Raw genomic sequence first — 144,179 nt, forward strand, 5'->3', positions numbered from 1 at the left:
TGTCATTCTCTAGCAGTAAGCCCACACTTACCCCAAATCCTCTACAGCAGCACATATTCGGTGATGCATTTAATAATCATTAGAACTATTATTCTTTTTCTTCCTTTTTAAAACAATCTCTTTGACAAAGCAACCCCTCCCTTTATGTACTACCCAACCCCTACTATCTCCTTTCTTCTTCTTTAATATGTAACTTTACCCATCCCATTATTCTACCCTCACACTCCAGTACGTCTGGTAATTGTTTGTTCGTCTGTTTGTTTGCTTTATTATATGTTCACACATTTTTATTTTTCTCAATTTTCCCTATCTTTTTAATTCATTGTTAACCAGCTAGATATTAATTTGATGGTTGGTATATCAAAATCAATAAAACTTGGAAACTTGGAAACACAAAGCCTTGTCCACAAACACAAGAAATGGTTAGGGGAAAAAACACTTTATTTAAAATGACAAATATAGCACAAGGTTTTCCATTAGTATAAAGCTGTGAAGCACAGTGTTCTTGCTGCAAGAAATGTCCTCAGGCTATAGCTCTCTGTGAGTTACTGATTCACTTCAGAGAGAGTGTGATGACTGAGGTGAGGCACTGTTGATGCCCAAAAAGGTTTTATGACCAGGGGAGAGGGGCTACCCTGTAGGTTCTCCTCTATGAAGTCCTTTATAGCAGAATGTGCCAATGTGTCGCCATGAAAAAGGAACTGAAATTCTAATGTATGGTGCTATCCAGGGCTGGATTTACATATAAGCTAGACAAGGCACAGTTTAGGGCCTCATGCTTCACTAGCTTGGAAAATTATTAAACTTAAAATTTACTTCCTACTTGATTGAGGTGGGGGGGCTCCTAAATATTACAGCTTAGGGACCACAATATACCTAAACCTAGTCCTGTTGCTGTCTGTATGTTCAGAGTTCACAGGGCAGGAACCTGAAGAGAACCTGCAGATTAGGGAGCCAAAGGAAGGCTTAGGATTTGGGCACGCTGGTTCAGTTGTATGATGGCAAAGTATCAGTGCTTGGTTTCAAAGGTGAGAGCTGCCCATTAACCAAAAGCTTCTTGGGATGCATAGGTTATATACAGGAAACCATCCTCATCCCGGTTCTCAGTATAGACCTCAGCCATGCTCAGAGACATACCCACAAGGCTGCAGTTATTCACCAGGAAATATAAGCTCTGCGAGGGGCCAATGGGCATCCGATTCCTGTGCAAAAGAAGAAGCCCATTCAATCCAAGGATTAGAACAGGAGAGAAGGTTCCAAAGACACCTCCCAGCATATCCTATAACTGTGCTATAATACACTTTTAAATCTCCAAACTGCAACACACAACTCCTAAAATACATCTTGAGCAACATTACAGGATCCCTCACTACAATATACATCACTTGCCCTAAACTACACTCCCTGCCTCCATTTCCCAAAAAACATCTGGCTTCAGTGAGATAATATTTCCCAGGTATAAGAGGGTGTCAAACCTCAACAAACCTACTCTGTTGGAATGGAAAACACTTTGACGCCACTGATAAGGCATGCAGTAAACAAATGAAAATAAAACCCCCTCGGGTGTGCTGCACACAGCATCTCAAATCTGCCCCAGAAAAAGGGTTCTCCAGCCCGCCCTACCATGATCTCCAGGAGTGATTTCTGCTGAACTTCAGTGATGAATCAGTTAGTAGTCTAGGAGGAGATCTTCAAAATGAAATACACAGGAACAGGAGCTATATGTTATTCTGTTAGAAGATGAAAACACTTTTATTTCAAATTTTTTTTAAGGTGAGACTTTAAAACCAATCTGGTGAAACAGATTTAAGAGGTATTGTCAACCTTGATTAATTTGTAATTCCTAGCGTTTGTTCTAAGCTCGTTATATTGTGATCCACAGTGAACTTCATGGTGTCTAGCGGAATACAAAGGATAATATTGTATTATTTGCAATGCCAGATTTCTGCAGAATTCCCTTCACTAGCACACTTTGACATTCAAATTAAAAAAAAAAAAGTATGTGTCTACCATTTTCTCTGCCACTCTCCTCAAAGCCCATCTCATGCAGCCTGTCAATTCCCTTGCCCTGTCTCTCTCTCCTAGTATTAACTCTGTTCCAGCTGATGCTATGGCTATTTAAGCTAACTAATGCCCCAGGTAAAAACTGATATCACCCCCCCATTCTCCCCCAGCAATAGCTATTTCAGCACAACACACCCTTTTTCCTCCATCAAGCATCCCCAGCCCTCAACCCTCTCTCTTTTGTCCTACTCATAGGATGTAGATGGGTGTGCAGGGGCAGTGGTACGGTAGCACTGCTTCATGCTTGGCACCCTGTGTGGCAGCACAGATCACACTACCCAAAGGCAAGCCCTAGCTAATGCCTTTTGAGAAGAGGGGGAATAACCTTAGGGCAAAGGTTCTCAACCCTGGCTTTGGGACACACCCATCTAGTTGAGTTTTCGGACTATCTACAATGAATATGCATGAGATAAATCTGCATGCATCACTCCACTGTATGAAATCTATCTCATGCAGATTTATTATGGGTATCCCGAAAATCTGATTGGCTGAGTGTGTATCAAGGATTGGGTTGAAAACCCCTGCCTTAGGGGATTGGAAGAGGAAGACTGAATGAAGTGGGGTGGAAATGAATGCTCTAATAGAATTCTGAGTTTAGGGAGTTTAAGCCTAAGGGAAGCTTGGAGCTGTCAGTGGCACCGATCTCTTCCAACTGCTACCACATGTAGCCATGACCATCGTCAACACTGCCATGCCAGAGGTCCTGGCAGGTGTATGATTCTGCTGTGCAGAATGGTAAAGTGAAATCCCTAAAACCAGAAGCTAGAGTTAGGATGAAATCTCAACCACATCTTTGAGAATTTTTTTCAGTATAGTAGTTTAAAATCAACATTACTGAGTATGATAATATGCTATTTTGAAAGGCAGAACAGTTGATTTTATTTTTATGGCATAGATTCCCTCAGGAGGAATCAGTTTGTGCAGGGAAGGAGAGAAGTGACAAGAAAACATACAGGAAAAATCCTCTGTTCCTCCCACCTGTACCCATCACCAGGGCAGATTCTGGGGTCAGGGCAGGATTAACCAATAGGCCAAGTAGGCATGTGCCTAGGGCCCGGAATTGTCAGGCGGGTCCGATGAAGCAGGGCATCAACATTGTTTTTTCCAAACTGCGATGGGTCCCTCCAGCATCGATCGGCAATGCGGGTCCCCCCCCCCCATCGACGGAAAGTAAGACAAGCAAGCAACACGGGTAAGAAAGGCAACAGGAACTGTAATTGTGCAAGCAATGCTGCTTGCCCAAAGCTTCCCTCTGACGCAGCTTCCTGTTTCCGCCTGGGCGCATGGTGGGGTGGGGAGGGGTAGAGGGTACTTGTGTGCCTAGGGGCCCTTGATGAATTAATCCTGCCCTGCCTGGGGTAAAGGAGAGGATACTGCAAATTCCCAAATACAGCAGAGAAAAGAAGGAGGGAGCACTTGAGACTGCATCAGGGAGTTCTTACTAGCTTTAAGGACCTTTCAATCCCAGTTCAATAGCTGAAGGACATGCAAACTTCTAGCCAGAAAAGATTAGGTCAAACTGTTCATGGAAGCTGGAATACAGCACCAATTTGATGGGAGGGGGAGGAGGAGGAGGAGGCTTTTTATGACCTAGAACCCAAGGCCCCTAGCTAAGAATCTTGTAGATCCAGGCAGTTATCTGTAGCACTCTCAATTAGCAGCACAGTACTAAACAGACCTTTAGAAAGAGAAGAGTGGCAGCAACAAATTGAACCCTCTCCAAATTTATGGATGATTAGGGATGTACCCTCCTTTGAAGTTGCAAACCATGTGTGAGGTAAGCCTCTGTCAATGACTCAGATGGTCAGCCTTTTAATAGCATGACAAAGCCACTAGAGATGCCTTCAGCTGTGACATAAATTCCTTCTAAGTAGGGGGCTCAATTGCAACTCCTCCTGAATCCTCTTCAAAATCAGTAGCCTTTTCTCTCCTCCCACTGGCCCTTCTTCAGATTGCTGCCTGGGGACACAAACTTAACTGACACATCTGAACTTATTACATTACATTACATGAGTATTTATGGATCGCTATTATGCCCCAGAAGGAGTTCAATACAATTTATAATTTAGAAGAGCCTGGCCATGTCCAGGATTTACATTATTTCATTAGGGTTCATGACACAGATATCTTGGTTTGTGTTCATGGAGGTATATGTTTATGGTATATGGTTTGGAGAGAAGATTAGCCATATCTGGTGTTTTAATCATTTTATTATGAATCTCAAGCACTTGGTCTTCAGCAATGGGGCAGAATTGAGGTAACAATATGGTAGTCTGTTGATAATTTCCTACTCTTGGGAAGTGGGCTCTGGAGAATGGGCTGCAGCTGGCAATATTGCATGTCACCTCACCTGATAATAGCCATAAACTGTCCCAAGGTCAGCTCTTGTGGCACCAGAAATTTCATCTTGTCTAAGACAGGTAAAATTTTCTCTTTGGGATAACGCTCCACAATTACCTGGAATACAGAGAGATGACTCCAGAAACAGTAATATACATCCTTGTCCCCACCCCAAGAACTGCCATCTTACAGGTGTCAGTGAGGCAGCTCAGGACCCTGAACTTTGCAACTTCTACTCACTGGAAGCTTCCGGGGAAACTTCTTTCTCATCCCATTCACCTCATCCCTCCTCAGAGCTGAAAAAGAGAGAAAGCTAAAACTGAACACATTTCCCCAGCAAAGGAGCAGCAACACAACATAACACATACAAGCCATGCAAGGATCATTATGCCCCAATTCGGAAGCACAATACAATATACATAGCCAATGCAAAGATTCTGTAAGCATTACAATATCTGTGTACTAGAGAAGCATTGGGATCATGATGTTAAGAGAATTGTGGAGTAGAGAATGACAGGGGGACAAAATTTTCCCCGTTCCCACAGGAACTCAATTTCCCATCCCTTCCCAACGAGTTCTTTTCCTGTCCCTAACCCATTCCTGCAAGCTCTGACCTCATCTGCAATCATAAGTGTTCGAGGATTGTGCAGTTAAGGCGGAGCTTCTAAATCATATTAAAGCCACACAATTGCAAGATATGCAGTGCAAGGAAGAGGCATTGTAGATCAATTTGGAAAGAGGGAATGGTGTGATATGCAGGTTTCCTTCACAGATGAAAGAAGTGGACAGATTTAATAGTAGACATTCAGAATCTATCTAAAAAAGGGGAAGTTTTACTAAAAGGTGATTTTAACATGCCAGATGTTGATTGAGGTATCCATATTGTGGTGTGTTCTAGAAGTAGGGAGATCCTGGATTCTCTACAAGGAGAACTGTTCCAGCAGTTGGTAGTGGGAAGGGGTTATACTGGACTTAGTGCTTACAAATGGGGAAAGTGTTTCTGATGTTACAGTGGGTAATCATCTGGCATCCAGTGATCACTGCATGGTACGGTTTAATATTAAGATGGCTATAGAGAGGGTTTATTCAAAAGTAAAAGTTCTAGACTTTAAAAAAAACTAACTGTTCAGATGGGGGTTTACGTGAAGGAATTGTTGTCTGACTGGGAATGTCTAGAATGAGTGGATAAAACTGAAAGGAGTAATTGTAAGGGTGACTAACCTTTTTTGTGAGGCAAGTAAGTAAGAGGAAAAGAAGGCCGCTTTGGTTTTCAAAAGTAATAAGGTAAGGAATAAGAGGATAGCTTTCATAAACTAAAAAAGATCACAGAAAGAGGAAGACAGGCAAAAATATCTTGAAAAGTTAAGAGAGGCAAATGGAAGAAAATATAGCTGCCACAATAAAATGGGGAGACAAGACATTTTTTAGATATATTAGAAATAGGAAGAAGTGCAAAAGTGGCATTGTGAGACTTAAACGTGAAGGAGAGAAATATGTAGAAGCTGATAAATAAAAGGTTGAATTGCTTAACAAATATTTCTGTTCTGTGTTCATGGCTGAAGTGCCAGGAGCAGGATCGTAGAAGACAAACGTAAATAGGGATGGCGAAGTGGTAGACCCTGATCGATTTTCAGAGGGTTGTGTTCATGAGGAGCTATCTAAAATAAAGGTAGACAAAGCGATGGGAGCTGGATGGTGTACATCTGAGGGTGCTGAAGGAACTTAGGGAAATTCTAGTAGCTCTGCTGACTGACCTTTTCAATGAGTCTCTAGAGTTGGAAGTACTGGAGAAGGGTGGATGTGGTCCCTCTTCACGAAAGTGGAAGTAAGGAAGAAGTAAGGAATTACAGGCAGTTAGTCTGACTTCTGTGGTAAGCAAATTAATGGAAATGCTTTTAAAACAGAGAATGGTGAAATTTATGGAATCCTCTGGATTACAGGACTGGAGGCAACATGGATTCACTAGAGGTAGGTCTTGTCAGACAAATCTGATCAATTTCTTTGACTGAGTGACCAGAGAATTGGATAGAAGGAGTGCGCTAGATGTGGGGTATTTAGATTTTAGCAAAGCCTTTGACTGTTCCACAAAGACGTCTAATAAATAAACTGAGTGCCCTCGGGATAGGTCCCAAAGTGACGGGCTGGGTCAAGAACTAGTTGAGTGGAAGGTGACAGAGGATATTGATCAATGGAGATTGCTCTGAGGAAAGAGATGTAACCAGTAGTGTGCCTCAAGGTTCTGTTCTTGGCTTGTTCTTTTTAACAAATTTATAAATGATATTACTGAAGGGCTGTCGGGTAAGATTTGCCTCTTTGCGGATGATACCAAAATCTGCAATAGAGAAGATGCCCCAGATAGGATGAATAACATGAAAAAAACCTGGCGAAGTTTGAAGAATGGTCTGAAATTTGGCAGCTAAAATATAATGCTAAGAAATGCAAGGTCATGTATTTGGGCTGCAAAAACCCAAGGGAATGGTAAAGTTTAGGGGTGAAGAACTTATGTGCATGACAGAAGAGCGGAACTTGGGTGAGATTGTATGTGATGATCTTAAGGTGGACAAACAGGTTGAAAAGATGATGGCAAAAGCTAGAAGGATGCTAGGGTGCATAGGGAGAGGTATGGCCAGTAAGAAAAAGGAGGTATTGATGCCCCTGTATAAGACTTTGTTGAGACCTCATTTATAATACTGTGTACAATTCTGGAGGCCACACCTTCAAAAAGTTATAAAAAGGATGGAGTTAGTCCAGAGGAAGGCTACTAAAATGGTGTGTGGTCTTCGTCATAAGGCATATGGGGACAGACTTAAAGATCGCAATCTGTATACTTTGGAGGAAAGGCGGGAGAGGGAAGATATGATAGAGACATTTAAATACCTACCTAATGTAAATGCACATGAGTTGAGACTCTTTCATTTGTAAGAAAGCTCTGGAATGAGAGGGCATAGGATGAAGTTAAGAGGTGATAGGTTCAGGAGTAATCTAAGGAAATACTTTTTGTACAGGAAGGGTAGTAGATGCATGGAACAGTCTCCCAGAAGAGGTGGTGGAGACAGAGACTGTGTTTGAATTCAAGATAGGCATGTGGGATCTCTTAGAGAAAGGAAGAGATAATGGTTACTGTGGATGGTCAGACTGGATTGGCCATTTGGCCTTCATTTGCCATCATGTTTCTATGTTTTTATGAATGGGGCAGTGATAAAACTCACAGGAACGGAACAGGGAAATTGAGTTCATACGGGAACAAATTTGTCCCCGTATCATTTTCTACTATGGAGAACAAAGAGGTTATGATCACCTGGGACATCCCCGTCCTGACCGATAAAAAGCTGGATGCCAGAAAACTGGATATTGTGGTAAAAGTGAAAAATACTAGAATGGCATTGATTGAGACTAAGATCATACTTGACAGAACCTGGTTTAGGAGTGAAGTTTATTTCTGTCATGGCATGTGCAAAACAAACATTAATTTTTTGAGTCCTTCTTCTTTTGATTTTTATGTGTAAAACAAACCCATTTGGAGAAGTTTCCCCCAGCACAGGGACCACAACATAAGACATGTCCACAGCATCAGAGCAGTAAAATGACACAATAGAGCCAGTGCAGGGATCATAACACAAGACATACAGCACCACACAATACATTCTCAGCTAGTGTAGAGACCTAGCACAACACAAATCAGCCAGTTCAAGGATCACAACATACTACGTGTCCACAGCATAAGAACAGTAATACAAGACAACCAGTCTGTGCATGAATTTTAACACAAGACATGTTTACAGCATAGGAGCAGTAACACAACGCAGCACCACACAACACACATAGCACAACTTAGGGTTACCAGATGTCTGGGAAAACCCAGACATCTTTTTAGCCTGGAGGGATTTCCAAAACTCAGCAATTTGTCCAGGTTTTGGAAGTCCCCAAGCTTGGGGCTGCATCTGGAGGCCTTCCGCGCATGACATCATATGCACACATGCAAGCGCGTGGCCTCATCGCATCGATGCCCGCCCATGCGCAGAGGCCCTCTAGACCTCGGGAAAGGAGACAGGAGGTTCATCTGGGGGCTGGGGGAAGAACAGGGTGGAGCTGGAGGCAGATGGGGCAGGGCCAGATGTCCTCTTTTTTTTTAAAAAAAGGAAATCTGGCAACCCTAAGCACAACTCGCACAGCCAATGCAGGGACCATGATATGAAGTGCTCACAGCACAACACAACATATTCATCCAGATCAGGAACCACAGAAATAATACACGTTCACAGCATAGAATCAGTAGTACATCACTACATAGTTAAGCTCTGGAACGCATTGCCAGAGGATGTGGTAAGAGCGGATAGCATAGCTAGTTTTAAGAAAGGTTTGGACAAGTTCCAGGAGGAAAAGTCCATAGTCTGTTATTGAGAAAGACATGGGGGAAGCCACTGCTTGCCCTGTATTGGTAGCATGGAATATTGCTACACCTTGGGTTTTGGTCAGGTACTAGTGACCTGGTTGGCCACCGTGATAATGGGCTATTGGGCTTGATGGACCATGGGTCTGACCCAGTAAGGCTATTCTTATGTTCTTATGTTCATACTCAGCCACTGCCTAACCATAGCACAGCATAACACAGCAAACTCTCAGCTAGTGCAGACACATAACACAGTCAGTGCATATATCATAACATAATACAGCTTAACAGCAAACACAGCACAACACACGTCCACACCATAGAAATAGTAACATAACACAAACGACACAGTCACTGCAGAGACCATAAGACAATACATAGCACTGCACAACAAACTCTCAGCTAGTACAGAGACAACACAACACACTCAGCCAGTGCAAGGATCACAAGATATATAGGGTAGGACAGTTAACAGAAGAAGACATACATGGCCGGTGCAGACACCATAACACAATACACACAGCATAGGATAAACACAACACAGCACAACATGTTTAGCCAGTGCAGGAATCATAACACAAGACGTTACATAACACAAGACACATTTCCAGTGCAAGGTGTAAATGCTCCCCCATTCCCAATGGCTATGGAAAGACCCCTTAGAATTAAATTCCAGAGTCTCCTTACCCAGACACTTCCTTTGTTTGAAGGGTCTGCACTCTAGGCTCCTCTCCACTGGTGGCATGGCCAGCAGTCCTGCTCCCACTTCCCTGTCACCTGGACACAAACTGGTGCTCTGCTCTAGCCTCAAATCTTCCTCTCCTTATCCAACTCATCTCTGCCCCTCCCATTTGCATTCCTATACTTCTACATGTCCTTCTCTTCCCCCAACCCTCCCCCCTCCTGTACTCATCCTTGCTCCTCCCTCCTTTACCACTTACACTTCTATCTTTCTCTACAAGCTCCCTCTCCCTTCTGTACTCATTACATTTACCGGTACTCTCCAAAACCTCTTTAGGTTTCTCCCTCTCACCTCCCTTCTGCATGTTTCTTCCTTTCCCAAATCATTCCAGTCCCTTCTATATTCATTCTCCTCTCTCGCCTCATTCCAACATCACCTGAACACACTCCCTCTTTCATTTACTCTCCCTACTCCCGAAGTCCTCTGTTTCTCGCCCTTAGTCCACCTGTCCACTCCTCTCTTCTCTTTCCATACATTCGGAGGAAGACAATGAAGGCCTTCCCTTCCCCTATCCGCCTGGATTGTAAGGTCTTCAGTGCAGGGACCACTGCATTTGTTAAGGATGTGATCAGTATATCTCTGCAATGGCTTCACAGTTTTGACTTTGTGTAGCACTTTTTAAATAAAATTACAGTCAAAGTAAGATGCAGGGCATTCATGGAGACTGGGTGGCTCTATTGCCTCAGGTACATTAGACAGATTGTAAGCCCACTGGGACAGCTAGGGAAAAATGCTTGAGTACCTGAATGTAAACTGCTTAGACAACCTCCATTGAAAGGTGGTATATAATAATAATAATACAGAACAAAGCCAGTGCAAGGGTGGTGGGCACTCTAGGTGAACCTTCAGTCTTACTTAGGGTTACCATATGGCTGCAGTAAAAGGAGAACGGATTGAGACATCTGGGCTTTACTTCCATTTGATTCAATAGAAGTAAAGCCCAGATGTCTCTATCTGTCCGCCTTACTTCCATTGCTTTTCGTAGAAGTAAAACCCGGATGTCCCAATCCTCCTTTTTCTGGAGTCATATGGTAACCCTAGTTACTCCCTCACCCCCCACCCCTAACTTTCAGGTTTCTAGCCTGCCGAACCTCCAATATTTTGATAAGAAAAATTCAACAGTCATATTCATCGCACAAACATCCTGTAAAAATCCAGATAAAAGCACATTTGCTGATGATCCAGGAACTGTTGTTTTGCTTTGTTTGCAGCAGTTCTTTGCTAACGGTTGGATCAGCTCTGCTGCAGAACCCTTCAGTTCCATGCCACCAACTCAGATGTCTCTAAAATGAGAAGGAGGTTTCAGCCCAATTCTTGGGGCTGTAGCAGAAGTGGTCCCCCCCATAGCTTCTATGAGGGAGAAGGTGGGGCTCACTGGTACAGCTGCTATCTCTGCACCCAGAGGTTGTGAGATCAAATTCCAGTGCTGTTTCCTGTGACCCTGGGCAAGTCACTCAATCCTCCAGTGCCCACCACCTTGAATGGCGGTATATAAAATCCTAATAAAACTTGAAAACTTGAATGTCAGCTTTGAAATGCCAAAGCCACAAAAAGGCAGTATACAAGTCATAAGAACAAATGAATAGCCTTACTGGGTCAGACCAATGGTCCATCAAGCCCAGTAGCCTGTTCTCACAGTGGCCAATCCAGGCCATTAGTACCTGGCGAAAACCCAAAGAGTAGCAACATTCCACGCTACCGATCCAGGGCAAGCAGAGGCTTCCCCATGTCTTAATAACAGACTATGGACTTTTCCTCCAGGAATTTGTCCAAACCTTTCTTAAAACCAGCTATGTTATCCGCTTTTTCCACAACCTCTGACAACATGTTCCAGAGCTTAACTGTTCTCTGAGTGAAAAAAAATTTCCTCCTATTGGTTTTAAAAGTATTTCCCTGTAACTTCATTGAGTGTCCCTTAGTCTTTGTAATTTTTGATGGAATGAAAAACCGATCCACTTGTACCCGTTCTACTCCACTCAGGATTTTGTAGACTTCAGTCATATCTCCCTCGGCCTTCTCTTTCCAAGTCCTTCTTCCCTTTCCCTATGAATCTGTAAATTCTGCTGCATGCTCCTCCACTGACATATGACAAAAATAGGACTATGTCCACAAGGTGGTGGTACTGAATCAAAAAGCAAAGATTCCCAGTTAGAAAACCATCTCTGAAACTTTGCCCCTTCCCCTTATAAACAGCTAAATATTTCTCTTCATGTCTCCTCTGCTGATATGGGGGAAGCAGAAGGCAGCAAGCTCAGAATTTTCTTTTCTCTACAAGACTTCCCTAGAATACAGGATCTCATCTTAGTACTACCTGTGCCAAAAATTGCCAGCCTCTTTCCTGCTCAAAAGGGGTTTTTTAGTTTTTCAGATGTATCTCTCTGTTACTCAAGCTATAAATATTATGTCCAAAAGCTGATCTTGGGGACATCTGAAGTGATGTGTTTTCCTTTTCTAATTTGTTTCATTGTATTGTGGATTGATTTAGGGGTCCTTTTATCAAGGTGCGGTAGGGGTTTAACGCCCGGAATACTGCACGTTAAACCGCCTGCCGCACTAGTCGTTAATGCCTCCATTGACCAGGCGTTAGTTTTTTTGCTTGCCGCGGGGGTTAGCGCGTAATGAAATGTCCAACGCGTTAACCCCGTTAGCGCAGCTTGATAAAAGGACCCCTTAGTCTCTCTCTCCTTCTGGGTGAGGTGTAATTTTATATATATTCTGTTTCTAATTATTCTGTATTTTTGTAGAGTAATGTTTGTTATTTGTTTGTGAGAGCTTCTTTTCTGGTTCCTCATGCAATTCTAAAACAGTAAATAGAAAATTAAAGAAGAAAACCTTCCTCTGTTCTGGCAGTCAGATTTATTTCTTTATTAGGATGTATTTGCTGCCTTGTTAAAGAAATTCATCCAAGGTGGTGTACAGTAAGACCAAGTAAAGCATAGGCAACAGATAATTGTAGCAATAAAAATATTCTAACAGTTCAAAGTATGGCATAGAGTGCTACTTGGAGAAGAAGCCAAAGGAAGGCCTCAACGATGAGGAAAGCACACACAACAATGGAGTCGTGAGGACATAGGCAGCGGAATGCTTTTTTGTTTGGGGGGCCCGCAAGCTCCACCCCAGACCCTGCCCAAGCTCCGCCCCAGATCCCACCCAAGCTCCGGCCCTGGACCCCACCCCCATAATAATACTAATTGTAATACCATTTTTTCCATTCATTTTTCATATATACACAAAATGTAATCTTATTAACAATACATAATGGTTAACTACAAAATTAAACTACACAAAGCACATTGTATGTTTCTCAACATTCATTCCTACCAGAACACCTGGCCTTGGTCACACATGCAGAACACAGATAACCCCTATGCAAATACAGGACCACAAACTAAAATATTCAAACCAAACCCTAAGATTCAGAACTCTGTATGCAGTACAACCCCCAGGATTAACTTTTTTTTCCCCAAAAATTTTTTATTATGAAATGAAAATACAAAAGAAAATATACAATAATCCTGAAACAAATACAACCAGGAATCAAAACCAGAATACACGATGAAAGTGTCTACTGCGTGGTGGCTGCACGGAGACAAATGGACCCAACCAAGAAACCAAGCACCACCACCCCCAAAACCCCCCCACCCCTCCAAGCACTCCAGTGTCAGAAGTTCAAGAGGGCACTTTGGGCGCCGTGGGACAAACTGGAGCACAAACTGCCCGGAATTTCCTCCACTTGCCGCCAGAGCAAAAGGATACATTTTCGCGACAACAACAAAGCTTTTTTCAGCAATAAGGAGTTACCCCTGGAAAATCCCAAAGAGGTGAATTGAAAGAAAAGCAAAACATCTGCCCTCAGGGGAATTTTTTTTTATAATCGTCTGTAGGTGGAAATCAACAAAGGACCAGAAAGTTTGTACTCTGTCACAGGACCAAAACATGTGAAACAATCCAGCTGCTGTTAATTGGCACTTAGGACATTCAGCATGAGTAGCAATGCCAGAAACAAATGCCCTATATGGGGAGATGTAAAGTCTCAATAAGAATTTATAGTATTGTTCCTGCAGCACCACCGAGCGAGTCAGGTGCGGGAGATGTCGCATAAGAAGACGCAAGCCCTCACCAGTAATCTGCTCGGTAGGAGCAAGGTCCTGATTCCATACCACCGCCACAGCATCATAGTTCCAGGGAACACTGAAACTTCCCAAGCTGACCTGGTGAAAGGATAAACTGGTTCGGGATGAACGAGACAGGGTCAAAGTTTCCTGAACCATATCCGCCATATCTTCGTTCAAAGTGGAGTGGTCCAGGGAATGCAGATAATGGATTACTTGGCCATAAAAAAGCCAATCTCGAACCTGCAAGACACCCCAAGCCAGAAGATCAGGGAAGGAGACAGGAAGGCCTCATGCTGTCATCACATCCCGCACATAACAGAGACCATTGTCATATCAGCTCCGCAAGTAGGTCTTAGAGCCATCCGGATCCAGATCCCGATTCCCCCACAAGGGCAATAGCACAGTTGAGGTGGAAGACAAATGCATACCATTGCCAACACTGTCTCATAGATTTCAGCAAAGGATGAGAACGAGTAGGAAAAATCCGATAGGGTCTTTTTGCATGAAGATAATACAACAAATGTGTTGGTGCCATCAACTGCTGTTCAAGAGAAACAGGAGTATAATATTGAATATTCTTAATCCAGTCAACCAAATGTCGGAGGAGACATGCAACATTGTATTTTCTCAGGTCCAGCAACGCCAAACCACCACTCCCAAGCGGCAAAGAGAGTTGCGCCAAAGTCAATCTGGGCTTCTTATTGTTCCAAAGAATCTTACGCAAAACTTATTCATGATATACATAGGAAAAGTTTGCATCACATAAAACCATTTTGGGAACAATACCATTTTGAACAAAGCAATTTTACCCCGCAATGTCAGCGGGAATTTGGTCCAAAGAGCAAATAAGTCCAGTGATTTACCCAACAACACAGAAAAATTTTCCACATAAGCTTTTTTAAGGTCACCCATGATATATATCCCCAAATATTTGAGTCTATGCACCACCTCTCGCAAAGGAAAAGGTGAGATCCAATCCTCATAAGCATACCCACTAAACGGCAAGTTCTCAGACTTGTCTAAATTTAATTCAAAGCCCAATACCCCCCCATGACACTCGACAAGCTGCAAAACCCATTGAAAAGAATTTTGGGGCTGAGTCAGCAACAACAAAATATCATCGGCAAAAGACAGACATCGCACTTCCTCCTGACCCACTTGAAGGCCCAAAATAGAGCCATCCTCTCTGATACAGTGCAACAAAGGTTCCAAAGATAAAATAAAAAGTAAGGGAGAAAGCGGACACCCCTGATGAGTGCCCCGCTCTACCCGGAACCCGTCAGACACAGCGCCATTAACCAGCACTGCCGCACTGGGATTGGCATAAAGAACCCGCACCATGTCCAGAAACAGGCCCCCCAACCCATATTTACCCAAAACCAAAAACAAATATTCCCAGTCCACACAGTCAAAAGCTTTACGGGCATCTAAACTAATCAGGAGAGAATAAGTAACACTGTGCCCCAATGCGGCCATAACTTTTCTCACATTCCACACTGCCTGCCTTCCCTGGATGAAGCCGACCTGGTCCGGGTGAATCACCTCAGGTAAAAGGAAAGATGAACACGTGGCCAAAATTTTTGCCAGCAATTTAAGTTCAAAATTAATTAACAAAATAGGACGTTAAGAATCCACAGACTTAGGATTTTTATCAGGCTTGGGGATCAATACTATATGAGCACAATTGGCATGGGCTGGAAAATAAGCCTCCAAAGACTTGACTATGTGACCTTGCAGAATTTTATAAAACTCCGAAGAGAGACCATCAGGTCCCAGAGCTTTGGACAGAGGTGAATCCTTAATTACCTGACTAATCTCCAAGGCAGTGATCGGCTCATGGAGCAAGTATTATAGTGTTCCCGCTAAGCTGCGCTGGGGTGCGCTGGCGCACAAAATATAACCTCGCAGCGCACAAGTTTCTCGTCACAGCGCACACAGTGTAGAGCACAGTTCTTCAACCGCCGGTCCGCAAACAAAATCTTGCCGGTCCGCGAAGGATTCGGTCCCCGCCGCAACGAAAGGCCGGCGTCAGCTGACTTGCAACTTCCTGTTGTAGTCGCTGTGCCGGGACTCCTGCCTTCGCCGGGACTCCTGCCTTCCACCGTGTTTGCCTCCTGCGTTGTCTCCGCACCTCCAGACCAGCAGCGGCAGCTGTGTATGCTTTTAACTTCGGCACAGAGCTGCCCCTAATCAATAGTTTAGCGCGGTTTCATAAGGCAGCCTCGGGGCCTTTGCTAGGCCGGCCCACATCGCATCATCGAAGCGGGCCGGCTATCAAAGGCCCCGAGGCTGCCTCATGAAACCGCGCTAAACTATTGATTAGGGGCAGCTCTGTGCCGAAGTTAAAAGCATACAGAGCTGCCGCTGCTGGTCTGAACTCTTGGGCCGCTGAAGGAGGGCAAAAAGCAGCTGTCCTGGAGGTTTCCCTTCCTCTCGCCTTTACAGGTTCCTTTTTTCCACCTTTTTTTTTTTTCCTTCAAACGGCAACGGGCCCCAGCATCGACATCAATCAAGTAAGTTCCACTGTCAATCAAGCGGTTCTGCTCGGCCAAAGCTTCCCCTGTGACATGAGCCACCCTCAGGGGAAAGAAAGTGACCCACAAAGGTGAGGGGAAGGGGGGCAGATGATGGAAGTTGGGGGGGGGAGAGAGAGAGAGAGAGAGAAGGGGCAGATGATGGAATGGAGGAGATGAGAGAGAGAGAGAAGGGGACAGATGATGGAAGGGAGAAGAAGGGAGAGAGAGCAGAAGGCAGATGGATGTCAGTTGAGAAGGGAGAGCAGATGCTGAATGGAAGTGGGGAAAGAACACATACTGGATGGAAGGAGGAGATAAATAAAGGGGGAAGAAAATAGTAAGATAATGGAGGGGTGAGGGAAAGGGGTGACAAGCTGTGTGTAGACACAGTGAAAAGAGGGAAACGGGACTAAATAGTAAGAAAGAATTTAATTTAGATGGAGGCAGAAAATAGAGAAGGAAGACCAGAGAAGAAAAGGGAAGAGAGAGCAGAGAATGATCAGATCTGAGTGGAGGAAATGAGAAGAGAGATATGCTAAAAACCACAGGGGGGAGGGAAGGATAGAGATGCAGTTATTTTGAAGCTACACTGTTAAGTTAATATGCTGTTGGTAGAGTTGCAGTGGCATCCTAAACATATTTCTGGCAAGCCAACTGTATATGGTGACATTATTAGAAGATGACTGTGTGAAACTTTAGGGAACTTGGATGCCAATCAGTTTTTGGAAGCCAAAGGAAAACATACATTTTTTGTATGCTATACTGTATGTTTGGCTCGTTTCTACTTCAGTTTTGTTCTTGCCTTTTCGTTTTGTCTTCCTTCCACCATCTCTTATCTGCCTTCCTTATCATCCTTTTCAATGTGATTTGGCAGCTCCTGTCAATCATAGGCTGGCTGTGCAAGATTGCTAATTCTAGATGCCTGGGTGACCTAATGCCTGTGCATGTGATTTTCTGTTTTTGTGTTTAAAACATTTTGCTGAAAGCACAACAGTGCAAAAGAGTAAAACAGATTTTATGCTGTTTATTCTAGGAATAAGCAGTGGGCTTTCCTAAGTCCATCTTAATAATGTCATGCAGATTTTTTAAGGAAATTATCCAAATCTTTTTTTAATTACATGTTGAATGAAAAATATTTTCCCAGGTTTGTTTTAAATCTACTACTTAAAAGCTTTATTGCATGCCCCTTTACTCCTAGTATATATTTATTTTTATTTTTTATTTTTTAGTATATATATATTTATCTTTTGGCATGGCCCATCAGTTATAGCATTTGCTACATGATGGGCCATGCCAAAAGATAAATGTAGCATTTGCTACATGAATTGATTTTTTGTCACGTATGGTTAAGGGGCTGGAGGAGTTGCCGTACAGCGAAAGATTAGAGAAACTGGGCCTCTTCTCCCTTGAGCAGAGGAGATTGAGAGGGGACATGATAGAAACATTCAAGGTACTGAAGGGAATAGACTTAGTAGCTAAGGCAGGGAGAACGAGAGGGCACTCTCTAAAGTTGAAAGGGGATAGATTCCATACAAACATAAGGAAGTTCTGTGGTAGAAAGCAACATATTTATTTGGCTCATAACTTGCTGGCGCCCGATATTTTTAGCTCACAGTGAAAAAAGTTTGCTCACAACACCCGCCCGCTTAGAGGGAACACTGCTAGACACCCCCCAAAATTGGGGCAAATGGAGGGTCTGGAAATAAGAATGCAACGTGGCTGGGGTAGACTGCCGCTTGGAATAAAACTCCCGAAAATGCTGATAAAAAATCTCCGTCAAGCGGTCCCGATCAGTGACAAAAACGCCCCAAGAATAAGTCCTTTACAAAAATGAGGGCCCTGCCAAGGATGTTCCAAACGAGCCAGAAGTCTACCAGACCGATTACCATATTTATAAAACCGATGGTGATAAAATTGCTGGGACCTCTGGCTATGTTCATGAATCTTAGTTTGCAGGGCCACCCGGGCCACCAAGAGGGAATGATGATCCATCAGCGATCCAGAAGCTATCCACTGACTTTTACAAACCTCCACCTTCCGGTGTAAATATAAAAGATCACGTGATTGTTCCTTACGTTGTCGGGCTACATATGCTATAGTTTCCCCACAAAGAACCGCTTTAGCAGTTTCCCAAAGTAACACCGGATTGGAGGCTGAGGAGACATAGTCCAATAAAAACTGCTGCCAGCATTTGATAATATGAGCCCGGAAATGCCGATCCCAATAAAGAAGACGAGGAAATTTCCATGGACCAGGTCGACCTCCAAATTGCATACCCTGAACTTCCACCCATATCAAAGCATGATCAGAAATAGTAGGGACATCAATTTCTGCTCGAGTCACCCGGGGCAAAAAAGAAATGACAACCAAAATATAATCTATTCTGGACATGGTGGGATGAGCACGGGACACATGTGTAAAATCCTTATCCAGAGGATGATATAATCTCCACACATCAACAAGGTCCAAACCCCTACAAAACTGAGTAAGCCCCCGTGCCGATTGGAGATCCGCAGGAGAGGCCCCTCCCAGCCAATTCATATCAGGGTCCAAGACTATATTGAAATCCCCCAAGAACATCAAGGGAACATCCGGAAAGGTGGCGCACAGACCCACGAACTTCTGAAAAAAAAATCAAGGTTAAACACATTTGGAGCATAAACATTTGCCAATATCATCTCCTGACAATGAATATCCAAATGAAGAAACAAATACCACCTCCCGTATCCTTAACCACTCTATGCACAGTATAGGGAAGATATTTACTAAGGAGAATAGCTACCCCTGCACTATGGATAGTGCCCGTGGAATAATAAACCTCTTTAACCCATCCCCTACCCAGTTTCTCATGTTCAGCATCGGACAGATGTGTCTCCTGCAGACAAGCCACATGCATCCCCTTCTGCTGGAGAATTTGTAGTATCTTAGACCTCTTTATAGGCAAATTTATACCCGCCAAATTCCACGAGCACACCTTTAAAGATGGATCACTCACAGTCAGGTAAAACAGAATAGTCAACTCAAACCTGAACAATAATAAAGGGGTCCAATGCCCAGCCCACATCAGACCCCTCTGCCCCACAAATCCAATATAACAGACTCCCAAGCCCCACCAGAACCAAGATCCCCCGACACTGGAGTGTTGAACCCACCCAAACCCCCTCAAGGGAAAACATCCCCCTACCCTTCCCCATTCTCCCCAAGTTCCCCCCCAAACCACTTCACAAGTTACATCCCTATCGTCGTCCCAACAGAACAAAACCCATAAGGACCCCTTAAACTAACAGAGTCCCCACTCACCAAACTTACAACCAGACACATTCACAAACCCGCAGACAAACCCCCTCCCCCAAGCCACACCACACTCCCACCAAACAGTCCAACTAACAATCACAGTATACCACAGATTCCAATACCAGAACTCTATGGGGTCCCAACGACAGCAGTCACTACACCAGGTTGCCTCCTAGTCACTAACGGAGGGACCACCTCGATACCCAAGGTATTCACAAAAGTCAGTGTGATGGCCAGAGAGTCAAAAGTCTGGGTGCGTCCATCTTTCTGAATTCTCAATTTTGCCGGATAGAGTAGGGCAAACTTCACTTTATTAGCATACAGAGCTGAGCAAATGGGTGTAAATTCACGGCGTCGCACCACCACTACAGTAGAATAGTCCTGGAAACAAAGAATATTTTTATTGTCATGGCACAGGCCCTTGCCTGCTCGAAGCACTTGCAGTATGGCAGTCTTGTGGGCAAAGTTCAAAATCTTAAAAATAACCACACGAGGTTGGGAGCCCTCTTGACCCCGAGGCCCCAAACGATGCGCCCTCTCCACCATGAACTTTCTCACCCTATTAACCCAGCTAACATTAACGACATCCAAGAAATTAATCTTAAATTAGACAAAATTAGCTTATGGCTTCGAACCAATAGAACATAAGAACATAAGAACATAAGAACTGCCATCTCCGGATCAGACCCATGGTCCATCGAGTCCAGCGATCCGCACACGCGGAGGCCCAGTCAGGTATAGACCTGATGTAGACTCATTGAACATTGCAAAATCTCGAGGGATTCTATTCCCACTAAAAAACAATGACACCCTAACTGGACAAATAACTATCGACTCTGCTCCCCTTCAAATTGAGTCCAAACTCAAACTTTTAGGAATCATCTTTGATAAACACCTCAACTACAATGACCAAATTAGCTCTCTGACCAAAACCTGTTTCTACAAACTCCATCTAATTCACACCATAACTTCAGTCCTAGAACCTGCTTCTATCCAAACTCTAATTCATTCATTGATCATCTCACACATAGACTATTGTAACTCACTCTACCATGGAATAACTCAAAAGGAAACCCGTCGACTGCAATTAATTAAAAATACCGCGATCAAACTTATATATAAAGCCAAAAAATATGACCATGTTACCCCTCTACTTTGAGAGTCACACTGGCTACCAGTCTCTCACAGAACAACTTATAAGATCCTCCTTCTAGTCTTCAAAATTAGGACCTTCCACCTACCAGCCTTTCTAGACAAATATCTAACCCCACATACCCCTGCTAGGGCCCTTAGATCCACTAATCAGAACTTACTGACAGTCCCCTCAATCAAGGACGTATACTATACTAAAAACACTATATTTTCTGCTGTCGTGCCTTCGCTCTGGAATACAATGCCCCCACACTTCTGCTTTGAAAATTCTCTAAACAAGTTTAAAACACACCTTAAAACATTTCTATTCAAAGTCGCCTATCTAAATTCCAATTGAGAACCCCAAAAAAGGGAAAATAAAAACTAATAAATAGAGAAACGCTTTCAAGAAGCGACATTCCCCTTCCCGTTTTATCCCTCCACTTTTTCCTTCCTTTTATTTTTATTTACATAATGTAATTAAAAATCCTCCTCTCCCCCCTCCTTCCTCTTGTCACCTACCCGTCTCAATTATGTCCTTATCTTGGCCTCAATCCCCCCTATTTTTTTTTTTTTTAATTTCAATTTATTATTTTCCTTATGCAATTTTAAATATTTTAAATTTTTTTTTTTTATTTCTATTATTGTAAACCTTCCAGATACTTGTGATGGTCGGTATATCAAGCTATAAATAAACTTGAAACTTCTTTTCTCCTACACCTATCTATCCTATGCACCATCTCATCCCTCTCCCATGGTCAAACATCTCTGTCTTCCCCCTTCCCTCCTCATATGGCATCTTTCTCCTCTCCTTCCCATAGCCTGGAATCTCTCTCCTCTCCCATGGTCTGGCATCTCTCTCTTCTTCCCTCCCTCTTTCCGAGGTCTAACATCTCTCTCCTTTCCTTTCTGCAGTCTGGCATCTCTCTCTCTCTCCTTCCCATTCTCTCTCTTTCTCCTTCCCATTCCAGTGGTCTGACATCTTTCCCTTCTTTGGGTCATCTCTCCTCCATCCCTCCTCTCCATCACTATCATGTCTAACAATTATCCCTCTTTCTTCCTTTCCCCAAATACATCAACTCTCTTTCCCTCTCATGCCATACACCTATGTCCAACAACTCTCTGTTCCTTTTCCCTCCTCCACGGCAGCATTTATTTTTCTCCATTTCCACTACTCCACCTGTGCAGCATCTCTCTTTTCCTCCTTTCCTACCTCCCCCATGCATTTGTCCTTCTCAACCCCCTCCCTGTATGTGCAGTATCTGTCTTCCCAACCCCCTGAGCATCTATCCTTAAATTTAAAAATAACACAAGAGGTAAGGACACATATCTATCTTTCTATGGAGCCCTTTTGCAAAGCTGCATTAGATGCTAACATACATCTAATGCAGCTTAAAATGGTGTACCACAGAGCAGTGGTGTACCTAGTATATGTGACACCCGGGGCCCATCACTTTTTGACCCCCCCATCTATATCAAAAATATGATTTTTAGTAACAATCCACATATCGCACAAGAGTGTACCTAGGAAAAGGCAGCATCTTAAACACTGCAATGAGCACTAGAACACCAACACATACATTGTAAAACTAAACAAGCCAGATCCCGCACAGTCAATTGATCCTACAGTCAATGCCAACTGAAAACTATGTCCTTTTCATACACACAGAACAGAGATACACCCTCGCCTAATATGGAATAATCACAAACTAAAAATAGAAATATGTAGAAAAAAGTTAAACTGAACCACCAAGAAACCAGACTCTACATACAATGCAACACCACAAAAATAGTGACACATGTCCCCTAATACTGTGCAAAATATAAAGACAGTAGATGTAAATTTGAAAAAACTGATACATAACAATCACCACTTTACAAATTAACAAATAAAAATAAAACAAATAATGAGAAATAAGAAAATACCATTTTATTGGACTAATCCATTTTTCAATTAGCTTTCAGAGGCCAAATCTTTCTTCAGAACAGTACAGTATACTGCTGTTATGCTATCCTGTCCTGAGAAAAGGGGTTTAGTCCAAAAAATTGACTTATTTCCATTTCCTATTTATAAACTTTTATCAATACTGCTTGATTCTAAGTAAAGCAACAAAAAAATCTTTCTACCTTTTGTCGTTTCTGCTTTAATCATCTTCTCTTTGCTCTCTTCTTTCTATACAGCGCTTGTCCTCTCTCCCTTCCGTGCAACATCTACCCTCTCTTTGCCCCTTCCACCCAGCTTCTGCCCTCTTTCTCTACCCCTTCCATCTACTACCTACATTCTCTCTGCCCCTTCCATCTACAGTCCACCTTCTCTCTCTTCCATATGGCATCTTCCCTCTTTCTATGTCCCTTCAATAAACTGTATATTCGGGGTCCCTTCTCTCCTTTGCACATGATTCATTTCAGCTTCACCCCCTCTCCATTTTTCTGTCTCCACCCCCTCCCCTATGCTTTGGCATCTCTCTCTTTCTCTTCTCCTTTCCTTCCTTCCTTCCCACTCCACACCATGGTGTGGTATCTCTATCTCCTTCCCTTCCCTCCCCCCATGCCATGGTATCTCTTCCTCCCCCTCCATGGTCTGGTATCTCCTTTCCTTTTTTCCTTTCCCTCCCTCCCATGGACTTGGCATCTCTGGTGCCTCTCCCTTGTCTTCCTTCTCCCTTCTTCCCTCTCTCTCACCAATTGGGTGCAGCAGCAGCAGCATTTCTCTCACCCCCTTCCCCGTGCAGCAGTAGCATTTCTCCCCCCTTCCCTGTGCAGCAGCAGATTTCTCCCCCCCTTCCCTGTGCACCTCACACGATCCGTGGCTGCGTTGGAAGCCTTCTCTCTGACATCGTGACGTCAGAGGGAATGCTTCCGACGCAGCTTCGAATTGCGTGAGGAGCCGATGCCCACAGCTTTGAGCAGGGGAGCCGGCCAGAAGTGAAACAACCGCTGGAGGGAGCAGAAGCTGGGACGGACACCACTGTTTACAGCAAGGATGCCCACACTTTTTGGGCTTGTCAGCTACTTTTAAAATGACCAAGTCAAAATGATCTACCAACAATAAAATTTAAAAAAAACACAAAGCACACTGTATGCAGAGAAAATGTTAATTATCATTTATATTCGGGGATTTTTTCAAAGAGGTCAAGGCAGATGACTCTATGCAATGTCACCTCAGTAACAACTATACAAAAATAGACAAATACCTCCGCCCTTTTTACTAAACCGCGATAGTGGTTTTTAGTGCAGGGAGCTGTGCTGAATGCCCCGTACTGCTCTTGACGCTCATAGGCTCCCTGTGCTAAAAACCGCTATTGCGATTTAGTAAAAGGGGGCCATAGTGCAAAATATAGACAGCAGATATAAATTCTCAAAATGGACAAATTTTGATCACTAAATTGAAAATAAAATCATTTTTCCTACCTTTTTGTCTGGTGATTTCATGAGTCTCTGGTCCTTCTTCTGTAAAGCCAATATTTCTTTTTGCCTTTCTTTCTCCTCCTGGCCCCCCCTCTTTCTTTCTGCCTTTCTTTCTCTCTCCCCCTGGCCCCCCTCTTTATTTCTGCCTTTCTTTCTCTCTCCCCCTGGCCCCTCTCTTTATTTCTGCTTTTCTTTCTTTCTCCCCCTGCCCCTACCAGGCCATCCTGCCATTTCTCCACTTCCCTGATTCTTTCTCTACCCCCACCCCCAAGCAGCCGATTTCTCCCTGCTCCTTCCCTGAGCCAGGCCTGGCGCCTACATGTGCCAGGCCCACAAGACTTCACCTCCGGCATCAGTTCTAACGGGGAGGAAATTCCAGGCCAGCCAGACAGCGATTGGCTGGCCCAGAACTTCCTCTCCGACGTTAAAATTGACACCGGAGGTGAAGTCTTGTGGGCCCTACACTTTTTCCCCGCCCACCAGTCCACCTCACCTTTTGCCTCCACCTATCACGCAGTTGCCAGCCAGGTTAAGGAGTGACTCTGCGGGGGAGCCGGTGCTGGGATGCGGTGGTTAGACGGAGCAGCGGCAGAATAGGGAGGGTGGCCGGCTGTGCACCCCCTTGGGGCGTGCACCCGGGGCGGACCCCTTGGTACCCACTGCTAGAGTGTGCTCAGGTGTTCTGCATGTGCGCACATTAGCCGCATGCTAAAAAAATACTTTTCATTCTGGGAGTGGAGAGTTAGTGCAGCTGTATTACCTTGCATTAACTAGTTAGCACAGAAATAGCGACTGAGCCCTTACCGCCTACAAAATAGCATGCGTATGGATGTCATTGCATGATGGCCGCGTGTGCGCAGTCTTCCTCCCTGCCCGACACAGCTTTTCAAAACCCGGACAAAGTGACGGGTTTTGAAAATCTTTCCTTGGAAATCTGGACATCTGGTAACCCTAAGTAAAAGGATGCCTTTAATTTGTAATTGCAAGGAAAGAGAGCAGTTTTCAAATAGCAAAAAGCCATTTCCCAGGGTTGGGGGGGGGGGAGTTATCCATGTCGGCTACTGCTAAGATGTGTTATTTTACTGTTAATCCTGTTATTAGCAACTAGGTCTCATTGCATAAAATGGGACCTGTGTTACAATAGCACAGGTTAGTGATATATATCATGCTTTAAGAGTAGTCCATTTTAATAACTATGAGTCTAAATGGGCTATTTGAAAACTGCTCCCATTCCCTGCAATTAAAAGTACATGCTGATGGTTCTTTGAGTTTTGCCTGGCTCTGGTGCTTTGCTTTAACTGCAGCTGCTCTTTGCCACTCCTGAGAAGCTGCTCCTCTATGCAGCTACCTAGTTTTCCTAATGGTTAAGCTGGATACTAAGAAAGTTACCCATCAGGCAACAGCTATGGTGCTGGATATATGTACTGAATCTGGGGTGGGAGATGGATGTTTTGGGCGTGCAGCTGTAGTGGGATCTTAGATCCAGCTGCAGCAGCTGAAAAGTAGGTACAATCTAGCTTTGATGTTTAATTACAGCTGGAGTTCCTAGTTCTTCTGGTGCCTGTCTGAGACCTTTTTCTGCTCCATTGCCTGGGAGGAGTTTATTTATTTGCAGTGATGTAGCTAACAATCAGTAATAGGAATGAAGAAATCTGGTCTAAACAAAAAATAGGGTGAAAGTCCCTTTATTGTGGAAAGGAATGCGCCAGGCAATTGAGAGGAAGTGCTGAATAAAAACAAAGAACAAGCAAGAGCTTTTAACGGTGTTCAAACACTATTTATCTGCATAAGTAGCTTTGAAAATGCTGTGCTCTTTGTGGCTTTAAATGCAGCTGCTTGGAGAACTTAACAGAGAATGAAGTCTGAGAGGTGATGTGCTGAATTTTCTCTTCCAATTGGGGGCGCACTGCTGTGAAAGACATAGAAACATGATGGCAGATAAAGGCCAAATGGCCCATCCAGTCGGCCCATCCACAGTAACCATTATCTCTTCCTAAGAGATCCGCAGTGCCCATCCCAGGCTTTCTTGAATTCAGACACAATCTCTGTCCCCACCACCTTTCTGTACAAAAGGTACACCCTTTCTGTACCACCCTTTCTGTACAAAAGTATTTCCTTATATTACTCCTGAGCCTATCACCTCTTAACTTAAGAACATAAGATTTTTCGCTGCTGGGTCAGACCAGTGGTTCATCGTGCCCAGCAGTCCACTCACGTGGCAGCCCTTAGGTCAAAGACCAGTGCCCTATTAGAGTCTAGCTTTACTTGTGTATGTTCTGTTCCAGTAGGAACTTATCCAGCCTTGTCTTGAATCCATGAAGGGTGCTTTCCCCTATAACAGCCTCAGGAAGAGCGTTCCAGATTTCTACCACTCTCTGGGTGAAGAAGAACTTCCTTACGTTTGTACGGAATCTTTTCCCTTCTAACTTTAGCGAGTGCCCTCTCGTTCTCTTCACCTTGGAGAGGATGAACAATCTCTTTTTCACTACTAAGTCAATTCCCTTCAATATCTTGAATGTTTCAATCATGTCCCCTCTCAGTCTTCTCTTCTCAAGGGAGAAGAGGCCCAGTTTCTCTAGCAATTTTTTTAAGTAGACGTTCATGAAGAACCTTGTTGAATGCCTTTTGAAAATCTAGATATACGATATCGACCGGGTCACCTTCATCCTATTCCCTCCCATTCCAGAGTTTCTTTTCAATTGAAAGAGACTCGACTCATGCACATTTACATTACGTAGATATTAAAACATTTCTATCATATCTCCCCTCTCCCAGTTTTCCTCCAAAGTATACAGATTGAGATCTTTAAGTCTGTCCCCATACGCCTTATGATAAAAACCACATACCATTTTAGTAGCCTTCCTCTGGACCGACTCCATCTTTTTTATATCTTTTTGAAGGTGCAGTCTCCAGAATTGTGCATGCGTGGGGAGAAGGCTTCTGGGCCGGCCGTTGTGCAGGAAGATGAGTAGCTCTGTTTTAGCCATATTCAATTTTAGATGGCAGTGAGAATCCAGGTGGCAATGTTGGACAGGCAGGCTGAAACTCTGGTTTAGGTTTCAGTAGAGATATTTGGAGTAGAGAGGTAGATCTGGAGTCATCAGCATAGAGGTGATACTGTAAGCTGTGGGAGGAGATCAGCGCTCCAAGTGAGCAAGTGTAGATTGAGAAAAGGAGTGATCCCATGACAGAGCCTTGAGATACACCAATCGATAGCAGGAAGGCTGTGGAGGAGGGACCACCATTGCATACACTGAAGGTGTGATGAGAGAGATAGGAAGAAAACCAGGAGAGGTAGAACACTGGAATCTCAACAAGGACATCGTATCAAGGAGTAGGCGATGATCAACAGGTGGCAATGTTGGACAGGCAGGCTGAAACTCTGGTTTAGGTTTCAGTAGAGATATTTGGTGTAGAGAGGTAGATCTGGAGTCATCAGCATAGAGGTGATACTGTAAGCTGTGGGAGGAGATCAGCGCTCCAAGTGAGCAAGTGTAGATTGAGAAAAGGAGTGATCCCATGACAGAGCCTTGAGATACACCAATCGATAGCAGGAAGGCTGTGGAGGAGGGACCACCATTGCATACACTGAAGGTGTGATGAGAGAGATAGGAAGAAAACCAGGAGAGGTAGAACACTGGAATCTCAACAAGGACATCGTATCAAGGAGTAGGCGATGATCAACAGGTGGCAATGTTGGACAGGCAGGCTGAAACTCTGGTTTAGGTTTCAGTAGAGATATTTGGTGTAGAGAGGTAGATCTGGAGTCATCAGCATAGAGGTGATACTGTAAGCTGTGGGAGGAGATCAGCGCTCCAAGTGAGCAAGTGTAGATTGAGAAAAGGAGTGATCCCATGACAGAGCCTTGAGATACACCAATCGATAGCAGGAAGGCTGTGGAGGAGGGACCACCATTGCATACACTGAAGGTGTGATGAGAGAGATAGGAAGAAAATCAGGAGAGGTAGAACACTGGAATCTCAACAAGGACATCGTATCAAGGAGTAGGCGATGATCAACAGGTGGCAATGTTGGACAGGCAGGCTGAAACTCTGGTTTAGGTTTCAGTAGAGATATTTGGTGTAGAGAGGTAGATCTGGAGTCATCAGCATAGAGGTGATACTGTAAGCTGTGGGAGGAGATCAGCGCTCCAAGTGAGCAAGTGTAGATTGAGAAAAGGAGTGATCCCATGACAGAGCCTTGAGATACACCAATCGATAGCAGGAAGGCTGTGGAGGAGGGACCACCATTGCATACACTGAAGGTGTGAAGAGAGAGATAGGAAGAAAACCAGGAGAGGTAGAACACTGGAATCTCAACAAGGACATCGTATCAAGGAGTAGGCGATGATCAACAGGTGGCAATGTTGGACAGGCAGGCTGAAACTCTGGTTTAGGTTTCAGTAGAGATATTTGGTGTAGAGAGGTAGATCTGGAGTCATCAGCATAGAGGTGATACTGTAAGCTGTGGGAGGAGATCAGCGCTCCAAGTGAGCAAGTGTAGATTGAGAAAAGGAGTGATCCCATGACAGAGCCTTGAGATACACCAATCGATAGCAGGAAGGCTGTGGAGGAGGGACCACCATTGCATACACTGAAGGTGTGATGAGAGAGATAGGAAGAAAACCAGGAGAGGTAGAACACTGGAATCTCAACAAGGACATCGTATCAAGGAGTAGGCGATGATCAACAGGTGGCAATGTTGGACAGGCAGGCTGAAACTCTGGTTTAGGTTTCAGTAGAGATATTTGGTGTAGAGAGGTAGATCTGGAGTCATCAGCATAGAGGTGATACTGTAAGCTGTGGGAGGAGATCAGCGCTCCAAGTGAGCAAGTGTAGATTGAGAAAAGGAGTGATCCCATGACAGAGCCTTGAGATACACCAATCGATAGCAGGAAGGCTGTGGAGGAGGGACCACCATTGCATACACTGAAGGTGTGATGAGAGAGATAGGAAGAAAACCAGGAGAGGTAGAACACTGGAATCTCAACAAGGACATCGTATCAAGGAGTAGGCGATGATCAACAGGTGGCAATGTTGGACAGGCAGGCTGAAACTCTGGTTTAGGTTTCAGTAGAGATATTTGGTGTAGAGAGGTAGATCTGGAGTCATCAGCATAGAGGTGATACTGTAAGCTGTGGGAGGAGATCAGCGCTCCAAGTGAGCAAGTGTAGATTGAGAAAAGGAGTGATCCCATGACAGAGCCTTGAGATACACCAATCGATAGCAGGAAGGCTGTGGAGGAGGGACCACCATTGCATACACTGAAGGTGTGATGAGAGAGATAGGAAGAAAACCAGGAGAGGTAGAACACTGGAATCTCAACAAGGACATCGTATCAAGGAGTAGGCGATGATCAACAGGTGGCAATGTTGGACAGGCAGGCTGAAACTCTGGTTTAGGTTTCAGTAGAGATATTTGGTGTAGAGAGGTAGATCTGGAGTCATCAGCATAGAGGTGATACTGTAAGCTGTGGGAGGAGATCAGCGCTCCAAGTGAGCAAGTGTAGATTGAGAAAAGGAGTGATCCCATGACAGAGCCTTGAGATACACCAATCGATAGCAGGAAGGCTGTGGAGGAGGGACCACCATTGCATACACTGAAGGTGTGATGAGAGAGATAGGAAGAAAACCAGGAGAGGTAGAACACTGGAATCTCAACAAGGACATCGTATCAAGGAGTAGGCGATGATCAACAGGTGGCAATGTTGGACAGGCAGGCTGAAACTCTGGTTTAGGTTTCAGTAGAGATATTTGGTGTAGAGAGGTAGATCTGGAGTCATCAGCATAGAGGTGATACTGTAAGCTGTGGGAGGAGATCAGCGCTCCAAGTGAGCAAGTGTAGATTGAGAAAAGGAGTGATCCCATGACAGAGCCTTGAGATACACCAATCGATAGCAGGAAGGCTGTGGAGGAGGGACCACCATTGCATACACTGAAGGTGTGATGAGAGAGATAGGAAGAAAACCAGGAGAGGTAGAACACTGGAATCTCAACAAGGACATCGTATCAAGGAGTAGGCGATGATCAACAGGTGGCAATGTTGGACAGGCAGGCTGAAACTCTGGTTTAGGTTTCAGTAGAGATATTTGGTGTAGAGAGGTAGATCTGGAGTCATCAGCATAGAGGTGATACTGTAAGCTGTGGGAGGAGATCAGCGCTCCAAGTGAGCAAGTGTAGATTGAGAAAAGGAGTGATCCCATGACAGAGCCTTGAGATACACCAATCGATAGCAGGAAGGCTGTGGAGGAGGGACCACCATTGCATACACTGAAGGTGTGATGAGAGAGATAGGAAGAAAACCAGGAGAGGTAGAACACTGGAATCTCAACAAGGACATCGTATCAAGGAGTAGGCGATGATCAACAGGTGGCAATGTTGGACAGGCAGGCTGAAACTCTGGTTTAGGTTTCAGTAGAGATATTTGGTGTAGAGAGGTAGATCTGGAGTCATCAGCATAGAGGTGATACTGTAAGCTGTGGGAGGAGATCAGCGCTCCAAGTGAGCAAGTGTAGATTGAGAAAAGGAGTGATCCCATGACAGAGCCTTGAGATACACCAATCGATAGCAGGAAGGCTGTGGAGGAGGGACCACCATTGCATACACTGAAGGTGTGATGAGAGAGATAGGAAGAAAACCAGGAGAGGTAGAACACTGGAATCTCAACAAGGACATCGTATCAAGGAGTAGGCGATGATCAACAGGTGGCAATGTTGGACAGGCAGGCTGAAACTCTGGTTAGGTTTCAGTAGAGATATTTGGTGTAGAGAGGTAGATCTGGAGTCATCAGCATAGAGGTGATACTGTAAGCTGTGGGAGGAGATCAGCGCTCCAAGTGAGCAAGTGTAGATTGAGAAAAGGAGTGGTCCCGTGACAGAGCCTTGAGATACACCAATCGATAGCAGGAAGGCTGTGGAGGAGGGACCACCATTGCATACACTGAAGGTGTGATGAGAGAGATAGGAAGAAAACCAGGAGAGGTAGAACACTGGAATCTCAACAAGGACATCGTATCAAGGAGTAGGCGATGATCAACAGGTGGCAATGTTGGACAGGCAGGCTGAAACTCTGGTTTAGGTTTCAGTAGAGATATTTGGTGTAGAGAGGTAGATCTGGAGTCATCAGCATAGAGGTGATACTGTAAGCTGTGGGAGGAGATCAGCGCTCCAAGTGAGCAAGTGTAGATTGAGAAAAGGAGTGATCCCATGACAGAGCCTTGAGATACACCAATCGATAGCAGGAAGGCTGTGGAGGAGGGACCACCATTGCATACACTGAAGGTGTGATGAGAGAGATAGGAAGAAAACCAGGAGAGGTAGAACACTGGAATCTCAACAAGGACATCGTATCAAGGAGTAGGCGATGATCAACAGGTGGCAATGTTGGACAGGCAGGCTGAAACTCTGGTTTAGGTTTCAGTAGAGATATTTGGTGTAGAGAGGTAGATCTGGAGTCATCAGCATAGAGGTGATACTGTAAGCTGTGGGAGGAGATCAGCGCTCCAAGTGAGCAAGTGTAGATTGAGAAAAGGAGTGATCCCATGACAGAGCCTTGAGATACACCAATCGATAGCAGGAAGGCTGTGGAGGAGGGACCACCATTGCATACACTGAAGGTGTGATGAGAGAGATAGGAAGAAAACCAGGAGAGGTAGAACACTGGAATCTCAACAAGGACATCGTATCAAGGAGTAGGCGATGATCAACAGGTGGCAATGTTGGACAGGCAGGCTGAAACTCTGGTTTAGGTTTCAGTAGAGATATTGGTGTAGAGAGGTAGATCTGGAGTCATCAGCATAGAGGTGATACTGTAAGCTGTGGGAGGAGATCAGCGCTCCAAGTGAGCAAGTGTAGATTGAGAAAAGGAGTGATCCCATGACAGAGCCTTGAGATACACCAATCGATAGCAGGAAGGCTGTGGAGGAGGGACCACCATTGCATACACTGAAGGTGTGATGAGAGAGATAGGAAGAAAACCAGGAGAGGTAGAACACTGGAATCTCAACAAGGACATCGTATCAAGGAGTAGGCGATGATCAACAGGTGGCAATGTTGGACAGGCAGGCTGAAACTCTGGTTTAGGTTTCAGTAGAGATATTTGGTGTAGAGAGGTAGATCTGGAGTCATCAGCATAGAGGTGATACTGTAAGCTGTGGGAGGAGATCAGCGCTCCAAGTGAGCAAGTGTAGATTGAGAAAAGGAGTGATCCCATGACAGAGCCTTGAGATACACCAATCGATAGCAGGAAGGCTGTGGAGGAGGGACCACCATTGCATACACTGAAGGTGTGATGAGAGAGATAGGAAGAAAACCAGGAGAGGTAGAACACTGGAATCTCAACAAGGACATCGTATCAAGGAGTAGGCGATGATCAACAGGTGGCAATGTTGGACAGGCAGGCTGAAACTCTGGTTTAGGTTTCAGTAGAGATATTTGGTGTAGAGAGGTAGATCTGGAGTCATCAGCATAGAGGTGATACTGTAAGCTGTGGGAGGAGATCAGCGCTCCAAGTGAGCAAGTGTAGATTGAGAAAAGGAGTGATCCCATGACAGAGCCTTGAGATACACCAATCGATAGCAGGAAGGCTGTGGAGGAGGGACCACCATTGCATACACTGAAGGTGTGATGAGAGAGATAGGAAGAAAACCAGGAGAGGTAGAACACTGGAATCTCAACAAGGACATCGTATCAAGGAGTAGGCGATGATCAACAGGTGGCAATGTTGGACAGGCAGGCTGAAACTCTGGTTTAGGTTTCAGTAGAGATATTTGGTGTAGAGAGGTAGATCTGGAGTCATCAGCATAGAGGTGATACTGTAAGCTGTGGGAGGAGATCAGCGCTCCAAGTGAGCAAGTGTAGATTGAGAAAAGGAGTGATCCCATGACAGAGCCTTGAGATACACCAATCGATAGCAGGAAGGCTGTGGAGGAGGGACCACCATTGCATACACTGAAGGTGTGATGAGAGAGATAGGAAGAAAACCAGGAGAGGTAGAACACTGGAATCTCAACAAGGACATCGTATCAAGGAGTAGGCGATGATCAACAGGTGGCAATGTTGGACAGGAAGGCTGAAACTCTGGTTTAGGTTTCAGTAGAGATATTTGGTGTAGAGAGGTAGATCTGAAGTCATCAGCATAGAGGTGATACTGTAAGCTGTGGGAGGAGATCAGCGCTCCAAGTGAGCAAGTGTAGATTGAGAAAAGGAGTGGTCCCATGACAGAGCCTTGAGATACACCAATCGATAGCAGGAAGGCTGTGGAGGAGGGACCACCATTGCATACACTGAAGGTGTGATGAGAGAGATAGGAAGAAAACCAGGAGAGGTAGAACACTGGAATCTCAACAAGGACATCGTATCAAGGAGTAGGCGATGATCAACAGGTGGCAATGTTGGACAGGCTGGCTGAAACTCTGGTTTAGGTTTCAGTAGAGATATTTGGTGTAGAGAGGTAGATCTGGAGTCATCAGCATAGAGGTGATACTGTAAGCTGTGGGAGGAGATCAGCGCTCCAAGTGAGCAAATGTAGATTGAGAAAAGGAGTGATCCCATGACAGAGCCTTGAGATACACCAATCGATAGCAGGAAGGCTGTGGAGGAGGGACCACCATTGCATACACTGAAGGTGTGATGAGAGAGATAGGAAGAAAACCAGGAGAGGTAGAACACTGGAATCTCAACAAGGACATCGTATCAAGGAGTAGGCGATGATCAACAGGTGGCAATGTTGGACAGGCAGGCTGAAACTCTGGTTTAGGTTTCAGTAGAGATATTTGGTGTAGAGAGGTAGATCTGGAGTCATCAGCATAGAGGTGATACTGTAAGCTGTGGGAGGAGATCAGCGCTCCAAGTGAGCAAGTGTAGATTGAGAAAAGGAGTGATCCCATGACAGAGCCTTGAGATACACCAATCGATAGCAGGAAGGCTGTGGAGGAGGGACCACCATTGCATACACTGAAGGTGTGATGAGAGAGATAGGAAGAAAACCAGGAGAGGTAGAACACTGGAATCTCAACAAGGACATCGTATCAAGGAGTAGGCGATGATCAACAGGTGGCAATGTTGGACAGGCAGGCTGAAACTCTGGTTTAGGTTTCAGTAGAGATATTTGGTGTAGAGAGGTAGATCTGGAGTCATCAGCATAGAGGTGATACTGTAAGCTGTGGGAGGAGATCAGCGCTCCAAGTGAGCAAGTGTAGATTGAGAAAAGGAGTGATCCCATGACAGAGCCTTGAGATACACCAATCGATAGCAGGAAGGCTGTGGAGGAGGGACCACCATTGCATACACTGAAGGTGTGATGAGAGAGATAGGAAGAAAACCAGGAGAGGTAGAACACTGGAATCTCAACAAGGACATCGTATCAAGGAGTAGGCGATGATCAACAGGTGGCAATGTTGGACAGGCAGGCTGAAACTCTGGTTTAGGTTTCAGTAGAGATATTTGGTGTAGAGAGGTAGATCTGGAGTCATCAGCATAGAGGTGATACTGTAAGCTGTGGGAGGAGATCAGCGCTCCAAGTGAGCAAGTGTAGATTGAGAAAAGGAGTGATCCCATGACAGAGCCTTGAGATACACCAATCGATAGCAGGAAGGCTGTGGAGGAGGGACCACCATTGCATACACTGAAGGTGTGATGAGAGAGATAGGAAGAAAACCAGGAGAGGTAGAACACTGGAATCTCAACAAGGACATCGTATCAAGGAGTAGGCGATGATCAACAGGTGGCAATGTTGGACAGGCAGGCTGAAACTCTGGTTTAGGTTTCAGTAGAGATATTTGGTGTAGAGAGGTAGATCTGGAGTCATCAGCATAGAGGTGATACTGTAAGCTGTGGGAGGAGATCAGCGCTCCAAGTGAGCAAGTGTAGATTGAGAAAAGGAGTGATCCCATGACAGAGCCTTGAGATACACCAATCGATAGCAGGAAGGCTGTGGAGGAGGGACCACCATTGCATACACTGAAGGTGTGATGAGAGAGATAGGAAGAAAACCAGGAGAGGTAGAACACTGGAATCTCAACAAGGACATCGTATCAAGGAGTAGGCGATGATCAACAGGTGGCAATGTTGGACAGGCAGGCTGAAACTCTGGTTTAGGTTTCAGTAGAGATATTTGGTGTAGAGAGGTAGATCTGGAGTCATCAGCATAGAGGTGATACTGTAAGCTGTGGGAGGAGATCAGCGCTCCAAGTGAGCAAGTGTAGATTGAGAAAAGGAGTGGTCCCATGACAGAGCCTTGAGATACACCAATCGATAGCAGGAAGGCTGTGGAGGAGGGACCACCATTGCATACACTGAAGGTGTGATGAGAGAGATAGGAAGAAAACCAGGAGAGGTAGAACACTGGAATCTCAACAAGGACATCGTATCAAGGAGTAGGCGATGATCAACAGGTGGCAATGTTGGACAGGCAGGCTGAAACTCTGGTTTAGGTTTCAGTAGAGATATTTGGTGTAGAGAGGTAGATCTGGAGTCATCAGCATAGAGGTGATACTGTAAGCTGTGGGAGGAGATCAGCGCTCCAAGTGAGCAAGTGTAGATTGAGAAAAGGAGTGATCCCATGACAGAGCCTTGAGATACACCAATCGATAGCAGGAAGGCTGTGGAGGAGGGACCACCATTGCATACACTGAAGGTGTGATGAGAGAGATAGGAAGAAAACCAGGAGAGGTAGAACACTGGAATCTCAACAAGGACATCGTATCAAGGAGTAGGCGATGATCAACAGGTGGCAATGTTGGACAGGCAGGCTGAAACTCTGGTTTAGGTTTCAGTAGAGATATTTGGTGTAGAGAGGTAGATCTGGAGTCATCAGCATAGAGGTGATACTGTAAGCTGTGGGAGGAGATCAGCGCTCCAAGTGAGCAAGTGTAGATTGAGAAAAGGAGTGATCCCATGACAGAGCCTTGAGATACACCAATCGATAGCAGGAAGGCTGTGGAGGAGGGACCACCATTGCATACACTGAAGGTGTGATGAGAGAGATAGGAAGAAAACCAGGAGAGGTAGAACACTGGAATCTCAACAAGGACATCGTATCAAGGAGTAGGCGATGATCAACAGGTGGCAATGTTGGACAGGCAGGCTGAAACTCTGGTTTAGGTTTCAGTAGAGATATTTGGTGTAGAGAGGTAGATCTGGAGTCATCAGCATAGAGGTGATACTGTAAGCTGTGGGAGGAGATCAGCGCTCCAAGTGAGCAAGTGTAGATTGAGAAAAGGAGTGATCCCATGACAGAGCCTTGAGATACACCAATCGATAGCAGGAAGGCTGTGGAGGAGGGACCACCATTGCATACACTGAAGGTGTGATGAGAGAGATAGGAAGAAAACCAGGAGAGGTAGAACACTGGAATCTCAACAAGGACATCGTATCAAGGAGTAGGCGATGATCAACAGGTGGCAATGTTGGACAGGAAGGCTGAAACTCTGGTTTAGGTTTCAGTAGAGATATTTGGTGTAGAGAGGTAGATCTGGAGTCATCAGCATAGAGGTGATACTGTAAGCTGTGGGAGGAGATCAGCGCTCCAAGTGAGCAAGTGTAGATTGAGAAAAGGAGTGGTCCCATGACAGAGCCTTGAGATACACCAATCGATAGCAGGAAGGCTGTGGAGGAGGGACCACCATTGCATACACTGAAGGTGTGATGAGAGAGATAGGAAGAAAACCAGGAGAGGTAGAACACTGGAATCTCAACAAGGACATCGTATCAAGGAGTAGGCGATGATCAACAGGTGGCAATGTTGGACAGGCAGGCTGAAACTCTGGTTTAGGTTTCAGTAGAGATATTTGGTGTAGAGAGGTAGATCTGGAGTCATCAGCATAGAGGTGATACTGTAAGCTGTGGGAGGAGATCAGCGCTCCAAGTGAGCAAGTGTAGATTGAGAAAAGGAGTGATCCCATGACAGAGCCTTGAGATACACCAATCGATAGCAGGAAGGCTGTGGAGGAGGGACCACCATTGCATACACTGAAGGTGTGATGAGAGAGATAGGAAGAAAACCAGGAGAGGTAGAACACTGGAATCTCAACAAGGACATCGTATCAAGGAGTAGGCGATGATCAACAGGTGGCAATGTTGGACAGGCAGGCTGAAACTCTGGTTTAGGTTTCAGTAGAGATATTTGGTGTAGAGAGGTAGATCTGGAGTCATCAGCATAGAGGTGATACTGTAAGCTGTGGGAGGAGATCAGCGCTCCAAGTGAGCAAGTGTAGATTGAGAAAAGGAGTGATCCCATGACAGAGCCTTGAGATACACCAATCGATAGCAGGAAGGCTGTGGAGAAGGGACCACCATTGCATACACTGAAGGTGTGATGAGAGAGATAGGAAGAAAACCAGGAGAGGTAGAACACTGGAATCTCAACAAGGACATCGTATCAAGGAGTAGGCGATGATCAACAGGTGGCAATGTTGGACAGGCAGGCTGAAACTCTGGTTTAGGTTTCAGTAGAGATATTTGGTGTAGAGAGGTAGATCTGGAGTCATCAGCATAGAGGTGATACTGTAAGCTGTGGGAGGAGATCAGCGCTCCAAGTGAGCAAGTGTAGATTGAGAAAAGGAGTGATCCCATGACAGAGCCTTGAGATACACCAATCGATAGCAGGAAGGCTGTGGAGGAGGGACCACCATTGCATACACTGAAGGTGTGATGAGAGAGATAGGAAGAAAACCAGGAGAGGTAGAACACTGGAATCTCAACAAGGACATCGTATCAAGGAGTAGGCGATGATCAACAGGTGGCAATGTTGGACAGGCAGGCTGAAACTCTGGTTTAGGTTTCAGTAGAGATATTTGGTGTAGAGAGGTAGATCTGGAGTCATCAGCATAGAGGTGATACTGTAAGCTGTGGGAGGAGATCAGCGCTCCAAGTGAGCAAGTGTAGATTGAGAAAAGGAGTGATCCCATGACAGAGCCTTGAGATACACCAATCGATAGCAGGAAGGCTGTGGAGGAGGGACCACCATTGCATACACTGAAGGTGTGATGAGAGAGATAGGAAGAAAACCAGGAGAGGTAGAACACTGGAATCTCAACAAGGACATCGTATCAAGGAGTAGGCGATGATCAACAGGTGGCAATGTTGGACAGGCAGGCTGAAACTCTGGTTTAGGTTTCAGTAGAGATATTTGATGTAGAGAGGTAGATCTGGAGTCATCAGCATAGAGGTGATACTGTAAGCTGTGGGAGGAGATCAGCGCTCCAAGTGAGCAAGTGTAGATTGAGAAAAGGAGTGATCCCATGACAGAGCCTTGAGATACACCAATCGATAGCAGGAAGGCTGTGGAGGAGGGACCACCATTGCATACACTGAAGGTGTGATGAGAGAGATAGGAAGAAAACCAGGAGAGGTAGAACACTGGAATCTCAACAAGGACATCGTATCAAGGAGTAGGCGATGATCAACAGGTGGCAATGTTGGACAGGCAGGCTGAAACTCTGGTTTAGGTTTCAGTAGAGATATTTGGTGTAGAGAGGTAGATCTGGAGTCATCAGCATAGAGGTGATACTGTAAGCTGTGGGAGGAGATCAGCGCTCCAAGTGAGCAAGTGTAGATTGAGAAAAGGAGTGATCCCATGACAGAGCCTTGAGATACACCAATCGATAGCAGGAAGGCTGTGGAGGAGGGACCACAATTGCATACACTGAAGGTGTGATGAGAGAGATAGGAAGAAAACCAGGAGAGGTAGAACACTGGAATCTCAACAAGGACATCGTATCAAGGAGTAGGCGATGATCAACAGGTGGCAATGTTGGACAGGCAGGCTGAAACTCTGGTTTAGGTTTCAGTAGAGATATTTGGTGTAGAGAGGTAGATCTGGAGTCATCAGCATAGAGGTGATACTGTAAGCTGTGGGAGGAGATCAGCGCTCCAAGTGAGCAAGTGTAGATTGAGAAAAGGAGTGATCCCATGACAGAGCCTTGAGATACACCAATCGATAGCAGGAAGGCTGTGGAGGAGGGACCACCATTGCATACACTGAAGGTGTGATGAGATAGATAGGAAGAAAACCAGGAGAGGTAGAACACTGGAATCTCAACAAGGACATCGTATCAAGGAGTAGGCGATGATCAACAGGTGGCAATGTTGGACAGGCAGGCTGAAACTCTGGTTTAGGTTTCAGTAGAGATATTTGGTGTAGAGAGGTAGATCTGGAGTCATCAGCATAGAGGTGATACTGTAAGCTGTGGGAGGAGATCAGCGCTCCAAGTGAGCAAGTGTAGATTGAGAAAAGGAGTGATCCCATGACAGAGCCTTGAGATACACCAATCGATAGCAGGAAGGCTGTGGAGGAGGGACCACCATTGCATACACTGAAGGTGTGATGAGAGAGATAGGAAGAAAACCAGGAGAGGTAGAACACTGGAATCTCAACAAGGACATCGTATCAAGGAGTAGGCGATGATCAACAGGTGGCAATGTTGGACAGGCAGGCTGAAACTCTGGTTTAGGTTTCAGTAGAGATATTTGGTGTAGAGAGGTAGATCTGGAGTCATCAGCATAGAGGTGATACTGTAAGCTGTGGGAGGAGATCAGCGCTCCAAGTGAGCAAGTGTAGATTGAGAAAAGGAGTGATCCCATGACAGAGCCTTGAGATACACCAATCGATAGCAGGAAGGCTGTGGAGGAGGGACCACCATTGCATACACTGAAGGTGTGATGAGAGAGATAGGAAGAAAACCAGGAGAGGTAGAACACTGGAATCTCAACAAGGACATCGTATCAAGGAGTAGGCGATGATCAACAGGTGGCAATGTTGGACAGGCAGGCTGAAACTCTGGTTTAGGTTTCAGTAGAGATATTTGGTGTAGAGAGTTAGATCTGGAGTCATCAGCATAGAGGTGATACTGTAAGCTGTGGGAGGAGATCAGCGCTCCAAGTGAGCAAGTGTAGATTGAGAAAAGGAGTGATCCCATGACAGAGCCTTGAGATACACCAATCGATAGCAGGAAGGCTGTGGAGGAGGGACCACCATTGCATACACTGAAGGTGTGATGAGAGAGATAGGAAGAAAACCAGGAGAGGTAGAACACTGGAATCTCAACAAGGACATCGTATCAAGGAGTAGGCGATGATCAACAGGTGGCAATGTTGGACAGGCAGGCTGAAACTCTGGTTTAGGTTTCAGTAGAGATATTTGGTGTAGAGAGGTAGATCTGGAGTCATCAGCATAGAGGTGATACTGTAAGCTGTGGGAGGAGATCAGCGCTCCAAGTGAGCAAGTGTAGATTGAGAAAAGGAGTGATCCCATGACAGAGCCTTGAGATACACCAATCGATAGCAGGAAGGCTGTGGAGGAGGGACCACCATTGCATACACTGAAGGTGTGATGAGAGAGATAGGAAGAAAACCAGGAGAGGTAGAACACTGGAATCTCAACAAGGACATCGTATCAAGGAGTAGGCGATGATCAACAGGTGGCAATGTTGGACAGGCAGGCTGAAACTCTGGTTTAGGTTTCAGTAGAGATATTTGGTGTAGAGAGGTAGATCTGGAGTCATCAGCATAGAGGTGATACTGTAAGCTGTGGGAGGAGATCAGCGCTCCAAGTGAGCAAGTGTAGATTGAGAAAAGGAGTGATCCCATGACAGAGCCTTGAGATACACCAATCGATAGCAGGAAGGCTGTGGAGGAGGGACCACCATTGCATACACTGAAGGTGTGATGAGAGAGATAGGAAGAAAACCAGGAGAGGTAGAACACTGGAATCTCAACAAGGACATCGTATCAAGGAGTAGGCGATGATCAACAGGTGGCAATGTTGGACAGGCAGGCTGAAACTCTGGTTTAGGTTTCAGTAGAGATATTTGGTGTAGAGAGGTAGATCTGGAGTCATCAGCATAGAGGTGATACTGTAAGCTGTGGGAGGAGATCAGCGCTCCAAGTGAGCAAGTGTAGATTGAGAAAAGGAGTGATCCCATGACAGAGCCTTGAGATACACCAATCGATAGCAGGAAGGCTGTGGAGGAGGGACCACCATTGCATACACTGAAGGTGTGATGAGAGAGATAGGAAGAAAACCAGGAGAGGTAGAACACTGGAATCTCAACAAGGACATCGTATCAAGGAGTAGGCGATGATCAACAGGTGGCAATGTTGGACAGGAAGGCTGAAACTCTGGTTTAGGTTTCAGTAGAGATATTTGGTGTAGAGAGGTAGATCTGGAGTCATCAGCATAGAGGTGATACTGTAAGCTGTGGGAGGAGATCAGCGCTCCAAGTGAGCAAGTGTAGATTGAGAAAAGGAGTGATCCCATGACAGAGCCTTGAGATACACCAATCGATAGCAGGAAGGCTGTGGAGGAGGGACCACCATTGCATACACTGAAGGTGTGATGAGAGAGATAGGAAGAAAACCAGGAGAGGTAGAACACTGGAATCTCAACAAGGACATCGTATCAAGGAGTAGGCGATGATCAACAGGTGGCAATGTTGGACAGGCAGGCTGAAACTCTGGTTTAGGTTTCAGTAGAGATATTTGGTGTAGAGAGGTAGATCTGGAGTCATCAGCATAGAGGTGATACTGTAAGCTGTGGGAGGAGATCAGCGCTCCAAGTGAGCAAGTGTAGATTGAGAAAAGGAGTGATCCCATGACAGAGCCTTGAGATACACCAATCGATAGCAGGAAGGCTGTGGAGGAGGGACCACCATTGCATACACTGAAGGTGTGATGAGAGAGATAGGAAGAAAACCAGGAGAGGTAGAACAATGGAATCTCAACAAGGACATCGTATCAAGGAGTAGGCGATGATCAACAGTATCAAAGGCGTCAGACAGATTGAGAAGGATGAGGATAGAGTAGAAGCCTTTGGATCTGGCCAAGAACAGGCCACTGGAAGCTTTAGTAAGGGCAGTTTCTGTGGAATGCAGTGGGCAAAAGCCTGACTGAAGTGGATCCAGAATAGCATGGGATGAGAGTTAGTCCAGCAATGGCGGTGAACAGCACGTTCAATTAACTTGGATAAGTAGGGGAGGAGATAGATGGGGTGATAGTTGGAGGGACACGGGGTTCAATGAGGGTTTCTTGAGGAGAGGTGTGACAATGGCATGTTTGAAATTCATTAGGGACAGTTGCAGTGGAGAGCGATATAACATTTTCATCTTTGTTTTCCATTTCTTTCCTAACATTCTATTTGCTTTCTTAGTCGTCGTCATACTTTGAGCTGAGGGTTTTCAATATATGCTCAACAATTACATTACATTACATTGGTGTCTTCTATCCCACCAATATCTTTCAGACACCTAGACACCTAGATCCTTTTCCTAGACAGTGATTCCTAACACAGAACCCAGCATCAAGTAACTATAATTCAGGTACCTCTTTCCCACATGCATCACTTTGTACTTGCTCACATTAAACATCATTTACCATTTTGATGCCCAGTCTCCTAGCCTCATAAGGTCCTCTTGCAATTTATCACAATCGTCTTGTGATTTAACAACTGTGAACAACTTTTTGTCATCAGCAAATTTAATTATCTCACTAGATATTCCCATATCTAGATCAATGATAAATATGTTAAAAAGTAGTGGTCCCAGTACAGACCTCTGGGGAACCCCACTATTTTTCCTTCTCCATTGAGAATATAGACCATTTAAACCAGTGGTCTCAAACTCAAACCCTTTGCAGGGCCACATTTTGGATTTGTAGGTACTTGGAAGACCTAAAAAAAAAAAAGTTAATGTCTTATTAAAGAATTGACAATTTTGCATGAGGTAAACTCTTTATAGTTAATAAATCTTTCATTTTGGCTAAGTCTTAATAATAATATTGTAATTTATAGCTAAAGAGACATATGATCAAGAAACTCTTTTATTTTACTTTTGTGATTAAGATAAACATACCAAGGGCCTTAAAATAGTACCTGGTGGCCGCATGTGGCCCCCGGACCACGAGTTTGAGACCACTGATTTAAACCTACTCTCTGTTTTCTGTCTTTCAACCAGTTCTTAATCCATAATAGGGCATTACCTCCTATAGCATGACTCTCTAATTGCTTCAGAAGTCTTTCAAGAGGTACTTTATCAAATTGAGACTATTGACCATTTAAACCTACTCTGTTTTCTGTCTTTCAACCAGTTCTTAATCCATAATAGGACATTACCTCCTATCCCATGTCTTTCTACTTTCCTCAGAAGTCTTTCATAAGGTACTTTGCTAAATGCCTTTTGGAAATCTAAATGCACAATATCAGCTGGCTCACCTTTATCCATATGTTCATTCACCCCTTCAAAGAAATACAGTAGATTGGTGATGCAAGATTTTCCTTGACTAAATCCATATTGGTTTTCTTTCATTAATCTATGCTTCTATATATGTTCTCAATCTCCAAAATTGAGTTCCCGATCCTCAGAGACAATACACTATCCCAAAACTGACCACAAACTAAGCTAAGTACTACTGTTATTTGAAAAGTGGTGTCTATAACACTATTTATGAAATTATTTATGAAAATACTTATATGTAAAATAATTAAAAATAGTATTTATAATACTGTATAAGATTAGATCCAGTGACGATGCAACATGTTAACATCGGGGAGATGATTGGTTTGACCCCAGTGTATTGTCTCTGAGGATCGGGAACTCAGTTTTGGAGATTAGGTCCCTAGGGATGATGATCTATTCAATATCTATAAATTATTGTAAGTGAGGACCTTTTCTAACAAATCAGGTGCATATTGATTAATTATATATATATGTTCTGCAGCTGAGGTCCGGTGAAACAAGTTCACGGAGCAGCTATTAAGGAGACCATCATTGTTGTTCACAGTCTCCTCCACCAAACAAAGACTAAATAACAGCACATAAACTTGAAGAAAATAAAATAATAAATTTGACAGCAACTTAACTTTGAATGGTGTGGATGATACACATAACTGCTCCGGGCTCCTCCGTTTATTCACAATACCGACCCCCCAACCTAGGTTTCACCCGGGGCTCACAGACGACCGGATCTCTGCTTTACTGGCCAGCTCTAGGCTATTTGATGAAGCTAATTCAGATCCTATTTGCTCCTGGGAAGAAGTTAAATCATTGAATAAAGCTATGATCAGGGCTGAATTGCATTCAGCAACATTGGTAGAATACTGCCATGCCCAGAGGGTACCCCGAGGACTTAGGATTCGGAAAGAACCTAGATTTATGGATAACACACAGTATGTTCAAAATTGGAATTTAACTCTAACACGCTGCTCTATAGACCTGATGCTGCTCACTGTTGATGCTTTAGCTCCTATTATTCAAGAACAGAGGAGTGAATTAGCTGACAAATTAGAACAGTTAAAAGGCCAACACTCTGAGGAAGTGTTTGTACAAAATGTACAAGAGTTGGAAGCACAGATGAAGAACTATACCAGTGAACAAAGAGCCATAAAGGTCAAAAAATATCATCGGGATCACCTTGACTACACACGCGGATATGTATATCCTTGGATGAATAAAAAAGTAAACACACGGAGGAGTCGACAGACGGGAAAAAAGGTGCTGTTTAAAATGTCCACTAGTGGGTCCTCTACAGAATCAGATGAGCAAGTAACATCTCAAGGAAAGATTCCAGTTAAATCAGTAGAATTTCAACCTACACTTTCGGATTCTTTTTTACGATTGCCCACTCAACTACCTGTAGAGACGACGGAGACAGTGGACCCAGTAGTGAGACCCAAGGTCAATCGACCCAAAGAGAAGAAATCAACACGCAAATAAATACAGGCGTGTTTAACTTGTCCTCGAGAGTCCTTACAACAGCGGAGGAGGACTTGTTAACTAAAGGATTATCATTTGTGCCTGTCAACAAGTATGACGCCTTTCAGACCCGAGCGTCCCTATATCGATTCTTCCGGGTCCTAAGGCTAAAAACTTTTTTTGCAGACAAGTCATCCACAACAGACCCTATAGAAGCAAGAGGAATGAAATCTAAATCTAAGTGGATCCCTCCAGGAGCACCTGATGTTTCTGTAGCAGCTTTCGAGAGAGCAGTATTAAGAGACGTTGAGCTTGCTGAAAAATCACAATTAAAATGTGGCTCTAACTTATCATTACAACAGTTCAGCTTGCTTCGGTCATTACAACAGGATCCTACTATCATTATCCAACGCGCCGATAAAGGCGGCGGGATAGTGATACAGGACCATGATCAATACTGTATGGAAGCCTTAAGGCAATTATTAGATGTTAGCTTCTATAGGGAAGTCGATGTGGATCCCACTAAGGATATCAAGATGGCAATTGATATCATATTAAATTCAGCACGTCAAGCTGATGTTATCACAGCTAAAGAGTTTAAATGTCTGAATGTGGAATTTCCGGAAATTCCATATATATACTTTATCCCCAAAATCCATAAGTCCTCTACGTGCCCTCCGGGCCGTCCAATTGTGGCTGGTATTGGTTCAGTGCTGGAACCTCTGTCAAGGTTTATAGATAGCTTCATCTATAAACATGTTGGCACTGTTCAGTCCTACGTACGGGACTCTTCTCACTTCCTGCAATGTTTGCAGAGTTGTGAGGGTCAAGATTGTAAACTGTTAGTAACTGCAGATGTTTCCGCCCTGTATACCAACGTGCCACAATCGGCGGCCCTGACAATTATCAAGCAGGTAGTTAGTAAATCTAATATTTCAATCCAAAAGAAGGAGCTAGTAGGAACTTTAGCTGAATTTGTGGTGTGTCAAAACTATTTCCAATTCACAAATAGGTTCTTCTTTCAGACCAAGGGGGTGGCCATGGGGGCTACGGTGGCCCCGTCCGTCGCCTGCCTATACATGTCTGAATATGAAGACAAATATGTCTATACCTCCAGATGGTTTAGTAAAGTTGGTCTATGGAGAAGGTATATAGATGATGTCTTCTTCTTGTGGAATGGGGAGTGTGACGAATTGGAGGAATTCCTAAAAGAGTTGAATCAGGCAGATCCCAATATAACTCTTACTCATGAAGTAAGTAGTGACAGGGTATCCTTTTTGGATATCCAAGTAGTAAAATCTCAGATCAATTCTCAAGTATGTTATGATACTACTCTGTATAGGAAACCTTCCGATCGAAACACTCTCCTACACTATCATAGTCATCATCCAAAACCCCTCCGGGACAGCATCCCGGTGGGACAATTCTTAAGGTTGCGGAGGATCTGTTCTGACGAGTGGGACTTTCAACAGCAGGCCACACTTTTATACACAAAGTTTTTGGAGAGAGGTTACCCTCCCCGGGTAATCAAACGGGCATGGAAGAGAGCCCGCAACTGCCAGAGGGAGTGGCTATTTCATCCCCAACAAAGGGAGAACAGTGGGGCCGTGGTATGTGTATTGCCTTATTCCAATCGAAGTCAACAAATTAGAAAAATTATTTTGAAACACTGGCCAGTGCTGCAGGTACATGAGAGCTTGAATGACATCCCTTTATTTGCTCACACTAGGGGCCGGAATTTAGGTCAGATTTTGAAACACCGTGACCCTGTCCAACAGAATAGAGAGGGTCCTCACGTATGTTGTCATCAGTGTGTGTATTGCCCTCATGTCCTCAACACTGACCAAGTGATAATTCCTCAAACAGGGGGCAAGAAATTTTATTTAAGAACAGGTACTAATTGTTTGTCATCTGCAGTAATATATTGCATTATTTGCCCTTGTAGGCTATATTATATAGGACACACTCGGCGTGCTATCAAAATTCGCATTGCCGAACATTTGAGCAATATAAGATGCAAACGTGTTACTGCCCCCTTAGTCAGTCATTGGATTGAACAACAGCACTCCATTGAGGAATTACAATACACTGTCCTTATGTGTGCTCATAAAAAATCTGGAAACATTACTCAACATCTTCTTTATTTAGAGCAGAAGTTTATATTTCAATGGCATACCTTGGCCCCAGCAGGATTAAACAATGATATTGAATGGTTTCAACTTTAATCTTTCACTCATGATGTAATGAGTGATGATGTAATAGGTAGTAAGGGGAGTGTATTTAAAGCGTGGCCTGCTGGGAAGTTCCTCTTGTCAGCAGTGCGTGTGTGAGCAGTATGGAGTGTTTGTGCCGGTAAGTTGCAGAGAGAGTGTTTATATTGAGTATTTCAAAATGTATTGTTTATTAAGTTAGCAAGCTGTGTGGTGTAGTGTTGATTTGAGTCATCTTGTAATTGTAGTACCCCTCCTGAAGAAGCCAGCGGGTGAAACCTAGGTTGGGGGGTCGGTATTGTGAATAAACGGAGGAGCCCGGAGCAGTTATGTGTATCATCCACACCATTCAAAGTTAAGTTGCTGTCAAATTTATTACAGTGGTGCCTCACACAACGAACTTAATTGGTTCCAGGAGCAAGTTTGTTATGTGAAACGTTCGTTATGTGAAACGCGTTTTCCCATAGGAATACATGTAAAAAAAAATAATTCGTTCTGCAGCATAAAATATGCTAAGATGACATAAAAAAGATAAATTTTTTGTTATTATTTTTATTTAGATACATCTAAAAACATACATCTCCCTGTCCTTTTACTTCCACTATCTTCCTATCCCATCTCTATTCCCTTTTGTCCCTATCCCCATGATCAATCATCTCACCACCTCTCTCTGCCCTCACCCTCAGGGTTCAAGATTGCTTCCACTCTTTTTCCTGTTGTTCTCTCTGCCTGTCACCCTATGATTTAGCATCCCTTCTGCCCTTGTCCAATATTTCCCCTTCTCTCCCTCCCTCTCATCCCCTGCTCCAACATGTGCTTTCAGCGGCCTTCTCCCCCCTTAAGCGTCTTTTCTTCTCCACTCCACCTTTCCTCCCTCCCTGCCTCCACCTTTGTGGCGCTTTTGCACCCGACCGACAACAGAACAGGCCCGGTCGGACAAATCTCCCTGTCCTGTAGCCGCGAATCTAAATTACCTTCTTACAGCAGCTGGATTATTGAAGCTGCTGTAAGAGGTAATTTAGATTCGCGGCTACAGGGCAGGGAGGTTTGTCGGCCGGGCCTGTTGTCGGTCGATCGGGGGACCTGACCAGCTGTGCACATTCTTCGGGGCGGACCGCCCCTCCCCCCTCTTTCGTTCGCCATTGCCTTCTTCCTACCTGCCCTGCCGCAGCCGCACACAGCCGACCGGAAGTCTTCCTGATGTCAGCGCTGACGTCGGAGGAAGGGAGGGCTTTGCTTAAGCCCTCCCTCCGACGTCAGCGCTGACATCGGGAAGATTTCTGTTCGGCTGTGTGCTGCGACAGGGCAGGTAAGGAGAAGGAGACTACCCTCGCGGCTCGACCAACCCCGCTGCGATCCAACCCCGCAGGAACCCCGGACTTCGTTGTGTGAAACGAAGTCCGTTGTACGAATCAAGACATAAAGTTCGTTGTGCGCAGCGTTCGCTGTGCGAGGCGTTCGCTGTGCGAGGCACCACTGTATTTTATTTTCTTTAAGTTTATGTGCTGTTATTTAGTCTTTGTTTGGTGGAGGAGACTGTGAACAACAATGATGGTCTCCTTAATAGCTGCTCCGTGAACTTGTTTCACCGGACCTCAGCTGTGGGTCTGAGTGTTCACTTAACCACATCAACTTGTGTTGTAATTTGTGCTTGAAGTAAAACAAAGGTGATTAGTACAACAGTGATTTATAAGTATCACCTTGGATAAAAATATTCCCTTGCTGTTTTTTGATTATATATATGTTCTGTCATTTTGTTCTTTATCTCTACCATTTTGCCCAGCACCAACGTCAGACTCATCCGCTATAATAAAAACCTAAGTGCACATGCGCACTTCAATCTGCTTGTCTCCATGCCTCCGTGATCCGCGACTCTGTGCTTCCGCAGGCGCAGGAGGTGGAAGAAGGAGAGTGCGACTGTTTCATTTGGCGGTGTCCGCATGCACAGTAGAGCGTGCGGCAGTTTCCTCATCAGTAGGAACCTGCGGCGGTTTAAACATTGCCTTTCTTCTGCGACGCTGCAACCCTGGAACCACTGCAGACTTCCACGAAAACCGGATAAAAGGTAAAATGAAGGGAGAAGGGCTACTGCTGGACAGGGGAAGCAGGGAAGGGATGCTGCTGGACAAGGGGAGGTAAAAGGAAGGGAGAAGGGCTACTGCTGGACAGGGGGAGCAGGGAAGGGGTGCTGCTGGACAGGGGAGAGGTAAAAGGATGGGAGAAGGGCTACTGCTGGACAGGGGAGCAGGGAAGGGGTGCTGCTGGACAGGGGGAGAGACAGAAAGAAAGAAAGAAAGACAGCGGGCAGGGAGAGAGACAGAAAGAAAGAAATGCCTAAATCTACACATTTATTCTAGCACCCGTTAATGTAACGGGCTAAAAAAATAGCCAGTCTATAATTTCCCAGATCACTTCTGGAACCCTTTTTAAAAATTGGTGTCACATTGGCCACCTTCCAATCTTCCGGTACTATGCTGGATTTTTTTTTTTTTTTAAATCTTTATTCATTTTCAAACTTACAATAAGTGTGACAATATATTCAAACAAATTAACAATAAATATATCACTTAATAATCATCAATGGTACAAATGATATGCTCTTATCTCCCACCCTTCCCACCCTTTCTTATCATATAATCAAATACCTTGTACGATTTGTAATAATAAATTACCCTCCCTCCTCCCCTCACAATTGAATTTGTAAATTCAAGGAAAAAAATGTCCTCTAATCAGTACAATATTTTGTTAATGGCTCCCACACATCTTGAAATTTTATATATATGACATAGAGAATTCCACCAAAAATTATAATTTAGTCTACTCCAGTTCTTCCAATTATAAGTAATTTGTTGAATGGCAACCCAGTCATTATAAGTAATAATTTGTATTTGAAGAAATCTGACTTTTTGCTCTCATTGCCATACCAAACAGCACAGTATCATATGACAATGCCACTGGATTATTTAATAAACAATTAATTTGGTCCCAAATTGATTTCCAAAAAGCTATAACATATGGACAATAAAATAACAAATGATCTAAAGTCCCTGTTTCAAGATGACAGTGCCAACATTTATTAGACTTAGAGCTATCCAATTTTTGTAACTGAACAGGGCTCCATAATGCTCTATGTAACAGAAAAAACCATGTTTGTCTCATAGATGCTGACATTGTACATCTCATCCTCCAAGTCCAAATTTGTGTCCATTTAGACACAGAAATTTGATGTTTGATCTCTATGTTCCAAATATCTCTCAGACCAGTGTTTGGTTTCTTTTTAATCAGTCCAGTTAACAATTAATACCACTGGGCAGCCTGGTGACCCAGAAAGTCTGCCTGAAAGCATAGGAACTCCATACTATATTGATCATTAAGGTTTTTCCATTCAGGGAACCCCGCCTGAATGGCCTGCTTCAATTGCAACCATCTAAAACTTTCTGATTTATTGATGCCATATTTATGTTGCAATTGTGAAAATTCAAGCAGTTTACCATTTGAGATAACATCATCTAATAAACGTATTCCTGCTTTCATCCAATGCTTCCAGGCGACCTTTTCTCTGCCTATTTGAATCTTGGAGTTTAGCCATAAAGATTGATTTGCAGATTTATAAATTGGAATATTTGTTAAATTACTTACATAACGCAATGCTTTCCATGTATCAGCTAATATTCTATTATCTTTACTGTATCTAGGCATTTTGATACTGAGTATATGACAAAGGCGCATTGGAGACATGAGTTGCCATTCTAACCACATCCAATCTGGGAGTTTTTCCATGAGCTCTGGGAGGACCCAATACAAATCCTGGCACAAAATATAGGATTGATGATACCTATAAAAATTGGGAAAATTTATCCCTCCCTCTGAAATTGGCTTTTGTAAAGATACCAAAGCAACTCTAGGAGTTTTACCCAGCCAAATAAATTTTATGAGAATGCTATTTAATTTTTTATAAAAGGACCCTTGAAAATAAACCGGCAACATACCCATCTGATAACAAACCACAGGCAAAATCATCATTTTAATAGTTTGGACTCTCCCCCACCACAAAAGATGTAAAGGATTCCAATGTTTACACATTTCTGTTACCTTCTGTAATAAAAAATTTTCAATTATTTTCATTGTTTCTTCTAGCGTATTTTTAATCCAAATGCCTAAATAATTTATTCCATCCTCCTTTCAAAGAAACTATGCTGGATTTTTGAGAAAAATTACAAATTACTAATATTTCTGCAAGTTCATTTTTCAATTCTATCAACATGATGAGATGCATACCATCTGGTCCAGGCACTTTGCTACTGTTCAATTTGTCAGAGATTTATTTGAGTTTTTCTGATTCATCAGAATTGAATACCATTTCTAGCACTGGTAACTCCTCCCACATCTTTCTCTGTGAAGACTGAAGCAAATAATTCATTTAATATCTCCGCTATGGCCTTATCTTCCCTGAGAGACCCTTTTATCCCTCAGTCGTCTAGCGGTCCAACCGATTCTTCTCCCGGCTTCTTGATTTTAATATAACTAAAAAAGTTTTTACTGTGTGTTTTTGCTTCCAGCGCAATATTTTTTTCAAGGACTCTCTTTGCCTTCCTTATTAGTGCCTTGCATTTGACTTGCCATTCCTTCTGCTGTTTACAATTATTTTCAGTTGAATCATTCTTCCATTTTCTGAAGGATTCTCTTTTAGCTCTAATAGATTCCTTCACCTCACTCACTAACCACACCAGATGCCATTTGGTCTTCCTCCTTTTTTAATACATGGAATATATCTAGTCTGGGCTTTCAGGATGGTATTTTTGACTAACATCCATGCCTGATGTTAATTTTTGACCTTTGCAGCTGCTCCTCTAAGTTTCTTTTTTTTTTATCATTCTCCTCATGTTATCATAGTCTCCTTTTTCAATGTTAAATGCTGTTGTATTAGATTTCCTGTGTGAACTTATTCCAGGGGTTACATCAAATCTGATCATGTTATGACCACAGTTATCAAGCGGCCCCAGCACCATTACCTCCCACACCAATTCATGTGCTCCACTAAGAACTAGGTCTAGAATTGCTTCACCTCTTGTCAGTTCCTGAACCAGCTGCTCCATAAAGCAGTCCTTGATTTTATCAAGGATTTTATCTCCCTAACATGCCCTGATGTTACATGTAAACAATCAAAAATCAGGATAGTTGAAATCACCCTTTATTATTGTGTTACCCAGTTTGTTAACCTCCCTAATTTCTGATAACATTTCAGTATCTGTTCATCCTGGTAAGGTGGACAGTAGTACATTCTTAATATTAATAATAAATTTTATTTTTATACCACAGTATCTCTCAGTTCTATGTGGTTAACAATAATGAAAAGCTGAACAAAAACAGCGATATCACTATCCTTTACACATAGGGATTCCAAGGTGTGTTTCTGCTCCTGTACAATTTTCATTCCATTTGATTCAAAGCCCTCCTTAACATATAACACTACCCCTCCACCAATTTGATCCCCCCTATCACAATTATATAGTTTGTACACTGGTGTGACAGTGTCCTATTGGTTATCTTCTTTCCACCAGGACTCAGAGATGCCTATTATATCTATCTTTTCATTTAGCACATTATATTCTTCCTCTCCCATCTTGTTTCTTAGGTTTCTGGCATTTGCATACAGACATTTCAAATAATGTTTATCATATCTATTTACAATTTGCTCAGAAGTTGGCATGGATAATTTGCAATCTTTAAAATCATCCTGCTCTGGATTTAAGGAAACTTGGTCTAATGTGGTGTGTATTGTTATCTCGCTAACAGGTTGCTCTGTCTTCCTTTTTATGATGATATCCTTTAAAGCTACCTTGTCCAAACCATGCTCTTTTGAGCGATTGTCAGCTTTCCCCCAGTTTCTAGTTCCCAAATGAGCACTTTTTAAAAATCAGTGGAAATGGTGCAAATTTGTTTGATTATGTGAATCCCCATTGTCAGATGTGGAATAAGTGTATAGATTTTCCATAGGTCTCCATGAAATCTCTGCATGGGGGAAGGGGGGCAGGGATCTCTACCTGTAACTAGTGGGTTTATTGGAAATCAGCATTTGCAAGTGTATGTGATCTACATATGTTAATAGTGATGTTTACACACCATGGAAATGCTTTTAAAATGACCTCCTTTGTGAAGTTCAGAGATTGTTGTACAGCTTTTAGCCACATTCTTCAGAGGCATAAATTAACAGCCTCTCAAGACCTTCACCCTTGTTTATTTTTACTGTGAATTTATTTGCCCCTGCCTCCTAATGCTGGTATAATTGAATTGTAAACTGTTATTTACTATAGTAAGTGAAGAACCAACCCCCCCACCTGGCCCCAGGCTGTGAAAAGATTTGTAATCTGAGGAAACAGATGAAAGAGAGATAAGGAGGAGGAGGTGAAGTAGAAAATGCCCCAGGTGATGAGGATGTGATGACAGTAACTTGGCCAGGAAGGGAAAAGACCCTTGAAAAACTGATTAACAGCAAGATGGATTTAAATATAATACTGAACTGGCCCCAATGCTCTCTAAAATCACTGTTAAAATCCTGTGAGCCGTTGTAATGTCTGTAAATTTTCTGATTTCTAAACGATGAGCGAAGCTACCATAACTGCATGCAAATGAGGTCTACAGAAATACCATCCGATCAGTCCTTGGAGAAAGCAACTGACACGTGCAGAATAGTTCACGGAAAGAGACATAATTGTGTTCATGTGTCAGGAACAGCTACATTGTACATACACAAACTATAGGCCTGCCTTATTGTAGTGTATCATAGGTGCATGTCATAAACGTCATGGGGGAATTACCAGCAAACCATGCAAATTTGTTTTTTTAACTCAGACCGTGCAATCGGCAACCCCAGTCTTGCTGGTATATGATTTTAATGAGTGCACCTGAGATGCACTTTATCACACATGCCTGAGACATGCTTTTAACACACACATAGAGGGGCATAATACAAAAAAAACATCTAAGTCCGATTTGGACGTAGGGCACTAATCACCCAAAGACAGCAGCGGCAAAATGCCAATTCTCAAAAAATATATAACATAACATCATACTTATAAACCACATAACCGTAAGTTCAATGCGGTGAACAAAAGATTAAAAATAACATAACCTAAGAATGATTTAAATTAGTTCTCTACATATTTTGAAAAAAGATGAGTTTTCAATTGAGTTCTAAAGTGCTTGTAAGAGCAAGCACTACGCAACAGTGGCCTAAATTCCCTGTCATAGAAAGCAGCCTGAAATGCTAATGTATGTTCCAAGGATTTCTTGCTCTTACAACCTTGAGCAGACGGAAAATTAAACAAGGCATGTGATTCTCTCCTATGTTTATGGAATGCTATGAGAAATCTGTCGGTCATATAGTTTGGAGCAATAGCATATGCAACTGTGTAACAAAAACAACCCAGCTTAAACAAAACACGCACCAATGGTAGAAAGGAGTTACATGATCATATTTCTTTAGGCCATAAATTAATTTGACCCCCGTATTCTGAATCAGTCTGAGCCTAGCCATCTCTTTCTTGGTACATGTCAAATAGTCAATGTTACAGTAGTTGAGAAGACTTAGAAGTAACGACTGAACTAAAAGTTTAAAGGCCGGAAACTCAGCTTCCACAATGTGTAATAACCCTTTTGCACCATAGCATCTACTTGCTTTTTCATGGTTAAGAGTTGATCTGTAACAACTCCCAATATTTTAATCATTGGATTGATCTTATAGAGTGTTGAGTCTATAGTAATTGATGGTTCATGTAAAATTCTAAGTGGAGACGCAACAAAGAATTTGGTCTTATCATGATTTAATTTGAATTTAAATTCTTGCATCCATGATTCCATCAGTTTCAGTATAGACTCAGTTATTTGGGTAATATGAGATATAGCTGTATTACAAGGAATGATGATCGTAATGTCATCAGCATAACTAAAGAGTCTAGAGCCTAGTTTGTTCAAATGAAACCCCAGAGAAGATAGATACACATTAAATAATGTGGGGGAGAGTGGGGAACTCTGAGGGACCCCACAAGGGTTTTTCCAAGCTACGGAAAGCTGATTGTTAGACTTAACCTGATAGAGTCTCGATCCAAGGAACCCTTTGAACCACGAGAGAACATTACCTTGCAAACCTAGGGCATCTAGGCAGGCCAGTAATTTGGTGTAATCCTCCAAGTCAAAGGCGCTACTCAGATCAAACTGAAGAACCAATGCACTACTACCCTTGCTCAAAAGACCATTTAGATGATCTAACATTGTAGCTATCACCGTTTCTGTACTATAATAAGTTCTGAAGCCAGATTGAGAATCATGAAGCAAGGAATGTTGCTCAAGATATTTTGTTAACTAAATTTGGACCAAACCCTCCATAATCTTTACAAAAAAAGGGATCGATGCCACAGGTCTATAATTGGCTGGTAGTGAAATAGATTCATTCTTTATTTATTTATATTATTTTACAAGTTGAAAATACATCACTTGAAAGGAAATATAACATAATATAATATACCAAACTAGTGACTATAACTAAAGTCCACATTAGAAATAGATTAATTCTTATTCTTAATTATTGTAATAATAATTATATTACTCTCCTCTTGTGGAAATTTTCCTGCCTTCAAAGAATCAAATAGCCAATACAATAATTTTAATTTAAAACTTAAAGGTGCCGCTGTAATAAGATCTGAAGGGCATGGATCTAATACACTGTTCTTCAACCGCTGGTCCACGGACCGGTGCCAGTTCGCAAAAAAATCTTGCCACTCCGCAAAGGATTCGGGTCCTACCACAGCGAAAGGTGTTGGCGTCAGCTGATTTGCAACTTCCTGTTGCAGTCGCTGTGCCGGGACTCCTGCCTTCGCCGGGACTCCTGCCGTGTATGCTTCCAGCCTTGTCTCCGCACCTCCAGACCAGCAGCGGCAGCTCTGTGTGCTTTTAACTTCGGCACAGAGCTGCCTCTAAGCAATAGTTTAGCTGCGGTTTCATGAGGCAGCCTCGGGGCCTTTGCTAGGCCGGCCCACTTCGATGATGTGATGTGGGCCGGCCTAGCAAAGGCCCCGAGGCTGCCTCATGAAATTGTAGCTAAACTACTGCTTAGGGGCAGCTCTGTGCCGAAGTTAAAAGCACACAGAGCTGCCGCTAGCCTAAAGACCCTTGGGTCATTGAAGGAGGGTAAAGAGCAGGTCTCCCTTCCTCTCACCTTTGCAGGTCCCTTTTTTCCACTCAGCCAAAGCTTCCCCTCTGACATGAGCCACCCTCAGGGGAAAGAAAGTGACCCGCAAAGGTGAGGGAAGGGGGCAGATGATGGAAGTTGGGGGGGGGGAGAGAGAAAGGGGCAGATGATGGAAGTGAGGAGAGGAGAGAGCAGAAGGCAGATGGATGTCAGTTGAGAGGGGAGAGCAGATGCTGAATGAAAGTGGGGAAAGAACACATACTGGATGGAAGGAGAAGATAAATAAAGGGGGAATAAAATAGAGTTAGTAAGATAATGAAGGGGTTAGGGAAAGGGGTGACAAGCTGTGGGTAGACAGTGAAAAGAGGGAAACAGGACTAAATAGTAAGAAAGGATTTAATTTAGATGGAGGCAGAAAATAGAGTAGGAAGACCAGAAAAGGAAAGGGAAGAGAGAGGAGAGAACGATATCAGATCTGAGTGGAGGAAATGAGAAGAGAGAGATTCTAAAAACCAAAGGGGGGAGGGAAGGAGAGAGAGATGCCAGACCATGAGGGGAAAAGAAGGAACATGATGGATGCCAGACCAAATTTGGGGGGTGGGGGGCAAGAGGAGAGATGGCAGGGAAAGACAGTGAATGGAAGGGGCAGATGCTGGACTGAAGAGACAGAGGTCAGATGCTGGATGGAAGAGAGTGAATAGACAATGAAAGCAGAAACCAGAGATGACAGCTGGCTTAGGACTCTCTCTGACCAGGGGGCAGTTGCCCTAGTTCCACTCCCCTAACACTATTCCTACCATGTGTGACTGTGGTATTCTGTTACATGATATTTGTGTAGCATTCTGTAATAATTTGGCTTATTCAGTTTTCTTGATAGTAGAGGGGATATATGTGAAGGGGAGGGGAGACAGGGGTTTTGTTGTTCTTTGCCCTGTATTATTTGTATTTATAAAATGACAATTGTATAGAATATTGTTTCTTTTTATACTTTAATAAAATATGTTCAATATAAAATCATAACTATTTGAGGCTTGTGCGGATGGGATCAGATGGTTTGTGGGACCGAGCTCGCAGGGATGGGGCGGCGATGTTTTTTAAAAAAAATTTCAGTCTTAGTAGTTTGCCGGTCCATGAAATAATTATTTTATTTCTGCCGGTCCATAGGTGTAAAAAGGTTGAAGAACACTGATCATACAATATGATTTCGCGTATCTACAGAATAGTTTAGAAAAATCCTTCCAATCTGGGTCTTCAAATGAAGAATAATACAAATCTGCATGGATCTCAATTTCATTCATATTTAAATGAGACTCAAAATTTCCCAGACAAGGTAAATAAGAAGACTTTGGAACTGAAGAAATTTGCTAAATCATTTGAAGTAGGTAAAAGTAATCCTAAGGATTGCGTATTTTGAGTCACATTAAACACTGTATTAACTAGTTGAAATAATTTCTTTACATCAATGCTTGTAGTACTGACTTTTGCTGAGTAGTAGGCTTTTTGTTTCTCCCTTAATAGTTTCTTATAATTTCTAACTTCTTTGTCTATAGCTGCTTTCCCCCCCCCAAAAAAAAAATCATCTATCTGTATGTCCAGGCATTTGATTGTTTATTTTTATACCACATTCTCGACCAAAAATTCACCCAAGTCCCAAACGCCCAGAACAAGACCTTTTGGATGTGGGAGGAGCCAGCATTGTGATGGACTGGCCACCCAGACATGGCAATAAAGCAGAGGAACATCTTACAGGGCACTGCTGTGAACTTCACAAAAAAAGGGTGCCATATAAACATCTTACCACAACTCCCTTATAGATTATGGTGAGCCCCCCAAAACCCACTATACCTACCTGTCTACAACCCCAATAGCCCTTGTGGATGCAAGTGGCACCTATATGGCAGTATAGTTGGGGTTTTTTTTTGGGGGGGTCTGGTGGACTCACATTTTCCACCATGAATGTAGTGGTACAGTGGCTTATGGGCCTGGATTCTCCTCTCTATGGTTCACTAGCCCACCCCCCAGACTACTTAAGCCACCTCTGTGCAGCTCTACTAGGCTTTCCTATGCCAGGTGCTATGTTCCAGAGACAGGTATGTAAGGGGGAAGTGTGTGTGGGACTTTACTTTGTCTCTGCAGTGGTTATCTAGTCACTTTTGATACTTTTTGGGCACATATACCTGTCTTTACATCATCTACCTCATAACATATAAGTTTCACCTAGGCAGTCTCATCATACATTTGATTATCCCTGCAGGACGACTAAGTCTAGGTCGGCCCACATCCCACCATAACCACTCCTCCAAAAATGCCCCTTTCAGTTCAGGGCAGCAGGATTCAGAGGTCTATAATGTCCCTGGATACGTCCAAAAAGCCATTTTGATTATTGGCACTTGGACGACCTGTCTTTTAGATTATCCAAGTGCTGACTTGGGCAGGTTTTTCAACGTATTTAAGTTTTGATTATAAACCCCATAATGATATACTGTACAATGCTTTTTTGGTGCTGCCCCCAACCCTCATATAAAAGTATGATACATGTATCTCGTACTTTTTGTTTTTAGAACTTCTGCCTCTCATGCAATTGGCAGCTTCAGACCTGCCAGTATATGCTTCTAACCCACGCAGTTCAATACTATGGCACTTCCAGACCTGCCAGTAATTTTGGAGCAATAAAGGTCGGTGCTTCATTTTTGTGCATCACCCGGCAATGTCTGGGAATCGCCTGGAGTGCTCATTTTAATATTAATGAGCTTGATGTACTTCATTTCCATAGTATTCGCTGAGGCTGCTGTGGGGTACAGAAAAGACCATGCAGAGCCATTTGGTGCCAACTTCATTTCTGAATATAATTCAAACTCCTTTTACTGTCCTACAAATGCATTTATTTACTCAGCTGCCTCTCATTATCTCTCTTCCCCTATGCTCCACCCCCCCCCCCCCCCCCGCAAGCTCTGCTCAACTGGTAAGCCCTTCCTATCTGTCCCCTTCTCTTCCTCTGCCAACTCCAGACTCTGCCTGTTCTGTCTTGTTGCGCCATATGCCTGGAACAAACTACCTGAAATCCTGTGGCAGGCTCCATCTCTGGCAGTGTTCAAGTCCACGTTAAAAGCTCACCTCTTTGAGATTGCTTTGAAGTCCTAACTCTCATCCTTGGGTTCTGCATCCCCAACCCTCTATGTCATGTCTGCCTGTCCAAGTTAGATTGTAAGCGCTTCTGAGCAGGAAATTTCTAATGTCAAAATGTAAAGCGTTGCATACTCCCTTCAGCGCTATAGAAGTATGTTAAATAGTAGTAGTAGTAGTAGTAAAATGCTTGTCTGCTAAACGAATGTTAAAGGCACGGTAAGTTTAGAGCATCTGGGGCCTAAATAGCTGGCTTGTATGTATGTGAAAATTAAAGCAACTCCTCTTTCCTGCCTTGTGTACAGTCATCAGAAGTTGCTGAAGTTTCCTGTTGTTCAGGGTACTTCGTTGCAATTAGGTTCTGTATAACAATAGAGAGTTTTCAGCATATGCAGGGGCAATTTATTCTTATTTTTTTATGTTTCGCCTGTGAATCACTTGTATTATTGTAATAACGAGATTACAATAATAAAAGTGAAGTTACAGTCTGAGACAGGCGCTGGGGAAGCGAAGGAGGTAATACATGTGCATCTGTCCAGAGAGTAAGGGGCCTTTGTTCTCTGGCTCCTGCTGTGGTGGGGGCAGAGGTTAAATCTGCAGTCTTGGGGGAAGGGGATGTTCCAGGATCACTTGGGAAGTGTGCCATGTGTGTGCCCAGGAGACGTAGGCTCTACCCATCCCCCTCCAGGAATCTCGGCATCCTCTAAAACTTTCCCCGCTTTGTCTTCCGACCAATGAGAAAGCGGAAGGCGGAGCGCTGGCCCCGCCCCTGCCGTCATGTGACTGTTCCTTTAATCGCTGCCGGCTTGGTGGGCGGGCTGCGGAGACCGGAGCTGGACCCCGGGAAGCTTGCGGACCCGTCCGACGAAGCTCGTTAGGGAAGAGATCTGGAGCTAGAGCCCGGGAGAAGGAAAGGATCGGGGCGGAGTGGTCACGGGCTTTCTCTAGTCCAGTCTTTCTGCCTTAGATTTGCTGAAATCGAGCAGTGTCCTGCCTCTTTTATCATATTATTATAGACCTGACCCCTGATTTTTTCACGCTTGTCCCCTTTGGGTTTTGTGTGACGGGTCTAGGATTTGAACCCCGATCATCTCACTGCATTTCTATTCTGTGCACTGAAGTCCGGAGTCCTGAGCCTCTTCTGTGCACTGTGGGGTCTGGGCCTCCGATCCTACTACCGCATCTCCCCTTTGTGGACTATAGTGTGGGATTTCAGCCCCGATCCTTTTCTTTCTGCTTGAGCCCCGATCTCCCACTACATCTCCCTTCTTTTCACTGGGTGTGGACTGGAGGCTGCGCCTTGGTTCTGTCTCCCGGTCGTACTTCTCTGCTTGGGGTGAGGAGAGCTGCACCCCCCCCCCCCCACTGAACTGAGGGTCTTCGCAGCATCCATGGCCAGGAGAGCTGGACCCCCTTCTCTGTGGTCGGGCAGTGATAAAGTGAGGGTGGGAGAGAGACTGCAGGCCAGCCTAGCAGGACTCTTGGAACTACAGCTGTTGAAGGAAGTGCACAGAAACAAGGTGGAAGAGGCTCTGGGAAGGCGACCCCCAGGATGGCAACAAGATACAGTCGATCAGAAGCCTTCCAGGAGCAAGAGAGAGGACCAAGTGGAAGTAAGGAATCAAACCTATTCATATGCCTTGAACCTTTCAGGGTTATAAAGATCTTTTATTTAACCAGCAGCACATAAATATTTAACAGGTGATGTAATACCTGGGTTTTTCCTGCCACATCTGAGGATAGTACCTACTAGTCCGGACACATCACCTTTTGTCATTTTATTTGTTGTTGGTTAAATATGAGAGCGTCAATAAATAAGGTGAATTTAAATATAGCATCAAGGTAGTAAAAAAAAAAAAATGTCACCTTGGTTATTGATGACGCCTTTTGTAAAAGGTATCCTCCAGCTACTGAGATCACTTTTTTTTATCTGCGATCGGTATAGGGGCTGTACCTGGAGGGAGGGAGAGAGTACCCCTTTCTCATGCAGGAGGTGTGAGGGTACCTTCATCTCCCCATTTTCATTCCCGCAAAAGGCTCTTCTCTGTGTTGGGACCTTGACGTGGCCCAGTTTGGCGTCACCTGCTGGGTTTCACCTTCCTGCGCTGGTTTCCGCTCGACCTGTTTCATTTCCCTCATTGTTAACCTGTTCCTGGCAGCTGCTGCCAGGAACAAAATCCCGGCCCTTATGAATCAAGGGAGCCATGCCTCCTACACACAAGGGGTGCCGTTGGAGGAGGAGGGGAGGAGGAGATGCCCTTTCTTTTTTTCCCCCTGGGGAGTGGTTTTGATTAAATCGTTAAAAACAAAACAAGTGGGGAAGGAACTGTATATATCAACCTGTGGCAGTTATTGAATACAACATACAGTACATACAAATAAATATCAGGATATGCCATATGGACTGATATTTGTATGCATGTTGTATTTGATACAGTTCCCTCCCCACTTTTCTTTTTGGTGTTTTTTCCCCCAATATATTTTATTAGTATTTTGAATTTTGTTACAAAGCAGTGTAAATACATACACTTAACAACAAGTGAACAATTAAAAAAAAAAAGAACCAACAACCCCACGGTAAATAACACCAAAAAGAACAATTTAATTGTTCATTAATTGTTCTTTTTTGGTGTTATTTACTGTGGGGTTGTCGTTGGCTCTTTTTTTTTTTTTTTTATATTTAAAAACAAAACAACTCAGCCCCAGTGTGAAACTTTAGCTCTAATTTCAGTCAGGTAATAACTGTGCTACCAGCTTTCTTGGTGATGGAGCCAACCTGGTTCAGGGGGATGGGAGCCTCTTCCCCCGAAAAACCTAAAGTCAGAAAAACTGTGCAAATTGAAGTTTTTCCCATGGATTTGATTGTGCTTGATCAGAAAATATTTTTGAACCACCCCCCCTAGTTTACAAAAGCACAGAATAGGTTTTTAGTGCTGGCTGGCACACTGAATGCTCTGTGCTGCTCCGACACTCTTAGGAACTCTATGACCGTTGGAACAGCGCAGGGCATTCAGCGTGCCAGCCAGCACTAAAAACCTATTCTGTGCTTTTGTAAAAGGGGGGGGGGTGTAAATTTTTTAAAGTCCATCCTGGGGTTGCTCCAAACTACTGATTACATAAAGCTCAATTTTTCTTAAAATATGCTATTATTTTTACTTAATGGAGCAAATTTCTTGGTATTATAACTATAACTTTTATGTTTTCACACTCAGCAATGATACATTGATAAAAAGACATTTTATGCAAAAAAATATAGCAGTATTTTATTAAATGACCCTTCAATATCTGCACTTTACTGTGGAAAATAATAGAAATTTAACAAACTTAGCTAATAGCTAAGCATGTACACTTTAGAGTAATCATCTACCAATGGCGTTCCAAACACTTAAGCATTCTGGGGCAAATTCTATAAACAGCGTCCCAATTGTAGGCAGCGGTAGGCATCCTACTGCTGTCTAACTAGCCAATTGGGACACACGTTAAAAAAAAAAAAAACACCCCGAGGCAGGCAGCCTATATTGTAGGCGTTTTCGCAAGCCTATAGAGAAATGTAGGGCCGCCTAAGCTTGCCCAAGGCTAGGCGTGGTTTCATCCGGAAGTGGCCTTAGGCCCTAGGCGCCTGAAATGTAAGCCAGCAAAATGCTAGCCTCCATTTCAAATAGACGTGGCCGCTGAACTGATCGCGGCAAGGGAATTTCCATGCCGGGATCAGTTTAGCAGCCGCAGCAGGGAACCCGTACCCCACAGTCGGCCAGAGGGATGCCCAGACCCTCCTGCCAGAACCCCCGAAACCCCCCCTCCCCCGAATGTCCTCAGCAGGAGGTGTGCCCAATTCTTCCTGCCACCATCGCCCAAAGATCACCATCAGAAGGGATACCCAGACTCTCCTGCAAAAGTGCCCCCCACGAATTCCATGGCAGAAGGTATGCCCAATTCCTCCTGCCACCATCGCATGAAGATCACCAGAAGGAAGGATGCCCAGTCCCTCCTGCCGGTGATCTTCAGGGAGTGTTCCAGTAGGAGGTCTGGGCATCCCTCTTGCCGGTGATCTTCAGGAGATGGCAGCAGGAGGAATTGGGCACTCCTACTGCTGCAGACATTCAGTGTTGGGGGGGGGAGCTTTGGGGGTTCCGACAGGAGGGATTGGGCATCTCTCCTGTTGGCTTACTTCACGGCTGGTGGGTTTCCTGCCGCAGTCATTGAGCTGATTGCGGCAGGGAGATTCCCTTGCTGCGATCAGCTCAGCGGCAACGCGATTCTCTAACTGGCGCCCGTGACATGGCCACCAGTTAGAGAATTGGGATGGTTAGGTGGGGTTAGGCGTCTGTCTGTTAGGACAGACACGATTCTATACAGGACGCCCGTTTGCGATTCTCAAAAGTTGCTTAGGCAGCTGCTGAGACTGGGCATCCTATACAGAATCCGGCCCTCAATGTCTTCTTGAGATAGTCAGGATAAAGCCTACAAAGTTGTTCAACTCCTTGCAACAAGGCCTCATGCTGCACTGGGTCTGTGGCAATGCCAGTGACAAAGTCAGTTATCTGTTTAAAGCAGGGATCTCAAAGTCGCAATCCAGTCGGGTTTTCAGGATTTCCCCAATGAATATGCATTGAAAGCAGTGCATGCACATAGATCTCATAGAAACATAGAATATGACGGCAGAAAAGGGCTGTAGCCCATCAAGTCTGCCCACGCTAATGACCCACCCCCAGACTTCACCCGGCTAGAGATCTCACATACATATCCCATTTCTTTTTGAAATCGAGCACGCTGCTGGCGTTAATCACCTGCAATGGAAGTTCATTCCAATGATCGACTACCCTTTCGGTGAAGAAATACTTCCTGGTGTCGCCATGAAATTGCCCACCTTTGATTTTCAGCGGATGACCTCTTGTGGTTGAAGGTCCTTTAAGAAGGAAGATATCGTCTTCCACCTCGATGCGGCCCGTGATATATTTAAAAGTCTCAATCATGTCCCCCTCTCTCTACGTTCCTCGAGCGAGTATAGTTGCAGTTTATTCAGTCTTTCCTCATATGGGAGGTTCTTGAGTCCCGAGACCATCCTGGTGGTCATTCGCTGAACCGACTCGATTCTCCGCACATCTTTTTGATAATGTGGTCTCCAGAATTGAACACAATATTCAAGATGAGGTCTCACCATGGATCTGTACAGGGGCATTATGACTTCGGGCCTCCGGCTGACGAAACCTCTACGGATGCATCCCACCATTTGTCTAGCCTTGGATGCAGCTTTCTCCACCTGCTTGGCAGTTTTCATGTCTTCACTAATGATTACTCCCAAATCACGTTCTGCCCTAGTCCTAGCTAAGGTCTCACCATTCAGAGTGTAAGTTCTGCATGGGTTTTTGTTGCCAAGGTGCATGACCTTACATTTTTTGGCATTAAAGCCATGCATCTCATGCATATTCTTTGGGGAAATCCTGAAAACCCGACTGGATTGCGGCCCTCAAGGAGGGACTTTGAGACCCCTGGTTTAAAGCCTCACTCAGCTGTGTTAGACCAGTGAATTGCAAACTCGTATGCCACACAGCACACTAGTGTGCCGCTGGTCGCCAGCGCCGGCTGACTGCTTACAGAACGTGCCTCTCATGGAGAGCGGCACGTCCAGTAGACAGTCAGCCGGTGCCCTTCCTCCTCTCCAGTTGAGCACCCCACCACTGGTGGATCAGGGCCTTCACACATGCGCAGACTTCGGCATGATGACATCACGCCTGTGCTTGATGTCATCGCGTTGATGTCTGCACACTTCCAGGTGCCCACCAGCCGTGGCCCGCTGTTTAGTGCGCTACAACTTCCGATAGTTTGCGAGACACTGGTGTAGACAAACTGTTCAGCCGTATGGAAGTTTGAATCTGCAGACTACCTGTCCACTGGCTTTGGCAACCATTTATTGGTAATACAAGAACATGAAACAGGAAATCTGATTTAGGTCCAACCAAATTTCCTAGTGATGTGCTTCGGTTTGCCTGCTTGAAAACCAGCTTGCCCCAACAACTCTAGGGAGCCAGTCCATCACAATACTGGCCCCGCCCACATTCAAAAGGTCTTGTTCTAGGCGTTTGGGACTTGGACAAATTTTTGGTCGAGAATGTGGTATAAAGATAGACATAGATGTGGTCTGGACGATCAAATGCCTGGACGTGCAGATAAGATGATTTTTGCAAAATGGAATAGTTTAGACTTACTTCTCGAGAATGGACATTTTACCGGTGCCAACTTTGGGTGACTAGCGCCCTACTTCCAAATTGGACTTAGATGTTTCTTTTGATTATGGCCCTCTTGGTGTTTTTCCTAATTTGTCCCAACGGACTCACAATCTACTACTACTATTAATTATTTCTAGAGCTCTACCAGACATGTACAACACTATGTTACCTGGGGCAATGAAGGGACCGAACCCACTCCTTCACTCAGACAATTCCATCTTTGCATACACCCATGCTATCTATTAAAATGTTCTATTGTGTATTGCGTTGATAATCTAAGTAGCATACTATACCATACTCTGGGTCTCTCTTACAAAGCCATAGTAAATGCACCAAACTCACAGGAATTGAATGGGCTTCGATGCATTTCCTGCAGCAGCAGTGCTACTGTGACTTTGTAAAAGGGGCTCTATGTTCGCCAAGTGTGAAAACATGAAAGTTACAGCTATAATACCAATAAATTTGCTTCATTAAGCAAAGAAAGTAGTAAACTTTAAGAAAAAGTGAGCTTTATGTAATCAGTGGCTTTGTGCAACCCCAGGATGGGCTTTAAAACATTTTTTAAAATTATTTTCTAATCTAATTCTTAGGGCCTGTTTTACAAAGCCGCGCGGCAACAGCTCCGAAGCCCTTTAAATCTTTATGCGCTTTGGGGACGTTACCACGCTGCAGCCGCTAGCATGGCTTTGTAAAACAGGCCCATAGTCTTATATACCGAATCATTTCCTAAAAATAGGAGTTTGATTTGGTTTACATAATTAGATTACAAAGAAAAAGATCCATTAACATTCATTGGAGCTATTGCCTGAAAAGCGATGAAACAGAGTGGTTTTTAAGGTTTTGCAATAGATCTGAAGAGATAAACATGATCTAATTTGAGGAGGTAGTCCATTCCATATCGCAGTTAGTAAGTATGGAAAGGAGTGTGAGATTTTACTGATGGACTTGATTCCTCTCAATGATGGAAAAGAGAGCTTATTCGTATGAGTTGTTCTCGTGCCCGAAGATCTCATGGTGTTTAGCGATAAAGGCATCAGAGGAACAAATAGTCCATGTAAAATTTTAAAGACTATACAGGCACATTTAAATTGAACTCTCAATTGAAATGGAAGCCAATGTAGTTTCCTCAGCAGAGGTGACACACGATTACATTTTTTCTTTCCAAAAATCAGTCTGGCTGCAGCATTTTGAATCAATTGCAGCAGTTTCTCCTTTCCTTAATCCCACATAAATGGAATTACAGTAATCTAGCTGTGTCAAGATAATGGTTTGAACCAATACTGCAAAATGATCCTGATGGAACATATGATGAACTTTTCTCAGCGTGTGGAGACTAAAGAAACATTTTTTTGGTAAAATTATTTACCTGGCATTGAAAAGAAAGAGAAGAATCCAAAACAACCCCCAGTACTCTAAAAGATGATTCTATATGCAAAATATCACCAGAATTAAGGATAACTGAAGATGACAAATTATTAATTTCTGGGCCAAACCATAATAATTTTGTCTTTATTGCGTTAAGTTTCCTATGAGCCTGAAGTGACCAAGATTGCAATTTAGTTATACAAGAGTTTATATTAGCTGTAAAGTTGTTCAAATTAGGATCAATTTCTAGCAAGATGAAGCACAATCAAATTCATGGGAAAAACTTCAATTAGCACAGTTTTCCAACTTTAAGTTTTTCTAGACAAGCTACCTTCCTTCTCACAGGGCATCTGGAAATCTTCATATTCCTGTGTCTTATCTAATCACCAGCCATTACCACTCACCCTGGAAAGAGCCTCTTTTAAGCCCTCCCCCCAAGTCCCTTGAGAAGATTCAAAGTCTTTGTCTTTCCTGCAGTATGGATATACATGGTATAACCTCTCTTGGATACCAGTGGGGGTAGGGAATACCCTTTCCTTTCTTCCCTAGTGATACTCCTATGCAGGGGATGGTAACTCCAGCCCTGGGAGAATCCTGCACTTGGTAAACACTGATCTTGTGATAGTTATCTGCAAACCTTTCAGTCTCTTCCAGAAGGGGCATAGATCAGTTCTTTGTGTTTTTAAGGAGGTGTGTGTGTGTCCTTTAAACCCCTCTGCTGGATCCAACATGTGACAGACTGGGATGCACAGAGGGGAGGGCTCTGTGGCAGAATTTTGACCTGAACAAAGCCTCCTGATTTTCCCTCGTGATCAGTATGGTAGTTTAAAAGTCTAGGACGGTGTTCAGAGCCTGCTGCACCTCCTAGTAAATGTGTCCAGCAAAGTTGAGGCAGGAGGGTACAGCCAGAGGTGCTCTCCATCCTCTCTGGGGACTCACTTCCCTGCTATACCCACTTTCTGAACCCCCTCCCTTTCTCCAGACCTCTCTCAGATTCAGGGAACTTTGTTGGCCTATCTGGATATGTGTTGCAAACCTGCATAAAATGATTAGAAAGTAAAGAAAAAAAGAAAACATAATATTAACAGTAATATAGCCATTATAGAGAACAGACAGGAGAATAAACAAGACAGGACTGGGGCTGGTCCATGTTGTCTCTGGCTGTGTTACCAGCATGTTTCTAGCCTCTTACTACTATAGCGCTAGAGGTTCTTTCTCTTTGGCCCTTTTGATCCTCCTCCCCCCCCCTTGTTTGCTGTTGGCTTGTTGGAAGGTTGATGGTATTTGGTTGTGGATCTCTGGCTCTGCGTGGGCCTGGCAGAAGGGGTACAGTGACCATCTGGCAGGGATAGCTGGGCATTTCTTTTGCTTTAGACATGCATGTCTGTGGGAAGGGGAGAATAGTTTGGGTAATCTATGTGTGGGTCTCTTAGTTGCATGGGTTTTATTTTCAGGGTGGGGGTTGATTTTTTTTTTTTTTTTGCTGCAGGTGACATCTATGTGTGTGGACCTCTTGCTTTGGGCATCTGTGGGGAAGGTTGACTTGATAGTGGCAGCAGCAGAGAGCCCTTATTAACAAAAAGACAGTTATTACAATATTAAACAAAAAACACATGCAGTAAATATCCACAGATAACCAGAGTGATACCCAGAAAGTAGGGAGTGTAAAATATATTTCAAAAATATCTTTCAAAGTGTGAATAAGCATGTGATCACTCCATTTATTCATTATTAGGATTTATTTAATGCCTTTTTGAAAAAATTCATGCCAGGTTGTATACAAAAACAATAAGTTAACAATTACATCAGTAAACACATAGGGCCTCTTTTACAAAGCCATAGTAAATGCACCAAACTCACAGGAATTGAATGGGCTTCGATGCATTTCATGCAGCAGCAGTGCTACCGTGGTTTTGTAAAAGAGACCCAGAGTACGTTATAGTATGCTACTTAGATTATCAACGCAATACACAATAAAACATTTTAATAGATAGCATGGGTGTATGCAAAGATGGAATTGTCTGAGTGAAGGAGTGGGTTCGATCCCTTCATTGCCCCAGGTAACATAGTGTTGTGCATGTCTGATAGAGCTCTAGAAATAATTAATAGTAGTAGTAGATTGTGAGTCTGCTGGGACAATTAGGAAAAACACCAAGAGGGCCATAATCAAGAGAAGCATCTAAGTCTGATTTTGGAAATACGTCTAAACTATTCCGTTTTTCAAAAATTGTCTATCTGTACATTCAGGCGTTTGATCGTCCAGACCACCACTACGTCTATATACCACATTCTCGACCAAAAATTTGTCCAAGTCCCAAACGCCCAAAACAAGACCTTTTGGATGTGGGAGGGACCATATTGTGATGGACTGGCCACCCAGACATGGCAGCAGAGCAGTGGGGCACCTTACAGGGCACTGTTGTGAACTTCACAAAAAAGATGCCACATAAACATCTCACCACAACTCCCTTTTAGGTTATGGTGAGCCCCCCCCAAAACCCACTATACCCACCTGTCTACAACCCCAATAGCCGTTATAGCAGGTGGCACCTAAATGGCAGTATAGTGGGATTTTGTGGGTTTTTTTGGTGGGCTCACATTTTCTACCATGAATGTAGTGGTTAGAATGGCTTATGGGCTTCGGTCACTAGCCCACCCCCCAGACTACTTAAGACACCTCTGTGCAGCTCTACTAGGTTTTCCTATGCCAGGTGCTGATGTTCCAGAGGCAGGTATGTATGCTTTTATTCTGAACTTTGTAGGGGTGCGATATGTCAGTCTATAGTGGTTATCTGGTCACTTTCGAGACCTTTTGGTCACTTATACCTGTCTGTACATCATCTAACTCACAACATAGGCAGTCTCATCAAACATTTGTTTATCCCTGCAGAACGACTAAGTCTATGTCTGCCCACATCCCGCCCTAACCACTTCTCCAAAAACACCCCTTTGAGCTCAGGGCGAACAGCGGGATTCAGAAGCCTAAAATATGTCTGGATACAACCAAAAAGCCGTTTCAATTAGCAGCACTTGGACAACCTGTCTTTAGATTGTTGAAGTGCTCACTTGGGCGGGTTTGTCGGTGTATTTAATTTTCGATTATGAGCCCCCTAGAGTATTTATTTACTTCTTTTTCTATACTGTTCTCCCCAAGCTCAGAACGGGTTACAAGGTAACATACATAATATACAGTTAATGGGTTACAATTTGCCATAGTTACAGTGCAAGATTTTCAATGTAAGTTTTTATCCTAACACGACATATACTGAGGATCTAGTGCCAATATACATTTCTTTGTAATCCACCGGCTATAGGCAGGGGAGTTAGGTGGAGAGGTATGTTTTTATTGCTTTCCTAAAGTTCAGGAGAACTTCAAGGGATCTGATCTGTTGGGGCAGTTGATTCCAGTGGTTTGGAATGAATTGGGAGTAGGAATGTCACTATTGCCCCTTGTGTGTGACTATATCAAAGTCATTAATAGTTTTGAATACTTTGAGAGTAGTGCATGTTGACAACCCCGTGCGCTTCTATATTACAGATGGCTCTCAATTTTCAAAAAGTATTTTTTTTCCAATCTATTTGAAGTTAATAATGACATTGTAGTTCTACACATGGGACATAGTTGTGACCTGAAAGCGTTCCGTCTGATGTCGTGACATCAGAGGTAATGCTTCCAGATCAGCCATAGGAGGCATGTAGGAGCCGCTGCCCGCGGCTTTGAGTGAACGCTGCAAGACAGAGGAGGGAACAGAAAAAAGGTAAACACCCGCAGCCCAGAAGGGAGAAAGGGAGACGGGCATGTTGAGGAAACGCTTCCAGATCAGCCGGGGGAGGCTTGTGGGAGCCGCTGCCCGTGGCTTTGAGTGAACACTGCAAGACGGAGGAGGGAGCAGGAAGAAGGTAAACACTCGCGGCCCAGAAGGGAGAAAGGGAGAAGGGCGTGAGACTTGAGAGGGAGGGAGCATAAACTTAGGAAAAATGATGGAAGGAAGGAGGGAGGGGCATGAACTTAGGACACAGAATGAAGGGAAAGATAGAGGGGAGCATGAGCCATAAGATGGAAGAATGGAGGGAGTGAGGGAAAGAGATGCAGAGGTGAGGGAGATAATAGAAAGGGAGAATTGGGTGTCAGAGAGGGAAAGAGATGGTGCAACTGGGGAGATAAAGAGGAGAACTGTTGGGCAGAGAGAGGAGGGACGGAGACAGAGAGAGAATTATTGGACATGGTGGTGGGAGAGGAGTGAGGTAGAGATGCATGGGCGCAAAGAGAAGGGGGAGAACATGCTGGGCCGAGGAAGCCTCCTGGATGTTGGGGTTTTTTTGGGGGGAGGGTATTAAAAGAAGTGCCAGATTGGGCCTGGGGGAGAGCTTATGGGGCCAGAAACAGAGGACAGAGAGAGAGATGGTGGGCAATAGTCTGAAGGGAGAGAAATTGGACCTGGGGTGGTATGGAGGAAGAGGGAAAAAGATACTTGTAGGGTGAACTGTTGGCAAGAGAAAGGAAGAAATGGTGGACCTGGGGAAGGGAGGCAGGCAGACAGGGGGAGAGATGGGATGGGGGCAGTTGGGAAGAGAAAGGGAGAGAAGTTGGATCTAGGGATGGGAGGGAGGGAGAAATGTTAGGCCTGTGGATGGAAGGCAGAGAGAAGCAGCATCTCTCTTTTTTTTTCTCCATTTCATTGTTCGGCATCAAGGGGGGAGAGAAGAAGAAAGACAGAAAAGAGAGGGAGCAAAATGTTGTACCATGAAGACAGAGGAGGAGAGATAGAACCATGGAAGGGCAGAAGGGAAGAGAGCTGGGATAAGATGATGCTAGGGATGGTAAGAAAGGGACAGGGAATTATAGCCTGACCAGTGGAGAGAGGGACAGGGAGTTATAGCCTGACCAGTGGAGAGAGGGAGGGGGATTCTGAAAGTGGTTAGCCATGTGGATGAGGTCAAAAGGGAGATGACGAGTGAGAGAGCAGTGAGTACAGTGGTAGAAATGTGGTAATGGGGAGTAGATAGAAGGGAATAGGAAGCTGGGAAACGAGTGAGATGGGAAATGGGAGAGCTAGAGACTGAGAGAAGATGGAGAATTGAGAGGTAGCTGAACATTTAAAAAGAAGGGTGAGAAATAAAGCAAGATTTGAGTGGACAGAGGCAGAAAAGAAAAAGTTATGAAAGCTGAAAGGGAAAAAATCAATACGTTGGAGATAGGCATAAGAAGGAAATGGAATGACAGAAGAGGCGAAAAAAATGGACAGCAGACACTGGAAAGAGAATTAGTTGAAGATAGAGAAAAAGCAGAAAGAGAAACTGGGAAAACAAAACATCCAGACAACAAGGTAGGAAAAAATTGTTTTATTTTTAATTTATTAACTGGAATATGTTAGCTTTGGGATATGTGCATCACAATTATTTTTGTATTCAGTGGTGTAGTCATATACAGCTGATTTGGGGGAGGGACTGGAGCCCAAAATTAGTGGATGGGCACCAAAGTTTCTATCCCGTCTGAGTGCAATTTATAAATACTTGAGTTAGTGGGGATTCCCAAGCCCTGCCAACTGAAGACATCTTCCTTCAGTCTGGCAACTCAAACTCTCCAAGCTTTGCAGCCAATGGCAATATCCTCAAGCTGCCAGGGGGGGGGAGGGAGGAGGGAAGGCAGCAGCTCTGCAATATTGCTGCCAGCTGCAGAACTTGGGAAGTTGGAGGGGGAGGAGGTGGCCGTCAGTTGGTGAGGTTTGGGGATCCCTACTAGCTACAGCAGGGGAGATATTCATTTTGAGAGAGCCTAAGCTCAAAGTTGGAGGCCCAAAAAAGCAGTAATATTTACCCTGATTAAACGATCCTCCACGTGCGCTGCTGACAGCTGATTCAGCACCCCCGCTCTGATGAGGCTCACCTCTGAAGGCGCTCACCATAGCTGTAATAGAAGTGAATGGGAGAACCAGGAGCGCGCATCCCTGCTCATCAGAGTGGGGATGCGGAAGCCTGTGGCTGCTCCCACTGTCAGCGGTGCACATGGAGGGATCACTCAGTCAGGGCAAGTATTACTGCTTTTTTGGGTTCCTCTCCACAGTGTCCCTTTAATGAAGGTTTATTATTAGATATATACATCTTCTATATTAGTGATTGCAGATTTAGGACCTGCTCAACCTTTTTTTTAGTTCATCGACTAGTGTTAGTGTTTGTGTGGCCCCAGAAAATTTTTTTCCGGCCAATGCGGCCCAGGGAAACCAAAAGGTTGGACACCCCTGATTTAAATGATGGAGAAGGCCCTTTAGCCATCCTTTTATTGAACCCTAAGAAGTGGGGTGCGTTGTCAATGTGGTTATTTCCAGTTTACCTCACTTCATCATCTTCTGCATCCATTTAGTGATATGTAGAGCAGCCACTGGCAGCGCAAATGGTTTCATGTCACATGATGTCTATTTAACAGAGAAAAAATTTTAAAAATATATTTAACACATTTTATTTTTTGTGGGTGCTATAGAATAAAAGCATTTATTGACTTTATTATGGCATCTGTACTAAATGGCTTTGCTTGTGGAGGTCTCTGTTTTCCTCTGCTCCTTTTGGTCTTCCAGCTTGACAGAACCAGGGTCAGTATCTGGTACCCTGAGTGTTTAGCTGCAGATCCTCAGGGATTTTTCCCATTCTATACGTTAGTTCAGTAATTGCATTGACAGCCCTCAGCCAGGGACTATTCACTAGGTTTTAACATCAACCAATAGTAGTTTCCATTCTTACTGACCAAGAGCTCTGTCCACTGACTCCAGAGCATCTCTCTTTCCAACTGCTCTGGGGAGTGGCAACTTGGCATGGGGATCTAGCACTTAGTCCTCCGCATGGCAGTGCTTAGCCCAGTCACTGAGCCATCAGCCTGCCATTGTTGCTTCTCTTTTAACTAACTTTACTTTTGGATGAGAATGAAGAGGAATAGACTCAGGATTAACCTATGGATTTAATCCTTCACAGAAGGTGTTGTGGATGCATGAAACAGTATCTTATTGAAAGTACGGTAATGGTGAGAAGGATAAAGGGTCATGGATTAGATATACTGCTTTTCTGTAGAACAACCAAAGCCACATTATTATATGCAGGTACTTTCTCTGTTCCTAGTGGGCTCACCATATCTAAGATTTTGTACCTGAGGCAATCTAAATTCAAGAAAGCATGAGAGAAAGTCAATGGATCTCTGAAGGAGTGGATGAGATAGTAAAGCTGAGCAGGACTTTGGGATCCACACACTAGAAAGGCCAGGTCTTTATTTGCCATCTTGGTTTCTTTCTATGTTTGTTTGGGTTGAGGTGGAAAGTTGGCTGGTGTTAAGGTGCAAGAATCCAGAAGCCAGTGCTGGCTTTAGGTACTAGTCAAGCCCTTTGTTCTAATAAGTAAAGACTAGGATATGTATTCCTTAATACACATTCAGTTTACTTCATCTTAAAATTGTTAGCACACTCTAAATTGATTTAATATGCTTAATGAATTAATAGTTGAAGCTAATAATGACATTGCTATAGTTCTGCACATGGGACAAGCTCAAGCACTGGTAATTAAAAAAAAATTATAAAGGTGGAATACCCAAAGATTGTTTGCTTGGAATAGCAGCAACCCTGAAGTTGGTTGACTGTGTCCTTTCCTCACTTCTTTTTGTTTCATATTTTCACATGTGGGGCTACGTTTCCTTTATGTTGTGGGATATAGAAACCCAATCCTGCCTATGTCATGGGGGGAGGGGTGTGTGTGTGCAGTCTGCCTGAAGTTGGTGGAGGCTGAGCTTGGGGAAACCCCTTCCCAAATTTCTGCCATGGGCCTCAAGTGAGTCATAACACAGGACCTGCATACCTAGATGTAAACACTATTGGAGATACAGAAAGGAGGAACTAGACTTCTGTGACTTGATATTCTATATTTTGACTTTGTGATAGGAGAGGAATGGGAGCTGGCTGGAGGAAATTCTGCGGGGCAGCAGGAAGTTCTCTGTTTCGGGGATTCTTGATGTGGATGGCGTACCTCAGGGTGGCCTTGTGTGTGATCCTGGAAAGGTGACTGATGTGGGCTCTGATTCCAGCTTATTGTTGGAGACCAATTCTCGACTGTTTCCACAGACTGCCCTGAACACACAAGCTGAATCCAAACCACACCCGGGAGAGACCCAGGACAGTCTAGAGATGGACTCCAGGCCTAGTTCAGGTATGGTTTTATTCTCAAGATGATTCAATTGAATTATGTTTCCAAAGGCATTTAGTTTCTTGGTCAAAGAAAAGTTTCTTGAAAACGAATTGCAAAATTGCAAATTGCAAAAGTGCTGTCATTTTTCTGGGGTCTGAATCTTTGTGGACTCACATAATAAACTGTTTTATTTTTCGATTATTCTCCTGGCTCTTCATTGGAAGTTCATTGTTCAATCCCACTCTGTTTTGGATGTTTTTTTCATGGGTCTCGTTTCCCTGTTGGACTTCTTTGTACTCAATTTTTCTGGAGTGGGACAGTGTGTGTACAGTTTACACTGTTGTCATCCATGCTGTACCTGTTCTGTTTGTTGGGAGGGGAGAGAGAGAAAGTGTGTATGTGTCAGAGGTCTGCGAAGTAAAGGTTCAAATTGATTCGTTTGCACAAAAAAATCGAACTCACCGATTCAAGGTCGGCCCCCTTGAGACCCGCTCGTGTTCGGGCTTTCCCTCTGCTGCGGCCGCCGGAGTCCTTCATCTAATATAACTTCTGGTTTTATGAAACTGGAAATTACATCAGAAGAAAGGACGTTGGCATGCGCCTGTGCGAATGTGTGATCTGCGGCGGTCAGCGGTGGCAACGACGGCAACTTGCAAGTTGATTTTTTTGTAGTTGTTGGCTCTTGGCTGGCTCGTTCCCAAAAGCATTTCTCCTCTCGAGTCCCTGCATCTAACTTTCAGCATAAGTAAAGGATCTCTCTGCTGCAGTGCTCTCTTTTCCTGAGGCCATGGAATTGGGGTGGGTGGGATGGGGGAGGCTGAGGACCTATCTTTAGGGAAGCTGAGAATCGGGGAGGGGGAATATGGGGCCTATTTCTTTGGGGATGCTCTGGGCCTAGTGAAGCTGAGAATCGGGAGAGCAGGGGAGGGGGAATATGGGGACTCTTTCTTTGGGGATGCTCTGGGGAAGCTGAGAATCGGGGAGGGGGGCTGGGGAGAGGGAATACAGTAGTGCTGCTCGATTTCCTTGTTTAAATAAAATGTTTAAACTTAAACTGTTTAAACTGTGTCATTGAAAATGAATCGAATTGAAAAATCGATTCAGCAGGTTGAATCAAATCGAAATATTTTTCACTGAATTGGGCAGCACTAGTGTGCAGGGATGAGGACAAAAAAGTAATCAGGGAATAGGAGGGGATGGGGATAGGGACCAGCTTATGTCCCCATGCACACCTTGACTTGGAAACTTGACACCAACACCTCAGCTTAAAAAATAAATTGAAAGAGCTCACTTTGATGAAAATTGATGATTATATTCAGTAATTTTGGCAATGAGGGAGACCACTGATAAACCATTAAGAATATTGCATTTTGGCAGAGTATAATCTCCACCAAGTTCATTTATGTAAGAAAGCAGCATTACGAGATGAGGTCTGGATAGGTTGCACAAGTCATTATCTTAATCTCATACTCTCATGGAATCCAGCCATCAAAAAACAAAGTTGATCCTCAGCAATATCACTTACAAATTTGTTAAAAATAAGGGTGGAACAGTGCCATAAACAGGCTGTGAACACTGACAGCAGATCAAACTGTCATCAAAGTGTCCAAAACAAGAAGAATCAGAGGTGGATTTTTTTATTTTATTTTTGAGACTTGTTCAAATGGGTTAAAATATATTGAGCTCGGACAAGGAATTCTGCTTGTCTTTTACTACCTACTGGCAACAGAGGTCCTCATGGATGGCCAAGACTAATATACGTTGCCTGCTCCCTGCTTGGAATTCCTACCACCAGTACTTCACCAGACCATTCTTTTTCAGATTCAGGATGAACAATCAAGGACTGTAAAATGGAGCTCCAACTCTGGCTCTGTAGATGGTTTATTATTTTTTTTCTTACAGTTCATATTAATAAATGTTCTTGCATATTTAATAAAAATAGGATGCATTTTATGTTTTGTTTGAATTTAAAAGATCTTTTAAATGTAGGATGGGGATAGTGAGGGGGCAGTACTAATATGATGGGGTGGTGCAGGGACAGAAAAGAATTGACTGGGAATGGTGAAGGATCAGCAGTACAACGATTAAGATTTCTTTTGAAAGCCAAATTTCTTTTCAAGAACCATGTTTTTAGGAGTCAGTTTAAACCAGTGGTCTTAAACTCAAACCCTTTGCGGGGCCACATTTTGGATTTATAGGTACTTGGAGGGCCGCAGAAAAAATAGTTAATGTCTTATTAAAGAAATGACAATTTTGCATGAGATAAAACTCTTTATAGTTTATAAAACTTTCCTTTAACAGTTAAAAGGAAAGATATATAAACTATAAAGAGTTTTACCTCATGCAAAATTGTCATTTCTTTAATAAGACATTAACTATTTTTTCTGCGGCCCTCCAAGTACTCTATTTTTTCTGCAGCCCTCACATTTAAAGTTTAATATCTTTTCTTTCTCAAAACTGGCACATTTCAATCACTATATTGAAAATAAAATCATTTTCCCTACCTTTGTTGTCTGGTGACTTTATTTTTCTGTGCTTTCAACTATGTTTCCAGGGCCTTCTTGTCCTTTGACTGTTTTTCTCTCCGTCTTCACTTTCTGCCTTGCATCCATTTTTGGCATTAACTTAATGTTCAATTTTTCTGCTTTCTTTTCAAAATCTACGTTTCCATGTCTTCCCTTCCCTTCCTATTTCTCTCTTCTTCCGTCCTATTTCCATGGTCTGGCATCTCTTTCCTTCCTTTCTCTCCCTTCCTCCTTCCTTCCTTTCCCCTGGTCTGGCATCTGTCTCCTTCCCTTCCCCCATGCCCTGGCATCTCCCCCTCCCCCTCCATGGTCTGATATCTCCTTTCCTTCCCTCCCTCCCATGAACTTGGCTTCTTCTCTTGTTCCTCTCCTCTCCCTTCTCCTTCCTTCCCTCTCTTTCCCCAATTGGGTGCAGCAGCAACAGAAGCAGCATTTCCCTTCCCCCTTTCCTGTGCAGGAGAGGCATTTCTCTTCCCCTTTCCCTCCCTCTCCCTTTCCCTGTACAGCAGCAGCAGCATTTCCTTAGGGTCCCCCTTTCCTATGTAGCAGAAGCATTTCTCTTTCCCCTTCCCTTCCGTTCCCTTCCTTTTGAAGCAGCAGCGTGTCTGGCTGGCTCGTTCCGTTCAAAGCTGCGGGTGGCGGCTCCTTGCGAGATCCGCGCCTGCGTCTGAAGCCTCTCTGATGTTGTGACGTCAGAGAGGCTTCCGATGCAGGAGTGGATAGCGCGAGGAGCCGCCAATCCGCGGCTTTGAACGGAACGAGCCGGCCAGACATGCTGCTGCTCCAAAAAGAAGGGAAAGGGGAAGAGAAATGCTGTTGATCGCGTCCAGACTGCGGGCCACAAATAAAATCTGGAGAGCCACATGCGGCCCGTGGGCCGTGTGTTTGAGACCGCTGGTTTAAACTAACTACTAACATTAAATAAAACCAGATATTGTAATAATAATAATTTTATTTATTGACAAAAAATCTTTATCCCAGGACAAGCAGGCAGCATATTCTCTACATGTGGGTGATGTCATTCACAGAGCCCCGTAGCAGACAGCCTCGCAAGCAAACTTAAATCTTTTTCTACCTTTTATCATTTCTGCTTTAGTCATCTTGTCTTCACTCACTTTTTTCTAGCCAGCATCTGTCCTCTCTCTGTCTTCCATGCAGCATCAGCCCTTTCCATGTCTACCCTCTCTCTTTGCCCCTGCCATCCACTGTCCCCTCCCCGTTCCATATGGCATCTTCCTTCTTTCTATGCTCCTTCCATAAACTGTATATCTTGTGCCCCTTCTATCCTTTGTACATGATTCATTTTAGCTCTGCCACCTCTCCATTTTTCTCTGTCACCACCCCCCCTATGCTCTGGCATCTCTCTCTTCTTCTTTCCTTCCCACCCCACGGTCTGGCATCTGTCTCCTTCCCTTCCCTGATTCCCTGGCATCTCTCTCCTTTCCTTTCATTTCAACCTCCCCATCCATGCTATGGCATTTCCTCCTTCCTTTTCCCTTGGTCTGGCATACCTTCCTCCTTCCCTCCATGTCTTGGCATATCTCCCTCCCTCTCTTCCCCCATGCCCTGGCATCTCTTCCCTCCATGCCCTAGCATCTCTTCCTCCCTCCCTCTCTCTCTTCTCTCCTTGACCTGGCATCTCTTCCTCCCTCCCTTCCCTCCAAGCCCTGGCATCTCCTTTCATTCCTTCCTTTCCCTCCAGTTGGGTGCAGCAATTCTCTCCCCCTCTGCTCCCTTTCCTCCTTGTGTCACCCCGTCCCCGGTTGGCAGTGCAGCCCTTAAGCTCCAAGGCCTGGCGTCATGAACTTCTTCAGGCAGCAGCAGCATTCACAATTTGCTGCTGTTGCCAGCTTCGGGCCTTCTTCTCTGTTGGATCCTGCCTTCTTGGAAACAGGAAGTAGGCAGGACTCAGCAGAGAGGAAGGCCCGAAGTCGGCAACAGCAGCTAATTGTAAACACTGTTGCTGCCCAAAGAAGTTAAAGATGCAAAGCCTTGGAGCACCCAGGCAGACCGCTTCTCTCCCTGTAGCCGGGGCCCCTCTGAAAAGGAACATTTATCTCTACCTCCCATGCGAACTCCACCCACCCACCCCGAGACAACCAACAAACCTCCCTCAAGCACTCGTTGGCAGCCGCAGCACTCTAAACTGGCTGCTTTGCAGTTCGCAGCCTTCTGCAAGTGATTCCCTCTGCCACGTCACTGATTATGTCATCAGTGATGCAGCAGAGGAAATCACCAGCAGAAGGCCGTGAACTGCGAAGCAGCCTGTTTAGAGTGCTGTGGCTGCCGACGAGTGCTGGAGGGAGGTTTGTTGGTCTTCTTGTGATGGGGTTGATGGGAAAGGCCCGGGACAATGATGCTGGGGGAGGGCCCAGGATGATGACGCAAGGGGGACGGGCAGTGACACTGCTGCGAATCCAGCGAAGGTGAGGGAGATGCCCAAACGGCCCTAAATTACTGCACCAGTGGGCCCTCCTGACCATTTTGGGCCCTATCCTTTAATCCAGCACTAATGGAAACGCTCTCATAAACTGCCAGCGGCTGCCACGAAGCTTTCCCTCTACGGCGATCTGCCCTGTCAGAAAAGGGAAGTTGTGGCAGAGGGAAAACTTTGGGGCAGCCGCCAGCAGCTTGTGAGAACAGCTGCTGTGTTGGGGCCCTTCTATGCAGAAAAATTTTGGCTACTGGCAGAGCCACACTCAAGTGGCTAAAGAGCCGCATGCGGCTTGTGAGCCGTGGTTTGCTGACCACTGTATTAGCGAATGACACGGGGACAAATTTTTCCCTGGCTGCACAGGAACTCAATTTCTCCATCCTGTCCCCGCCGCATTCCTGTAAGCTCTGCCTTAACCGCACAAGCCTTGAACGCTTATGATTTTAAAGTGATTGAGGCTTGTGCAGATGAGGACAGAGCTTACAGGAATGGGGCAGGGACAGGAAAAGAACTTGCCGGGAGGAGATGGGAAAATGAGTTCCCGTGGGGACAGGGAAAAATTTGTCCCCGTGTCATTCTCTAAATTATATGAAGTGATTACTCAGAAATACTGAACCTCAGAGAAATGGTTGCATTGTTCTCTCTCTTGCAGGGTTTTATGAAATCAGTGAGGTGGGCTCATCTTCTTTCTCTGACTCCTGCATGTCTGTGTGCAGCAACTGCCCTGGGGAGTCTCACTGGAGTATGAGCTCCCTCTCTCACCTAGCCCCAGTCCGGGAGAATGGCTTTCCTCGCCCACGCTCCACAGATGAGGCGGCAGTACGACTCCAGGACCTCCAGGTGCAACGAAGTGTCAGCTCTAACGGTGCCCAGACCCTGGCAACTCAGGTCTGCAGCCAACGTTCAGGCTCTCGAAGACCTGTTTCTACAGGTTGGTGAAATACCCTTCTGATATTCAATGTAATGAATTTACAAGGAAATACCATTAAAACAAATAGGAGAAAATATTTTTCACTCAACGAATAGTTAACTCTGGAACTCATTACCAGACGATGTGGTAATGGCAATTAGCATAGCTGGGTGTAAAAAAGATTTAGATAAGTTTCTTGAGGAAAAGTCCATAGTCTGCTATTGAGGCAGAAATGAGGGAAGCTATTGCTTGCTTTGGGATCGATAGCATGGCATGTTGCTACTGTTTGGGTTTCCAGTGCAACAGGTGTAGAGGTCCTGAACAGTTGGGTGGTGACCCTCAAACCGAGTGTTTTTGCAGGAGCATCAGTCATTTTCTTTGGCTCTGCCTCCTTCCTCAGTAGGCAGTGCTGTAGCCTCTGTTTTATCCCTTCTGCAAGCATGTTCAGAAGGTATCTGATCTGCTCTGAATTTGTTGTTTCATTTTTCAGGTTTTTTTTTACCGGATTTCAGTGCTTGCAGTGCTGCAGAGGTTCCCAGTATTCCTTCAACAGCTCTGACTGTGAGAAGGCATAGACTTTTGTTAAAGAAGTCTGGTGCTAGCAGGCTTCTCTGGTCTCAGGGTACCTACCTAGCTAGCCTGCTCTAACGGTTGAGGTTACACTTCCCCTCCGTATTCACGGTTTCAGCATTCGCGGTTTCAATTATTTGCAGTTTTTCGCTTGCTGGCTCCCCCCCCCCCCCCCAATTATATCAGCTTGCATAGAGAAATCGCTGATTTCAAGCATTTACAGAGAAAATTGCTGATTCCCAGCACTTTCTTCACCGTGTTTTGCCTCTCCTTGAGGAACAGGTCAGGTATCCCACCATGTTATTTGCGGTTTTGCCATATTCACGATGGTTTTTAATAGAAAACAGCGAATAACATATGAAAAAGTTATTTATGGTTTTTCTGTATTCGCGGGTCTGTTAATCCCCTATCATAGCAAATACAGAGGGAGAAGTGTACTTGGGAGACCATTCCCCTTATAGTGAGGCTTACCCCAGATTTCATCGAGGAGCTGTGGGGGTTGAGTCCTACTTTTGTGAAAAGTCCGTCTGGTAGCCTGAAGAAGCAAGCATCTGGTTTTCATACTTGGCTGAGACAGAAGTATTTTCTGTGTTTTTCAGCTGCAGTTACAGCTCAGGCAGTTTCCAGCACAAGCAAGCACATGTGAGCACCTGGCTATTGCAGCCTATGAGGAAAATCAAGGTTTCTTAAAATTTGTTTTGAAGGTTTCTGAGGTCAGATTGGTGGTCCCCCCACCTCTTAAAAACCCTTTCCCCGAGTTTTAACTTTGCTTCCCTGAGCCGTTTTTAGCACTAAAATTGCTATTGTGGTGGCCATCTTGGCTTTCCTGATTTGATTTAAAAAGCCTCTATCTGCCTTAATATCCCTTTATTTTGCAATAATTCAGCATAGATGGGACTCCGCGTGCTCTGATATAGTTGATTCATGCCAGATTTGCACTGAGCGTCCATGTTTCCACATGCTGCATGAGGGAGGGGCGGGGAACTCAGGCTCAGCTCCATCCTATCTCTTGAGGGTGTTAGGATGCCAGACAGGCCACTCTGGGTTTTTAAAATGTCCCTAGAGGCGTTACAGGCCAAGTCCGTGTCTGCGGAAAAGAGGCACCACACGATTGCTGGTTCCTCCAGGAGGCAGACAGAACCCTCTCAGAAGGTCTCGGGTCCTCCAGTCCTGGTTTATGCACTTGATTTTTGTCAGTCTGCTTTATGATGCTTATCTGAATTATAAACAGCAGTCCGCCGGATTGCTGCCTCCACCTGCAGTGGAGTGGGGAGTGGGCCCTCCCAGAGTGAAGGGTTTGCGCAGGGCCTGGCTGCAGACTCAATACAAACAGTCGGATAAGGACTGGGATGATGGGAGCCTAGACTCCATGCTGCTTTGTTCACAAAGTGACTGTTCCATGTTTGGGAGTTCGGAAACTCCGATGGAGTCCAGCGGTCAGCAGGCCGTGATGGCTTTGGACCAAGGAGACAACCCGACAGTGTGCAGGCTGGTTAAGCCAGTGGGCCTGCTGTACATCGTTGCAGAGGCTTTACAGGAATTGACATTAGAACTGCCTCAGGCTTCAGTTGCGCAGCCTTCAGTGATAAGTGGGTCTAAAGCACAGTCCATGTTTTCCTTTGTATCTGGATGTTACGTTGCTCTTTATGTAACAATGGGAATCTCCGGAGGAACTCTTGCAGGTGGCTAAGGCAGTGACTAAGCTTTGCCCCATGGCAGCTGATTTTCAGCAGCTTTATGTCACACCGAAGGTGGATTCCTTAGTAACACAGGTTACCAAGCGGATTTCTCACCCCAGCAAGGGAGGAGTAGGGCTTAAAGGCTTGCAGGACCACAGGTTGGATTACATCCTTAAAAGGCAATTTGAGGCCTTAGCGTTGGAGCTGAAGGCGGCAGCATTCTTTGTTGCTCGCGCTTGACATAATAGACTGCATTACTCTCCTCTTTGGAGGATGAGGCCTACCCTCGCTTGGTGTTAGCAGGGGTAGATTATGTGGCAGATGTGCGTACATTTTTAGGGTCATAAGTAAGGTGTTTGTGTATTCCGTTTCCACGTGGAGAATGCTCTGGATCAGGCAATGGGTGGGTGACTCCTCCTCAAAGGCCACTTTGAACAGGCTATATTTCAAAGAGCAAATGATCTTTGGTGAAGATTTAGACAATCTGATAGCCAGTGTAGCAGAGAGTCATCCTAAGATATTGCCGGATACTCACCCCAGGACAGGTTGGGGGGGGGTCTGTGTGTGGTAGTGTTCAACGTTCTTGACATTTTCACCAATATGTTAGAGGAGCCTCTGGACAGAGAGCCTACCTGGGGCCTAGGCAGAGGTTCGGGGGCGTAAGGCATCAGTCCTCTGGATCCCGTCCCACAGCAGTTTCCAAAAAACAGCAATGATGCCAGGTCAATAGCCTGCTCCCCACGAATAGGGGGGGAGGCCATCAATGTTTGGGAGGCTTGGGCAGAGATTTGCTCAGATCAGTGGGTACTGGGCATATTCATAATTCTAATAGGATACAAGTTTGAGTTCTTTCATCCTCTGCAAGATTTATTTTTGGATTTGCCAGCTGGATGACTCAGGGTCTGAGCAACAGTAAAGTGACTCTCAGATATTCGAGCCATAGAGCCTATACTGGATGGAGAATAAGGCTTAGGTAGATACTCCATATACTTTATCATGCCCAAAAGAGATTGAGGACTGGAGACCAATACTGGACTTGAAGTCAGTCAATGCAGCTTTAAAAGTGCTGCGCTTCCGCATGGAGAGTCTGTAAGATCAGTTATTGCTTTAGTGGCTCTGGAAGAATTTCTAGCCTTGTTGGATCTGATATTCCTATCTTTCCCACTCACAGGCAATACTTGTGGTTCATGTGTTGGAGAGACATTTTCAGTTCTCAGCACTTCCCTTTGGGCTTGCAGCAGTGCCTCGGACTTTCACCAAGGTGATGGTGGTGATTGCAGCAGTGCAATTATGCAAGTTGGGGGTTCCAGGTATACCCATATCTGGACGGTTGGCTGATCAGAGCCCCATCCAGGGCTGTAGTAGAACAGGTCACACAGATGCTACAACACTTGGGCTGGATAATAAATTTCAGGAAAAGCCACCTGGAGCCATCTCAATCCCTGGAATACTTGAGAGTCCGATTCAACACCATGGTGGATTATGTATTTCTTCCAGAACAATACAAGCAGAAGCTCAGACAGCAGATTACAGAAATTTTAGTGCAGCAGGCTTCCACAGCCAGGTACTACTTCCAGGTGCTAGGCTTCATTGATGGTGACTATAGAGGTAGTTCCTAAAGCGAAGGCTTATTTGCGCCCCCTTCATGATGCGCTGTTGTCACGATGGTCATCTCAAACTCTCCTCACAGGCCATTGACCTTGACTCCGGAGGCACGCCGCAGCCTGCAATGGTGCCTCTGACCGGAGGATGCCACTACACACAGAGTCTTGGGTGATCCTGACAACAGATGCCAGCCTTTATGGCCTGGGAGGTCATTGCGAGGGTCATCCCGGGCAGGGAAAATGGCTGCTCTCTCAGAAGAAGTGGTTGATCAGTCAGCTAGAGCTGAAAGCCATCTGCCTAGCACTTCAGATATTGGAAAACACTTTCAAAGGCAAGGCGGTCACGTTCTTTTCGACAATGCCACGGTGGTGGCCTATGTAAACAGGCAAGGAAGCACCAAACATACCCCCCTAAAATTGGAAGCCCACAGGTTTTTATTTATTTATCTATTTTTTTATTGCAATTTATCATAATTCACAAGAGTACTCTTGTTCAAGAAATAGATTCAGAAGAAAAATAGGCAAATTGTCAATTAGGTACAATATATAATGTCTTCCTTAGACCACAAATACAGGAGAGGAGCTCAAATAATAGGAGAACAAAGTTTATATCAAAGAGTAATAAAGAAAAGGCCTAACAGTTTGATCCTTTTATCTTAACAGCAGTTCCAAAAAGAAAGTTGACCAAATCAAGTCACCAATTTTTTAAAATCCAAGAATATTCTCAATTTCTCAGGCAAATAAAAAACATATTTAACTCCTAGGTATTTAATCAGGCATTTGCATGGATAAGCTAAGAGAAATGAGGCACCTAAAGTCAATGCCTCAGTTTTCATTGCTAGGAATAATTTCCTTCGATCTTGCGTTTGATGAGCCACATCTTGGAACATCCAAACTGTTTTTCCCAAAAATAATACTTGTGAATTACGGAAATATATTTTAAATATAGCATTGATGTCTTTATCAAACACTAAAGATACCAGTAGAGTAACTCTTTCTGAAGATTCCGATAGTCATATCGCAAGATCGAAGGAAATTATTCCTAGCGTTTGATGAGCCACATCTTGGAACATCCAAACTGTTTTTCCCAAAAATAATACTTGTGAATTACGGAAATATATTTTAAATATAGCATTGATGTCTTTATCAAACACTAAAGATACCAGTAGAGTAACTCTTTCTGAAGATTCCGATAGTCGTTTCAAGCAAATCAGTTATATTTAAGATTTGCTCCAATTATGAACTTACACCCACTTCCTTCTTTACAGGCAAATAATATATTTTATTAATTGGAAGTATAGAATCTGAGGAAAATTTCAAAACTTCAATTAGGCATTTTTTAAATAAATCCAGAGGAGACACTACCATTGATTTAGGAAAGTTCAGCAAATGAATATTAAGTCTACAGTTATAATTTTCTGTTCTATTTTCCTATTAAGAAGAGTCTTATCTTTAATGAGCCCTGTAGTCATGGCCTGAAGGCTTTCCATGTTTTCTTTAAGATTCTTTAAATCAGCTGAAAATTTTTGCTTTATATCATCCAATCTTTTGCCTAACGCTTCCACAGTACTTACAAGAAGAAACGTATCATTTGAAGACTTGGCGACTAAATTGATCAGCTTCTAGAGAACTTCCCATATGCTCTCCAAAGTTATCACCAGCTGTTTCTCTAGCTGAAAGCTGAATTCGCCTCCAGCTCCCAGCATTTCTTGCTCTCTCTCACATCTCACGGCTTCTGCCCCTCAGAATGGGGTCTCCCCTGCGAGAGTAATTCTGTGGGGTTCTTCCTGCATAGTCACGACGAAAGCAAGGCATGGTTGTGGAACGGCTCCTGAAGGAGAAAGAGATGTCTCTAGGTCCAGCTCTACAGTTTCTCCTCTAACTGACAGAGCAGCAACCGACTCTCCAGGCATGCTAGGGGATCCAATAGCAGCGGTGAACTCCCGAATAGATCACTGAGTGGGAGAAGTCCAAACCGCAGAGGGACTAGCATGGACATTCACCTTTCTTTTGGCATGCGGCATAACGAAAATCAGGTAACATCTAGTTCAACCACTGCAGTCCGCCGGAGACGCCGCTGCTTTGCTGCCGCTATATTAGAGCTCCTCTCCCCAAAACCAACAGGTTATTTCATTGGTAGAAGTTTACCTACATATGTTTACGAAGTTCTACAGGGTTGATGTGGCAGCTCGCCTGGACACAGCTTTTGGGTCTTCAATGATGGCCCACCCAAGACTCTACGTACTGCTTCGGTATGTCCTAGCTGTTCAGGACCTCTACACCCGTTGCACTGGAAATAAAGATTATGTTTTTACCTCGATAATCTTCTTTCCTGTAGACTGGTGTAGAGGTCCTGAAACCCACCCGTCAGTATTCCTTTCGCCTGCTTATAATATCCAGCATACCGGAACCCATGAGGCTATATGCTGGAAGCAAAAATGGGAAACTGACAGGGTTAATGGTCAGTCTAGAAGAGGTATGCAGGCAGATTGATAGACTTAAGAGCGATAAATCCCCGGAACCAGATGGCATCCATCCGAGGGTCATCAAGGAACTGAAAGGGGCTATAGCTGAACTACTTCAGCTAATAGCCAATCTGTCGATCAAATCGGAAAAGATTCCCGAGGACTGGAAGGTGGCGAATGTTACACCGATCTTCAAAAAAGGTTTGAGGGGAGACCTGGGAAACTACACACTAGTGAGTCTGACATCGGTACCCGGAAAGATGGTAGAGGTGCTGATAAAGGACCGCATCATTGATCACCTTGACGGACACGGTTTGATGAGGACCAGCCAGCACGGTTTCAGTAAAGGCAGATCTTCTTTGACAAATTTGCTGCACTTCTTCGAGGGAGTAAACAAACAGACAAGGGCGACCCTGCATTGCATATCTGGATTTTCAGAAGGCATTTGACAAGGTTCTGCATGAACGACTACTTTGGAAAATTGCGAGCCATGGAATCGAGGGTGAAATACGTGGATTAAAAACTGGCTGGAGCATAGGAAACAGAGAGTGGGGGTAAATGGACAATACTCGGACTGGAAGAACGTCACCAGTGGGGTGCTGCAGGGCTTGGTGCTTGGACCTGTGCTCTTCAACATCTTTATAAACGATCTGGACATAGGTACAACGAGTGAGGTGATTAAATTTGCGGACGATACAAAGTTATTCAGAGTAGTGAAGATGCAGGGGGATTGCGAAGATCTGCAAAGTGACATAATCAGGCTCGAGGAATGGGCATCAACATGGCAGATGAGGTTCAACGTGGATAAGTGTAAAGTACATAAGAACATAAGAAGTTGCCTCCACCGGGATCAGACCAGAGGTCCATCGCACCCAGCGGTCCGCACCCGCGGCGGCCCATCAGGTCCATGACCTGTCAAGTGTTCCCTGCCCTAAAAAAACCTATCCTTACTTCTATCTGTATCCCTCAATCCCCTTTTCCTTCAAGAATTTATCCAAACCTTCTTTGAATCCCTGTAGTGTCTTCTGCCCCACCACTACCTCCGGGAGTGCGTTCCATGTGTCCACCACTCTCTGGGTGAAGAAGAACTTCCTGGCATTGGTTCTAAACCTATCCCCTTTCAGTTTCTCCGAGTGCCCCCTTGTACTTGTTGTTCCCCACAGTCTGAAGAATCTGTCCCTGTCTACCTTATCTATGCCTTTCAGGATCTTGAAAGTTTGTATCATGTCTCCTCTAAGTCTCCTCTTTTCCAGGGAGAACAGCCCCAGCTGTTCTAGCCTGTCGGCATATGAAAGGTTTTCCATACCATAGATTTAAAGAGGTATGGGGGTCGGTGAAGGGAGGGCGTGAGTGTGATGTGAGGGGGTGGAGAGGTGCTGGTGCCTGGGGCAGTCCGGCCCCCTCCCTTACTAAACTGCTGCCTGCTCTCACCTCATAGGTTTAGCATCTGAAACTTCAGGTAAATAACTGAGTCTCCCATGCAGGGCTGAGATTAGGATAAGGTTTACCACATGGCTACTACAGATCATTGGCATTAAGCTACAAATCAAAGGACTGTTAAAAGCAAAGTAATGCATGTGGGAAAGAGTAACCTGAACTATAGTTACATTAGGAATCACATTAGGAATCACCACCCAGAAAAAGGATCCGTTGAGGATACGTTGAAACCCTCAGCTCAGTGTGCAGCAGCAGCTAAGAAAGCAAATAGAATGTTAGGAATTATCAGGAAAGGAATGGAAAACAAACATGAGAATGTTATAATGCCCTTGTATTGCTTTATGGTATGGCCATACCTCGAACACTGTGTACAATTCTGGTTGCCATATCTCAAAAAAATTATAGCTGAATTAGAAAAGGTACAGAGAAGGGTGATGAAAATGATAAAAGGGATTAGAGGATTTCCCTATGAGGAAAGGCTAAAGTGGTTAAGGCACTTCAGCTTGGAGAAGAGACGACTCAGGGATATGATATAATAGAGGTCTATAAAATACTGAGTGGAGTAGCAAGGGTAGATATGAATCACTTGTTTACTCTTCAAAATACTAGGACTAAGAGAAATGCGATGAAGCCACTAAGCAACAGATTCAAAACACACCGGAGAAAATATCTCTTCACTCAACGCAATCAAATTCTGGACTTCGTTGGTGAAAGCAGTTAGCTTAGCAGGGTTCAAAAAAGGGTTGTATAATGTCCTTAAACAAAAGTCCATAAGTCATCACTAAGATAGATTTGGGGAAATGAACTGCTGATTCCCAGGATGAGCAGCCAAAATCTGCCTTACTCCTTGGGATCTGGATTGGCCACTGTTATAAACACGACGCTGGGCTCGACAGACCTTTTCTGTCCCAGTATGGAAACTCTTATTAGGTTCTTATGTGCTTATGCATTGGCCACTGAAACAAAATGAAATGCCAGCATGGGTCAGACCCCCAGTACCTCATCTCTAGCGGTGGCAAGAGCAGAACACTCCAGCAGCACAAATGACCTGTTCAGCTACACAAGCAAAAAAAAAAAAAAAAAAAAAAAGGAAATTCAATCACAGGGAAGCACGTTCAGTGCATGGATTCTGCATGTACCATCTGTTATGGGCTTTCTCTGTGCAACTCTCAACCACTGCACGGAAGCTGCAGACCTGATTTCCCTAACTCAACCAGGATCGAACCTACCTCTCTGCAACAGAGCAAAAGGACTAGACCAGTTCATGCATGATGCCAGACACACCAACAGGAACACATGGACAAGATGCTGAGAGCTGGCAAATGACCGTAACCCTCCCCCAGCCTTTCCTATTCCGTGTTCCTGCTAGAGTTAAGGGCCTTGGGTTAGTCTCTGCTTTCTCCTCCAGTCTCACATCCTTCCCCTTTCTTCTCACAGCAAAAGATTTTGGGGTTTTTTATTTAAATGTATTTTTGCAAAATTGCTGAACACACACTTGCATAGCCAGGCCCAGTTCAGTCTCTTCTGCAGAGCACCAGGCCTAAACCCAGCATTGAAAAGGGACAAGATTTTCCCCTAATTTGGATCTCTGTTCCAGCGGACACAGGTGGGACACACAGCTCCTAGATAAGGTGTCAGCAGGGTTTCCTAAACTGGTGATTTGGGATAGAATTCCATGTAGCAGGCACAGAGGCTTTTTTTCAGTAATTGTGCTAAATATAGGCTCACATTGATTCACTCTCTCCCAGTACAGAAAGTGTATGTGTGTGGGGAGTAGGGAGTCACTCATTAAAAAGCATCACCTTCTTCATAATGAAGTGGAAAAATAAAGCCTCTGATCTGGAGGGTGAGTGAACCAGTGAAGTAATTCATGTCAGTAACAAAAATCTCATGCATGAATACAGGATGTCTGGGGCGGTACTTGGAGAAACCTCCCAGGAAAGAGACTTGGGAGTTCTGATTGATAAGTCGATGAAGCTGTCCATACAATGTGTGGCGGCGGCGAAAAGGGCGAACAGAATGCTAGGAATGATAAAGAAGGGGATCACGAACAGATCGGAGAAGGTTATCATGCCACTGCACCGGGCCATGGTGCGCCCTCACCTGGAGTACTGCATCCAGCACTGGTCGCTGTAAGTGAAGAAGGACACGGTACTACTAAAAAGGGTCCAGAGAAGAGCGACTAAGATGGTTAAGGGGCTGGATGAGTTGCCGTATAGCAAAAGATTAGAGAAACTGGGCTTCTTCTCCCTTGAGGAGAGGGGACATGATCGAAACATTCAAGATACTGAAGGGAATAGACTTAGTAGATAAGGACAGGTTGTTCACCCTCTCCAAGGTAGGGAGAATGAGAGGGCACTCTCTAAAATTGAAAGGGGATAGATTCTGTACAAACATGAGGAAGTTCTTCTTCACCCAGAGAGGTAGAAAACTGGAACGCTCTTCCGGAGTCTGTCATACGGGAAAACACCCTCCAAGGATTCAAGACAAAGTTAGACAAGTTCCTGCTGAACCAGAACGTACGCAGGTAGGGCTAGTCTCAGTTAGGGCGCTGGTCTTCAACCAGAGGGCCGCCGCGTGAGCGGATTGCTGGGCACGATGGACCACTGGTCTGACCCAGGAGCGGCAATTCTTATGTACTGTACAGCAGACAGTCTGCTTTAGTCAAGTATATCTTAACAGAGTTTGCACTGACCTATTTTAGTAGGGTTACAAAGTGAAGAAGCTTCTTCAGTTCAGAAACTGACCATGAGTTGACATAAAATGCATTAAACTGTTAGTGCAGGTTGCATCAGGTAGGTGGCTTGTTTGATCCATTTTGTTTTTATGCTGTAATATTTCTGTCATGTGTTTTAGGCATGTTAATTTGCAGATCAGAACTTGTTATTTGGGGAGCTTTTCTGTGACCCTCCTTTCTGTTTTGATACTAGGCTGCTTTGGTACAAACTGAGAGGCTACAGCACAGCCCACTGGTTAAGGAGGCAGCGCTGAAGAAAATGATTGATGCCTTCTGCAAAACCACGCGGTTTGAGGGTCACTACCCAACTGTTTAGGACCTCTATATCAGTCTAAAGGAAAGAAGATTATCGAGATAAAAACCTAATTTTTCTTTCTGCCTGGTACTTGTGACCTGGATTGGTCACTGTTGGAAACAAAATACTGGGCTCGATGGACTATTCGTCTAACCCAGCATGACTGTTCTTATGCACTTCTAATTCTCCAGATCTGGTTGCTTAGAGGAGAAAGAGGTAATATCAATCCTAATGGAGAGTGGGAGGATACTTGGGTGGATACTTGTGGTGCCAGATGTCAAATGAGGTTATAAGGAGGAAGTCATTGCATGAGATGAATTGGAAAAGGGGGCAGAGATTATAATAAGGGTACTGTTAGGGAGATAAGTGAGGGAAGGGTTGGAAGGAGATTAGTCCTCAGGTTATAAGAGAGCCACTCTCTTGTGGTCTGAGTGTAGATAATTGTCCAATCATTCTTTTTGCTTTATTAATTCTAGGGGTGCCCTCTTTTCCATTCTTGTTTTGATGGGCTCATGGAAGGGGGTGCTGCTGGATGTGTCATAGAGAAAGGTTTTGGGAGATTTTTGCAGGAGTCAGAATGACCAATTTTCATCATGGCTCTGTTCACAGGTGATCTCAACTTTCCACCTCCATTCCTGCATCTTGCTGATCTCTCATCACTGCCACAGAAAGAGCTGAGCCCTCACCTCCAGCTGTACACATGTGACCTTGTGTCCCACACCACCACTGATGTCTATCGATACCCTAGCCCCTTGCATGCTGTGGCCTTACAAAGCCCACTCTTCACCAGCTTATCCCAGGAGGAGCTCCCTGTAGCCCAGACCATAGTGCCTGCAGAGTCTGGACCCATCCTCCAGAACCAGCCCTGTTTCTCACCAGAGCTGTACAGGTGCAGGCTAGAGCGCTACATTGCCAAGTTAGTGCTACGGCATCGCTGTCGCTCAGCTTTGTCCCGATCAGAGCTCACGCTCCTGGCTGGCCATCAAAAGAGCCTTTCCCTGACATCTGTGTGCAATGGCCAATTATTCAGCTCCCCACCTGGCTCCAACATGCCACCCCGACCTGCCTCTGCAGGATGGAAGATCCGCAGACGAATTTCTACCTGCTCGCATATGAGATCTCTTGACAGCCCTGAAGGACTCAGAGAGTCCCAAACCCTACACTGGGATTCTGTGACCTCACAGGAGAGTGGGTCCATCAGGTCCAGCACCACAGATGTATCAAAGGTCAGCGAATTCTCACTGGGGTCACTCCTGGAAGACCTTACACTGTTTCATGAACCGGATGCACCACCTTTGCTGAGACTGGATTGCTGCAGGAGCCTGCAGGAGCCAATAAGTATTTCCTCTAAGAAGTGGAACTCACTAAGCTGTAATGGCAGGGAGCTGGACAGGCTCTACAGAGGGAAGCACACTTCTCAGGAACTGGTGAAGGCGCCTGTGAGCCGTACAGGGTCTGAACACAGCTGGCTTAGCCCCAGAGAGATCCTGCGGAAATTAAGTGTGCGCAAGAAGCCAGCACCACGAGGGAACAGCTGTTGTAGGTCCGAGATGGATGTGAATTCTGTCATGGTAAGACAGACAAACTTTGGCTCTCAGCACTGGGGAGAGAAGGACCCCAGAGAGAAGTGGTCATCTGTCCTGGAGATTTCCAGCTCTAACACAGAGGGACTTCCCAGAAAACAGGTACAGCAAGGCTCTGCTCACTTACTCAGCCGGCACTTGTCCACAGACTCTCCGCTGCACTTCCATCTACATCATGGCCGGATGCACCACTGGGGACAGGCACCTGGCTCCAGCTCTGGTCTGGGTGAAGCCAATGCCACAAGTAGTCCCAGCCTTAGTGGGGACTGGATCCAGCAAACTGTGTGGGGGAAGGAACAGGCATCACTCAAGGCTGCCACACTAGAAGCCAGCAATACAGCAGGTGCCAACTTCAAGGTCCATCGAGCCAGATCCCTGAAGGAACTTCGAAGAATGGTCTGCAAATCCATGAGACCCTTTACGCTTGGGGCAAACCCATCTTCCAAATAATATCTAATGCTCCAGGGGTAAGCAGCCTGTGGAATGCCTCTAGCTCAGCCACCTGCTCCTCCATCTGTGCATCAGTTTTGGCTGGTGTCGTCAAAATCAGCATTTTTAAAAAATGCACCATGTTGGAGTATAATCTCCGAAGGGTTAAGTTGGGAATGTAGGTGCCCCTGCCCTTTAAGCTGAACACCGAAGAAGCAAGATATGAAAAAAACTGCATGTGTAGCCTTGGTACTGGTTGTGCCTGTATCCAAGGCCACAGTCTATGATTATATTGGACTTATCTGGTCACAGCCTAAGTGAGGCTGGGTTTAAAAAAACAAAAACAAAAGAGACTACATAAATGTATTGTTTTGTTTTACAACTTTGGAGCTTCCCCGGCTCCATATCATCTGAAGGCATATTTAATAAAGAGCTTGCTGATTATTTAAAACTCTGTGCAGGGCTATGATGGGACTGGAATGATGACAGAGGCCTTCTAAAGCTTTGACAACTGACCTTGCTTTTGTCTTATAAGGTCTGGCAGTCTGGTATATTATTTCATACATTAGTTTTATCTTGTTATGAGATGAGGGGGAAAGGAGGGGAATAAAAGAAGTGTAAAATAAATCACCATAGTGTTTCTGTTATCATCAGAGCTCCAGACTAAGTATCCCCAAGGCCCTTCACTGATACTTTGGAGCCTTGGATTTAAAATGGAGGTAAAATAGTCCCCTCTGCTCCCAGCTTTGGTTGGTAGGTGGTTTGTTTTCCTCTGTGCTATCTTGGCTCCAGGATTAAGTTGATTGCTGTTTGTTCAACAGAATACCAGTAATTAGTCTGTGGAGAGGGAGGAACTGCTGCAATAAAACCATCTTACCTGTGGAAACATTTCTTAATTTAACAGCATAGACCAATGACCCTTAACGAGCACAGTGAAGGGGAGGCTGGGTTTTGGCCTCCTCCATGTCCCATCCATTCATCACTGCAATTCAGAGCTATATAGTGGGGCTGGGCAGGAATGAAGGATGTTTATAAGGATGTCAGGTGAGTTTAAGAAAGATTAAAGGAAAAAGGCTAATTAAAGGAGAGTATAGGACTGATTAGATCAGCAAATGAGATGACTTCCCAAATAAGCACCAGCCCTCATCAGCACACAAAAGTAATAAGAGCCTGACTGACCTGGGGTGCTGATCATGGCTAAATCCACATATCCTAGCACACTAGTACTAGGCTCCACCCTCCCCACCTTTGAGGCCTAGATTCACTAAGCCCACCGATATTACCCGATCCATGGGCGAGCCGAAGCAGGCTGACCAATTAACCAACCATCTTCATGCAAATGGGGGCGATCGGAGGCACACCCCTCACTGATGACACGGATCACTGGAGAGCGATCCCGACGCATTCGCAGACCATCTACTTTGCCTGTAGATGGTCTGCGCATGCATTGCTGTCCGTTTTTTTTTAACTCGCCCCAACGCTCCTGCTCTCTGCTGCCCTTCCCTGCAGTGCAAGCCCGTGGTTTTAACTTGTGGATTTAAAGCGGGTTAAAACCATAGGATCGCACTGCTGGGAAGGGCGGCAAGCAGGAGCAGAGAGCTTTTTTTTGGCAGAGCAGGAGAACTGTGGCAGGGAGGGAGTAGAGAGCTTTTTGAGCAGGGGGCAAAGCAGGATCACAGCAGAGAGCAGGGAGGGAGCAGAGAGCTAAATGGAGCAGGGCAGAGAGCAAGGCTAGTGGAAGTTGGCTGGGATTTCAGGTCGGCAGGGATGTGTGTGACTGATCCTCAGCAGTTGCTCTTTTGGGATCGGCTAGCCCAGTCGGTGTTCCTAATTTTTTTTTTAGTGAATTGCTGCCTGCCTACATTTGCATGCCGATCCCCCTCTTTTACATACACGGATCGGGTGCGGGAGGAAGGTTAGTGAATCAGGTCAGGGTCATAAAGTGATCATAAAGTGGTTGGGACACGATCAGAATCCATAATGAATCTAGCCCCGTGTGTAGTAGAATTTTTATACCATGCAGTGCTGTCTGGACAAGCCAGCAAAGAAAGACACATAGCTAATACGAGACAGGGGCTTTCAGGAAATGTATTTATTATAGGTGCACAATTGAAAAGCAGCAAGCTTATAATTAGGAAGAGCCAGGGTTTAAGTTTAAAAGCAGCCTCAAACTGGTAGGTTTCTAGATGGGATGGATGGAAACATGGCTAGCGAGGCAATGGCTATTACACTTCTCCCTCTGTATCTGCGGATTCGCTTATTCGCGATTTTTCGGCTGCTAACTCTGCCCCCTAATTTTTGTCACTGTACCCGGCGTTTCACATTGGAAATCGCTGCTCCCGTCGTACAGAGCAAATCGCAGGTCGGGTTATTCACGGTGTATTATCTTTTTCAGGTCTATTTTACCAAAAAAACGTGAAAAACATGCAAAAAGTTGTGTTTTTTTGGTATTCACGGCTATGTTCTGCCCACATCCCATGCAAATACAGAGGGAGAAGTGTACTATAAAAGTTCTTAAACAAAATAATTTATCTGAGCACAGTTCATTCATTAACACAAATCACTAGCAATGGTGTTATAAAGTACACACACCCCCTGCCTGCCTACCTCAAATAAGTCTGCAAGAAGATATAAAAATATAAAGGTTCGCTTATCTTGTCTTTATAGGCATAGCATGAGTCTTCAACAAAGTGTTAATCCACTTGTCTCACTGTTGCAAATGCAACACTAACTTTAAATGACAATCCTGAAATTGCAGGCCAGGGGCTGCCAGCGGTTAAATCCCTCATGGTATATCGTAAAAAGTGTTCAAAGACCTCCACCACCATAAATCAAGTTCAGTTCCAAATCCAACACAATAGCTTTTCTTCCTCTCTAGCAAGGCAATGGGACATGCCTCCTTAGGAAGGCTATTTCAGGCATGTGACGCAGCAGATTGGTAAGTTCAGAGCTTGGGGAGGGGGGGGGGGATGATGGATGGGAAGAAAGATGCAGGGGGAGATGAGAGGTAAAGATGGGCTTCAGCATGCATGCAACTGTATATGAGCAGGAGCTAAATTTTAAGATGGTAGCAGAGATCCATGGTTCCCTGGGAGACCTGCGAGATGACACATTAGTACCAGGATTTACACACCCAGCTGCCGTGACAAAAGAAATCCAGCACTACAAGAAGAGAGATTGTGCCAGTTTTAATATACATTTTAAGGTGATTTATCACTACAGAATTTAAGAGAGGAACTCTGAAGCTTCTACTATTACTCTCAACCTGGATAGTGTTCGGCACAGCTTTCTGTAAACCCTCTACCCCCACTATCTGGAAGCAGTGAGCAATTACCGAGACCCTTAGAAGCCATCACATAGCCCATTCAAATCCGTAGGGAGCAACTTCATAGCTCCTATGACAATCTCTCTGCCCTTATCATCACCAACAGGAAGGGATGACTGAAAATCCTGAACCACAAGAAGGAAGTCTTTGCACAGCCTCTGAAATCCTCTCTTCCACAGCTACATTGTCAGTAGGGAGCAAAAGTATAATCCTTGGTCCTCTCTGCAGCTCCGGTCCCCTGATATCCATGCTCTCCATTTTCCTCCTCCTCTCCCCAACATGCGGCTTTGCTGATGTCCTGAAGCAGAGATGGGCCCCAGGGATCAGTGTTACTCTATCGGAACATGCCCAAATACATCTGCTGCTGCTTCTGCCGGTAACTGCTGAGCTCTCTCTCTGTTAATTGTAGGTACCTCTTCACATTGACATCTGTGGGCAGGAAAAACAGTAAAATGCTGGGGAAACATGCTGTACCCTATTGCTCAAGACTAGGTGCTCCTGTCTCCAACCTTGCACAGTCCCTTGGGAATCCTGTCCCTACCCCTCATTGTCCCTCTAGGATGGTGGCCTTCATTCCCAGTACACAAGGGCAGGCAATAGATCAGATTTTCAGGATATCTCTAATGAATATGCATATGAGAAATGTTCATACAACTAGACAAATAATAGATATACAAATCTCTATCATGCATATTCAGTAGGAATATCTTGCAAACCTGGCCCTCAAGGACTGGAAGCAAAAACTGAGGCCCTAGGAGCTGTGCTCCATCTTACCTTTTGGTTCCTTGCGGGCAGCCTCTGTGAGGTAGTGGTGGGCTTGGTCATAGTCTTTTAGGTGGTAGAATGCTACCCCAGCACGGTATAGTGCTTTTACATTCTCAGGTTGCTGCAGGAGAACCTTCAAACTGTATTCCCACACTCGCTCATAATTCACAGGTTCAATGTGCAGGAGGCAGGCTATAAACAATGAAATAGAAATGTGGCATAATCACTCCCAGGGGGAGCTCAGAACAGTATACATGAATTCAGATACTCAAGCATTTTTCCCTGTGTCCCAGCTGGCTCATAATCTAATGTACCTGGGGCAATGGGGGAATTAAGTGACTTGCCCAGGGTAACAGGGAGCAGCATGGGTTTGAACCCACAACCTTTGGGTGTTGAGGCTTTACACTCTTCCCCCTACTCTATCTACCACCCCTAGTGGGAAGAGGTAGTCTGGTTCTGTCCAGCCCGCATATTACTATTTATTTAATTCGTTTAATATCCAGTTCTCCCCAAAGGGCTCAGAACGGGTTGCAGGTTAAACATACATAATATACAGTTTACTACTGATTTTCTTCCCCTTTGCACTGTAAAGAATGTGTTTATCATGTGGCATATCCTATTACTGAGATGATTAAGCTGTGCTCTCACCTGCCAGATTGTTGTAGCAGTCTACCTGGGTGTTGTGTAATGCCTGCTCCTGTGCTTGAGTTAGTGCTGGAATCTCTGCACCAAAGGGCTGAAGGGGAGCCAAAACGCTTGGGTCTAATCCTCTGAGCTGCAGCAAGGCCCGGTGATACCTTCTGACAGCATCCCGAAAATGCTGTTCCTTGTAACACTGGTTTCCAGCTTCTTTAAACTTCTGGGCTTGTTGCAGTCGGGCATGCAATGCTTCATCATAGACCTAAAAGGGCGGATAAGGCATTCAGGGAAAGAAAACTACATTAACGACTTTTATGCTTCCAGGAAGGCACTGAGCAGCAGTTAGAATGCTACACTTGCAGAAAGAAAGACTAGATAGGCCATTTTGGTTTTCATCTAACGTTGAGGTTTTTTTTGTTGTTGTTTTTACAAGATTGGACCATTACAAACTTTTCATCATGCTCTAATTCCCTATTCTTCACAGAGCATGGAGCTAAGTGGGGGGGATATCTGAGCCCGTGGCCCAAGCTCTACATTGTGAAAAGAGATCGGGCAGTTGCGTGGTATAATCTCCGAGTCCTCTGGCCACGCGATACACACAGGGGCAAACGACATGCAAGGGTTCTATCCTAACGTGGAGGTTATGTAAAGGCTCTGCAGCTGATACCTGGTCAGCCATTCGGACTCTGCAGCGAACGGATAACTACAGCGCTGCTTCCGGCTCTGCTGCAGTTCGGCCACGCCCCTTCCAGGAGCACGTGACACGAGCACCTACTGAACCGCCTTACCATTCTGGTAGAATTAATGCGCCAATAATGTACGTACTGTATTATATTAATCACCATTTTTGATCTGGGAGAGGGCCTGGTGCTCTACTTAAAAAAAAAAAAGCACCGATAATGAAACTGCAGCATTAAGGTGTATCAGAGACGGTACAGAAACGCCTAAAAATGAAACGAAAGGTGCTAAGCGTAAAAACGAAGGTTCTATAAACTAAGAATTATGTTTATTCTCTAAAATCTTAGGATTCTATCCCTATTTGGACACACGTGGCCCCTGGGAGAAGCTTTGCTGTAACAGGCATATTGACTGCAGTGATTCTAAGGGATTATGAGGAACAGGAATTTGTTAAACTCCAAGAAATATTACCAATGAATATTAATAAAGATAACTTTATTTTTATATACCGCCATACCACAAACAGTTCTAAGCGGTTTACAAGGGAAGAGACTATACAGTCAGCGACTTTACAGAGAACTTTTGAAATTACATTGGCAGATTTGCATTCTTCCTGTCTACCTTGTATGCAAATCTCTCATGAATAATCCTTAACCTAAAGCCTAAACTTCGGGTTTTCCCAGTTAATTAAATAGCTGCCTATTGGATTACTCAAATTCTTAAAACCAGCTATTAAATATTTAGTACAATTCAATTTTAATGTTATCTACCACAATTCATTTCATTACAATACTTTTACAAATTACCAATACTTAATTTATTGATAAATATCAGAATAATTTAGTTAGTGAACCTAATCCACATCAACTCACATTCACTTTCCAAATCTCACACATACTACAGTCATTGTGATTACTTCTATCTAAAACTGGATCTTACAGCTTGTTTTACAAAGCTATGCGGCAACAGCCCCGAAGCCCTTTAAATCTCTATGGTCTTCGGGGCCGTTACCGCGCAGCATCCTAAATCATCAAGTCAGAGAGGCTTCAAACCAGAAGTTGCACACTACAGTAGTCTAGCACATGAAAATCACAATTTCTTAAACACTGGCCTCTCTGTCCTCACGATGGTCCTGTTCTTCAATTCGCAAAGCATAACATTAAAATTGAATTGATTAAGATAATACTTGTTTGTACTAAATATTTAATAGCTGGTTTTAAGAATTTGAGTAATGTGTAATGCATAATTCTTAGGGATACTGTAAAAATCTGGCCTGTTTGTGTCTCTCAGGAACTGAATTTCGACAAGCCTGAGGTACATGAAAGTAAACTAGGATCAGACTCATGAGCACTCAGGGCTAATCTAGCCAGTTTTCAGGATATTCATAATGAATAAGCATGAGATGATGCTTGCAGGTCTATGCTATACATTTTTATTTATTTACAGATCCTTGCTATATGCGCTTTGCATATTATGCCAGTTGATATCTTGAAAACCCAAAATACCATGACTGAGTTGAGAACTATTACACTAATGGTCTGGAAAAGTGAATCCTTCAATGGGTCTGGGTTTTTTTATTTTTGTGACATGCACAGATATCAGCTATGCCAAGTCACATGCATTTGGTGGTGACACACGTGTCCCAGCCCCTTCATCAGCTCACACATATAACTTTGTAAATCTCATATATTGTCTCCCTTTTTTCCCCTGCTTCCTATTTGCCTATACAGCATTTCTCAAGTTCCTGTGGTCTACCAAACATGCTTGAGGTTGCCATCAGTAGCACTGAACAGACACTACCTCTGGCCAATATGATGGGGTCTTTGTTCTACCGCTTCCACCTCCTTCGATACTACTTACAGTTTCTGGAGATTGGACTGGCAGAAAAAAAGGCCCTGCGTTGACTGGAAGCAGTGTCTATTCAGCATTATGAACAGCGGCTTCAGGTTTATCAGACTATGGAAACCAGGAAAGTGAGAGATGCTTGATGGGCTGCTGGCAAGCAGGGAAAGGAGAGTGTCAGGGGGAGGTGAGAGAAAAGGATGCCAGGATAGTGATGGGGAGGGATGCCAGAATGGTGGGAGAAAACAATGCCAGGATGGTGGAGAAGGATAAGGAGAAAAAGATGCCAGGATGGTGGGGAGCAAGAGCAAATGAGATGCCAGAATTGTGTGTGTGGTGGTGGTGGTGGTGGTGGGGAGCGTGCCATGCCAGGATGGTGGAAGCTGAGGGAGAGGAGAGGAGAGATGCCATAATGGGGGCGGGGAGGGAGAGATAAAGAGGTGACAGAATAGGGGAGTGGCTGGTGGAGAAAAAGAGATGCCAGGAAAGGGGGGAGAGAAAGATGTCAGGATGGAGGACTGGAGGGAGAGGGAAAGAGATGCCAGGATGAGGGAGGGGCTTGGGGGAAGAGAGAAAGATTCCAGGAAGGGGGGCTGGTGGGGAGAGAGAGATGCCAGGATATGGGGGCTGGGATAGAGAGAGAAAGAGATGTTGGGAGAGAGAGAAAGAAAGATGTCAGAATGTGGGGGCTGGGGGAGAGAGAAAGAAAGATGCAAAAGTGGAACTCCCTTCCTAACCACTTAAGCGAAGAACGCTTCCTTGATAGATTAAAATGCTTTTTTTTTCTTGATGCCTTTGACCTTTAACTCTACTTGATAGGTCTCCACCATTCCGCTTGACTCCCATTCTCTCCCTTGTTTTTTTCTTCTGCATTCCAATCTCTTTTCTTTCCTAATTACTGTTCTCTCTCCTTTCCTTTGTTTCCTATTTACCCATCCTGTTGTTTTTTTCCCTATTTGTTTTCTTTCCTATCAAATATTGACCTTTGGCACAGTAAATCCTGTAGGTCCTTTGTATGTCTGATATATCCTTTGAAATTTGTAAATTTTATATATGTTCATCGCTTAGAAGTTTGATTAAGCGGTTTATTAAATTTTAAATAAAACTTGAAAATTTGAAACTTGAGAGATTCCAGGTTAGGGGACTGGGGGAGAGAAAAAGAGATGCCAGGATGTGGTGGCTCAAGAGGAGAGAGAGAAAGAGATGCCAAAATGGGGGGGGGGGGGAGAGAGTTATGCCAGGATGTGGGGGCTGGGGGAAGAGAGAAAGAGATGCCTGTATGAAGGGGCTAATGGGAGAAAAAAAGAGATGCCAGGGCTGGGTTGAGAGAGAAAGTGGGCTGGGTTGAGAGAGAGAAAGTGATGCCAGAATGGGGTGGGGGACTGGGAGAGAAAGAGATGCCAGGATATGGAGGCTGGGGGGAGAGAGAAAGAGATACCAGGATGGGAGGGGGAGCTGCGGATAGAGAGAAAGAGATGTCAGGGTCAGATAAAGCAATGTTACTTACCGTAACAGTTGTTATCCAGGGACAGCAGGCAGCTATTCTCACTAGTGGGTGATGTCATCCGACAGAGCCCCGATACGGACGTCTCACAAGCATACTTGCTTGCAGAAACTTCAGAAGTTTCGAGATGCCCGCACCGCGCATGTGCCAGTGCCTTCCCGCCTGATGGTTCGGGTGTGTCTCCTCAGTTCAGGTAGCTAGCAGAGAAGCCAACCCAGGGGAGGTGGATGGGACGTGAGAATAGCTGCCTGCTGTCCCTGGATAAAGCACAGTTACTTACCGTAACAGGTGTTATCCAGGGACAGCAGGCAGATATTCTTGACTGATGGGTGACGGCACCGACGGAGCCCCGGTACGGACAATTTTAGAGTAATTGCACTCTAAGAACTTGGAAAGTTCTAGTAGGCCGCACCGCGCACGCGTGAGTGCCTTCCCGCCCGACAGAGGCGCGCGGTCCCCAGTTAGGATAAGCCAGCTAAGAAGCCAACCCAGGGAGGTGGGTGGGACGCAAGAATATCTGCCTGCTGTCCCTGGATAACACCTGTTACGGTAAGTAACTGTGCTTTATCCCAGGACAAGCAGGCAGCATATTCTTGACTGATGGGTGACCTCCAAGCTAACAAAAAGAGGGATGGAGGGAAGGCTGGCCATTAGGAAAACAAATTTTGCAAAACAGATTGGCCGAAGTGTCCATCCCGTCTGGAGAATGCATCCAGACAATAATGAGATGTAAAAGTATGAACTGAAGACCAAGTAGCAGCTTTGCAGATTTCCTCAATAGGAGTGGAACGGAGGAAAGCCACAGATGCTGCCATAGCTCGAACTCTATGAGCCGTGACAGAACCTTCCAGTGTCAGTCCGGACTGAGCATAACAAAATGAAATGCACGCTGCAAACCAATTTGACAACGTACGTTTAGAAACAGGATGTCCCAATTTATTCGGATCAAAGGACAGAAAGAGTTGGGGAGATGATCTGTGGGGCTTAGTACGCTCTAAATAGTAAGCTAAAGCCCGCTTACAGTCCAAAGTATGCAGAGCCTGTTCTCCAGAATGAGAGTGAGGTTTCGGAAAGAATACAGGCAGAACAATGGATTGGTTGAGATGGAATTCAGAGACAACCTTAGGGAGAAACTTTGGATGTGTACGCAGAACCACCTTGTCATGATGAAAGACTGTAAAAGGTGGATCCGCAACTAGTGCATGTAGCTCACTGACCCTCCTGGCAGAGGTTAGAGCAATAAGGAAGACCACTTTTCAAGTGAGAAACTTGAAAGGAGCTGTAGCCAAAGGTTCAAACGGAGGCTTCATTAAGGCGGAGAGAACCACATTAAGATCCCAGACTACAGGGGGAGCTTTAAGAGGTGGTTTCACATTGAAAAGACCCCGCATGAATCTGGAAACCAAAGGATGAGCTGAAAGGAGTTTCCATGAACTGGCTCATGAAAAGCAGCAATAGCACTGAGGTGGACTCTGATGGAAGTAGACTTGAGACCAGAGTCAGACAAAGAAAGAAGGTAATCCAACAAGGTCTCCACTGCAAGGGACGTGGGATCATGATGATGAAGAAGACACCAGGAAGAAAATCTTGTCCACTTCTGATGGTAACATTGCAGAGTGGCCGGTTTCCTGGAGGCATCCAGAATAGACCGAACGGGCTGAGACAAAAGAGTATCATTCGAAGTCAGCCCGAGACATACCAAGCTGTCAGGTGCAGAGACTGGAGGTTGGGATGTAGAAGGGTCTGCTGATGTTGTGTAAGCAGAGAAGGAAACAGAGGAAGAAGCATAGGCTCCCTGGAACTGAGTTGAAGTAGAAGGGAGAACCAATGTTGCCTGGGCCATCGTGGAGCGATGAGAATCATGGTGGCCTGTTCCCTCTTGAGCTTGAACAAGGTTCGTAACATGAGAGGTAGCGGAGGGAAAGCATACAGGAACAGATTGGACCAATCGAGGAGAAATGCATCCGCTGCCAGACGGTGAGGAGAGGAGAGTCTGGAGCAGAAGAGGGGCAGCTGGTGATTGTGAGGAGCTGCAAACAGGTCTATCTGAGGAGTGCTCCACTGAGCGAAGATGGACTGTAGAGTTAAAGGATCGAGAGTCCACTCGTGAGGCTGGAGAATTCTGCTGAGTTTGTCCGCTAAAGAATTCTGTTCTCCCTGAATGTAGATAGCTTTCAGGAATAATTGGTGATCTGTGGCCCAAGCCCAAATCTTCTGGGCTTCCTGGCACAAGAGGCGAGAGCCTGTCCCACCCTGCTTGTTGATGTAGTACATCGCAACTTGATTGTCTGTGCACAGCAGGAGGACTTGAGGAAAGAGAAGATGTTGGAAGGCCTTGAGGGCATAAAACATCGCTCTGAGTTCCAGGAAATTGATGTGATGCTTCATTTTCTGGGCTGTCCAAAGTCCTTGAGTTTGGAACTCGTTCAAATGAGCTCCCCAGGCATAAGGGGAGGCGTCGGTGGTGATGACAAGTTGATGAGGAGGTAGATGGAACAGAAGACCTCTGGAGAGATTTGAGGACATCAACCACCATTGTAGAGACTGACGAAGAGATGATGTCACAAATATGTGTCGTGAGCAAGGATCCGTCGCTTGGGACCACTGGGTAGCTAGGGTCCATTGAGGAGTGCGCAGGTGAAGACGTGCGAAGGGTGTGACATGAACTGTGGAGGCCATGTGACCCAAGAGTATCATCATTTGCTTGGCAGAGATGGAACGTTGTGGAAGCACCTGATGACATAGAGATTGAAGAGTTTGAAGACAGTTGGACAGCAGGAACGCTCTCATGAGGACTGTGTCCAGCATCGCTCCAATGAATTGAAGTCTCTGAGTGGGGATGAGATGAGATTTGGGTAGATTGATCTCGAACCCCAGAAGTTGTAGAAACAGGATGGTTTGGTTGGTGGCCAGGAGAACAGTCTGAGATGAATTGGCCTTGATTAACCAATCGTCCAGGTAAGGAAAGACCTGAAGGTGGTGAGAGCGTAGAAAGACAGCCACCACAAACAGACATTTGGTGAACACTCTTGGAGAGGAGGCAAGACCGAAGGGCAGCACCTTGTATTGGTAATGACAATGATTGATCATGAAGCGGAGGTACTGTCTGGAGGCCAGATTGACCGGTATGTGAGTATATGCCTCTTTGAGATCGAGGGAGCATAGCCAGTCGCCTTGATTGAGAAGAGGGTAAAGAGTGGCCAGAGAAAGCATCCTGAATTTCTCTTTGACCAAGCATTTGTTGAGATCGCAAAGATCTAAGATGGGTCTGAGATCTCCTGTTTTTTTGGGGACCAGAAAATAACGGGAGTAGAATCCCTGCCCCTTTTGATCTAGAGGAACTTCCTCTATGGCGTTCAGAAGGAGGAGGGATTGAACCTCTTGAAGAAGGAGGGAAGACTGAGGAGTGTTCAAAGCAGACTCTCTTGGCAGACTTTGGGCAGGAAGAGTCTGAAAGTTGAGAGAGTAGCCGTGGCGGATGATGTTGAGGACCCACTGATCCGAGGTGATGAGTTCCCAACGGCTGATGTAAAAAGCAAGACGTCCTCCTGTGGGTCGTGGAAGATGGGCAGATGGTAGAATACTGGCTATGCCCTGGAGAACCAAGTCAAAAGGGTTGGGTAGACTTTTGTGGTGGAGGAGGCTTGACCTGTTGTTGCTGTGCTGGCCTAGGAGTTTGCCGTTGTTGTTGGCGCTGACGTCTAGGCTGTTGAGGAGCCGGTGATAAAGGACGAGCCACATAGCAGTGTTGGTAGGCCGATTGCTGCCTAAAAGGCCTGGTAGGTGGGGTCTTCTTTTTAGTTTTAAGGAGAGTATCCCACCGAGTCTCATGAGCAGAGAGTTTTTGTGTAGTGGAGTCCATGGATTCTCCAAAAAGCTCATCGCCCAAGCAAGGCACATTGGCAAGTTGATCTTGATGGTTGACATCAAGTTCTGAGACTCTGAGCCATGCCAGACGACGACATGGCCGTGGCTCGAGAGGTCAGTTCAAATGTGTCGTAGATCGACCGGACCATGAATTTGCGAAGCTGTAGGAGAGATGAAGAAGTTTGGCGAAACGCAGATCTCTTGCGGTCAGGGAGGTACTTTTCAAAAGCAGTCAGATTTTGAATGAGATGCTTTAGATAAAATGAAAAATGAAAAGCATAATTCCCTGACCTGTTAGCCAACATCGCATTCTGATACAACCTCTTGCCAAATTTGTCCATGGCCTTACCTTCTCTGCCAGGAGGGACTGAGGCGTACACACTAGCTCCCGTGGATTTTTTTAATGTGGATTCCACCAAGAGAGACTCATGTGGAAGTTGTGGTTTGTCAAAACCAGGAATGGGGATGACTTTATATAAGGAGTCCAATTTACAGGGGGCTCCTGGGATGGTTAAAGGCATCTCCAGATTCTTGTAAAAAGTCTCTCTCAAGATATCATGGAGAGGCAATTTCAGAAATTCCCTTGGAGGCTGGTCAAAATCCAGTGCATCAAGGAACGCTTTGGATTTTTTGGACTCAGCCTCCAAGGGAATAGAGAGAGATTCACACATCTCTTTCAGAAATGAGGTGAAAGAGGTTGCATCTGGTTTAGAGGATGGATCTAAAGCAGAAGGATCCTCGTCACCAGATGAACACTCCCCCTCAGAGAGAAGAGGCTCTTTGGAGTCACCCCACAGATCAGGATCCCTAACTTGGAAGCTGCGGTCTCGGGACTCCGGTGTGGAGGGTTCCAGGTGTCGGGTTTTGTGTGTCGACTTACCCGACCTCTGAGAAACGGTACCGGGAGATGTTAAGGGCTGTATCGGTGCCGAAGTTTTCACAGCCTGGTGGAGAGATCTCGGCTCCAGTGCCAGGATCGGCATGGAGACCGAGGAAGCAGAATGTACCGGTACCGACAGAATGTACCGGCTGCTCCACTGTCGGTACCGGTGGCTCAGACCGGACCGGGACTGGAAGGCTCGGTGCCAACAAGGCAGGAAGGAGCAGTTGTAACTACTCCTTAAGCTGTACCTGCAGGACGGCAGCAATCCGCTCGTCCAGCGAAGGCACCGGTACCGCTTTTTTCTTCTGCGGTACCTGTGGTGCCGCTCTACGCCCCGAGGATGAGGAACCCGAGGTCGAGGGGCTCACCTCAATCGGGGCGGAGCGCTTCTGTGGGCGCCTTGAGGTCGGCAGGACTGGGCTCGCTGCTACTGAGACCGGAGGACGCTCCAGCTGGGAAGGCTTCTTAGCTGGCTTACCTGAAGGGTGCGACGCCGGCGCGGTGTCGACAAGGTGGGTGCCGACTGAGATGGGGCCGATGTCGGTGCCGGTGCCGTAGAATCAGACATATCAGCACCAAATAATAACCGTTGTTGGATTTGACGGTTTTTCAAAGTTCTCTTTTTTAAAGTGGCACAGCGGGTGCAGGTGGATACCCGATGGTCTGGACCCAGACACTGTAAGCACCAGTTGTGCAGGTCGGTAAGAGAAATGGGCCGTGCACACCGCTGGCACTTCTTAAACCCGGGTTGGGGGGGCATGAACATGAAGACGGCTTCTGCCAAATCGAAGGCCGAGGCCTCGATGGTGGCAACAGGCCCCGCCGGGGCGAAACTGAAAGAAATAAAAAAACAAGGTTTTTTTTGTTTTTTTTTTTAATAAAGAAAAGAAAAGAAAGAAAAAGAAGGAAATATTATTCCCTCAGAGGTTCATGCGAGCGGGAAGGCGATATCAGAAAAAACCTTTCAACAGCCGTTGAAAGAGACGCGTCTTCTTAGCTCTGCGGAAACTAAGAAACTGGGGACCGCGCGCCTCTGTCGGGCAGGAAGGCACTCGCCTGTGCGCGGTGCGGCCTACTAGAACTTTCCAAGTTCTTAGAGTGCAATCACTCTAAAATTGTCCGTACCGGGGCTCCGTCGGTGCCGTCACCCATCAGTCAAGAATATGCTGCCTGCTTGTCCTGGGATAACAACTGTTACGATAAGTAACATTGCTTTATCCCAGGACAAGCAGGCAGGTATTCTCACTAGTGGGTGACCTCCAAGCTAACCTCAATGGGATGGTGGGAGAGTTGGCAACTTAAGAGAATAAATTTTGTAATACTGTTTGGCCAAACTGTCCATCCCGTCTGGAGAAAGTATCCAGACAATAATGAGAGGTGAATGTATGAACCGAGGACCAAGTGGCAGCCTTACAAATCTCCTCAATCGGTGTCGATCTGAGGAAGGCTACAGAGACCGCCATTGCTCTGATCCTATGGGCTGTGACTTTACAGGAAAGCGGTAATCCAGCCTGGGCATAGCAGAAAGAGATGCAAGCCGCCATCCAGTTAGAGATGGTACGCTTCGATACAGGTCGTCCCAACTTGTTCGGATCAAACTAAACTAAACTAAACTAAACCTTAAGTTTATATACCGCGCCATCTCCATAAGGAGACGAAAAGTTGAGGAGCAGTTCTGTGTGGTTTGGTGCGATCCAGGTAGAAAGCCAAAGCACGTTTACAGTCCAAAGTGTGAAGAGCTGATTCTCCAGGGTGAGAATGAGGCTTCGGAAAAAACACAGGAAGAACTATGGATTGGTTGAGATGAAATTCAGTGACCACTTTAGGCAGGAATTTCGGATGGGTATATTGTAACTTTCCCCCTCTACCCTCATGGTTCATGTGTGTTAACCCAGTATGTTTTTTTATTTAAAGTCAGTGTATTTGTATTTGTATTTTACTTGAATTGTACATCATTTAGATATTTAATAAGCGATTTATCAAGCACTAATAAAACTTGAAACTTGTCATGATGGAATACTGTGAAAGGTGGATCCGCCACTAAGGCCTGAAGCTCACTGACCTTGCGAGCAGAAGTGAGGGCAACCAGAAAAACCACTTTCCAAGTGAGAAACTTCAGCGGAGCCTTGTTGAGAGACTCAAAAGGAGATTTCATAAGTTGGGAAAGGACAACGTTGAGATCCCAAACCACTGGAGGGGGTTTGAGAGGAGGATTGACATGGAAAAGTCCTTTCATAAATCTGGAAACCACAGGATGAGCAGAGAGAGGTTTCCCTTGTAGAGGCTGATGGAAAGCCGCAATAGCACTCAGGTGGACTCGTATGGATGTAGACTTGAGGCCAGACTGAGACAGGTGTAGAAGATAGTCCAATACAGAAGACAGAGAGACTCGTTGAGGCTCCTTACAATTAGAAACACACCAGGAAGAAAATCTAGTCCACTTTTGGGAGTAGCATTGTCTAGTAGCAGGCTTCCGGGAAGCCTCCAATACATCCCTCACCGTCTGGGAAAACTGGTGAGGAGTTACGTTGAGAGGAACCAAGCTGTCAGGTGGAGAGACTGCAGGTTGGGATGGAGTAGAGATCCCTGTTGCTGAGTAAGCAGTGAAGGAAATACTGGAAGAAGGAAGGGCTCCCTGCTGCTGAGTTGAAGTAGAAGGGAGTACCAAGGCTGTCTGGGCCACCGAGGAGCTATTAGAATCATGGTGGCATGGTCGGATTTCAATTTGACCAGAGTCTTTTGAATGAGTGGAAATGGAGGAAACGCATACAGAAAGCGATTCCCCCAATCCAGCAGAAAAGCATCTGCCTCGAGGCGATGAGGAGTATAGATCCTGGAGCAGAATTGAGGTAGTTTGGAGTTGTGGGGAGCCGCAAAGAGGTCTATCTGAGGCGTCCCCCACTGAGAGAAGATCAGATGAAGGGGCCTGGAATGGAGGGTCCATTCGTGAGGTTGGAGAAGATGACTTAAGTTGTCTGCCAGGGCATTGTCCTTCCCCTGAATGTAGACAGCTTTTAGGAAGGCGTTGTGGTGAATCGCCCAATCCCAGACTCTGAGAGCTTCTTGGCAGAGGGAGGCCGATCCCGTGCCCCCCTGCTTGTTGACATAATACATAGCGACCTGATTGTCTGTGTGAATGAGGACCACCATGTCGTGAAGCAGATGTTGAAACGCTTGAAGAGCATTGAAGATCGCTCTGAGCTCCAGAAGATTGATATGACATAGCCGGTCCGCACTGGTCCAGAATCCCTGAGTGCGAAGACCGTCCAGATGAGCTCCCCATGCATAGGTCGAAGAATCTGTCGTGAGAACCTTCTGATGGGAAGGAGTGTGAAAAGCAAACCTCTGGATAGATTCGAAGAGGTCATCCACCAAAGTAGAGACTGCCGAAGAGCAGGAGTGACTATGATGTGACGGGTCAAAGGATATGACACCTGAGTCCATTGAGAAGCCAGGGTCCACTGAGGAATTCTGAGGTGAAGTCTGGCAAAAGGCGTCACATGAACTGTAGATGCCATGTGGCCCAGGAGAACCATCATGTGTCTCGCTGAGATGGACGGACGAGAAGACACAGACTGGCAGAGATGAAGAAGAGCATCCAGACGCTGAGGAGGAAGGAATGCTCTGAGTTGAATGGTATCCAGAACTGCCCCGATGAAGGGAAGAGATTGGGTAGGCTGTAGATGAGATTTGGGGAAGTTGATCTCGAAGCCCAAACTCTGCAGGAACCAAATCGTGGTTAGGGTCGCGGAGATGACCCCTTGAGTCGAGGAGGCCTTGATGAGCCAGTCGTCAAGGTAGGGAAATACCTGAAGACCCCGGATCCGGAGTGCAGCAGCCACCACCACCAGACACTTCGTGAAGACTCTGGGAGACGAGGACAGGCCGAAGGGAAGCACTCGATACTGCAGATGAAGATGTCCCACCCGAAATCTGAGGAATTTGCGAGAGGCCGGATGAATGGGAATGTGAGTGTAGGCCTCCTTGAGATCCAGAGAGCATAACCAGTCGTTCTGCTTGAGGAGGGGGTAGAGAGAAACAAGGGTCAGCATGCGAAATCTCTCTTTGACCAGAAACTTGTTGAGGATCCTGAGGTCCAAAATAGGTCGCAGGCCGCCCGTCTTCTTCGGGACCAGGAAGTACTGGGAGTAAAACCCCCGGTTGAGTTGGTCCAGAGGGACCGGCTAGACGGCTCGGAGCCGAAGCAAAGCCTGAGCTTCCTGAAGAAGAAGGGCGGTCTGCATTAAATTTGAAGGATACTCTCTTGGCGGGTGGTCCGGGGGACCCGATGGAACTGAAGAGAGTACCCTTCCCTGATAATGGTAAGGACCCAGAGGTCGGTGGTGATAGCCTCCCATCGATGATAAAAGTGATGTAGGCGACCCCCAATGGGGAAAACAGGGGATGGCAGAACGAGGTTGGTTATGCTCCCTAAGAGAGAGTCAAAAAGGCTGAGGAGCCTTGGGGACAGTAGAAGGCTGAGGCTTTTATTGAGCCTTCTTTGAAGGCTGTCTCTTTGCTGGTTGTCTTGCAGCCGGAGCCTGCCTTGGTGTATAACGCCGCTGATAGATCAAGGGCGGTCGAGAAGGCCGAGACTGCGTCGGCTTAGGCTTGGGTCGAAGAATGGACTGAAAAGATTTCTCATGGTCAGACAGTTTCTTCGTCACGGTCTCGATGGATTCGTCAAATAAATCTGCCCCTGCACAAGGAACGTTGGCAAGTCTGTCCTGGAGGTTCGGGTCCATGTCAATGGTCCGAAGCCATGCCAATCAACGGATAGCCATGGAACAGGCGGCAGCTCATGCCGAAAGCTCGAAGGCATCGTAGGAGGATTGCATCAATTGGAGGCGCAGCTGGGACAGCGAGGCGACCACTTCCTCAAATTCAAAGCGAACCTGAGACTCGATGTAAGGTATAAACTTCCGAAGCACAGGCAGGAAGAACTCCAAATAAGTGGCAAAATGAAAAGTATAATTTAGAACTCTGAAAGCCATCATCGAGTTCTGGTATATGCTCCTCCCAAACATATCCATGGTCCTGCCCTCGCGGCCCGGAGGCACCGAGGCATACACCTGGGATGGATGAGACCTCTTGAGGGAGGATTCGACCAACAGGGATTGATGAGAGAGTTGAGAGCCCTCGAATCCCTTGTGATGAACCGTTCGGTACCTGGCATCCAACTTGCCAGGAACAGCAGGGATAGAGTATGGCGTTTCAAAACAACTCATGAACGTTTGATCGAGGAGTTTGTGCAGAGGAAGACGAAGAGACTCGGCAGGAGGATGAGGCAAATGCATGGTATCGAGGTATTCCTTGGAGTACCAAGAACCGGAGTCCAAGGTAATGTCCAGGTCATCCGCCATCTGCCGGAGGAAAGACGAAAAGGATAACTGGTCCACCAGCACAGGCCTACGAGACGGGCTGGATGAAGTCGAGGCCTCGGGATCCATAGAGACCTGCGATCGACAGGGCGAATACGAGCCACAGGGATCCTCGAACTCCGGTCCCGGAGGAGGAGACACATCCGACGAGGAATACACCATACGAGGCAGCTTCTTCTGCGGTGAGACTGTAGAGTGCCGAGAGGAGTGCCTCGAAGAATGCCTGGACCGATGCCCCTCCCGATGCCTGGAAGGGGATCTAGAGCGATGATGTTTAGAATGGTCCCCAGAAGCCTCCAACGAGTAGATGGGACTTGAGGCAGTAGAGCGCAGAGGTGGGAGATTCGACGCCTCCCGAGACGCAGCCCAGGCCTAATAAGGAGTGCGGAAGAACTCTTCCTGTTTGCGATGCCCAGGGCTTCGATTACTCGAAGAGGGATTCCACACCTCTTCGTCCGGAGGCGTAATGGGCTCTAAAGGGGGCATGTCACTAAAAGAGGCCCGCCTCGAGGGACCGGCCACCGAGCGCCACTCCTCCTCGCCGAGCAGCGAGAGCGAACGGTGAGGAGGAGGTGGAGGGGGCGGCCCGCCCCCCGGAGGCGGAACCGGTTGGTCACCCTGGATCGTGGCCAGCAACTTGGGTCCCATGGTGGTCATGAGCTCGACAAACTGAGCCTCCAGAAGTGACCGCAACGAAGCCGACAAGGAGGGAGCCGCACCTAAAGTGGGACCTCCTGAACGGTCTTCGCGTTCCTTCGTGGTCGAGTGCTTTGGCTTGGAAGCCTTCGGCACTTTGAGAACCACTGTTGGAAAGACAGGCAATATAATTATATTGGGAGACTTCAATTTCCCAGGGATAGACTGGAAACTAGCAACCTCCAACTGCGGCAAGGAGGCCAAGTTCCTGGAGGTGCTAGGGGATTGCTTCCTGGAACAAATGGTAAAAGAGCCGACAAGAGGCAACGCCACCTTGGACTTGGTCCTAAATGGCCTCACGGGACCGATAACAGAAGTGGAAGTCATGGTTCCACTGGGAACGAGTGATCACAATGTAATCAACTTTAAACTTGACATCGGGAAAGGGAAACATGCCAAAACCTTAACCACCACCTTGAACTTTAAAAAGGGTAAATACGATCGCATGAGAGCCATGGTAGAAAAACGACTCGAGAAGATGGTGGACAAACTCGAAACGGTAGATCAGGCATGGTCCCTACTGAAAAATACTATCACAGAAGCACAAGATCTCTACATTCCGAGGATTTCCAAAGATCGGAGAACAAAGAGCAAAAGAGAACCGGCATGGCTTACCATAAAGGTGAAGGAAGCCATAAAAGAAAAGAAGGACTCTTTCAAAAAATGGAAATGCATAAAGACAACCGAAGCCTGGAACAAACATAAAGATGATCAGAAGAAATGTCACAAGGCGGTGAGGGATGCAAAACAGGAATATGAGGAAAAAATAGCCCAGGAGGCCAAAAACTTCAAGCCCTTCTTTAGATACGTGAAAGGGAAAAAACCTGCAAAAGAGGCAGTGGGACCCCTGGACGACCAGGGAAGAAAAGGGTACATCAAGGAAGATAAACAAATCGCAGACAAACTAAATTCCTTCTTTGCGTCCGTCTTTACGAAGGAGGACACCTCAACAATACCTGAAGCGGAGAAAGTGTTTGCAGGAGAAATAGAAGACAGCCTCACCACAGTTGAAGTGGACTTAGACCAGATATACTATCAGATCGACAAACTTAAAAGTGACAAATCCCCTGGACCGGATGGAATTCACCCGAGAGTCTTAAAGGAATTGAAGGTTGAAATCGGAGAGTTATTGCAAAAACTTGCAAACCTGACAATCAGAACTGGACAGATACCGGACGACTGGAGGATAGCGAACGTCACCCCAATTTTCAAAAAAGGATCGAGAGGGGAACCGGGCAACTATAGACCTGTGAGTCTTACGTCTGTCCCCGGCAAGATGGTTGAAGCACTGATCAAGGATAGCATAGTCCGGCACTTGGACGCACACGACTTGATGAAACCCAGTCAACATGGATTCAGGAAAGGGAAATCATGTTTGACGAATTTACTCCAATTTTTTGAGACCGTGAACGAGCAAATTGATAGTGGGAAGCCGGTGGACATAATATACTTGGACTTCCAGAAAGCGTTCGACAAAGTTCCACACGAAAGACTTCTCAGGAAACTACAAAGCCATGGCATAGAGGGGGATATACAAAGATGGATAGGCAAATGGCTGGAAAACCGAAAGCAGAGAGTGGGCATAAATGGGAAGTTCTCCGACTGGGAGAAAGTGACTAGTGGTGTACCCCAGGGCTCGGTACTTGGGCCGATCCTTTTTAATATTTATATCAATGACCTGGAGGAAGGAACATCCAGTGAGATCATCAAGTTTGCAGACGATACAAAACTATGCCGGGCGATCAGATCGCAGGAGGATAGAGAGAAACTCCAGAGTGACTTGTGTCGGTTAGAAACATGGGCGGAGAAATGGCAGATGAAGTTCAATGTGGAGAAATGCAAGGTAATGCATTTAGGCAATAAGAATAAGGAATACGAGTATACAATGTCAGGTGCAACTCTGGGGAAGAGTGAACAAGAAAAGGACCTGGGTGTACTGATAGATAGGACCCTGAAGCCGTCGGCACAATGCGCGGCAGCGGCAAAGAAGGCAAATAGAATGTTGGGCATGATAAAGAAAGGAATCTCGAGTAGATCGGAGAAAGTTATAATGCCGCTTTATAGGGCAATGGTCAGACCACACTTGGAATACTGCGTCCAACATTGGTCTCCTTACCTAAAGAAGGATATAAAACTGCTGGAGAGGGTGCAGAGACGAGCAACAAAACTGGTGAAGGGTATGGAGAAACTGGAATACGAGGACAGACTTATAACACTAGGATTGTTCTCCCTTGAGAAAAGGAGACTGCGTGGGGATATGATCGAGACCTTCAAAATACTGAAAGGAATCGACAAAATAGAGCAGAGAAGATTATTTACATTGTCCAATTTGACACGGACTAGAGGACATGTAATGAAGCTATGGGGGGGACAGGTTCAGGACTAATGTCAGGAAGTTCTGCTTCACTCAGAGAGTGGTTGACACCTGGAATGCCCTCCCAGAGGAGATTATTGCGGAATCAACCGTCCTAGGCTTCAAGAGCAAACTAGATGCATATCTCCTTAAGAGAGGCATATAAGGATATGGTGGACTATAAATTACGCCAGGTGTACACCTGGCAGGGCCTCCGCGTGTGCGGATCGCCGGACTTGATGGACCGAAGGTCTGATCCGGAGATGGCAGTTCTTATGTTCTTATGTTCTTAATGGGAGGAGGAGGTACCTGATCCGAGGAGACGGAGGAAGGCACCGGAGCAGTAGGAGGAGTCGAAGCCGGAATGAAGGAAGCCGGCTTCAGGAGACTCGATGCAGCAGAAGCGGCGGGAGGCTTCACAGGTGCAGGCGAAGCGCTGGTCGAAGTCGAAGCTGAAGGTTCTTTAGCAGCTTCCATCTTAAACATCGACTCCCACAAAAAACAGCGACGCTTAAATGCACGTGCTGTGAGAGTGGAACTAGGCCAGCATGATTTCGGGAAATGTTCTGGACCAAGACACTGCAGGCAGCGCCAATGCGGGTCCGTCAACGAAATCACGCGCTGGCACTTGCTACACTTTTTAAAACCGGTAATTGGCCGGGACATAGGCCGAAAAAGCTCCGCCGCAAGATCGAAAGAGCGGGGCCTGAGCCATGCGGCCGACCCGGTCGAATCACCGGAAGAAATTTTATTTATTTTTTTAAAAATAAGAAACCAATGAAGAGTAAAATAAACTCAAAACCGCGGTGATTAAGAAGGCAAAATACAAGTTTAATTAGCGCAGAATTGAAGTAAAACTTCTCAGCTCCGCGGAAAGAAAAGAACTGAGGAGACACGCCCGAACCATCGGGCAGGAAGGCACTGGCGCATGCGCGGTGCGGGCATCTCGAAACTTCTGAAGTTTCTGCAAGCAAGTATGCTTGTGAGACGTCCTATCGGGGCTCTGTCGGATGACATCACCCACTAGTGAGAATACCTGCCTGCTTGTCCTGGGATAAAAATATGCTAGGATGTGGGGGCTGGCAGGGAGAAAGTGATTCCTGGATGTGTGTGAGTGTGTGTGTGGGGGGGGGGGGGGCTGAGGGAGAGAGAAAAAGATATGCCAGGGATGTGGCGGCTGGGGAGGAGGATGGAGAAAGATGCCACGCTTGGGGAGATGAAGATGAAGGCTAGGGGAGAGATAAAGAGATTCCAGGGATGTAGGGGCTAGGGAGGGGGGGGGGGAAGAGAGAAATACCAGGGATGTGGAGTGCTTAGGGGAGAGAGAAAGAGATGCCAGGATGTGGGAACTGGGGGGAGAGAAAGCACAGTTACTTACCGTAACAGGTATTATCCAGGGACAGCAGGCGGATATTCTCACTGATGGGTGATGTCACCATGGAGCCTCCCTGCTTGTTGATGTAGTACATTGCTACTTGATTATCTGTGCAAAGGAGGACTTGATGATGCCTTGAGGGCATAAAACATCGCTCTGAGTTCCAGGAAATTGATGTGAAATTTCCTCTCTCTGGCAGTCTAAAGACTCTGAGTCTGCAGATCGTCCATATGCGCCCCCAGGCATAAGGAGACGCATCTGTGGTGATGATCTTGTGATGAGGTGGCAAGTGAAAAAGAAGACCTCTGGAAAGATTGGATGAGGTCATCCACCAACGAAGAGACGATGTAACGGATATGTGCTGTGAGAGACGATCCATCGCTTGAGACCACTGGGATGCTAGAGTCCACTCAGGAGTTCGTAGATGGAGTCTTGCCAAGGGTGTGACATGAACTGTGGAGGCCATGTGTCCCAGAAGAACCATCATGTGTCTGGCAGAGATGGTTGGAAGAGGAAGCAATTGCTGACAAAGACGAATGAGATTCTGAAGTCGATCTGGTAGAAGAAATGCCCTCATAAGAGTGGTGTCCAGAATCGCCCCAATGAATTGAAGACGCCGCGTCAGAATGAGATGTGATTTGGGAAAGTTGACTTTGAATCCCAGAAGCTGAAGAAAGGAGATGGTTTGAGACATTGCTTGATCAACCAGTCGTCCAGGTAAGGAAAGACCTGGAGACCGTGTAAGTGCAGACAGGTGGCCACCACAATCAGACATTTCGTGAATACTCTGGGAGAAGATGCCAGACCGAAAGGTAATGTTAATGTTATTGTACTGGAAATGTTATTGATTTATTTGAAACCGAAGATACTTCCGAGAGGCGGATGCATGGATATATGCGTGTAGGCTTTTTTGAGGTCTAGAGAGCATAGCCAATCGTTGAGATTGAGATGAGGATATAGGAGAGCCAGTGATAACTTCTTGAATTTTTCTCTGACCAAGAAGTTGTTGAGAGCTCTGAGATCCAAGATGGGTCTGAGTCCCCCATCTTCTTGGGGACCAAGAAGTAACGGGAGTAAAAACCTCTTCCCTGTTGATCTAGAGGAACTTTTTTGATGGCATTTAGCAGAAGAAGAGATTTCACCTCCTGAAGTAGAAGGGAGGAATGTGCAGGGTCCAAAGAAGACTCTTTTGGAGGACAGTCTGGAGGAAGAGTCTGAAAATGAAGAGTGTAACCCTGACGAACGATGGTGAGGACCCAATGATCCAAGGTAATGAGCTCCCAACGATTGATGAACAACTGAAGACAACCCCCGATGGGCTGGGGCAATAGTTGAGAAATGCTGAGATTGGCTATGCTCCGAAGAAACTGATCAAAAGGGCTGCTGAGGTTTAGGTTGTGCAGCCGGTTGTTTCTGCTGTTGTTGGCAAGGCTGCCGTTGTCTACGAGGTTGATACAGAGATTGTTGCAAAGGTCTAGCAGCAAACCTACGCTGGTAAGTAGGCTGTGGCCTGTAAGGATGAGCAGTTGGAGGCTTTTTCTTGTTTTTAATCAAAGTATCCCACCTGGTTTCATGAGCTGAGAGCTTTTGGGTCGTTGTATCTAAAGACTCACCAAAAAGTTCATCGCCCAAACAAGGAGCATTGGCCAGATGATCTTGATGATTAACATCCAGCTCAGATACTCGAAGCCAAGCCAAACGTCGCATAGCTACAGACATGGCGGTAGCACGAGATGTAAGCTCAAAGCTGTCATAAATAGAGCAAACCAAAAACTTCCTCAATTGCAACAATGAAGCAACTTACTGCTGCAAAAGAGGAACTTTGCGCTCAGGCAAGTATTTCTGTAGAGCATAATTTCCAGACCTATTGGCGAGCATGGAATTCTGGAATAAACGCTTACCAAAACGGTCCACTGTTTTACCCTCTCTGCCAGGAGGGACAGAAGTGTAAACACTGGCACCTGCAGATTTTTTGAGTGTAGACTCCACCAGAAGTGACTCATGAGGAAGTTGAGGCTTATCAAACCCAGGAAGAGCCACCACTCTGTAGAGCAGGGATCTCAAAGTCCCTCCTTGAGGGCCGCAATCCAGTCAGGTTTTCAGGATTTCCCCAATGAATATGCATTGAAAGCACTGCATGCCGGGCAATCAACTCGCAGTAGGACAGTGAGGAACTCCAGAGCGACTTGAACCGATTGGAGAAATGGGCAGACAAATGGCAGATGAAGTTTAATGTGGAAAAATGCAAAGTGATGCACTTAGGCAGAAAAAATAAGGAACACAAGTATAGTATGTCAGGTGCAACTCTGGGAAGAACCGAACAGGAAAAGGACCTGTGCGAATTAATCGATAGGACCCTGAAGCCGTCGGCGCAATGTGTGGCAGCAACGAAGAACGCAAACAGAATGCTAGGCATGATAAAGAAGGGAATCACAAGTAGATCAGAGAAAGTTATAATGCCGCTTTATAGTGATGGTCAGACCACACTTGGAATACTGCGTCCAACATTTGTCTCCATACCTAAAGAAGAATTTAAAAATACTCGAGAGGGTGCAGAGACGAGCCTTGAAGCTAATAAAAGGCATGGAAAACTTGGAATAAGAGGAACGACTCAAGAGACTGGGATTGTTCTCCCTCGAGAAGAGGATACTGCGAGGGGATATGATCGAGACTTCAAAATGCTGAAAGGAATCGACAAAATAGAGCAGGAAAAATAATTATTTACAATGGCTAATGTGACACGGACAAGAGGACATGGACAGAAGCTAAGGGGGACAAGTTCAGGACAAATATCAGGAAGTTCTGCTTCACACAATGAGTGGTAGACACCTGGAATGCTCTCCCAGAAGAGGTAATTGCGGAATCCACCGTTCTAGGATTTAAGGGTAAGTTAGATGTGCATCTCCTTATGAGTGGCATAAAGTGACATGGGTAAGGGTAAGCTAGACACACATCTCCTTAAGAGAAGCTTAAAGTGATATGGGGTCTAAAACTATGCCAGGGTACACCTTGCGGGGCCTCCGCGTGTGCGGATCGCTGGACTTGATGGACCTAGGGTCTGTTCCGGAGATGGCACTTCTTATGTTCTTATGTTCATGCATATTCATTGGGAAATCCTGAAAACCCGACTGAATTGCAGCCCTCAAGGAGGGACTTTGAGATTCCTGCTGTAGAGGGAGTCCAGTTTACGAGGAGCCCCTGGAACAGTCAAAGGAGTTTCCAAATTTTTATAATAAGTCTCCCTGAAAATATCATGAAGAGGGAGCTTAAGAAATTCTTTAGGAGGCTGCTCAAAATCTAATGCATCCAAAAATGCTTTAGATTTTTTAGAACCAGACTCCAGAGGGATGGAAAGTGCCTCTGACGTTTCCCTCAAAAATTTTGAGAAAGAGGTCTGTTCAGGCTTCAAAACAGGCTCTCTAGAAGAAACATCACCATCAGAAGAAGCCTCATCTTCTGTCAGGATAGGTTCCTCAGAGTTCTCCCTGAGATCCGAGTCCTTCATCGGTGGAAGACGGGAGGTGGGTGTCGAGGGCTCAACATGTTTGAGCTTCCTCAATGATTTGCCTGATTTGACCGACATCGTCTCAGGAGATATATAAGAAGAACGATGTCAAGCTGAATCTGACATCGCACCCGAAGGTAATACTTTTGGCACCGAAGAAATTTTTCGAGACGGTGTCGGAGCAGTAAAGACTGGCTCAACAAAAGTCGATGCTGGGATGGATGGCTCAGACCTGGTCGGTGCCGCCAAGGTTGATGCCGAAACCATCTGCTCAGAACGAACTGGCACTGGAGGAGCTGGTGTCGCTAGCACTGGAAGCAAAATTTGCAATTGCTCTTGTAACTGGACTTTAAGCACGGCAGCAATTGTGTCCTCGAGACTGCACCAGACTGCTTGCCTTTTCACTGGTACCTTCGGTGTCGCTCTGCGCTCCGAAGATGAGGAGGCCGATGACGAGGCACAAATCTCTATCGGAGCTGAGCGTTTTTTAGGATGCCTTGAGAACGGCAGGACTTGGCTCACTGCATTAATGACCTGAGGGGCCTGTAAGGGTAGGGGAAGGCTTCTTAGCCGGCTTACTCACGGACTACGAAACACTGTGGGGGAATCCTGTGATGTCAAATGATGTGAAGTCGACTCCGACGCTGGGACTGATGCCGAATCACCTTCCATAGCGGACCCGAACAGCAAACGTTGTTGAATCTGGCAATTTCTGAGGGTCCTCTTCTGAAGAGAGCAACGGGTGCAGGATTCAGTCCTGTGGTCTGGCCCTAGACACTGGAGACACCAGCGATTCGGGTCCGTGAATGAAATAGGGTGAGCACACCGTTTGCACTTTTTAAAACCCGTAGACAGTCAGGACATGGAGGGTAAAATAGCCTCAGCGAAATCAAAGGTTGAGGCTTGAGGCTTGGAACAGGCCCCGCAGGGCCGAGATTGCGAAAGCGATAAAGTAAAAAAAAATTTATTTTTTTTTACTTGAAATGAAAAAGAAAAGATAAAAGAACAAAATCTGAAGAAAAAAGTATAAAATAAAGCCACGTGAGCGGAAAGGCAGCAAAAATCAACGCACGTGATTGAAAAGTGACTTCTTAGCTCCGTGGAAACTAGAAAACTGAGGGACCGCTGCCTACGTCAGGCGGGAAGGCACTCACGCATGTGCAGTGCAGGCAGCCGAGAACTTTCCAAGTTCTTAAAGTGGTCTGTACCGGGGGGCTCCGTGGTGACGTCACCAATCAGTGAGAATATATGCCTGCTTGTCCTGAGATAAAGAGATTACCCCAAATAAAGGGTATGAATAAATAAAAAAGCTGATGACAAATGTTTGAAACTTCAATATTCAAGAGACGTACACCAGTGTAAAGTATAATACAGTACTATATTACTCATATGCTTTATGTCACTGGTAATGTGCTCAGAGAAGCCTATGATGATTCATGAGACCATAACGTGAGTCATGCTCATTAGCTGCTATCTCATTGTTCTCTATCATTGCACATTGTAACAATTGACTTTGTATATAATGGTACTTATCTTAGTATAGATGTCTATGGGCTAGATTCACTAAACTTATCAATCTGGATCTTTTGGGGCAATTCTTGGCCGAGTTTTGACGAGCGACTGATTCACAACAGATTCTGCATGAAAATGATCTGATCAGACGCATGCCCTGTAGAGCGATCAAAATGCATGCACAGAGTATCCTTGTTGGTTATTGATGCAATTTGCTCATGCGCTTGCTCTATGCACAAGCGAGCTCCAAAGAAAGGGGGAGGGGTGGCTGTAGTTTACTTGCTGGCCAATGAGTGGACATTTTAAAAGGAATGATTTGAATTATTTTTTGTGCAGCCAGATTATGGAACAGCACACGCTTTAAACCCACGGGTTAAAACCACAGGCTTGCAATGTGCTTTTTGCAGAATATATAAAAAAGGAATTCTTTCGCATATGTAAAGATATTTTACAGTCTTATTTTTTATTTTGATGGTTGTTTTATATGGGGTTGTAACTCAATACTGAGATTTCAGGGCAGAAGAGGGCAGGAGAGTCGGCAAGGATAGCAAGCGAATGGTCCTCAGCAGTCGCTTCATTTTGGATCGGCAAACCGAATCGGTGTTTCTTCTTCTGCTTAGTGAATCGATGGCTTCCTACTTTTGCATGCCACGTTCCCTCATTTGCATGGGTGGATCGGATCAGGTAGGAGATTTGATCAGCAGCAGTTTGGTGAATTGGGTCGGGGAACGATTGCAAAATCAGTAAAACTGGTCTTGCGATTGTCAGGACAGGATTGGTGGGCTTAGTGAATCTAGCCCTTTGTATGGATTTGTCCAAAAATATGTTGTAGATTAGGGTTCTGACAAGTTTCGCATTTGTTGCATCAGAGAACCCACTGTTGCTCTTGTAACACTGTTGTTAATACTTACTCCTTCAATCTATACTGCAACCCATCCCCTTGGGCACCACAATAATATTTTGTTCAGTTCTTGTCTTTCTCCATAGCTTTAATTTTCAGAACAACCAGTTGGGCCTAGATTTATTTTTGGTACTCTTCCATCTACCCTCTCAGCCCATAAGTCAGTGTCATATATCTAAAATTCAGCCCTTGCCTCTGCCCATTTTACTACGGTAGGCCCCACTGTCATTTTCTTGTGTTATTTTTGCAGCAAGCAGTAATAAAGATAATTTCATTTTCTTTTTCATTGCACTTACCCTGGATATCATTCCCAGCAAGCATAGTAGACCTGTGTTTCCTCACAAGTCTAGTTTCACCCAGAGCTTTGATTCCAGACACAGTCCCCAAATCCCTGAGCTACTCCACCACATTTAAAATCCCCTTCCTTCCACATTTTTTAATTTGTTGCTTCTTTGATTTTGTTCATTCCTATTCTTTTATTTTAATAATGAAGATTAAACCAAACATCAAAAGAAACAAAATAAAAAGCAAAAACTGGCTCTACACAATCCTTACAAACAGCAATAGAGTCAGTAGAGCTGAATCAGAACATGCCAGTTTTTATTTCCCGTTCAACTAGTAACATTATACCCGTCAAACAGCCTGCCTACTGCAGGCATCTGATCACAGCTGAAAAGAGTATTATTCCCTTGTCCATTTCTTACTATGTTCTCTTTTCTTGAGGATGGTAAGGAGAAGATGATGGGAGCAGGAGAGAAATCTGCAAATGTTTGCTGTTCACTTTGATAGCTCAGTAGAAACTCTAACTGCTTCTCTTGGTGGCAGGCCCAGGGGTGGAGAGTTTAATTGTGGGTTGCTACTTGTAGCTGTTTATCATGTTAACACCAAAACCTCCCTGTTCTTTTGTAAAACCCTCAACAGAAACTACAAACCTCACAGCAGTTTCTGTGGGCTGAGGCACCATCTACCTTGCTATACCATCTGTTTCCTCATACAGAAAGTTAGTGGGATGTTGGCAGCTGGGACCTGCTGGAGGCCACAGTGCCTCGACTCATCACCAGGGAAACCCAGATCCTGTCTCCAGGGTGGATGAAAGCATCTGAGGAGCCAGCTGTCCTCCATGGGCCCTTTTGTTTTCTAGTAGAAAACCGCCCACATTCGCTCATATGCTGGGAAACTGAAGCATCCCTACAGCTGGGTGGATTTTTCCCTTATCGGGAAGAGAGCTCCATACACCGTAGATTGTGCACCTGGCAACTTGGAATATCCACCCTACATCAATTGGCAGTTCAGCTTCTTAGTGGCCTCTTTTTAAAAAACAAATCCTTTAAACTGCATTCTCTTGAGCTTTTCGGTATAGCCCTTTTTTTTTTTTCAGAAAAGTGTCATAGATGACTTCCCAAATGCAGTGGTCTGTATTAGCCCTGATATACATTTTCTTGTTGATTTGGTATATCACAAACATTGTAAGCTTCATTATTATAAGTGTCCAAAGATGCTGTCTAGTGCCATATAAGACTGTGGGACTCAGATGGTATACAATGTTTTTGCAAAGCTCAAGAAGTCAGTATGGTATAGGTTTTGAGCTCAGCCTTGAAACTGAAGCCCCCATAGCTCCATTAATCTTTTTTTTTTTTAATCTTTATTAAGTTTCAGAATAGAAGTCTTACCAGTATAGTGTCAAATTGTATACTTTTTTGCATCTAGCAACAAAAATCCAAAATACTCCATAACAATGCAATGATACATTTACCGATAATCTTATCTAGAACTTATCTCAAAGTATGTATCAATACTGTTATAGCTTTATATTTAAATCATATATAGAGTCAAAACCCTCCAATCCCCCACCTACAGAGGAGATTGGGGTGGTGGTGGGAGGGAGTGGGCATCCCTCCTAGTGGCTGACTTCACGGCGGGGGGAGGGTCCCTGCCTCAGCCACTCAGATTATCATGGCATGGATATTTCCTTGCCTTGATCAGCTCAGCGGCCGCATCTATTTTGCTGGCCTATATTTCAGGCATATATCGCAGCCCAATCAAGACGCCTAGGGCTGCTTAAGCTCCCCCAAGGCCATTTCCAGGTGAAATCACGCCCATGCCCAGCCTTGGGGGAGCTTAAGTGTCCCGATGCATCTCCCTGCACCCGTGACAGACACCTATGGTGTAGGTGGCCTGCTTCAGGTTTGTTTGTTTTTTTTTTAGAAAATGTACATCCTGATTGGCTGGTTAGACAGCAGTAGAACACCTATTGCTGTCTACAATTGGGAAGTCATTTATAGAATTTGCCCCAATGTGTATTTCCTGACTGCAATCATTTGGTGGTAAGCCATGTGATTCACAATATAGCTCCAATTTAGATGTCATCATTTATTTGGTTGTAAGCATTTCTATATCTGCAGGTTCTTACAGTCACCAACAATACATCATCATATAATTCCAACCATCATGTAATTTCCAAGAGAAGGAACCTCACATTTGGCTGCAATGAGGAAGGTGCTACAGAGTATCCTGAATGTTGTTCCCCACTATTCAATATTGAACAGTGATGAGTGATAAGGCAAATTGTGTCAGCAGACAGACACGGCTTCCCATATTGTATTCCGTGATAAATGGCATCTCTGTACACACACAAGGTGTCCATTGTTGTGAGGATGGTGGTACTGCTGCCATTGATCTGTAATGTAGATGATAGTGTTTCCATTGTGCTGCACACAGTTTGTTGTTCAGTTGTATCCATACCAGCCTTGCTTTCATCTCAGAATTGTGCACACTGCTTATTTGAGCAGTGCCGCCACCTAAACACCTTGGCACACTGGCTGAGTTCCAGAGTGAGGCTGCTACACACTATTATACAACATTGTGTATGTCCTCGTTGAGAGGAGGTCACACTTTCACATATTGTACACCAATGTGAGTTCTGTGGACTAGCCAGCATCATTTTAGAGGCTTGACACTTGTCTGTATCCATTGGCTCACACAGCCACATTCAACTCAACAAACAAGGGAAGTGAGAGAAAAACACATGCTTTGAAGAAAACTTGGCCCAACAGTGATATCTCTAAAAATGTAGCTTCACACTTTCCATGTGCTACCTGTTAACACATCCATGGAATGGGTGCCTACATTTGAAGACACCAGTTTAGCACACACACACAGTATCATTAAGCATTTGTTAATACATCCAAATGATGATGTGTCTATGGCAGTGTATCGCAAACAGATTCCAGGTATGCTGCGAGATGCTGGCAAGGAGGAGAGCTTACAGGCGAGGAGGACCGCTTACAGGATGTGCCTCTCTCGGCGAGAGGCACATCCAGTTAGCGGTGCCTCTGCTTCTCCTTACCTCTCCTTCTGCAGCACCCCCCCCCTTCCAACACTGGCGGTAATAGGAGGCTGGAGGACATCTACGCAAACACAGATGTCGACATGATTTATCTATTTATTAAAAAATTTATATACCGCATACAACTATGCGGTTTCCATATCGCATACATAAAATCTTGTTTCCCTATGAATATCACATACAAGATAGATATGTCTAAACAACATCATTATAAACAGGGATAGAGTGCAAATTCAATCAATTCAGATATACAAGCAAGCTTTAAATCATACATTGCTGTCAAAAAAATTATAAAAGGCGATTATCAACTAAAATATACCTTAGCATAAGAAGGCATTGGCAAATGCATGTGGCATCATCGCATCAACATCTGCGCATTTCCGGGTGCCCTCCAGCCATTGCCCCGAGATTAGTGCGCCACAGGTTAGAAAGTTTGCGACACACTGGTCTATGGTACGAGTGCCTACATTTGAAGACATCCCTGTTTATCACATGCACAGTACCATTAAGTACTTGTTAATGCATCTGAAAGATGATGCATACATGGTGTGGGCACCTACAATTGAGGACTACACTATCCTGAGAGGACCTTGGATGACATCTACTTAACAGGTGTACAGGTGTGTGAACTTAATTGGCAAGATAGAACACTTGATATCAGGTTAGGAAGTTACAAAGCACACCAAGGCTGAGTCTGTACCTGGTTTCTAGAGGTGTCATTGACATTCCTGGTATGTACTCCCATATCAATTTGGAGCCTGGAAGCCAGGATTAGATGAATGTTGTTTTACAAGGTTACAGAGTTCTGTAGCTGTTATTGAACCCAAAACCCTGGGATTCAAAGCCTGATGACTTAACCACTAAGCTACTGTGCTACCTGTTTGTTATAATTTCAGAGGCATATAGACCATACAGCCTGATACATTTCAATGCACAATGTGAAGACCTTTATCTAAATTGTAGGGAACTCCGTGGTACAATGATGTTTACTCATTTGACACTTTGCAGGTGACAGAATGGATCTGTGGGCAAGATGTGTTTTTTAGGAGGTTAAGGGTGTATGTACCTAATCCCCTTATACGTGATTGCCAATAGCACAGAGTGAGTGGGAAAAACTAATGACATAACTTGGCTGCCTTTTAAGAGGTCGAGACCAGAGAGTCCTGGGATGGAAAAGAGCATGCTAGAGTGTCCTAACATATACAGCAAAATTGAAAAGTTGTTACTGTAAAGCATGAATTTACTGTATAGAGCAACATAATGGAAACATGGACTCCTGAGGAAGGCTATATCTACCAAAACACAAGACCGTATTGAGTCCCACTGTTCATCACCATACATCGTGACCTGTTTTACTCTGGGTGGTTTTTTTTTATATTATCATTAAATTATTTATATTTTTATTTTTTCCTGTATTATCCTTATACTGCATTGTTCCCACCTTTTTGCTGTGGCTCCTTTTAAGAGGTACAGACCCAAATGACAGCATAATTGAGGTAGCTGCTATCCTGTCTCTTGCACACTTCCTGCCATTCTGTCAACATTCTAACACATGCTGCATGGCAAGCAGTGTGTATCACACACAGCACATTATAGCAAATTAGGGGTAGATTCACTATGCCCACCGATCAACTTCCGACCACTTAGTGACCCCTTTATGACCCGATTTCCCTCTGACCCGATTCACTAACCTCCAATCTGCGCATGCAAATAAGGGGGAACGGCATTCAAATGCAAGCAGGAAGCGATTCACTAAAATAAAAAAGCAACACCAACAAGGCTGGCCAATCCAAAAATAAGCGACTGCTGAGGATCAGTCACTGAGGTCCTTTCCGACTGCCCTGCCTTCTGCCACCCTGCTCTCTGCCCTGCTTCTCTGCTCTCAGCCCCAATCTCCTACCTGCCCCAAATCTCCTGTTCTTCTCCTGCCTGCCCCGAATCTCTCCTGCCACTCCACTCTCACCCCAAATCTTTCCTGCCTTTCCCCACACTATGAGCCCATGGTTTTAACCCGAAGGTTTAAAGCGGGTTAAAACCACGGGCTTGCGAAGAAAAAACGAAACAAAAGTAAAGTTTTAAAAAAAGGTTGCTGCTCTTAAGCATGCGCAGACCATCTACAGATGGTCTGCGTATGCGTTGGGATTGCTAGAGAGCGATCCTGACAGTCGGATGGGGGCATGAGTCTGATCGCCTTCATGCAAATGAGGGCGATTCGTGAATCAGCCCCCCGGACACTGATCGGATGCCTCACGGATCAGTGTCCGATCCATGCTCTTTGTGAATCTAGCCCTAGGATACCTTTTGTGAAGCCTGAGAACTGTGACCATTCTGGAAGTGTGAATCATGTAAGAGATTCACCTGGCAGGGCTTACCGACACATGAGAAGACATATGTACCAAAATGTTTATGTTTATTAAAATCTTTATATACTGCATATACAGCCAAAAAAGGATCAAAGCGGTTTACAATATAATTCAATCAAAATTATGAAAAGAACTCCATTTAAATAAAAAAGAAAAGACATAACATTTCTAATACATAATATTATATAACATCTAAATTAATAAAATAAAAAATTAGTTAATTAATTAAATACAAATTACAGGAATGTATAAATGTAGACTGCAGTCCTAAATTCGCCTTTTGTCAGTTTAAAAAGGCCAGTTTAAAAAAATATGTCTTTAAATGTCTTTTAAAATTTTGAAAAGATTCTTCCTTTCTCAATTTTACAGGCAAGCTGTTCCATAATATTGGAACTAAATTTAAAAAATGCACAATTTCTAGTTGAGGCAAGATGAGCCTTTGAAATATGGGGTACAACTTCTGTGCTATCGTTCAAAGATCTTAATAAACGCCTAGGTGCATAGTATAAAACTAAGAAAGATATAACAGTTATAACTCAAACAATGTTCTATGTCAGGGGTGGGCAACTCCGGTCCTCGAGGGCCGGAATCCAGTCGGGTTTTCAGTATTTCCCAAATGAATATGCATGAGATCTATTTGCATGCACTGCTTTCAAACATCAAAATCTTAATTTTGATCCTAAATTCCATTTGGTAAACAGTGGAATTTCAAATACCAAGGAGTCATATGATCACAAATATGTGCTTGGCCTAACAACTGAATTACAGCATTTTGTTCTGTTTGTAAGCGCTTTAATTGCCCTGCTGTTATTCCTGCATATACTAAATTGCCATAATCCAATTTAGATAGTACAAAGCATGGATTAAGGTATGTAACAATTTCTCATCCAGAAAATCTCGAAAAGCTCTAAGTTGTCTTCATGCCCCAAATCCTTTAGCAACTACGGATGAGAACTGTTCTTCAAAATTCAAATGACAATCAATTATAATTTCCAAATACTTAAAGCTATTTACCTTCTTTTTACGATAATGATCCAATGAGAGATCTAATTGAGGTGTTACCTTATCTTCTGAGATACAGCATGCTACTGTTTTTGACATATTTAATATTAAATTTGTGTTCACCCAACCATTCTTCTATCTTTTTTAGACCGTCTAAAAGAGGACCTAAATCTAATGTTAAAGGAGATAATCTATAGACCAATAGAATGTCATCTGGATAAATATACATACTAATTCCCAATTTCTGAATTTTCGTCTTACAAGAGGACTCACTTTGTCACTGAGAAGAATGATGTAGACCGGGGGGGCCAACCTCAGCCCTCGCCAGGTCCAGTTTCCAGGATTTTCCCAATGAATCTGCATGAGATCTATTTGCATATAATGGAAGCAGTGCATGCAACTAAATCTTATGCAGATTCATTGGGGAAATCCTGAAAATCCGACTGGATTGTGGCCCTCAAGGACTGATGTTGGACAACCCTGGTGTAGACCCTTTCTTGAGAAACATCAGCAAGCACCCCTAACCAGAATGATGACAACATAAAAGCAATGTTACTTACCGTAACAGTTGTTATCCAGGGACAGCAGGCAGATATTCTCACTAGTGGGTGACATCATCCAACGGAGCCCTGATGCGGACATCTCACAAGCACACTTGCTTGTAGAAACTTTTAGAAGTTTCGAGTTGCCCATACCGCGCATGCGCGAGTGCCTTCCCGCCCGATGCACCGGGCGTGTCTCCTCAGTTCAGATAGCTAGCAGAGAAGCCAACCCAGGGGAGGTGGGTGGGACGTGAGAATAGCTGCCTGCTGTCCCTGGATAACAACTGTTACGGTAAGTAACATTGCTTTATCCCAGGACAAGCAGGCAGGTATTCTCACTAGTGGGTGACCTCCAAGCTAACCACAATGGGATGGAGCGAGAGTTGGCAACTTAGGAGAATAAATTTTGTAACACTGTTTGGCCAAACTGTCCATCCCGCCTGGAGACGGTATCCAGACAATAGTGTGAGGTGAAGGTATGAACCGAGGACCAAGTGGCAGCTTTACAAATCTTCTCAATCGGTGTCGATCTGAGGAAAGCTACAGAGGCTGCCATTGCTCTGACCTTATGGGCTGTGACTTTACTGTGAAGGGGTAATCCAGCCTGGGCATAGCAGAAAGAGATACAAGCCGCCATCCAGTTGGAGATGATGCGCTTAGAGAAAGGGCGTCACAACTTGTTCAGATCAAAGGAGATGAAAAGTTGAGGAGCAGTTCTGTGAGGCTTGGTGCGTTCCAGGTAGAAAGCCAAAGCACGTTTACAGTCCAAAGTGTGAAGAGCTGATTCTCCAGGATGAGAATGAGGCTTTGGAAAAAACACAGGATGAACAATGGATTGATTCAGATGAAATTCCGAGACCACCTTGGGGAGGAATTTGGGATGAGTGCGAAGGACTACCTTGTCATGATGAAACACTGTAAAGGGCGGATCCGCCACCAACGCTTGAAGTTCACTCACTCGACGGGCAGAAGTGAGGCCAATGAGAAGCACCACTTTCCAAGTGAGAAATTTCAGAAGAGCCTTGTTAACCCTTTCAGGACCATAAGGATCGTAGGCCAATTTTTGTGGTTTTGACGACATTTTTATGGTAAAAAAGGGCTTGCAGATGCCAAAAAATTGATTTTTTTTTGTGAATATAATTATTTTTATTTAAAAAAATCACACTTCTGGCTTATGGACAGTGTGGCAAGTGAATCTTCTCGTCAATCTAGCAACGACGCTAATGAATGAATGTCGGAACCAGTTTGTTTACATAAAGGCAGTATCCTATGGAATCCGTACATATCAAATTTAGAACTGTAGACTATCCCAATCAAAATTTATAGGATTTTAAAGTTATGGGACAAATATGTCCCTTGGTCCTGAAAGGGTTAAGAGGTTCAAATGGAGGCTTCATAAGTTGAGAAAGAACAACATTGAGGTCCCAAACCACCGGAGGCGGTTTGAGAGGAGGATTGACATGGAAAAGTCCTTTCATGAATCTGGAAACCACAGGATGTGCCGAAAGAGGTTTCCCTTGAAGAGACTGGTGAAAAGCAGCAATGGCACTAAGATGGACTCTGATCGATGTAGACTTGAGACCAGAATGAGACAGGTGCAAAAGGTAGTCCAAAACAGAGGACAAGGAGGCATGTTGAGGTTCCTTGTGATGAGAAAAACACCAAGTAGAGAATCTAGTCCATTTCTGGGAATAGCATTGTCTAGTGGAAGGCTTCCTTGAAGCTTCCAAAACCTCCCGCAGAGCTATTGAAAACTGAAGGGAAGTTACGCTGAGAGGAACCAAGCAGTCAGGTGTAGCGACTGCAGGTTGGGATGAAGTAGAGATCCCTGATGCTGCATAAGCAGAGATGGAAACACTGGTAGAAGGAAGGGCTCCCTGCTGCTGAGTTGCAAAAGAAGGGAGTACCAAGGTTGCCTGGGCCACCGAGGAGCAATCAGAATCATGGTGGCCCGGTCGGACTTGAGCTTGACCAGAGTCTTTTGAATGAGAGGAAACGGAGGAAAAGCATACTGAAAGAGATTCCTCCAGTCCAGAAGAAAAGCATCTGCCTCGAGGCGGTGAGGAGTGTAGATCCTGGAGCAGAACTGAGGCAGTTTGAAGTTGTGGGGAGCTGCAAAGAGGTCTATCTGAGGTGTTCCCCACATGGAGAAGATTTGATGAAGGGGCATGGAATGGAGAGTCCACTCGTGGGGCTGGAGAAGACGACTCAAGTTGTCCGCCAAGGCATTGTCCGCCCCCTTAATGTAGACAGCTTTGAGGAAGGTGTTGTGGCGAATCGCCCAATCCCAAACTTTCAGAGCTTCCTGACAGAGGGAGGCCGATCCCGTGCCTCCCTGCTTGTTGACTTAATACATGGCGACCTGATTGTCCGTACGAATGAGGACCACCATGTCGTGACGTAGATGCTGAAAAGCAGTGAGAGCGTTGAAAATCGCCCTGAGTTCCAGGAGATTGATATGGCACAGACGATCCGCACTCGTCCAAAAGCCCTGGGTGCGGAGCCCGTCCAGATGAGCCCCCCAAGCATAGGTCGAGGAGTTGGTCGTGAGGACCTTCTGATGGGTAGGCACGTGAAACAGCAAACCTCTGGAAAGATTGGAAGAGAGCATCCACCAGCGAAGTGACTGCAGCAGAGCAGGAGTGACCTGAATGTGACGAGTCAGAGGGTCGGAGATCTGCGACCATTGGGAAACCAGGGTCCACTGAGGAATCCGCAGGTGAAGTCTGGCAAAAGGAGTCACGTGAACCGTAGAGGCCATGTGGCCCAGGAGCACCATCATGTGTCTCGCCGAGATGGACGGGCAAGAAGAGACTGAGTGACAAAGATGAAGAAGAGCCGCCAGGCGCTGAGGAGGGAGGAACACTCTGAGTTGAACAGTATCCAGAACAGCTCCGATGAAGGGGAGAGTCTGTGAAGGTTGAAGATGGGATTTGGGAAAATTGATCTTGAATCTCAGACTCTGTAGAAACCAGATCATCCTCTGAGTTGCCCGGACGGCCCCCTGAGACGTGGAATCCTTGATGAGCCAGTCATCGAGGTAGGGAAACACCTGCAGACCATGGTTCCGGAGTGCTGCGGCCACCACAACCAGGCACTTGGTGAAGACTCTGGGAGACGAAGCTAGGCTGAAAGGAAGCACTCTGTACTGAAGATGAAGATGTCCCACCCGAAATCTGAGGTATTGATGGGAGGCCGGATGGATGGGAATATGAGTGTAGGCCTCCTTGAGATCCAGGGAGCATAACCAGTCGTTCTGCTTGAGGAGGGGATAGAGAGAAGCCAGGGTCAACATGCGAAACTTCTCCCTGACCAGGAATTTGTTGAGCACCCTGAGGTCCAAAATAGGACGCAGGTCGCCCGTCTTCTTCAGAACAAGGAAGTATCAGGAGTAAAACCCCCTGTTCCGTTGGTCCACAGGGACCGGCTCGACAGCACGAAGCCGGAGCAAAGCCTGAGCTTCCTGAAGAAGAAGGGCAGTCTGGGTTAAGTTGGAAGGATACTCTCTTGGAGGATGTTCCGGAGGAACATGATGGAACTGAAGAGAGTATCCCTCCCTTACGATGGAAAGGACCCAGAGGTCGGTGGTTATAGTCGTCCATCGATGGTAAAAATGATGGAGACGACCTCCGATGGGAAAAAGCGGGGAGGGCAGAACGGTGGAAGTTATGCTCCCTACGAGACAGACAAAAAGGCTGGGGAGCCTTGGGGACAGCAGAAGGTTGAGGCTTCTGTTGGGGCTTCTGCTGATGCTGCCTCTTCACCGGCGGCCGAATGATGGGGGCCTGCTTTGGCGGGTAGCACCGCTGATAAATCATAGGAGGACGAGCTGGACGAGAGATGGCAGGCTTGGGCTTCTGGCGGAGGATGAACTGAAAAGATTTTTCATGCTTGGATAACTTCTCCATAGCTGCCTCAATGGACTCGTCGAACAGGTCTGCCCCCGCACAGAGAACGTTTGCTGCCAGTCTGTTCTGGAGGTTCGGATCCATATCGATGGTGCGAAGCCACGCCAAGCGCCTCATGGCCACCGAAAAGGCTGCCGCCCTGGCCAAGAGCTCGAAAGCGTCGTAAGACAACTGCATCATCTGCAGGCGTAGTTGGGACAACGATGCCAGTACCTCGGAGTACTCGAAGCGAGCCTGAGAATCCAGATAGGGCAAAAACTTTTGCAGGATGGAGAGGAAAAACTCGAAGTAGGTGGCAAAATGAAAGCTGTAATTGAGGACTCGAGAAGCCATCATCGAGTTCTGGTAGATGCGCCTGTCAAAACGGTCCATGGTTTTGCCCTCCCGGCCAGGAGGGGTGAAAGCATAGACCTGGGAGGGGTGAGACCGCTTCAGAGAGGATTCCACCAATAGAGACTGGTGCGAAAGCTGTGCCCCATCGAAGCCCTTATGGTGCACCGTGCGGTAGCGAGCATCCAACTTCCCTGGAACCGCCGGGATGGAGTAAGGGGTCTCGAAGCACCGCATGAAAGTCTGGTCCAGAAGCTTGTGCAGAGGCAGGCGCAGAGACTCGGCAGGAGGTTGAGGAAGATGCATTGTCTCGAGGTACTCCTTCGAGAACTTGGAACCCGAATCCAGGGTGATATCCAGATCCACCACCATCTGCCTCAGGAAGGATGAGAAGGACAACTGGTCCGTCAGAGCTGGGCCACGAGAAGGGCTCGAAGACGATGAGGTGGCCTGGTCCGCCGATGTCGAGGACCGGCACGGAGAGAACGAGCCCCCGCAGTCTTCAAGTTCTGGCATGGGAGGAGGGGGCGAGTATTCCGGAGAAAACTCCCGGAAAGGTTGCTTCTGACGAGGCGAGGCGTGCCTTGATGAATGCCTCGATCGACGACTGGAGCTGTGTCGAGGAGCAGGCCTCGATCGACGAGGTGAGCGACGCCCAGACGAGGCAGCCACCGAGTAGATGGGACTGGAGGCCGTGGATCGAAGCAGCAATGGCTGAGACGAAGGCCCCCGAGGCGCACCCCAAGGTTCGAGTCCCGGCATCGCCGAGAAAAGGGGCTGGACCAGGCAAGCCATGGAATGAAGGTATCGGCTCCAAGGGTGGCATGGGCAAAGACTCTGCTCCCCTGCGAGACATGCCCCGAAGCCAGACCAGACACTCGCCGAGACTCTGCTCCCAGCAATGAGAGTGTGCACCGAGGAGGCACCGGAGGTGGTTCGACTTCGCGGGAGGCTTCCGCGTGCCCAGGCTGGATATTGGAGATAAGCGTCAGCCCATGTTTGGTCAAGAGCTCGACAAACCGCTGCTCCATCAAGGCATGAAACGACGCCGGCAAAGAGGGATCCGCATCAGAAATGGGACCTCCTGCACGAACGTCGGTCAGCCGGCCACCAGGGGGCTTGGATTTGGAGGCTTTGGGCACCTTAAGCACCACTGGAGGGATAGGGGGCTGCGCTATCTGACCTGAAGAGACATCAGAAGGCACCGCAGCCTGCGTCGAGGTTGAAGCCGGCACGAACGAGGCAGGCTTGAGCAGACTCAAGGCCAAAGTTGTAGAATCGGAAGTCGGAAGGCGTGGTGCCCTGGGAAGAGGGCCCGCACCGGGGACGCCTCCGTACCAAACAGCGACTCCCACAAAATACAGCGACGCTTAAACGCACGTGCTGTGAGCGTGGAGGAAGGCCGGCACGATTTCGGAAGATGTTGAGGACCGAGACACTGAAGACAGCGTCGATACAGGTCCGTCAATGAAATCGCACGCTGGCACTTGACACACTTTTTAAAACCGGTAATAGAGTGTTGAGATGGTCGTTAAATGAAAGTGTAGAGTAAATAATGACGTCCAAAACTTTGCTTGCGAATTCAATCTGCAGAATGAGTGCGGGTAGCTGATCTGATTTTGGGCCAAGCCAAAGTAATTCTGTACAGTCAGGACCCAGGATTGGAGTTTTGTTATGCATGCTGTTATATTCTCAATGAGGTTGGTAAAATTTGAATCTATCTCAAGAAGGACAAGGATGTCATCTGCATATGTGTATAATGTTTCAGAGGGAGATAGTTGGAAAAGTTTCAAAGTAGACATATAGATGTTGAAAAGAATAGAGGACAGAGGTGATCCCTGTGGGAAACCGCGTAATGGCTTCCAAGGAGAAGACATGGTGCCATTCATATTAACAGTGTATGAGCGAGAACATAAGAATTTTGAGAACCAGTCTAAGACTGTGGAATCAATGCCTATCTTAGAAAGTTGGTAAATTAGAATATTGTGGTGGACAACATCAAATGCCACAGATAGATCAAATTGTAATAGGATAGCAAACTTAATATAAGAGTGTAGTTGTTGAACCTTTGAAATTAATGAGGCCAGTAGGGATTTGGTGCTGAAGTTGGGTCTGAAGCCATTTTGGCAAGTGAAAGAATGGAGAATCTCTCTAAATAAGATGTTTGTTGAGTAGCTATGATAGACTCTAGCATTTTGGTCAGGAGAGGAATATAGGACCATAGGACGATAGCTGGATGGTGAAGATGGGTTTAGATTGGCTTTTTTCAGTAATGGGGTCAGGGCAATGCATCCCATTTCTACAGAAAATAGGCCCGATAGTAAGGCAGAGTTTATAAGTCTGGTCAGAGATGAAATAGCCTGCGTGGGAATTTTCTCGTTTAGGTAAGAAGGAAACGGGTCCAGGGCACATTTGCAAGATCTTAATTTGGGCACAATTTTGAAACCTGGGCTTCAGATACATGCTCAAAGACTGTTCAGGATCTGTCTACTGGGATAGGGTTAGTGTTGCTGGGCACCAGAGAATTGTAAGTGACTGCTGATGGAAAAGAGCTTCTTATAGTAGCAACCTTTTCATTTAAAAATTTTGCTACGTCATCCGCTGCTGGAGAGGAGGGGAGTATAGAGGAGTCGTTTTTAGAAGTTAAGGAGCGCCAGATGTTCAACAATGTACTGCTTTGGTTATTGGATCTGATGATTTTATCACCGTTGAAATTCTTCCTTGCTTTTTTTATACTGTGTTATAGAACCTAATACTGTCCCTCCAGGACTGTCTATCCACAGGGGATTTAGATGTTTTCCATTTACGCTCCAGTACTCGGCATTTCTGCTTCAGTTCTCTCTGGTACGGAAGATACTAGGGGGAGTAGGAGACAGTCTTAGTAGATAGAGGAGCAAGAGAGCAGTAGGTAGTCTCAGAGTTTACCCAGTTGTGCCAGTTGGCTTCTGGGGCATCGGACTTGGGACAGAAGAAAAACTGATTAAGAAATCGGGTCCAGAACTGTTCACTCGCAATTTTTTTGCAAAAGGAAATGGATTTAGAGGCATGGGGTTGAACCCCAAGGTGAGACATGAAAGTGGGGAGACAGAAGGTACCTAAAAAGTGGTCGGACCAAGGGACTTGTTCTCAACTTTCGGCTGAAGTTTTGTAATCAGTAAGGTCAAGGAAACTGATGATGTCTAGAGTGTGCCCCTTTTCATAAGAACATAAGAATTGCTGCTACTGAGTCAGACCAGTGGTCCATCGAGCTCAGCAGTCCGCTCACTCAGCGGTCCCCAGGTCAAAGACCAGTGCTCTAAATGAGTCCAGCCTCACTTGCATATGTTCCAGTTTCGCAGGAACTTGTCCAACTTTGTCTTGAATCCCTTGAGGGTGTTTTCCCCTATAATAGACTCTGGAAGAGCGTTCCAATTTTCTACCACTCTCTGGGTGAAGAAGAACTTCCTTACATTTGTACAGAATCTATCCCCTTCCAACTTTAAGAGTGCCCTCTCGTTCTCACTACCTTGGAGAGGGTGAACAATTTGTCTTTATCTGTTAAGTCTATTCCCTTCAGAATTTTGAATGTTTCGATCATGTCCCCTCTCAGTCTCCTCTTTTCAAGGGAGAAGAGGCCCAGTTTCTCCAATCTCTCACTGTACGGCAACTCCTTCAGCCCCTTAACCATTTTAGTCTCTCTTCTCTGGACCCTTTCGAATAGTATCATGTCCTTCTTCATGTATGATGACCAGTGCTGGACGCAGTACTCCAGGTGAGGGCGCATCATGGCCAGGTAACCTTCTCCGATCTGTTAGTGATCCCCTTATCATTCCTAGTATTCTGTTCGCCCTTTTCGCCACTGCCGCACATTGCGCAGGCTGCTTCATTGACTTGTCAATCAGAATCCCAAGTCCCACCTCGGACATCCTGTATTCGTGCATGAGATTTTTGTTATCGACATACATCACTTTACATTTATCCATGTTGAACCTCATTTGCCATGTCGATGTCCATTTCTCAAGCTTGATTATGTCACGTTGCAGATCTTCACAATCCCGTGTCTTCACTACTCTGAATAACTTCGTATCATCCGCAAATTTAATCACCTCACTCGTCGTACCAATGTCCAGATCATTTATAAAGATGTTGAAGAGCAAGGGTCCAAGCACCGAGCCCAGTGGCACCCCACTGGTGACGCTCTTCCAGTCCGAGTATTGCCCATTTACCCCCCACTCTGTTTCCTATGCTCCAGCCAGTTTTTAATCCACGTGATTATTTCACCCTTGATTCCATGGCTCACAATTTTACCAAGTAGTCGTTCATGTGGAACCTTGTCAAACGCCTTCTGAAAATCTGGATATACAATGTCAACCTGGTCGCCCTTGTCTATCTGCCTGTTTACTCCCTCAAATAAGTGCAGCAAGTTCATCAAACAAGATCTGCCTTTGCTGAAATCGTGCTGGCTGGTCCTCATCAGACCATGTCCGTCAAGGTGATCAATGATGCGGTCCTTTATCAGCGCCTCTACCATCTTTCCCGGTTGGAGAGGACTCAGGAGAGGGAAAGCCCAGAGAAGTGAGAAAGTTTTTGAATTCAATTCCATCCTTACTAGTGTTATTGTCTAGGTGGAGATTAAGATCACCAATAATCAGTAATCTTTGAAATTTTAGGAAAGCGCTTGTTATGGTCTCATAAACGAGTTCGGAGGATTTATTTCAAGGGATTGGTGGATGATATAGTAACAGAAATGGGACATATTGCACTAACCCCTCTACTGAAAAAGACCGACCTTGACCCCTCTATTCCCTCCAATTACCGTCCAATAGCAAATATCCCTCTCCTAACCAAGATGTTAGAATCCATCATATCCACTCAACTCTCATCCTACCTAGAAAGATTCTCTATTCTCCTACCCCACCAATTCAGCTTCAGATCCAACTTCAGCACCGAATCCCTATTAGCCTCACTAATCTCTAAGGTACAACAACTTCATTCTCGCAACAAATTCGCTGTACTTCTACAATTCGACCTCTCCGCAGCTTTCGACATCGTCCATCATGATATCCTAATCTTCCAACTCTCTGAAATAGGCATAAGTTCCACAGTCCTAGACTGGTTCTCGAAATTCCTACGCTTACGCTACCTACACCGTTAACATAAACGGTACCTCATCCCCTCCCTGGAAGCCGATATGTGGAGTCCCGCAAGGCTCACCCCTCTCTCCTATCCTTTTCAATATTTACATGTCCTCTTTGAAACTCCTTCATCTATCCCTCCTGGAAACTCTCTACACCTGTGCTGACGATATCCTCATCCTCCTTGAGACTGACTCGAACCTCACTAACCTCGCTGAGAACATATCCGCATGTATAATGAACCTTCAATCCTGGGCACATTCTGTACAAATGAAATTGAACGATTCCAAAACAAAACTACTTTGGCTCGGCCCAATAGTTCATTTACCCACCTCCATCCCATTATCTTCCGGCTCCACTCTTCAGCTTGAGTTTTCAAGCAAAGTCCTTGGCATCATCATAGACTCCTCTCTTTCCTTCAATGACCACCTCAACTTCTTGGTAAAAAAATGCTTCTTTAGTCTTCATATGCTGAGGAAAGTGAGATCGCACTTTCATCATTCTCACTTCGTCGTCCTTGTTCAATCCACCATCCTCTCTAGACTGGATTAAACTCCATCTATTTAAGCCTAACTAAAAAAAAACTCCATAGACTTCAGCTAATCCAGAACGCCGCGGCCAAACTTATTTTCATTAAAGGCAAGTTCGACCACGTCTCCCCACTCCTGTCCAAACTTCACTGGCTCCCAGCTCACTCCAGAGTCCTCTTTAAATGTGCCTGTTTAGCTTTCAAGATCCTACATGGCATCCTCCCTCCCGTTATCCCACTCTTCTGGAACTCCTCTAACCCTAATTCCACTAGATCCTCCCCAAAACTGAAACTATCATTCCCCTCTGCAAAAGGTATATCCCGTGTAGGAAAACTAGGAACATCCCTCCCCTTTAGAACCACAGAACTCTGGAACAACCTCACATCCCTGCTCAGAATTTCAAGCTCCCTCCAATCCTTCCGCAAACACCTGAAAACTTGGCTCTTTTCAAAAATCTAACACCTCCCGCTCTTTGGTACCCTGTCCCTCTTTATCTTCCTAGCTCCTTTCCTATAACCCTTCATTGTAGTTCCTTTTCAACCTAACCCTGTAAACCGTGCCGAGCTCTATGCTTGTGGAGATGGTGCGGTATACAAACCTAAGGTTTAGTTTAGTTTAGAATACCCAATGGGTGATAGTGGAGCTCATCATTCACTGTAGCTAGCATATATTCTAGTGATGTGTCGCTACCCTTTTTGAGGAGCTGTACGTCAAAGAATGATTTGTAGAAAAGTGCCAGGCCTCCTCCTTTCCGGCAATTTCTGGAAGAGAAGAGGCCTTGATAATCATGGGAACAGAGTTTGTTTTGTGTAAATAAATCATCTTTTGCGATCCACGATTCCGTAATGCACAGGAATCCAGGATCAAAATCCCCTAGTAGATCATTCAATATTTGGAGCTTGTTGCATGCTGATCTGACATTGCAATATAGTGTCGGGACTGGAGTGAGAGAGTCAGGTACAGACTTTAAAGAAGCATAGTTAACATCTCGAGGGAAGAAGACAGAGATGCCAGACTCTGGGGCAAGTGGCGGGAAGAAGATGGGTGCTAGACCAATTGGGGGGGGGGGGGGGTGAAGGGAGAAGCACAGTAAAAGAGCAAATGGAAGATGCAGAGAGAAGACAGACAGTGGATGGAAGGAATTGAATGAGAAGATGAGGAAAGCAGAAACCAGACAACAAAGGTAGAAAAAAAAATTCTATTTCTTTTCTTTTTTTTGCTTTAGGATAAAGTAGTATATTAGTTGTGTTGATAAAAATTTTAAACAAAGCCCTGCCAGCTGAACATCTCTTTCTCTAGTTCAGCAGCCAGAACTTTGATTTATAAGGAAGGAATAAGCTAAATACTGCAGTACTGAGGCTTGGATGGATGCTGCGGGGACAGTATTTGCGAGGATGTGCAGGGACAGTGGTCATGGGGATGGGGCAGGGACAGTCGTTGCAGGGACAAGGCGGGGATGGGGCGGTGACAAATTTTTTTCCCTGTGATATTCTCTTCTATGTATATCTCACTCAGGAGTGGTTAGAGAAGCTGCCTTAGCCCCCTGAGATTGTGAGTTCAATTCCCACTACAGTTCCTTGTGAGTCTGGGTAAGTCACGTAACACTTCATTGGCCCAGGTACAAAATAAATACCTGTTTAAAATATGCATTGTTTTTCCTATATTGATGTCCCATTTATTTATTCAATTTTTTACCCTGTCCTCCCAAAGGAGTTCAGAACAGGTTACAAATCAGGTACAGTACTCAAGCATTTTCCCTATCTGACCCTGGGGTGGTGGAGGATTAATTACAGTCCTGATTCACTAAAGTATCTCACCACGTGAGTCATCTTAATTGCTTCGGTCAGTTGATCACTGTGATCTGTCTGTTCCATCTGTGTGGGACTTAAGGCTTTCATCATCTAGGAATAGTGTCTTTCATTGTATCGGTCCCAGGGAATGGAATAACCTTCCAAAATATATCCGCCAACAGCAAAATTTACAGAATTTTAAGAAAGTACTGAAAAGACACTTGTTCTGTAAGATGAAATATGGGGGCTGAGATTGACTGAGGGAGGAGGAGTGGTGACTCTTGAGTGCAGAGTGCTGGCCATGGATGTATTTGATGGTCTGGTCTGTTTTATTGACCATAATGATGTTTGTCGGTGAGGCGACATATATGCTATATGCAATTTTATATTTTGATATGTTAGGGTTCGGCCAGTTTTCTTGGCTATAATGATGTTCATCATTGAAGGGACGTGTATGTTACATGTAATTTGACTTTCTGTATGTAAATGTGCAATTTGTTTTATAGTGAGTTTATTTAAGTGATCTGTATGTTAAATGTACTTCTTATTTTGTAAGTAAAGTGTAACTCATTTGCATGCAAACTTGATAGTGAATCAATCACTGTTTGAAAATCGGCCAGAGAATTGGCCAACAGCAATTGAGTTGCTATCTTTAGTGAATCTGGGCCTAAGTGTCTTGACCAGGGTCAAAAGGAGCGGCAGGGGATATGAACCCACAATCTCAGGCTGCTGAGGCTGTAGCTCTAATTACTATGTCTTACTCTCCTCTGACTAATAGTAGCATAGATAGGAAATTTGACACAAGCTTAGAATTGAAGAAAAGATGAAGAACACAGAGCCAAAGATGACATTGGAAGATGACACTGGAATCCCTACACATATACAACAGGCAGTTGGTTTGGGGGATCTGATGTTTCAGAACCTGTGTGCATAGGGTTACCATATGGCTTCAGAAAAAGGAGGATGGATAGCAAAGTTGCTTACCTGTAACAGATGTTCTCCATAGACAGCAGGGGAATGCAGCCACACTTGTTGGTGAAGTCCGTTGATTGAGCCTGTGTGCCAGTGATCTTCCCTAGATTGGTAAGCTTTGAGCTTACTGGGCATGTGCAGGAGTCCCTACATCTACAGCCCCTCCTCTGAGCCTGCCAGTTTTGTCTCTAGCAAGTAAAGGAATGAGATGAGTGGATGGAGGGTGGGCTGCCTGTTGGGGGTATGCAGGCTGACCGCCGCCCGGGATCTCTCCCTGCCTGCCCCCTGGTGAAGCTACCGCCGCAGATTCCTCTCTGCCACCTGAAATGCTCCATCCCCTCCCGCCCACCGCCATGTTCCATCCATCCCCTGCAAATCTGTGCACGGACGGGCCAGGTACATGCAGTGACTGTACTTGGCTAGCCAGCAAGCCTTCCCCCTGATGTCAATTCTGACGTTGGAGAGAAGGTTCTGGACCAGCAAATTGCCTGGAACCTTTTTGCCATCAGAATTGATGTTGGGGGTAAGGCCTGCAGGCCAGCTGCGTGCAGTCGCTGCATGTGCCAGGCCCTTGCGGCGGCGGCAGGGAATGGATGGATGGAGCATGTCGGTGGCAGCAGCAGGGGAGGAATGGAGCGTGTTAGGTGGCAGTAGAGGAGGCGGCGGGGGGGATGAAGCATGTCGAGTGGTAGGGAGGGATTGGCAGCAGCTTCAGCTGGGGGCAGGCAGGCTTTTGCGTGGGTTGGCTTTGGGGGAGGGAGGAAGGAGGTGGGACAAAGGCTGGAAGGCAGTGAGGGGGAGGGGGCACAAACTCAACAGAGGAAGAAGGGGGGCATGAATATTGAACACAGAATAGAGAGAGGAAGGGGCACTAACTTGGGACATACAGTAGGTGGGGAGGGAATAGAAAGGGAGAATTGTTGAGCAAGAGTGTGAGGAAGATATGGTGCACATGGGGAAAGGAAAATTGAGCATGTAGAGAGATTATGATTATTGAGAGCTTCTATACCGTTACTAATGACTGGGGAGTCAAGTCAGAGCAATCTATATGAGCCTCTGCAAAGGTACTACACTACATGAGCTTCTGTAGCGATGTTACCATAAGGAGTTGTGAGGCGTTACAATGCATGGGCTCTATACTGAAATACACAGAGCTCTGTGGTAGTATTACAGAGTTATTAATACTGGCATAGTTATGCCAATAATTCATCATCCTACTTATATGCACATGTTTATACCAAATTAGTTGACCTATGTATGTACACATGTAATACTAGGTTTACTATTGCCGCTAAATACACTTTTACACACCTCTTAAGGAGGTTGGCCATTTCAGCTAAACATAATCTATTTACATGCATCCCTGAAAGATCTGGTTTCCCCTCTCTGTCAACTTCATAGTTTCAGTTGAAGTAGTTTGAGAAAAGGATAGTCT

The 144,179-nt window shown here is 45.2% G+C and overlaps 3 protein-coding genes across 6 annotated transcripts; 1 reads left to right on the plus strand and 2 right to left on the minus strand.

The window, feature by feature from the left end:
- Positions 1 to 434: 434 nt before the first annotated feature.
- On the minus strand, positions 435 to 61,284 carry LOC117365603 (microtubule-associated proteins 1A/1B light chain 3C-like). 3 transcript variants are annotated; one of them, XM_033956152.1, is made up of 5 exons: positions 61,156 to 61,284; positions 4,645 to 4,700; positions 4,415 to 4,521; positions 1,624 to 1,689; positions 435 to 1,202 (listed from the first exon to the last, which is right to left on the minus strand). In XM_033956152.1, exons 2-5 carry the CDS (start codon positions 4,672 to 4,674, stop codon positions 1,043 to 1,045), a joined length of 363 nt encoding a protein of 120 aa, XP_033812043.1. In that variant the 5' UTR covers positions 4,675 to 4,700; positions 61,156 to 61,284; the 3' UTR covers positions 435 to 1,042. The 3 variants fall into 3 exon arrangements, with proteins under 3 accessions (XP_033812043.1, XP_033812040.1, XP_033812042.1); XM_033956149.1 differs by lacking the exon at positions 1,624 to 1,689 and adding an exon at positions 50,971 to 50,986 and having other exon boundaries at positions 61,156 to 61,217; XM_033956151.1 differs by lacking the exons at positions 1,624 to 1,689; positions 61,156 to 61,284 and adding an exon at positions 9,482 to 9,606.
- Positions 60,012 to 94,075, plus strand: LOC117365602. 2 transcript variants are annotated; one of them, XM_033956147.1, is made up of 4 exons: positions 60,012 to 60,814; positions 74,710 to 74,974; positions 80,565 to 80,843; positions 92,219 to 94,075. In XM_033956147.1, exons 1-4 carry the CDS (start codon positions 60,593 to 60,595, stop codon positions 93,640 to 93,642), a joined length of 2,190 nt encoding a protein of 729 aa, XP_033812038.1. In that variant the 5' UTR covers positions 60,012 to 60,592; the 3' UTR covers positions 93,643 to 94,075. The 2 variants fall into 2 exon arrangements, with proteins under 2 accessions (XP_033812038.1, XP_033812039.1); XM_033956148.1 differs by having other exon boundaries at positions 74,890 to 74,974.
- A 1,620-nt stretch (positions 94,076 to 95,695) lies between these two features.
- TTC9C (tetratricopeptide repeat domain 9C) lies at positions 95,696 to 99,143 on the minus strand. The gene is made up of 4 exons (XM_033953605.1): positions 99,018 to 99,143; positions 98,360 to 98,612; positions 97,721 to 97,903; positions 95,696 to 97,375 (listed from the first exon to the last, which is right to left on the minus strand). Exons 1-4 carry the CDS (start codon positions 99,027 to 99,029, stop codon positions 97,281 to 97,283), a joined length of 543 nt encoding a protein of 180 aa, XP_033809496.1. The 5' UTR covers positions 99,030 to 99,143; the 3' UTR covers positions 95,696 to 97,280.
- Between the last annotated feature and the right edge of the window lie 45,036 nt (positions 99,144 to 144,179).

This window comes from Geotrypetes seraphini, chromosome 8 (assembly GCF_902459505.1).
Source record: "Geotrypetes seraphini chromosome 8, aGeoSer1.1, whole genome shotgun sequence".
Classification (NCBI taxonomy): domain Eukaryota; kingdom Metazoa; phylum Chordata; class Amphibia; order Gymnophiona; family Dermophiidae; genus Geotrypetes; species Geotrypetes seraphini.

Coding starts and splice junctions, on each gene's coding strand:
- LOC117365603 (XM_033956149.1), bottom strand. CDS start 61,212: ATGAAGGTACCCTCACACCTCCTGCATGAGAAAGGGGTACTCTCTCCC. Junction 4,522..4,644: donor AGTTTCCCCGGAAGCTTCCA/GTGAGTAGAAGT, acceptor TCTGTATTCCAG/GTAATTGTGGAGCGTTATCC. Junction 1,203..4,414: donor CAGTTTATGGCTATTATCAG/GTGAGGTGACAT, acceptor TCTTTTGCACAG/GAATCGGATGCCCATTGGCC.
- TTC9C (XM_033953605.1), bottom strand. Junction 97,904..98,359: donor CTGCTACAACAATCTGGCAG/GTGAGAGCACAG, acceptor CATTGTTTATAG/CCTGCCTCCTGCACATTGAA. Junction 97,376..97,720: donor TGCCCGCAAGGAACCAAAAG/GTAAGATGGAGC, acceptor TCCTGCCCACAG/ATGTCAATGTGAAGAGGTAC.
- LOC117365602 (XM_033956147.1), top strand. CDS start 60,593: ATGGCCAGGAGAGCTGGACCCCCTTCTCTGTGGTCGGGCAGTGATAAA. Junction 60,815..74,709: donor AGAGAGAGGACCAAGTGGAA/GTAAGGAATCAA, acceptor ACTTTGTGATAG/GAGAGGAATGGGAGCTGGCT. Junction 80,844..92,218: donor TCGAAGACCTGTTTCTACAG/GTTGGTGAAATA, acceptor CTCTGTTCACAG/GTGATCTCAACTTTCCACCT.